This window comes from Ochotona curzoniae, unplaced genomic scaffold, assembly GCF_017591425.1.
Source record: "Ochotona curzoniae isolate NIBS_2020 unplaced genomic scaffold, NIBS_Ocur_1.0 contig_43, whole genome shotgun sequence".
Taxonomy (NCBI): Eukaryota; Metazoa; Chordata; class Mammalia; order Lagomorpha; family Ochotonidae; genus Ochotona; species Ochotona curzoniae.
The window spans coordinates 1,754,529-1,898,707 of NW_024466218.1; the positions used below are offsets into that span (position 1 = coordinate 1,754,529).

The window sequence follows — 144,179 nt, forward strand, 5'->3', positions numbered from 1 at the left end:
TTCACCCCAAATTGCCCACAACTACCAAGGTTGGGACCAGGCTGAATTCAGAAGCCAAGAACTACATCCAGGTCTCCCACATGGGCGGCAGGAACCCCAGCACTGGAACAATCTCTTCCACTGCTTTGCTGGGTGCATTAGCAGGGAGCTGGATCCAAAGTGGAAGAGCCAGGACTCAGACCAGGCACTGGGATACAGGACGCTGACATACCAAGTGGTGACTTAACCAGCAGTGTTACAATGCTTTCCCTCTCCCCACCACAAGACCCAGCTCCCAGGCATCCACTGAGAGTCTCGCAAGGACAATGGGTGACATGATGCAGGGAGATACCTGTACTTTGCTTGCTGTGTGTTGGGTGCTCACACACAGTAGTTCCAAGCTCTACACTGAGATTGCACTCCTGCCAGCAGGAGTCTTAGTGTCCATCAGGGTCTCCCTGTGTGTGGCAGAAGCCCCAGCACTGCAGCCATCATTTGCTGCCTCCTGCACCAGCTGGACGCTGGACCGGACTCACAAGGCAGGCTTCTCTAGTGGCCACTTCATCCTCTGCTCTGTGTTGCAATCTTCAACAGTCACGTGGAGCTCACAGGGGGTGTGACTGACAGCCCAGGTCAAGCAGGGCTGGGAGTCAAGTGGCCCAGAGGCAGCAGGAGGGATCTAGGCTTTGAAGACACAGGTTGTTTTTTTTTTTTTAAAAGATTTATTTATTCTTACTGGAATGTCAGGGAGACAGAGAGGAAGATCTTCTGTCTGCTGGTTCACTCCCCAAGTGGCTGCAATGGCCAGAGCTGAGCTGATTGAAAGCTAGGAGCCAGGAGCTGCTGCTGGGTCTCCCATGCAGGTGCAGGGCCACAAGGCTTTGGGCCATGCTTTATTGCTTTCCCAGGCCACAAGCAGGGAGCTGGATGAAAATTGGGGAAGCCAGGACATGAACCAGCGCCCACATGGGATCCCAGTGTGTGCAAGATGAACTTTAGCCACTAGGCACAAGTTTTAGAAGACATAAGAATTCCTTCCCCAGGATACCAACAATTTCTATTGCAGAACTCCCCTGCACGGATTGAAGGAAAGAAGAAGTGAGACAAATCACCAAGAAAATAAATGATTTCCTTTTGTTTACACCCATGGCACGTTAGTAATAACACACAGTCACACAAAACTTGCCTATCTTGACAGAAAGCATATTATTTACTTATACAAACAATAATAATAATAACAACACTCCAGCCCTAACTTGGGGTCCAAAAAGGACATGGACATAGAAGGGGGTGGGGTCATACTGAGTCATTGCTGGGGGCACTGCCCGGCAGAATGTCAGAACAGGAGAGCCGGGGTGCCCTGTGCCGGCTCCTGAACTCACCCCACATTCACGCTGAGTGTGTGAACTGGGCCATCCAACGTGAAGGTTGAAGCTTGAGGGGAAGGTCCAAAAATGGAAGGAAACAGGAAGAAAACCGTTTTACCCTCTGCCTTTCAAAGAAAAGCCCTACAACCTCAACAATGAGACTCTGGAGTGCTACGAAGAAAGCCAAGCAACTGACAGGAAAGGATGGACAACAGGCACTGGCTTTGAGGTCAGGGCTGCTGGAAACAGGGTCCCGAAGGCTGTGAAGTACATGGTCCTCTTGTAACCAAACGAGATGTGGACGGATGCCACTCTCTGAGAGTGGAAACTGGTTTCGATGTCTAGAGTTGCGGGCAGCAAAAGCAGATGGAAAATTCTAAAGCCACATTTTCCATTTCACTCTCTGTCCAAAGTTAGGCCACCGGATGAGGAATATGAGTGAGTCGGATATCATGTACCAGTGGACTTCAGAAAGCTCATAGACAAGGAAAATGACAATGCGCTGTATAAATGTCTGAAATGTGTACATAGTTCTTTTTCCATCATGTGCTTTCCCATGAACTTTTTGAAAATTCCTTCTGTATGTAAATTCACTCTGAACATCATTACCTTAAACGACCAGGGAAAGACAACGAAATGACGTTCAGGTATCAAGTTCCAAATGGTGCAACACGATGAAAAAACACGCAGGGAAAGGTCCACTAACCACGCCGGCTTCCCTCCAGCCAGGGCTGGAAGCCAACAGGTACTGTTCTGGGTGCTCAATGGGGTCTCCATCAGCCCCATCCGGCTGGCTCCCTGCTTGTGGAAGACTCACTGGTCCCTCAGAAACAGCAAAACTCTCTGACCTCTGACACAGTAGTAAAAGATTTGGAAAATCCACGATGAGTCATCATTTTCTTAAATCTTCCTGGTCGGTTCAGAATGACCTGACCATTTGTGTAAACACATTTCCTTCGACTCCTATAGAGCCAAGATATGGAATTTTTTTTTCATCCAATTGTTTACTTTAACAATAAGATTTGATTTATTTGGAACGCAGAGTGACAGAGACAGAAGGAGCGACAGAAGCAGAGATCTTCACTTACTGGTTCATTCCCCAAATGGCCGCCGCAGCTAGGGCTGGGCCAAGCTGAAGAACTTCATCCAGGTCTCCCACATGGAGGGCAAGGCCGTCTTGTGCGGAATTCTCAGACCATTAGCAGAAAGCTGGATCAGAAACATAGCAGTTGAAATCCAATCTGGTGCTCCAAGATGGGATGCTGGCACATCAAAGGGCAGCTTAACTTGCTGCACCACAATACTAGCGTCCTTCCAATTTAATCTGGTTGTAAAAATTACACTTCATTGTTGAATGATTTGAAACCTTCTCTCAGATATCAGGGAATTAAACGATCCAAGTTTTAAGGAATATAAACAAAAATGCGCCTGGTGAGTGTGCATATGTGTATAGAAGCATTGTTTCTATGAGCTGTTTGTGGAGGTTGTTCATCAGTGCTTGCGACCCTGTTCCCCCTGATGATCATTTAGTTACTCACTTCGCCAAACGGGTGAAAAACAGAATGCAGAATGAAACACACATTTACAGAAAAACCCTGCAAGTTTCCAAAAACCAAGAGGAGTCTGTAAGCAGGAAACAAATGGCAAGATCAATCACAACAAGGCCATCTCTCACCGCAGGTTAAATGCACAGTGTCCTTGCTGGCTTCTTTCTTGGCCTAGAATTCCCAGCACCCTCCATGGATGCTCCATAGCAGCCCCCACGAGCTGCCTGCTCTGTGCCCACATATGCGCATGTGTGGCTTTGGGCAAGCCAGGGTGAGAGCAAGCAAAGCACGTTCCCAGAGGAAACTCCCAGGACTGAAGACACAAACCAGAAAGGACACAGAAAAATGCACCTCGGGTTACAGCCTTCTCAGTGGGCAGGGGCAGGGTGGAGTTTGGTAGGGAGAAGCAGGCTGATCAGACAGGGCCAAGTGGAATGATCATGCTGCGACCCTCACTTTTCTGTTTCTGCAGATCCATGTGCAGCCAGGTGAAAGTAGGGACTCCACAAAAGAGACCCCCCAGAAGTTCTTGTGAGATGGATCACCACATCCAGCTCTGTCAGGGCACAAGGAGGTCCCAGACTCTGCTGAGTTCCTTTTTCTGACGGCCGCAGCAGGGGGCTCAGGGCTCGGGCACGTGGGCTCCTGCTGGCATGGCTGTCCATCTTCTCTAGCAGCTCTTCTTCTCGGAGAAAATCAGCAGGGCCTCTCCAAGTGCTGTGAGCAGGAGGCTGCAAATGACAACAAGATGTCAGCCTGTGCACTCAGAGCATTCCCCATGCTGTCCCACACCCAGAAAAACCAGCAAGACCAAGATGCCCGCCTGCTACCCAGCTAACCCAGAGCCTGTCACCAGGGTCAGACTTCAGTGAGGGTGTGGGAGCTGAGCTCTGAGACCAAACTTAGGTGACATGTTCACTCCTTCTGGCCTGGTGGAGGCAACTGGTCTCTGGAGGAGATATGGGGGGCGGGGAGGGGGTGTGTCCAAAACGTGTGTGGAAAATAGGATTGTGAATTTTCCATGTATTGCTTTGCTTTTTAATTATTTGAGAGGTAGAGAGAAAGAGAGTGAGAGATCTTATCTACTGATTTACTCCTCAAATGTCTGCAATGGCCAGGACTGAGATCAGGTCAAAGTCGAAAGAAGGGAACTCATTCCAGATTTCTCATGCAAGTGGCAAGGACCCAAGTGCTTGGGTCTTCACCTGCTGCCTGCCGGGGTGGTCATCTATAGGAAGTTGGATCAGGAGCAGAGCTAGGATTCAAACCCAGGTACCCTGAGCTTGAACACAGGCACCTGACCTGGTATCTTCCCCACGGGGCCCAACACCCAGGCCTACATGGGCTTTCTCAGGTACTGTGGTGCCTAGGCTGAAGAAGTTGACAGATACAAAATCACACAGGTATCTGCACTCTCGCCACTGTTAAGGCTGAAGGTCTCTGGACCTTTTGATTTCATTTAGAGACCAACAGGACATTTGCAGGTGAAAATACTAATGGGGGAGTGTGAATTCCCACCAGCGCAGAAACAAATGTGGTCAGGGATTTAAAAAACGAGAAAGTTGTGGAAGGTCGGGAGACAATGAGCCAAAGGGAGGGATGAATATTTTATCAAGCCTAAAACAGGGCACGGCCCAAGGTCTCTCCTGTTTTAAGCTCGGCTGTATTTGTTGTCAGTCTGGGCTCCAGTCCTCCTGGGCCATCCTGAGGGATGAGGATGGTGGCTCCCAGAGGAGGAACTGTTCTTTCACAGAGCCCCCGATCACTCCCTCTTCTCCCCTCTCCTCTTGCCCAGCCAACTTCCTGTTCCTCCAACACACTCATATCCAATACATGTAAATTCAGGCTGAGGTGCCTCTGCACTTCATTTTTTATTTTAAAACATTTATTTACTTTTATTAGAAAGTCAGATTTACAGAGAGGAGAGACAGAGAGAAAGATCTTCTATCTGCTAGTTCACTCCTCAAGTGGCTGCAATAGCCAGAACTGAGCTGATCTGAAGCTAAGAGCCAGGAGCCTCTTCCAGATCTCCCACATGGATGCAGGGTCCCAAGGCTTTGGGGCCATCTTCTACTGCTTTCCCAGGCCACCAGCAGGGAGCTGGATGGGAAGCAGAGCAGCCAGGACACAAACTAGCGCCCATACGGGATCCTGGCATGTGCAAGGCAAGGATTTAGCCACTGAGCCATCATGCCAGGACCTGCCTCTGCACTTCAAACATGTGCTTCGGTGCTGGACAGAGAACACACACGCAGACTGTTTCTGTTCCTCTCTCAGTAAATGGTGTCACCAAGGTAGGTGACTCTGACGTCAGGGGTAACTTGTACCACCCTCTGTTCTTAGTGTAAATCAACTGTGTGTGAAAACATCAGGACAGTCTGCTTTAGAATGAGGCAGCCTTGTTCAGGTTCAATCTTGGACCTTCCCTGTGTGTTAATCAGGCCTCACTTTCCTGCCACGGGGACCATCACATTCAACAGCATCCATGAGGCTTAGAAACACCGTACCTGTAGCAATCCATCTCGGTGCCTGGCCAATAAACAAGCCATCAACAAAACTGGATCATTTTCTAGCTGACTCTGTCCACTCTTGGGTGATGCTCAGGGCTGGCCAGCTACCCATGCATGGCAAAGTCCCACTGTGCAAACTGCCCGCAGCTGAGCAGCCCCATTCGCTGCAGTAAGCAAGTCCCTCTGGGCACCTGCTATGTGGAGGGGGGTGCTGGTGTTGACCCTGGGGACGGACGGGAATGTGGCTGGCCTCACAGCTACTTCTTGTAACTGCTTCCAAACTTGAGTCCCACTTGGACTTAGAGGCCAGATCTGTTGCTTCATCGCCCCAGAGCCTGGGACAATCTCCCTAACTCCTCACAATCTTCCCCTCGCTGGTGATGAAAGGCCCCAGGCAGGCTGCTGGGGCGAGTTACTGGGGGAGAGGAGTTGAGCTGTCCCCCAAACAAGCTAGCAACTGAGATGGGGGAGGGAGATGCATGCTGAGTATCTTCCCATTCCTAGCAAATTACACTATGAATCACTGTAAGTCCACGAATTCCATTCAATTCACAAGGATGTTATTGAAATTGGTGTCTGTCCTATAAACCAAATACATTCCCAAGGACTTAGCTGGACAGAATTGGCACACAGATCTTAGCTTCTGTGGAAAGCTGCTAGTGCTCTGAAGGGTGCCTGCCATTCCCCAGCACAGCCCGCGTGCGAGGCAGGGGCCTGCTCTTCTCACTCATGCCCAAGTGGCTGAAGGCTTCGTGGCCTCTTTGATTGAGAAAGGGAAGTCATTTTCTACAATGGGTCTCTTCCTTTTTCTTTTTTTCTGTTCCCAAATGGCCATAACAGGTAAGAATAGGCCTGGCTGAATCAGAAGCTAGGAGCTTCTTCCAGGTCTCCCATGGGGGTGGATACAGGGGCCAAATACTTGGGTTGTCTTACTCTGTTTTCCCAGGCACATTAAAAGGGAGCTGAATTTTTTGTTTTAACTTCATACCTGTTGTTGACTTTGTTTCGTGGCTTCTCATTTAAGGGGATGTATAGTGATGGTGTAATAGAGACTATCATATCCAGATGTGAAGATACAATAAATTATCATTCCTACTTCCAAATCAAAGATGGACTCCCAATGAAACTGTTGGACATATCTAGACAATGGGATGCTGGACTGTCTAACATTGTCTGTACCAGCAATGTTGGGGCACACTTAAATAACAGACTGACGGACTCAGGAGTACTTATGAAGGATTATACTATTGTAATAATATGTGGAAAATTAGTTAGGAAGTGCGAATTTGGGCGGGGGGGGAATCACAGGCCCTATTGAATTGTACCATAAAATTCAAAATTAAAAAAATGTAAAATAAACAAACATTAAAGCAGTACAGCTAGATCGAAAGTGGAGTGGCTAGCATTGGGATGCCAGAGTTGCAGGTGGTGGTGGCTTAATCTGATACGTCACAATGCCGGCCCTTGGACTCTTCCTTTTAAGTAGAATGCTGCTCCCTCCAGGGTCCCTAATGCAGTGGCTTCCAGTCACGCTTTCGGCCAGGTGCAGAGCCATGGCCATCAGACAGCTGGGCAGCACGGAGCTCTGTGATTCAAAAGGGTTGTTTCTGGGAGTGAAGCAGGCTTCTCAGTCATTTCACACACTTGCCACTGATACTCTTCATCACCAGTAAGAAAACCAGGGGAGTGGCTGGCCCTGAGCCACTTCCACTCCCACTGCCTTAGAACAATGCTAGAGTTAATAACCTTGCATTTCATCTTTTTGACTGAGTGATTTTATTAAACACCAAAGCAGCTTCGGGAATGCCAAAATGAAAACAAACCTTGATTCAGTTTATGGTTACGTGAGCCAGGGAGGGGAGCTTTGGGGTTTTTGTGTTTTTGTTTTTGCTTTTTTTTTTAACAGCAGGAGAGAGGCTGACACAAGGTCTGGGACTCCTAATGGCATTACAACTATTTAAACCAAGGCTGGACTGAACTGTTGGCAAATCGCATAATCCTGTCACTCCCAAAATAAACATATTTCATGTAACAAAGGCATAAACATCAGACTGCAGGTGACTGCTCAGCCAGAGCCATCCGTCATTCCCTTCTCACTGGATTTATTTTCAGTGTCTCTCCAGCCCTTCCTATCTCTTAGGAGGAGACCAAAGACCCTGGCTCAATGAAACATTTATTATTCTGGCTATTCAGTGGATTCCTAGTGAGCCCACCAGACCGAAGAGAAGACCAAATCCTTTCCCTGGCTGCAGGCCCAACATCTGACGCAGCACCCAGCAAGCATGTATTCAATGGATGATTGAATCATGCCCATTGTTTCGCTACCTCCCATCTTTATTTTAAACTATTTTTAGCTTTCTTCTTTCTTCTTCCTCAAAATTTGTCAATACTCTTGGTCCCTTGGGCCTTGCTGATGGACAGCTCATAATTTGATAGATTATGATAAAATGTAAAAAGGCATATGGGCATTGGTCTGTGTCCCAGCTGTTCCACTTCTCATCCAGCTCCCTGCTTGTGGCCTGGGAAAGCAGTAGAAGATGGTGCCAAAGCCTTGAGACCCTGCAGCCATGTGGGAGACCCGGAAGAAGCTCTTGGCTCCTGGCTTCAGATTAGCTCAGCTCTGGCTGTTGCAGCCACTTGGGGACTGAACCAGCAGATAGAAGATCTTTCTGTCTCTCCTTCTCTTTGCAAATCTGCTTTTCCAATACAAAAAAATTAATCTTTTTGTTGGAAATGCAATGGCTGGAGCTGAGTCAATCCAAAGGCAGGAGCCAGCAGCTGCATCTGGGTATCTCCCTTGGGTCCAGGGACCCACGCACTTGGGTCATCTTCTGCAGCTTTCCCAGGCCATTAGCAGGGAGCTAGATCAGCACTGTAACAGCTAGATTCAAACTGGCACCCACATGGGTACCGCAGCACCACAGACAGAAGCTTAGCCAAGGTGTCAGTCCAGCATTTGGGTTTCTAAGTGTTCCTGGGTACCTGACTGGGGAGGCTGGCCACTCTGTCTCATCAGCAAGCCTCGGTGCAAAACATGAAAATGAAGGGATGGAAACCGAATTTCCTCCTGGAGCTGCTCACAACCTGGTAGGTAGGAGAGACTCCAGGTGGCAGGTTCTCACAGTGCAGGACACAGGGACGCTGGGAAGGAACACAGAGCACTTGACATTTGATGATCTAAATCTCCAATTGGAAGGTGAGCAAATGCCTTAGGATCTTGCTGAAATGTCACACTGCATTATTTTTACTTGGTCCTGGGAGCCACAAGAACAGTGGTTTTCAGCTGGGTTGAGTTTGCCTCCCTGAGGATAGTTGCCATGTCTGAAGATATTTTGAGTTGTCACAACTGATGGAGTATGGGGAGACCAGTTGGCTGCTAGATAGCCTACAGGACAAAGGCCAATTTCCCAACATAGCAAATAAGTATCTAGTCCCCAATGTCAGTGGAACCGAGGGTGAGAGACCTGCCTCAGATGGTCTGCCTTGTGCATTAAGCTGGTGGCCCATATCCAGAAGGTGGATACTGATGTATGTGCAAACACTGAGCCCCATACAGTCATCTCATGGGGGTCAGGGACTGCATCTACTTTGCCCCCACAGCCTCAGAGCCCAGCACCTTCAATGAATGAATGCACAAACAAATCATGCGAGGGTATCAGCTAGAGCAGCATTGTCTCACTTCGAGCCAGTCTGGGAGTGGTGGAGGTCGAGCTGAAGTGAGGTCACCTGCCACCATGAAAAACCAGCTTCTGTCCATTCTAGCAACAACTGCCATGTGCCAGGAACACACCACACATAAACAGCTGTTCCACATTTTCAAAAGAATCTGGACATCTAGACTGTACAAGGAAATCATCCAGTTGCAAAATGTTGAGGACTAATTGAGAATTTAGAAAAACAAAACATAAGAAGCAATAACTGCACAGGAAAACACAGTGGGTCCAAACCCAACAGGGTCATGGCCCCCTGCTCTCTCAGCCTCCTGATCATACTCCACAGCCAGGCCTCAGAGACCAGCCCGCTCCTGTCCAGGACAGGACAGATGCTCTTTGGCCAAGTGGAGACACTCCCAAGACACAGAGGAGACAGGCCAGTTCTGTGCAGGACACAGCATCTGAAGTTCACTCTGACACTGCTTTTCAGCTGGCTCACTTGGTAGCTGGAAAATTCTTTGAGACTAAAAACATATCATCCTTAGCCTCAAAAGTTCAAAAAAAAAATCAGGAAATTCCAAAGTGAATGTTCCTTTTGCAATAATCACACATGCTGTTTCCTCCATTTGGGGACACACAGCCTGTCTTTCCATTTTGTTCAGGGCATTCCATAAAGTTAACAGGATGTGAAACAGCCTGGAGACACCGGGCTCTCACAGCCAGCCACCTCTCCAACAGCCTGACTTGGCATTTCCTTGCCAATAGAAAGCTGTCTTACTCTTATTTCTCATGCTCACTTCAACAACTAGGTTTCTTTGGTTCATTTTGGAGTTCCGGATGATGAAGCCTTATTTGTAAGGAAGAAAAACACCACAGAGAAATCCAACTAATGACATTGTGAAGGTTAGGGATTCAGAAATCTGAAGAAGAGTCTCAAGAACATGAGGGTGCCTCTAAGAAGTTCATGGAAAATAGAACTAAAAGGTAACTTTTGGTACAAAAGTTTTTTGAAGTCCATGAATAATTTTTCATATGTTTTCACAAACTTTTTAAAAGACCTCTGATATGCAGAGACTTCAAATATTTTGTATATATAAGTTTATATTTTGAATAATTTTAATGTGTTTTTTGAGGGCCTGGTGTAACAGCCCAGTAGCTAAATCCTTGCCTTGCATGTGCTGGGATCCCATATGGGTGCAGTTCATGTCCTGGCAGTACCACTTCCCTTCTAGCTCCCTGCTTGTGGCCTGGGAAAGCAGCTGAGGATGACCCAAAGCCTTGGGACCCTGCATCCGCATGGGAGACCCAGAAGAGGCTCCTATCTCCTGGCTTTGGATTGGCTCAGCTCTGGCCATTGTGGCCACTTGGGGAGTGAACCAGCAGGCAGAAAATCTTTCTGTCTCTGCTCTCTGTAAGTCTGCCTTCCAATAAAAACAAATCTTTTTTATAAATTAATTTTTGAACCTTTATTTTATGAGACAGACAGTGACCTTCCATGTGGTGGTTGACTTCCAAATGCCACAACAACCAGTGCTGAGCTGGGTCAAAGCCAGAAGCCCAACATTCAATTCAGGTCTCCTATGTGAGTTTCAGACACCCAGGCACTTGAGAAATCAACTTCTGCCTGTGGAGTGTGTATTCATAGGAAGTTAGAAATGGGAAGCAAAGCCAGGACTAGAACCAAGACACTGAACGGGGATGTGGGTGTTCCCAGCAGTATCAACTACTGCACAAATGTTTCTCCAGGAAACTCTCATATACCCTCACACACCCACGGGTAAGTGTTCCTTCTCTTGGCAGCTGGGTGTTCAGACATCAAGGCACCCATCATTTGTGATCTTCCTTCCCAGGGCAGATGCACAAGGAAGAGAGGCACAGGAATGGCTCCTCGCTCCACTGCCCAACTTGAATCACAAATCATTGGGTCTCACCTTTGACACCTCCTGCCCCTGGGTGAGAAGGGCCAAGTCTTTCCTGCCCCCGTCTTGTCTCTCCCTTTTGCAGAAGGCCCAGTCCCAACACAGGTGCACGGTCCTGCCTCCTGCGATCCTCTCTCCCTCTTCAGTCTTTATACCTGCTGTGCATTCGGATAGCTGCTACCCTCTGCATGCCATACATCCCTGTCAGACTTGGCTTTCCCGCAGTGCTCCTGGAGGGTTGAATGGCATGTTACACTGCTGAATGTCTCCGACATATTTTGCAAATAGCAGTCATCTGATAAATCTTTTAAATCACTAATAGAATTATAGCAATAGCACTAAAATATCTATGTCAGTGAGATCTTGTTTTCCCTAAAAATCTTCCACTGGACATTGTTAGCTTGTGAAGTCAATCCCCTTAGCAAAAATTAAAAATGTCTTATCGCAGATAATATGACTTCCTGTTGAATCATCTAGATTTTTTTATAGGTGACCCTTTTGGTGGGAGAAAGAAAGAAAGAGAAAGAGAGAGAGAAAGAGAGAGAGAGAGAAAGAAAGAAAGAAAGAAAGAAACAAACAAACAAACAAACAAACAAACCATTTCGGCCAACTTCCTTTAGGCCCTATATACTGTCTAGACCACAGGTCGCCTGGAAGTTCTTAGAGAAAATACCAAATCAATCCTGGCAGGTTGTAGATCCACAGAAACCTGGGTTTGAGTCCTGAGACATAGAAAAAGCTTAGGAAAAAGACTAAAATGTCTCTGAACTTCACTGTCTTCATCTGCAAAATGTGGGGCAACATGGAGGATTGCTATGAAAGTGAATGAGACATTTATGTAAAACCATCTGAAGCATAAAAGTGGCTCAATGCATGGTGACTTGTTACTGTTGCTAAAAAGAAAAAGAAAATGAGAGGAGGAGGAGGAAACTGCAGGAATACTTGCAAAAATTTTTTCCTTCCATTTTTGTTCCTGGGGCAGGAAATGACCCCACTAGGGGCTTCTGAAGGAGACTGGGATCCTGTTTTGCTGAGTGCTGTGAGCAAAAATACTGCTTTCTGTCCGTCTGGGGTGATTTAGAGATGATGTGCCCATAGGCAGGAAAATGAGCTTCTACAGACACCAGAGTCTGGAATTTCTGACTTTCATCCAAGAAGACTGCTGGTGCACATACCTGCTCACACAAGCTCACCTCTTGGATTTCCTCACCATGGTCTCCCATGAGGCCACTCATCCTATCCCTCATATCTGTCCCATAGGAACTGTCTAGTGATGTTGAAAAATGAAAACCATCTGCTTGGTCACAACTCTACCTAAGGACTTTGAGCACAAGAGGGAGGTCCTGGGAAATAGGAGGCTGCTGTGCGCGTGCACAGAGCCCAGTATGGCTCCACCAAATACACTGTGGCCAACAGGTGATCAGAGAGCAGGTCCAACTTACAAATACAGAAGTGGGGGAAGGGCCTGCTATAAGGATGCCTCAGATCCTGGGTACGAGTGAAAAATGCTTATTTTCTAGAATCATGGTGTACCTAAACAAAGCTAAACACAGCAACATGCCCTTTCTTCCTCCATAATCCTGTCAAAGAATGTGAAAGGTCTTTCAAATCTGTGTCTTCATTTCAGTGTGGGCGTGCTAGTCTGTGTCTGATGAAGAATTATGATGGAAATAAGCATGATTTCCCAGTGGCCCTCAGTTTGCGTCCCTTTGTAGAAAGAAGAGGAGCAGGGCCTGGCAGCGTGGCCTAGTGGCTAAAGTCCTTGCCTTGAACATGCCGGGATCCCATATAGGCGCGGGTTCTAATCCCAGCAGCTCCACCTCCCATCCAGCTCCCTGCTTGTAGCCTGGGAAGGCAGTCAAGGACAGCCCAATGCCTTGGGACCTTGCACCTGTGAGGGAGACCTGGAGGAAGTTCCTGGCTCCTGGCTCGAGATCGGCACAGCACCGGCCGTTGCGCTCACTTGGGGAGTGAATCATCAGACAAAATATCTTCCTATCTCTCCTCTCTGTATATCTGACTTTGTAATAAAAATAAATAAATCTTTAAAAAAAAAAAAAGAAGAGCAGCAGTGAACAGCCACAACAAACATAACTTATTCTGTATGTACTTCTTGTGCAACTTGAGCCAGACAGGCAGCCTGTGTACACAGGGAGGGAAAGCCAGGTGGTAGCTGGATGAAGACTCACCAATCTCCAGACTATTCTTGAAGGACAAAAAGTGCCTCTTGCTAGTCTCACAGCACTGGAAGTGGCTTCATCCAAGAGACACTGCCATGGCAGGGTCCCCAGTTTAGCCTCTTGCTTGAATGTACACTGATGATCATGCTTGATCACACACTGCACAGTTCCCACCGATGAACTAAGCCAGGGCGACTTCTAGCCAGAGGAGAATGGAGGAACGAAGGCCAAGAGACTTGTGCCTTCTGCTTGCTGTGTTTCCCTACTGTTTCACGTGTTACACCAATAGCATGCGTTCCTGTAACTGCACTGTTTAAACACACCCAAACACACACATCCTGAGCTTCAGCACGCCCATTGATGGGAGCAGCACTGAGCAGGGCGATCTGGTCTTGCACATGACCTCTGCCTGCCTTGCAGGGAACAATCAGAACCCTTGGTGACTGTTACACTGTGGGTCCGAAGATCAGTAATCTGGAATAGATACATCACTTGGTCAGGTCTGTGACAGACGGAACCCTGTGTAAAGAGTTCAGGGGTGGCACCCACATAAAGGTTTCATTTCACACATAGTGCAAACACATACACTGTGCAGACACATATGCGTGTGTATATATTAGAGTGCACATCTGAGTGCAGTTGGTTAGAGACACATATTGGTCGATTCTATTCCATGGATTCATCTTTGTGCAGACTGAAAATATCCAGAAAAAAATGAAATTGCACCTGCACTGAAAATGTATAGATTTTTTTCTCTTGTCCTTATTCCCTAAACAATTACAGTATAACAACCACTTACGTAGCACTTATACTGCATTCGGTATTGCAAGTACATAGGAGACTGCGTAAAGATTGCGTGCCAATATTGCACTTTTTATACAAGAAGTTTCGACACCTTTGCATTTTGGTATCTGCACGGAGTTCTGGAATCAATCCCCTTTGGATATCAAAAGATAGAGACAGACTGAGATGAGAGGGTGGAGTGGTGGGGAGGGAACTTCAGCACCTAATCTTGTGCAGTCCAGTCGCTGAAGGTGCATTGAGATCATTCTTGGTCTGGTTACATTGTGCAAGCGGACTCTCCAAGCTGGATGTTGATGACCTTTGCACTCTTCAAAATGTACACATACATGGTGCTAAGTTTCATTAAAATAAACAAATAAATAAATAAAGATGGCTTCACACATTGGGGTTTGCTGGACGTGACACGCACCCTTTGGTCATTGCTTGAGAGTAAAGCTGGGATTCTGATGAAGCCCAACCACAAACTGGTTTCTCCTTCCTCTGTGTGAGACTTACCAGCCTACAGTCGCACTGGTCAGGGTCGCATCAAACAGCAACACGGACAGAGCAGCTGTGAGCACCTGCAGAGAGAAGGCCGGGCAGAAGGTCACCAGGGCAGCAGGAAGCACAATCTGAGTCACCTTCCTTCAACATCAGCATCATTTCCCACTTGCTGTCGCTTTCCCTGTGTGCACTTTGTGGTCCCTTGCATTCAGGGCTGCCTCTGAACAAAGCCTTTGGTGTGGAAAACGCTACTGTCTAGCCTGTTTTAGAAGTGGGAATCTTCAAAGAAACATTTAACTTCCAAACTCATCAGAACAGCAGGCACATGGCCAACACCTTTTCATTGCTCTCTAGGGAACAGGCGTATTTAAGAAAACTCATTTCCATCTTGTCTCCGCAGTACAGAATTCATCTCCAAGGTCAGGGTGTTCATTAACCTATTCCTAGTACCTCCAGACAGAAACATACTCACAGCACTGCCCTTAACACCTCTCTACTGCCCTCATCTTTCCAGGCCATAACACAAATTCTAAAACGTTGGATACTTCCCAGGGAAGGGAGAAATTAAATCATGAGTTAGCTGTTTGGATATCTAGAAACCAAACAGAAAAGAGGTTATCCCTATATTTCTCAGAGTTGGATATTCCAGAAGGCTCTTAGGCATGACCGTCACAGGACTCAGACTCCACAGATCTATCTGAACAGCTGGCACTAAGCTTGGGTTGGACCCGTGGTCCAACTTAGTCCACACTCAAAATATCTCCTGGAGATAGGGTGTAGGCATTTGGTAGAGTACTGAAGATGCTGCTGGCAATGCCTGCACCCCACATCCGAGGGCCTAGGTTATAGTCCCTGCTCTGCTCTGGACTCCAGCTTCCTCCTGATGCGCAGCCTGGGAGGCAGAGGTGACGGCTCAAGTCATTGAGTCCCTGCCACACACACAGGAGACCTGGGTAGAGTTCCCAGCTCCTGGATTAACATGGCTAACTCCCAGTTGCTGGGAGAGTAAACCAGCAGGTGGAAGATTTCTGTCTTTGCATCTTTGTTTTGTCTTTCTCTCTGCCTTTCAAAGACACAAACTAAATAAAATTTTAAGAATGAGAAAGAGAAGAGGTTACCTCTTTCTGGAGTTTGCATTCTGCGGATCAAAGCAGCCTTGACAAAGAAAGGCAACCCAAAGATCGTGCTTCCTCGCAGCTTGAGGAAGCAGAGAAGGCCGTGCAGGATGGTCCAGCTAGTGGTCCTCAGACACGTCAACTGACAGCTCACTGAACATCCTGTCATGAAGACCTTTCAGACCTCTTGGCTAGGCACAAAGCAGCAAGCAGATGTCCAGAGGTTGGCATATCTGATGAACCTTGTCCTCCCTCTTGGCCATCTTTCATCTCACATCTCAGAGAAGAGTCTGCAACCAGCAACCCAGAACCTTCAAGCCTTGGGGCCTTCGTAGTTCATCCATCTGGGCTCACTTTCTAATTGCCGGGCTTTACTGAGTTACAGTGAAAGCCTTCATTACAAAACACACACACACATCTAATCAGTCTTCAGCGGCAAGAGTAATGTAGAAACCAGAAGGTGAGGGTCCTTGCTGAGTTTTTTCTTAGAGCCCATTATGAGTGACAGCTGGTTTTCCCCCCATCCTCCCCTGCTCTTGCTTTTCAAACTGAACATTTAATTTAGGACTTCTGCGTTTATGGTCACAAATGAAATGGGCCTAGAATTCAATTACCTCACAGTGCAGTTGTCTGGGTTTGGAAACAAGGGCTACACTAACCCCATGAATCAGTTCATTAACTTCCTGGGCTCATTTTCCTGTGAAGCACAGAGACAATCTTGACTGCAAAAGCGAACTCCTAGACCTGGGGTGGCCTTTTAACTGTCATTGTCCTAATCTAATTTTCTCTTTGTTCTAAGTTTTCTGTTTTCATTGTTTTCAAAAAAAGAAAAAGCATTTCAAGCATTTCATCTAGGCTTTCCAATTCAGTGACACTGAGCTGTTTGGAGAAATGGTTTAGTACCTGTGCCTTTTAAAAGTATCTGTCTTTATATTCTGATTTTTATTGTCATTTTTCTCTTCCTTAGTCTTGACCACAGTTAAGTACTATGTGACTCCTTGGCAACTCAGACATTTCCTGGAATTGTGTCAATGGAGATGTGTTTTGTGGCATGAATGGCGAGGGTTCCATCCTACTGATGGGTGTAAGCTATGCTGGCAACTATAAGCCATGGAACTCTTCTCTTTCTTCTCCATCCTCTTCATTTGCTTTGTTCCTTTTCCTTAGCACTTCAGGCCCACTTGGGCAGTTGCTCTCTTTGTCCTCCAAGGGCCTCTGTCACATGCATTGGGTCTCAGGGTGGGGGAGGGACCCATGCTGGGCTGGTGCCTTTGTTCGTCCTCCAGCATCTTCAGCTTAGGAGGAATCCTGTCTGCTGTTATGTGGACAGTGGCCAGCTTACTCCTATTCTTTGCACCTTTTGCCAAGAAAAGCACATCTCAGCACTTCTAAACCAGTCCTTACTTGCACCAGCCACGCTGGGTGCCCCCACCATCTGCTACTCCCTGGAGACGTGTAGGAGGGCCCCCTGACTTTGCCCTGAGCCACTCTGTTAAGCCTTGTGCAAGCCTGGTCTCTCCACCAGCATGTTTTCTGCTGGCTGAGATGCCCACTGACATGTTACAGCAGGACTGTCTTGTCTCTACTCACAGACAGTAAGCAGCGCAAGGCCCTCATGGTTTCTTGTTTTCTTTTCCTGCCATTGAAGCCATAACGTCAGCTCTCTCTGGAGGCATTTCCAGGTACACAGAGCCACCACCACAGTTCCAGCATGTGCATATGGAAGGCGACAGCAGCCAGTGAGCCCCCTCAGAGCTGGCAATGGGCAGCTGGCCAGCCTGGCTCTCTCACCAACCGGATTATTCCCACACATTGGCCTCACCCTGTATGAGGGGCAAATTCACATCTCTGTAAAGCCAGAGATTTCTGCATAGCACAAGCCTTTGGGGCTGCTTAAGAACCCTTAGGTAGGGCCCGGCATGGTGGCCTAGTGGCTAAAGTACTCGCCTTCCATACATCAGGATCCCATATGGGTGCCAGTTTGCATCCTGGTTGCTCCACTTCGCATCCAACTCCTGGCTTGTGACCTGGGTAAGCAGTCGAGGACGGCCCAAAGCTTCAGGACCCTGCACCCATGTGGGAGACCCGAAGAAGGTCCTGATGTCTGACTTCAGATCAGTTCAGCTCTGGCTGTTGCAGATATTTGGGGAGTGAACCAGCAGAAGAAATATCTTTCTGTCTCTCCTTACTATACATCTGACTTTCTAATAAAAAATGAATTTTTAAAAAATCTGCTCTTGATACCCACAATTTCCCTGAGCATGAAACAAACCAGGACAGGTGAAGCAAGCCAAGGGTGGCACAGAATGCCTCATGCATGGTCCCCCAGGGCAGAACCTGGGAGGGGCTAGAGCTCCTTGAGCCTGCAGATCAGGGATTGGGACCCAACCAAGAGGCTGTACGTGTGTATGACTTGCTCGCAGGACGCAGGGAGAAACAGCATCAAGACCTTGACTGCTAGCTAATGTTCCTCCATAGCGAGAAGCTCCAGAAAGGGTCCACACAAGTGCCATTGACCTTTGAATTCACTAACTTTAATTATTTGAGAAGTAGAGAGACAGAGTCTCCACCTGCTGGATCACTCCACGAGAACCCGGGAACTAGGAGCTCAATCTGAGTCTCCCCCGTGGGTGGCAGGGATGCCACTACTTGAACCTGCATGGCACACTTTAGCAGGAAACTAGAATGGGAAGTAGAGCCGGGACTTGACCCCAGACACTGATATAGGATATGGGCCTCCCAAGTGGTGCCTTAACTGCTGTGCCAAGTTCCTGTCCCTGTATAGTCTTCTGATTTACAAAAGAACTCACCGAGAGCAGCAGGGACACCTGTGAATATTTGCACGCTCGTGTGCACCACAATACTTTTCTTGCTAGCTCTAGCTGGAAGGAGCCCAAGTGTCTCCTGAGGTAGGAACAGATAAATAGAATGTGGTGCTCACTACGAAGAAATAGCTATAAAATAGGAAGAAAAAATCCCTACATGCTACCATACAGATGGACCTTAAGGAGGCCCCATGCAAAGTGACACAGGCCAGTCACAGGACAGACATTGTAGGACTCCATCTCCACGAGGGGCCTACAGCACCTGACTCCCAGAGACAGAGGACCTGGGAGGAGCAGGGGATGGGGAGTTAGTGTTTCATGGGAATTGAGTCTCAGAAAACCAGTGAAGGAATTGAGGGAAACACTGTGCATGCCACTAAATTGTTCCCTTAGAACTGGTTCCAATGGAGCACCAGGCAGACACTCAGTTCCCCCACTTCTGATCCAGCCCCCTCAATACTTGGGTTTCTGCCACCCACATGGGAGATGCAGACAGAATCTCTGGCTCCTAGCTCTGTCTTGGCCAGGCCCTGACTACTGTGGACATTTGGAGAGTAAATCAGCAGAAAGAAGCCCTCTCTCTCCTCATCATTCTGTCTCTCAAATCTTTTAAAAACATGTTTAAAATGGTAAAACTCGCATTACCTGAACACACATTCCTTTCTCTTAGCCTCCATTGTTTTTTTTTTAGATGATGCTTACATAGCCGATCAGGGTGGAAAGGATCTAGGCTTAGGAAGAAGTGGGTGTGATCACTGTTTCTAAGCTTTCTATTTCTTTTTCCCATTTCTGGGGGAGATAGGAGGATAGGCCACACCCAGACTCCCAACCATCCCAGTACCCGAGGATGGGGAAAGGCCACCTAATATCAACCCAAGGTCACAATGGCAGATGTTCTGAAGATTCTGCCCAGGTGGATGCAACAGTTTCAAAATACTGTTGATCTCACAGATCTATGGATGAGGAATCCCTTCCAATATCCGTTAGCTGACACTATCGACCTTACAGTCTCCAATTGCCCAGATATTTGTTGTCATCATTTGGCTGAGGTAGTTGTCCATATGTTCTATTCTCTATTCTCTGCTATGGTATCAGATGTCCTCTGCAGGTCTCAATGAGCTACATGTCCTCCATGTGCACCATGGTCTGCTGTCCAGCAGTCCATCTTCCACACTGTGGAGGACCAGTTCTCCTAGGTGAATTCATGGACCTGAGCCAAGTGACCCAGGCCATGTTAGACTCCCCACCCCTGGGGCTCACAGATCCAGTGACCACCTCACAGGTGGGCCCCTGGCCCCAGCCCATGTAACCTGAGACCCACTGGAACTCCACCCCCAGGGCTCATGGACCCAGCTCCTAAACACAGGTGGGCTCAGCAACCTGAACTAGGAGACCCAGGTCCCTCCAGCCCCCCACACCTGGGACTCACAAATCCAGCACCCTAGGACCTGAGCCAGGAGACTCAGGACCAGGTTGGACCCTCCACCCCTGATTTGCCTCCATTTTTAATTCTTATTCCTTTCTCCCAACTTGGGCTGGTTTATAGGACACAGCTCCAGTGCAATGTAAGGAGTGTCTGGGGTGTACCCTGATGGACAGCATGTGGTGCCTGTTCAAATGTACCTCCACAGCCTCTTGGTAAAGAATCCCCCAAAATCCAAGCCCCTCTCGTCTCCTAGCCCTGAACTTTAGAAAGAGAACCAAGGGCTTCCTACTCTACGGCTTCCAGAGTGATGCCATATGCCTCCTCCAAGCCCCCAACCCTCCAACCCAGCTGCTTAGGATGGTCTCCTATTGCCCCAGAGCTGAGACAGGGCCCCAGCCAGAAGCCCAGTGCAGTGACTGTGCCCAGGGCCACTAAGTCTTCCAATTCCTTCCACATCTCCAGCCACCTTCGCTGAAGTCACATGGCCTAAGGCACAAAAGTTCCCTCAAGTAAAGTACATTTTGCCCTACAAAATGTCAATAAGGACATAATCTCCAGGGAAGAAAAAAAAAAAGCACAAAGCCCTCTAAAATCCACCCATGAAAAAGATTTTAGGTCACTCTTAGAACCTGCCACTCGGGAAGACAGAAAAAACAGCGATCCTGACCCATTGTTCTTGCTTTGACAAAGCATTTTAAAAACACACAGATTTCTTTCTCCCCCAAAGAAGAAAGGGTTTTGTCATCTGAGGAATGTCTCCTTTGCACACACAGGCAGACCTACCAAACAAACCTCATCCCCCAGAGATGCCAACATCAGCAGACCTCGGTGCGTGTGCCCTGCTGTGCGGGTTGCAGTGCTTTTGAACTTGCTGGCTTTGTCAACAGATGTCATAACCTCGGTGTGACTGAAACAAACTATGGTACTGAGAGCAGAACAGGTTTGTTTTTTTAAAAAAAACATTCATTTCAATCCAAAGACAGATTTTCTGTAGGGGGTGTGGCTAGTGAAAACCTACCACACAGTCAACTATCTGGAGGAGAAGCAGAGATCCAGGCTTCCTGCTTTGTTGTTCTTTTCAACAGCGCCTGACTCTTCAAGTGAAAAGCTCCCTGCTGCTGGCTCCTCCTGTTCCAGTTACAGCCATGCACCGCATTCTTTAAAAGTAAATAAAAGATGTGCTTATGTATTTCAAACACATAAACAGAGACAGAGAGGAGCATGCATCTTCCACCTGCTGGTTCACTCTGTGTAGATGGCCGTGATGGCCTGGAACTCCATCCGGGTCTCTCATGTGGGTAGCAGGGGCTCAAACACTTGGGCCATCTTCTACTGCTTTCCCAGGCGTAACAGCAGGAAGCCTGATAGCAAGTGGAACAGCTGGGACTCAAACCAATGTTCAGATGGAATGCTGGTGTCACAAGTGGTGGCCACAACACCAGCCGCACACTCCCTGCTGAAATTGATCATAGTCATTCATTCACAGTTCCAGACCATCATCTTGCCTTTGCACAGAAAGTTCTCTCTCCCTGGAATAATTTCACAGTCCCACCTACCCAATCCCTACTCATCATTCCAAAATTCATCTCTTGCAAACTTCCTGAACTTGACTCCTATTCACAGCTGATTGGATCAGGCACTCCTTGGGGTTTCCATAACCACTCGGCCTGCATAAGCCAGGCTAAGGTGTGTGCTATTCGGGTCTGTGTGTTCAGGGACGAGCAATGAAGACTCCATGTGTGAAAACTGCCTGATAACGTTTTTCATTACTGAACCAGACCGTGCTCACAATACTGGTTTGTGTGTGTGTTTGTTGGTTTGTTTTTCTCACAATTGGAACCAAGGACTTTGGAACCACCTGGGCACTCTCTCTGCCCCTTGCCATTGATCAATTACCTCTTGCGACTAGAAAGAACCCCACTTAACACTGGGCCTTTCTGGTTCAGTCCAAAACTGTCAAGGAAGGTTCAGATTGGGCCAAATGACCGTGGTTGGGAGGCAGAATGATCCAGGAATCTGGAAGCTCACTTTTAAATGTCATGGGTGGAATACAGGAGGGCAAATTTACCAGAAGGAAGGTGTGGAAAGTGCTAGTAGAATGGACAATAGGCATCTTCTATCTTCCGGGCAATAAATGCATGGTCACAGTCAAGAGCATTAACACCACTTGGAGGATTGCAAGAAGCACTGACTCTCCACTCCTTCCCTTCCCATTCAGGCCTACTAAACAACACGTGCACAGGGATAAATGTGCAGAAGATACGCATGCACATTAAAATGTGGAGACTCCAGGCTGGCAATGTCGCACATCAGGCTAAGCTACTGCCTGTGATGCTGACATCCCATGAGTACTGGTTCAAATCCTGGCTGTTCCACTTCTAATCCAGCTCCCTGCTAACAAACCTGGGGAAGCAGCGTAAGATGGCCCAAGTGCTTGGGCTCCTGCCATCCAGGTGAAAGACCTAAATGAAGTTCCAGGCTCCTGGCTTCAGTCTGGTCCAGCCCCAGCTGTTGCACGTATTTGGGGAGTGAAGCAGCATATGGAAGATCTGTATCTTCATTCCTTCATCGTTCCCTCTATTCCTCTTGGTAACACTTTCAAATTAATCAATTTCTATATATAGAAAAGTGGAGTCTCTGGCACTGTGCAGCTCCAGCAGCTGGCTCACGCATGTGGGTCACAGAAATGCAGGTGTGTGCTGGTCCTGGATCTGTGTCCCAGACACACACATGAATGTTTCTAACCTGGACTTCTTCCTACATTAAAGAGTAAACTACCATAAAAATGAAAAAAATGAGAGAAAGCTCTTTTTCTTTCAGGGCTCAAGTTCACCAGACAGAAACCCCAAGGAAGGCGGAGAACTTACTTGGCATTAAAAAAAAAAGAAAAGAAGAAGCAAAGAAAAATGAAATCCTTTTCAACTATCCCAAGATTTGTTACCATGATCAAAGTAATTATTAATGAGAAACAACCTATGCTAACTTCCAGACATGGTTATTAATAGTATTTGGTCTCACCTCATTAAAACATATGAACCTTTAATTTTTCTAGGTATCAGAAAAACATTTATTAGAAGCACAATGAGATTAAAACCAGAGAGGAGGAAAATAAAGATTAGATTTATGTGAAGGCAGGATACATTTTAAGCCGAGAGAAACCATAGGTGACTTTTAACAAATGCCTACATTTTACAGAAGAAATAAAAGAACAAAATTAGAACAAAAATTGGCATAAATATGAAGTTCATGGAAAGCAATGGGAAGAATGCAACCAAAACGTAACAGGGACATAAATGTCCCCAACATCAGTCTTAGCTTTGTCATACAAATGATTTCCTGTGGCCCTATGAAATTCCTGCTCATCCTCATCTTATATATGTACATATTTTACTTGAAAGGCCAAGAAACAGAGATTGTCCATCTGCTGATGCACTCCTCAAATGGCCTCAACAGCTGGAGGCAGGGGTAGGCGGAAAGCAGAAGCAGAACTCCATCTGGGTCGCCCTCATGCATGGCAGGGACCTAAGTACTTGAACCATCGCCTCCTGTCTCCCATGGTGTGCACCAGCAGGAGCTGGAATTGGAAATGGAGCCAGGACTTCAATCCAAACACTCCAATGTGAGATGCAGGGGCTGCAAGTAGTGTCTTAACTACCATTCCAAACTCCTCTCCCAAGCCCCATTTACTAGGTGAAGACCCTGACACTCACAGAGAACAGACCTCTTGCGCAAGGCATGCAGTTACCACAAGGGAAGAGTCAGAACCAAAATCTAGGTTTACTGACTCCCATGCCCAGCTTCCTTTGCCAACACTTGGCTGACCCTCAGCGGTGGTCTTTGCTTAACCCTAGAGATATCAACTTGATTTAGTAGCTCTCAACTCTGGTTTCACACCCAGAGTCTTGTGACAAGTCAAAAACAACAATTTTTGTATCCTGTTTCATAACCATCAAATAGGAATTTTGTAGCCATCAAATAGGAATTTTGTAGGATAAGGTCTGGTATTAGAATTTTTTTAAATGTTATAATTCTTATATAAATGTTAAAACCTTGATTATTTCTATATTTATAGCCTGAGTAAAAGTGTCCATAAAACTGCCAAACTGCCCAGAACCAGTGCATACCATTGAAGAAACAAGCCCAATCTTGGTAACACCAGATTTTATTTTGATTGTCTCTGTCACAGTGAATATTGTTGACTGCACTGTTTTACAACCCTAGCAGCAGTGAAAGAAGGTTCCAGTTCCTTCTTGGTTTTGTTATTATCTTTTTTTTAATGGTAACAATTCTAGGGTGGATAAACCAGCATCTCCCTCTGGCTCTTGCTCGCATTTCCCTGATGAACAATGATGTTGAGCATCCTTCCCTGGGCTTCCTGGGAACTGAGTCCACTTCTGCTTTCTGTAGTTCCTCCCAGACTAGCACTGAACAGCGTTGGGGGTCTCTGTCTCCTCATTTGCAGGAGTTCTGCCTTTCTGAGGTTCTGACCTCAGCTCCTTAGCCTCTCATCTCACACAAATTCCAAGTCTAACCATCGTCTTCAGGGGAACTCTGGCATGTGCGTGTGTGCAAGGACTGGCCTTCCAGCAAGACTGTGTCCTCTAAAGGCCCAACACTGTACGAGTTCTCACATTACCTTCGTGGATTTGGCCCACAGCCTTCTGCACTACTGCAGAACTCAGCAAACATCTCAGGTAAAAACGGGCTTGCCTTTGGGACTCCACACTTCCCAACTCACCAAGGCAGTTCCACATGGCTGCCAGGAGCTCTGCTAGTTTATTTTTCCCTCAAGATCTCCTCTTCTTGGCCCCCAAATCAGAAAGTATCTTCCCTGCATCCCCACCCTCTTACCATAAGTTTATACCTAGGAAGGGTTCTTCCCTCTCTGCAAATTTACATAATTTTATTATAATGGCTTTTAGAATGCATAAATTTCTTTGAAAATATTTATACAACCTATTTCTCCCTATGATTGTTTCAACTGAAAGGTGGGTACAATATTCTACTCTGAAATGCAAAGCTTCTTTTTAAAACATAAATGAGAATATGAGACCAGAAAGGTGGCCTAAGCCATTGGTTTTCAAACCAGGCCTGACTAACCCTACCTCCCTAGAATCATTGGCTGCCGTGGTGAGGCAAGGTGGGAGGTTTTATTTGACTTCTTTTGGGCCTCTCTTTCATCAGTGATAATCTTACTAACTCATCACTACAATTATAATGAACTGTCTCTTACACCACAGTCTAGATTTCTGTATATGACAAGCCTAAGGCAACAACACTTGGAGGCAGACACAGGGTTCTGGCTATAACGCAATTCAAGAAGACCGGGTGGTACAGAGCAAAGTACCTGAGACACCACCTGCTGTCCCCAGAGTGTGCTTCAGCAGGAAGCTGGACAGGAAGCAGAGCATCTGGGATCTGAACCAGGCACTAAGATATGGGATGTGGATGTCCCAAGTGGCTAGCTCCCAGACTTACTTCTAGCCTGTTAGGTTTCTGCCTCTTACTTTTAAACTTTTGTCCTACATATGAAGAAGGGTATTGGCCTCCAAAGGTGAGCAGTACATTGAGCTTCTGGACAAGAAAAGTCTGTGGCCAAGGTGTTCCTATTTTCTAAACTTCTTGATTCCATCACAGCGTAACTCTACTCTCTGCAGGCTATGTTTTTAAAAATGAGATGAATTTGAACTCAATGAAGCTTTGAATAAAGCATCCTAACTAGGCCATGATATTTTCTCACCTCCTTTTAATATAATACTGACATTAAATCACACTACTGTTAGTAATTGCAGAGGTGAAAGAATTGATTTGCTCAAAGATGCACATCGTAACCACAGAGCCTGACATTTGGCAAAAAAAAGTCCTTTGTGGCTTGTGACCCACCTCTGTCCTGCAGCCCAGTAATGCCCAACAAAGGCCTCTGCTGGAAGCAACGATCCTTCCACATGCAGCCCAACTAAACTCCTAGTTCGAGCCTCACCACACTCTGTTCTAGGTGGTCACATAGTGATAGCAGAAATGCACAGAGCTCACACAAGATTCAATCAGCCAGCTCTTGAATGACCGACACACATACACACACACCACAGGGACTTTCCAGCTCCTCCCATGCAGCCTGCAGCCCTTACCACACACTGTCAGTGGCTGACCCCTGCCCCAGCTGCATGGGCTGAGTGGTGTCCCCCCAGACTCACAGGCTGATGCCCTGACCCCCAGCGTGCTGGTGTATGCAGATAGGGCCTCGGGTGGGGGTGGTGAGCATTAAAGGAGCCGTAAGTGCAGGGATGAGGTTGGGGCTGAATCTCGTTCACTGAGCCCACACCCAGGCTCAGACAACTCTCAAGCTTCCTGTACAGACCATTTCGGCCTCCCCTGGGGAGAGCTGAGGTCTGGGCACGTACACTCAGCGTCACAGGTGCAAGCCCCATGCAGAACCGAATGGCACCTGTGCTGAGTCTAAAGGACAGATGAGCATTACCAGGTGACTGGAATGGAATGAAGAAGTTGAACGAGGGAGGTGTCACTGGGCCTTACCTGATTGCCAAGTGTGGGGCAGGGCATGCCAACTATTTGAAACAAAGTAAAACTGAAAAGGGTGAAAAAGCCTAGAAACCCCTTTCTCCAAGACTTAGTGTGTTTATCTGAAAGGGATGTGATGTAGCAAGCTAATCCCTGCCTGTGGTGTCAATACCCCATGCTATGTTGGATGGAATCCTGGTTTCTCTACTTCTGATTCAGCTAACGTGCCTGGGAAAGCACTGGAGGATGGTCAAAGTGCTTGGGCCTCTGCACCCATGTGGGAAACTAGCAAGAAGCTCCTGGCACGGGGCTCTTGCCTGGCCCAGCCCTGCCTGTTGTGACCATTTGAGGACTGAACCGAAGATCTCTTTCTCTATCCCTCCTCCTCTCTCTGTAACTTTGCCTTTTAAATAAATAAATAAAAACTGACACTGTCTCAATTCCTCACAAGCCCAGTGGAAAGCTACAATCTTCTTGCCAAGGACTCATCCTACAATTTTCAGGGCTGAGGCTTCTTTTCACTTTCCTTTAAAAAAAAGTTTAGCCTGGCAGCTACAGTCCTCACCTTGGTTACACTGGGATCCCATATGGGCACCAGTTCATGTCCCAGCTGCTCCACTTCCCTTCCAGCTCCCTGCTTGAGGCCTGGGAAAGCAGTCAAAGATGGCCCAAAGCCTTGAGTTTCTGCGCCAGCATGGAAGATCCAGAAGTTCCAGGCTCCTGGCTTCAGATCGGCTCAGCTCTGGTTGTTATGGGCATTTGGGGAATGAACCAGCAAATGGAAGATATTTCTCTTGGTCTATTCTTCTTTCTGTAACATCTGACTTTCCAATAAAAATAAATCTTTAAAAAAAGTTTAGCACTTTCAAAATGTTAGATAAAATGATAAATCAAGTCCCTTGAATTCCTTGCACAACTTTCAAAAGTATCTCAAAACCTATGGTGCTACCTGAATCCCGTCGTGTTCAACCTCTCTTGACATCAGGATGGCAAAATGGAACATGGAAGAGGCAAAGGCTGTCCACAGACGCTGGCCAGCAGCTCTGCAAGTGCGGCTGAAGCCGAAGGCAGATGGGCAGCCCTGGACACTCTCTCTGCAAAGCAGGTGCTTACTCTCTCGGGCCTACAACAGCTCACACCTGCTGCTGAGCACACAGCCTCCAATACAGTTCTGTCAACATATCTGTGATGTTTGCACAATCATTTCCATGGTATAACTTGTACTTATTAGTTTTATTTGCGTGTGTGTGTGAGAGAGAGAGAGAGAGAGAGAGAGAGAGAGAGAGATGCACTATCCATTGCTTTGTTCATTCACAGCTGGGCCAGGTCAAGCCTAGAACTCCGCTAAGGTCTCCCATATGGGTGGCAGAGACCCGAAGACTGTTCTCTCCCAGGATGTGCATTAGCAAGAACCTGAAATTCAGAGAAGAGCTGGGTCTTGAGCTTAGCACTCCAACACGGGATGCTGGTGACCAAGTGCCATCTTAACCTCTGTTCCAAATGCCACCAGATTAGTTCCCTCTTACAGGTGAGAAAGCTAACACCAAGTGCCCTTCTGAAGGCCACACTGCTGCAGAGTGTGATGGGTTGCCCAGAGGTGCGGAACCTAGCCCTCACTGTCACTTCTCTGGCTGACATGACTCTTACCCTTAATCTTTGACTGGTCCATCGGCTACTGCACTACAGGCCAAACATAACTATGCAGACAACACACAAAGACCCAGACAAGCAGCAACAGCCAGTGGTGAGGCAGGAAAGATACAAGAACAGAGGCATGCCTGTCCCTGTGCAATAGGCCCCAGCTCTACCCAGGGTCAAACAAGAAGACAAATGCAGAAATGGAGTCAGAGAGACCCTGTTCCCCACAATCTTCACTGCAACTTGCAATAATACAGAGAAATGGCAAACTTTAACATTTGCTCATGTCCATGTGGTTCTGAGGAATTAGCTGCCAACTTAGAAAACTTCAAGCCATATATCTAACTATTTTGGAATCAAATAAACAGTACAACCTATTTGTACTTAACTGGCCTTGAAGTCAGTCTTCTTATGTATCAACAAAAACAGGAGAAAGCTAACTTTAAGGAACAAACGTGTCTGTGCAGTGTGCCAGTATAGTCAAGAAGGGGGAAATGCAAATTTTCTGCAAGAAAGGAGAGAAATGATAAATAGGGAAAAACATGAATGACTACTCAGCCTTTCAGTAAGTTCCACTTTCAGGGATAAGACAGAAAAGCAAGTCTGAGAAGGCAAGAGGGTGCCAGGCCACTAAGACAGTCCTAAGGCCCAATGTGATGGGGTAGTTATTTTCCCAAAACTGTACACCATCGATATGCATGAAAACCTCTTCAAACCTGCATGCCATTCTTTCCCATCCCTCATGCACCAAAACTCAGCTTTCCCACCATAAAAGTCTGCTTGCTCAGGAGCTGCCTCATTTGATGAGCTCTGGCTATGGCACGTTCCTGTGACACAGGCTCCTGCTCAGTCCTACCCACAGTCTGGCCTGCGGGGTGGGCATGTGCAGAAAACAGAGGGCACGCTGCTCACTGCCCTTTGCTAGGATGCAGACAGAGAGACTTACAGGGAAAAGGCAAGCAGTACATTGAATGGTTCAAGAAGAACACAGCTGTTCTTTGACCTCAGGCAGGGCTTCTGTCCCGATGGGACCACAGGGACTTACAGATCGCCCATGGAAAATGCACTGAACGTACTGACCTATGGATCTTCCCAGTTGAGCACACAGCCCACTGCTGAGAGCCTGCTGTCTCCCTGGGGGCTGCGCTGGCTACCACCACCCTGCACCTAAGGGAGGGAAGGATCATGTAGAACTGACCCAGGAAGACAGTCACAGTGAACATGTGAAGTCTCCACGAAATTTTGATTGCTTCTGCGTCATTGCAAAGTCAAAAGAAAACTGGTGGAGCCACCCAAGGTGGAGGACTCTACAAGTGCATCACAAGAGTGGTGGGGATGCTGGAAAGGAATTTACGAGACTCAGACAACATCAGCCTTTCTTCCATCTCTAACGTAAGCAAAGCAGTGGGGGTGCAGAACAAGGTCCGTTTCTTTAAACGTGCACTCAACACTCATTCTACCCTAAGGTGGGCCAAGATGAATTCATCCTAACCTTTTTGGGCAGATCTTAAAAACAGGTCTAATTAACGGACCTTTATGTTGCAAACATGACTTGAATTGTTATTTTAAAGGATCTGGGATAGCAACAGCACCCGTAGAAACCAGATTAATTCAGGGTATCTCCTCAGTAAATGAACTTAAAAAAAAAAAAGTACAAAAAAAGCACATTCATTCAGGTCAAAAGTTGTGAAAGCCAGAATTGCTAGCATAGTTTTTGCAACACAGAACATTGTGATTATCAGTGGCACTAAAAATAGCCCAGGAAAAATTAAGACCACATAACTGGAAACAAGCGAAATAGCAACCTTATCCAAAACAACAAAATGTCCATTCGTGTCACTCACTTCGCTATGAATTATTTTTGACAAGATGTTTTCTGGCATCCAAAGCTGTCTCTTTTTATGTATCCTCTGGGAAAACTTTGTTCATAAACAAATAACTCCCAGATAACCAATTTCTTAGTTGACAGTTTCCACCCAGCTCTGCCCTAACTGTGGCGCCCTAACTTGTCACTTCGTGTTCCTGTCGCCTCATCAGTGATGTCACGGAAAGACAGCGACACACAGTCATTACTGCCAAGCCAGAGACTGCAAAGGAAATTATGCCACTCCAGGTTTTAATTTTCCATGAGAAATTATTCTCATTGCCATAGCTACTTCCACAGTCAGCAGGAGAATGATTTAATGAGGATATAGTCATAATTATACTTACAAAGTGCCTTTTAAAAAAATTTTATTGGAAAGTCAGATCTACACAGAGAAAGAGAGACAGAGCGAAAAATCTTCCATCTGTTGATTCACTCCCCAAGTGGCCACAATGGCCGGAGCTGAGCTGATTTGAAGCCAGCAGCCAACAGCCAGCAGCTTCCCTGGGGTCTCCATGAAGATGCAGGGTCCCAAGGCTTTTGGTCATCCCATATTGCCCTCTCAGGGCACAAGCAGGGAGCTGGATGGGAAGTGGAACAGCTGGGACATGAACCAGCACCCATATGGGATCCCAGGTGAGCAAGGCAAGGATTTAGCCACAGGCCATTGAACTGGACCCTATAAAGTGCATTCTTTGAACAGAAAATTTGCTTTAGTTTGCTTTGATCAAGCCCATTCCAGAACACATGAAGGTGCTGAGTAACAAGCAAAGGAAGAAACGAGCAGGGATAGAAAGTTCTAAGTTGTGAGCTGTATCCTCAGGTAAGCTTCGACATGTGATGGGAAAGAGGCAAGGAAACAAATGCACTCAGAGGCTGAGATGCGTCATCTGGGACCAGATGTGGCAGCCATCTCCTTTCTGGAATCAACTGCCGTCTAGGAGGCAGAGGCAGAAAGCCACAGGGTTTCCGCTCAAAACACAGTGACGATGATGGTGAGAATGACAGGGACAGGAACAAGCAGTACAGGGGAACAGAACGCAGAGCAGAAGGGAAGAACCAAGCACTCAGCAGACTCGACCTGGTGCAAGTGGGGAGCAACGGGCGCTGTAACTGTGCGCCCCGGATTTCCTCCGTCATGGGTTCTTCAGAGGTGTGTGCATGCCCACGCATAGGTGCCAGAGTCCCAAGAACTCCAATCATGGATTCTGGAAGTTTTACTGGTCATATCCTTGAACGTTAAGCATACAGTTCAATATTAAGTGCTGGAACGTCCCTACAAACTTATATCAGAAGATTTAGGTGGGAGCAGGTACGTTTGGCTCGGGGTGAAGATGCCTGCATCCCACACCATTCCAGCTTCCTGCTGTGTGTATCCCAAGAGGCACTGGCCACAGCCTGAGTGACTGAAACCCTGTCACCTGCAATGGGGACCTGGACTGAGTTCCCACCTCCCAGCTTCTGCCTGACCCAGTGCTGGCCTTCTGTCAAACAAATAAACAAAACTTAAAAAAACTTTTTAAAAGTAGATTTAGAGGGCCCGGCACGGTGGCGCAGTGGTTAAGGTCCTCGCCTTGCACGCCTGGGAGGCGCCAGTTCTAATCCCAGCAGCCCCGCTTCCCTTCCAGCTCCCTGCCTGTGGCCCAGGAAGGCAGTCGAGGATGGCCCAAGGCTTTGGGACCCTGCACCCACGTGGGAGACCCGAAGGAGGCTCCTGGCTTCGGATCGGCATAGTATCGGCCGGCCGTTGCGCTCACTTGGGGAGTGAATCATCGGACGGAAGATCTTCCTCTCTGTCTCTCCTCTCTGTATATCCGCCTTTCCAATAAAAAAATAAATCTTAAAAAAAAAAGTAGATTTAGAGTAAAATTTATTCTTTAGCAGTCAGGAAATCTTTGATTCCACACTCAGCTTTAAAAAAAAATAAAATTCCACCAGAAATAGTAAGAATTTTGCTGATGGTCTTAAGACGTTTTAAAAATCCAAACATCAAATCCGAATAGCATCTGTTGATAAGGCTTCTACTAGTTCATGCAAGTTTAACTTCTGCTAATAAAAATGACAGTACAGCATACAAGTTCAATATGTCACTTGAAAAAAAAAAAAAAGAACAGTTAAAAAGCAGTTTAAAAGCTCAGCCTTGACCTTCCTGTGAGCTCCTGAGATCTGGCAGAACAGCTCAAGGGACACACAGCTGAAACAGACATGTTCCCATGAAGGGTTTCTCAGAAAAGGAACAAGTCCTCGTAAGAGGTTGAAATTTCCTAGTCAGATCTTCTGGGCTCTAGAAAGAGACTCCCCAAAGTCCCACCATCCAGGACAGTGGTCCTATTGCTGGGATGACAGCAGGGCAGAGGCGCGGGGCTAGGACAGAATCACAGCACAGCCAGCAGGGTCATCTCCGTGGAAACCAGCAGACACATTTTCACAGGCGCAGCAACTGTCTGGCATCAATGACTCTTTGTACAGGTTCACAAACCTTCTGAACAGTGCATCCATGGCTCCTCTATTAGACAACAGCTGATTGTATATGCCGGGAGAGACCTTGTTCTCACGCAGGCTGAATTCTGAACAGCATCTAGAGCAGGCAACCCAATCCTAAACTCACTATTGGGAAACCACTGACCTTTTTGTTTTTCCTCTTTTTAATTTTATTTCTGATGATTTTTACATACTTGATTACGGTGCAATGGGTCAATGGCTACAGGAAAGTGGGTGAGACCAATGTTTCCATATTCTCTCTTTTTTTTCCCTTCCTGTATCTGGAGGAACGGGAGCGATAAAGGGTGAAGCCATACTCAGCCTCCCAAATATCCCAGGGTCCCTGATGTTGGGCATGCTCTGAGGGTCCTGCTCACATGTTTTTGATAGTTCAACAGTTCTCAAGTGCTACCAATCTCATCACTCCAAGCACAATGAAAACTCTCCAGAATCTACTGGCTGACACAGTGGTCCTTAGCATCTCCATTTGCCCAGATTTTCACTGCCAAAACATGGCTGGGGTAGTTGATCAACTGGTTCTGTCCACTGTTCTATATTATAATACCAGGTGTCCTCTGCATGGCCTAATGTACTGCCATATTCTCCATGTGCAACTGGATACTCTGGCCATTGTTCCATCTAAACCCTGAGAAGGCCCAGCTCTGACATCTGCATTCCACACACTGACCTATTTTGTGACAGTCCTGCCAACTTCTGGCTTCTGTGTACTATTTAGTATGATATTTGTTTACAGATAAGAAAACTGACTCACATGCCTAGAAAGGGGTAGAGCTTGGACTCAAAATTAAATCTTGAAGCATGTTTTTGGCCTAGTAGTTAAAAACAAACAAACAAACAAAAAATCCAGCCCACTATGGTAGTGCCTAGGGTCACTTCTGGGCTCTGGCTCTATCCCAGTTTCCTACCTATGTGAATCCCAGGAGTGGGCAGGTGAGGGCTTGGGTAATTGAGTTGTTGCCCCATAGGGAACACAAAGGAACTAGATTGGGTTCTAGGCTCCAGGCTTCAGCAGAGGATCGTGCTGACTGTTGCGGGCCTGTGGCAAGTGAATCACAACTCAGGTACTCTCTGTGCCTCAAATTACACAGAAAATTTATATTGATTTAGGTCCAAGCATCCACATGATGCCATATTTGCAGAGTATGTCAGCAGTCCTCTGCTACTCTATCTTACTCATTCTGCTTTGAAACAATTAGAAACCCAATTCCAGTATTTTCCAATCTCACATTATTTCTTCCTTGGTCCCTGACTCCTTGCCTCACTCCTGTACCCATAACACACTACAGATATGAGGACTCACCTGAGAGGGTTTATAAAATTTATTTAATTCTTTTTTTAAAAAAAAAGCTTTATTTATTTTTGTTGGAAAAGCAGATCAGATTTACAGAGAGACAGAGAGACAAAGATCTTCTAACCACTAGTTCATTCCTTAAATGGTCACAATGGCCAGAACTGAGCCAATCTGAAGCTAGGAGCCAGGAGTTTCTTCAGAGTTTCCCACACAGATGCAGGGTCCCAAGACTTTGGACCATCCTCTATTGCTTTCTCAGGCCACAAGCAGGAAGCTGCATGGGAAGTGGAGCAGCCAAAACAAACTGGTAGCCATACGGATCCTGGCATATGCAAGGTGAGGACTTAGCCATTGAGCAATCACACTGGACCCTGAAATTTACTTCAAGTTTTAAGAAGCAGAGGGACAGACTGGCTCTGTAGTATAGCAAGCGAAGCCTCCCCTGTAGTGCCAGTATCCCATGAGTACTGGATTGAGTCCTTCCTGCTGCACTTCTGATTCAGCTTCCTGTTAATTCGCCTGGAAAAAGCAGCACAAAATGGCTCAAGTGCTTCAGCCCCTGTGTCCACGTGGGAGACCCAGAAGAAGCTCCTGTCTCCTAGGCTTTGACCGACCCAGTTCTAGCCATTATAGCCATTTAGGAGAGTAAATGGTGGTAGATCAATTTCTTTCTCTCTCTCTCCCTTTTGATCTTCATAATTCTGCCTTTCAAATAAAAATAAATAAATCTTAAAAAAAAAAAAAAGGAGCAGAAAGACAGACAGTACTTCCACTTACTGGCTTACTCCCCAGACATCTGCAATGCCTGGGACAAGTGGGAGCTGAAACCAGGCCTGCCCCATGTGTGGCAGAGGCCCTGAGCCATCACTGCTGCTTTCCAGGGCTGACAATGGGAGAAATCTCGAATCAGGAACTAGGTGGGAACTGAACCCGAGTAATCTGATAATGGAATATGGGCATCCTAATCTACTTCTTACCCACCAGGCTAAAAGCCCGCAGTGCCATCATAGATTAAGTCTTGATTGTCAAACCCAGGTTCCCTACTTAATTCAGTCTATTAATGAATTTTTAAGTCTGGCAAATGCTTCATTAAGCAGACATTAATAATGGATGCTACAGTTTCCAACAGATTATTATATAATCATTACATAACGCTGCAGCTCAACGTGACACTGTCACGTCTGTCAGAGCACATTAGAATTCTAACACTTCTGAGCCATCTTCAGATCCCTTCCTGCTGACACCTCATCCATCTGGGCTGCTAGAACAAAATACCACAGCCTGGGTGGCTTATCACCCGCAGAAACGTGTTCCTCACAGTTCTGGGGGTTGGGCCGTTCATGGCCATGGCGCCTAAGGCTCTGCAATGGCTGCAAGCATTGATGAAGGCTGACTGCTCCTGGCAGGTGCCTCCTCACCCGAGTCCACCAGGTGGAGGCAGCAAGGCAGCTGTTTGGACCTTCTCCTATGAGGACACTAATCCTATTCCTGAGGGTGCTACCTTCACCTCCCAAAGGCCCTTAGGAGGTAGGACTGCAACAGACCACGGTGGGGGGGCGGGGGGAGGACAGAAGCATCAGTGATCACAGTGGAGCACTGAGCACCTCTCTTCTTCCTTTCTGTCCGCTGGGACCGCAGCGGCTCCATGGTGCACTTCCTGGAGAGGAGCCACTCCCATCCTGCCAGTCTGCAAGGCCTTTGTGTTCAGTCTAGAGCCACTTCCCATCCGCCTTCTGAGCACTGCAGAAACATGTCTGTCTCCCATTTCCTTACACTTCTCAGTGTAGACTGCCCTTGCTCCTACTTTCAGACAAGCCCAATCCTTTCAGCAAAGGCTCTCTGCACTAGATCTGGCTCTCCCCTTGCCGACCACCAATCACCACCTTCCACTCATTTTTTTTTTTAAGTATTTACTACTTAGCTTTGATTGCCCTCACCATTGTCCTTTACTATGACTCCCTGTGCCTGCAGACTGTGCCCTCAAAGGCTAGCAGTGCCCTTGCTTTAGCCACTTTTCAATCTGGATCTCTTTGACGGCCTGCTGGTGTTTTTGCATGACTTCTTAAGATCCTTCCTTGGGCATCCCACACTGAACCGTGCTGGTTCTCCCTCTACCTCTTGGTGGCTGCCTCTCTCTCCTGCTCATTGCTGAACACTGCATCCATATACCTCCCACTCTAAGCCCTCAAGGGCTCCCTGCATATCCTTTGACAATCTTTGCGAGCAGCTATTGATTCATTTTCCTGAATTCTGTAGGCAAAGTCCAAATGGATAAAGATTCAGATTCTCTCCTCCATTCCACCCTACAATTCCAACACTAAACAATTCCACTGCAATATTGCATCACTACACATCTTGCATGCTTTTACTCGTCAGGTTCCTTTGTCTACCTGTCATGCCAGAGCTCACCCATGTCTCTAACTACAAACCTTCAGGCCCTTTGTGGTATTCCCTACCCATCACCCCCTGTGCTCACCTCCAGGTGTTCTAACATGATCTCCTTGTTATCTCACTCTTTCATTGTGCCACACAGTTATATGTTAAAATATATGTTCCTTTACCGTCAAGTGTAGTTTGATCTTTTCATCTCCACTTTCACTGCCTTGCTGTACCTCAGTTCTGAACAGGCACACTCTTCTCCTCTGACCAAGGTTATATATCAAGGTTCCCTACCTGTTCATCTTTCCTTGGAAGACTTGCCACCTGTCCTGGAAGGCTCCTTTTTATCCTCCTACCCTTTCCTGGCAACATCGGCTGTAAGGGCTGCCTCATCCAGGCATGGAGCTCAGGCCAGCTCAAGTCAGAACCACGCAGCTCAGCATCTGCCTCTAGCAGCCTCACCTTCGTGGCTCTGACCCTCTCTGCTGGACTGTAATACGCAGAAAGGCAGGCATGTGGTCCAGTGGAGAAGATACCAGTTAGGATGCCAAGAACCACATCAGGGCATCTGGGGTAACCTCCTGGCTCCCAATTCCAGGTTCCTGCGAGGGCACGCTTGGGAGACAGTGATGACTGATCAAGTAATCAGGTTCCTGTCACACATGGGAGACCCACATGGAGTTTCCAGTTCCTAGCACTGGCCTGGCTCAGTCCTGACCATGGTAGGTATTTGGGCAGTGAAACTGTGGATGGGTGCATTCTCCCTCCCTCTCTCTCTCTCTCTCTCTCTCTCTCTCTCTCTCTCTCTCTCTGATTAATAACTAAACAAAAATGATTTTGAAAAGCTTGACTGACTGGTAGAATTAAATCCCAAAAGATCATTCAAAGAGACCCATATTAAGATACTTCTAATATTACACGAATTTTAGGAACCTGGTATATAACTTGAATCTCATGGAGTTGCCAGGTGTTTGAAGCCAGAGGGAAATTATGACACAGCTTTAGGAAGGGAACAAGGAAAAGGCAAGCAAGGCAACCAGATCACAGTACTGACAGAGGTGGCTGGTCACTCTCGCGTGTCAACCCTTTCCTAGTCTCGGCCCTGTGCACGTGCAAGATCCAGAAGTCACTAAAATGAAGATCAGAAACAAAGGAAATCAAATCAAGAGACTTGATGTTAGCCAGCTAAAGAAAAAATTCTTTTTCCAGGGCCATAAAAGGAATGGACTAAGACTATTGTTGTCTGGGCTGTTACTGTCCTCAGGACATGGAGTGGTGGCAGCAGCTGTGACATTAGCTTTCAGGGAAGATATTCTTACAGAGACCCCTGTGAGAGGGAACAAATGCTGGAATCTCAGGACCTACCGCTAGGAATGCTTCTCCTCCCCCCAGCTTGTTCTCAACATAAACTCACTCCTGCCTCAAGGAAGAGACAGGCAGTACTTGACGCAAGAGGAATTCCCATCTGAGGACTGAACTCAGCTGGATAAACCCCACCAGAAGAAAAACAGAACCCCAGACCCTCATGCAGGCACACTTTCCCCCGCACTGGGTGCTTTACATTCCAAGTGGAATGGGCTCTAAAGGCTTGGTGAATATGCAGTTAGAGCTCACATGCCCAGAGTCACCAAAACGAAGAGGACTATATTCTAAAAAAAAAAAAAAAAATCAAAGGGGGCTGTGAAATTGTTTCATATTTTCAGCATTTTAGACCATATCTACCTAATAGTCCCAGAGAAGAAAATAATAACAGTGCTAACAGCATGAAATGGCATAGAAGGCTCAAGCCTCCCACTCCCCAGGCTAAGTGTATTAAACTGAGGCAGAGAGTGAGAAAGGTGAGGATGGGAGAAACACAGATGCCTCCTCAGAACCTGGAAGTGAAGAAGCTGCTGTGACAAGTTCTGGGGCAATCACTGAGATGGACTCCAGCCCCGTGAATGACCTTGTGCCCAGGAGCGTTAGAGCCTCTCCCAAGATCCAAATAATCCTCAGGCACCAATGGAATACCCTTCAGAGTCACTTCTGCATGTGTTGGCACCCAGCAGAGTCGCAGTGACATCAAAGGAAAAGCTGAAGTACTGGGCAGGATCATGTTGCATTTCAAATGCAGAGCATAGTGGTGGGTAGGTGGTCCAGAGAATGGATGACTGTTCTGCCACTGAGGATCACAGGGCTTATTTCCAAATATAAAAGAAAAAAGAGTGAGAGCAAAAGAGAAAAAGAACAAACACTGAATGTCAAAGAACCCTCAATGACCCATCTAATCCAATCCTCCACATATAGAAGGATTAGCATTAAACTAAAGCAGCTAATTACCAAACTTCCCTCTTCTGACATAACTACTGTGGAGAACATTATAAGCACATCTCAGTTTAAGAAGTGAAAAAATAAACAAAAAAGGTTCATTGGAAACAGTGGTCCAACTGGTAAAGCCATTCACAAAGGTAAGATTTTATCCTTCCAAATTCTAAAATGTAAGGATTAAGCATCGCTCTGAGCACTGTTACTGCACATCAGATTTCAGGAATCATTTGCATGTCAACAGAATCATCATTAGGCTTGTAAGGCAATCCAGTTCCCAGAGGACAAATACCATATGTTCTCTCTGACTTAAAAAAAAAATGACCACTGTGTAAGGTATTATATGTACATTAATATACATGAAACATACAAGGGAGACAAGCATATGGGATGTACAAGCGCTATGGAGTGTGTGTCTCTACTTTCAGATGAAAAGCAGGTCCCTCATATGAAACTGCTGGGGTCCGTGCAGTAGGTATGGATGACACGAAGGTGTGACGAGAACAGCTCCCTGCTTGGCAGGACCTGGGGAGCTTCCAGCTGTTTGGCAGGGCCCGGCGATTTCTCTCTGACCACCTTGACGCAGTCTCACCCCCTGTTTGCATGGACACTCAAGTATCCCACTAAGAATTCTGTAATCTATTGAGGCATTGTTTGCCCCTGTGAGATGGCTTTGGCAACTACTGTGAGCTTAAGAGTTAATATTATTGATGTCTTGGTGAGTGGGCCTTTAACTGCGCACAGGAGTACAATTAAACCCATGCCATTTCTGGACACCTTATTGTGTGCCTACCCATTGCCCTGAGATCGGGCCCAGACATATAGCATGCCTTCTGGGAAACGGCTTAACAAGAATTTCACAAACTAATGGAAGTGATGGGAGTATGAGCTGAAACTGCTATGGCAAAAATATAGTTGCTGTGACCTTAAAGGTTAACCTGTCCTTGCAACTCTTTAGAGCATAGAAAATGTAGCTGCTTTAGCTGCTTTCATAATCTTTTAACTAGAGGAAATATAGGATGATTCTATTAACATCACAGAGATATACTTTTGATTATTGTTTGATTGCTTATGAGGCGGTAGAGCCTGCAGTCGTAGGGGGATTTAATGTTTGAAACTTTTTGTCTTAGATCCTTATATTTTTTTCTCTTTTGATGTATTTCTCCCATTATGTGATAGATAAAGTTGTGAAAGTAAAATGTAGTAAGAATGTTTTACTAATTAGTAGGTAACCATCTGTGCCTTGGCCTTGGAGTTCTGACTATCACCTAGTGGTCACTTCTGAAGAATGAATAACGGCTTGCTTTAAAGAAACTGATTATAGTAACTTACAGAATTATCTTTAAGAGCACCTGGTTGACCATGAAGTAAAAATTGATTGAACATCTGTGCATGCTGTCTTAGTTCTAAAGTAAAAGATAAAAAATCAAACGTTTGTGCAGAAGCTTGAGAAGCGTTTTGAGTAAATAAAAAGGACAGTTTTTTCCTGAGCTGTTGTGAGAACGCACCAAACGTCTGTGTCTGTGTCTTTCTTTATCGCCGACTCCACGCACCCTTCCCGAGCTCCGAACTCAGCTGGAGCTGGACTCCGGCATGAAACTTTTAAAAATACCTCTAAAATAGGATACTAGATTTTCTACGTTTGCCTACCTTAAATGTCAGAGAGTTAAACTTGCAACTTGACTAAGGGACTGTACTACAGTGATGATGTGGGGGAAAACAGTGGGAGGGGGATTTGGGGAAGGAGGAGAGAGAGGGAAGGTTGAATCACTGCACCTACAAAACTGTACTATGGAAAATAATTTTTAGAATTCATGAATTTATTTTAAAAAGTCACCTACTATAAATGCAGAATGAAACAATTTTAATGAAAAGTTTTATAAAATAATTTATATGGTGGTGCAACCATCACCACAATCCAATTCTGGAACATTTTTGTTATCAAAAAAAGAAAAAAGTTCCTTTGAGCCTCTTAGCAGTCAATTTACTTACTTACTACTAAGTTATTTCTTTAAGAGGCAGAGACAGACAGACAGATGGACAAAGAGACAGCACCCCCATTCACTGGTTTACCTCCCACATGCCTGTAACAGGGCTGGGCTTCGCTGGAGCTGGGAATTCAGCCCACCTCTGCTGTTGAGCCCTGCGCTGCTCTCAGGGTGTGCATTAACAGGAAGCTAGTGTCAGGGGTCAGAAGCCAGACTGGATCTCAGACCCACACACTCTGATATAAGACACAGTCATCTCGGCCAGAGCCTTACGTGCTATGCCAAGAGCCTACCCCTGAAGTCAATACGATCCTTTTAGTTTATACAGAATCAGTAGTAATGGCTTTTTTCATCTCTAACAATTTATTTCTTAAGATGGAAGCTTACATTACTGGTGCATTTCTTCTTTTCTGACATGGGTGCTTACAATTATAAATTTCCCTCTAAGCCTTACTTCAGCTTCATCCATCAATTGTGGTATGTCATGTTTCTGTTTACTTTTGGCTCCAAATGTTTTAATAACCTTGTGATTTCTTCCTTGTCCCATGAACTACCGAGTATATTTAATTTTCATATAAATAGTGCTTCCTTAGGGCTTTTATTTTCTGTTTTGAATTTCAAATTTAACCCTGTTTGGTCAGAGAACATCCTTTACCTTATTTCAGTTTTAAAATGTCTGGAGGCTTGTTGGGTGACTTGGCACACCATCTCTCGTACACTATTCCACGTGTCCGTGAGAAGAACGTGTATTCTGAAGTCAGTTGATGGAGTGTTACACAATGATCAGTTAGACGTCAAGTTGGCTGATAACGTGCAAGTCGTCTTGACTTGTCCTTCTATACTTTGCTTTGAAACCTAGTTCTATCATCCGTCCAGAGTACACTGTTAAAATCTCCAGCTGCTACTATTCAACAGGCTAGCCCTTTTTTCTTTCATTTTTGCTTCATAACAGGTGGAGATATTGTTGTTACATATGTATACATTTAGAATTGTTATATATTCATTATATAACAATTGATATAATAGGGCCCGGCGGCAGCGTGGCCTAGCAGCCAAAGTCCTCGCCTTGAACGCATCAGGATCCCACATGGGCGCCAGTTCTAATCCCAGCAGCCCTGCTTCCCATCCAGCTCCCTGCTTGTGGCCTGGGAACAGCCCAAAGCCTTGGGACCCTGTACCCACATGGGAGACCCGGAAAGAAGTTCCTGGATCCTGGCTTTGGATTGGTGCAGCACCGGCCGTTGTGCTCACTTAGGGAGTGAATCACTGGACAGAAGATCTTCTTCTCTGTCTCTCCTCCTCTCTGTATATCTGACTTTGCAATAAAAATAAATATTTTAGCTTTTAAAAAGGTTTACTTATTTTTTAAAAAAAATTGATACAGTAACCCTTTTATAATTATTATTAAATTTCCTGCTTTGCTCTAGTAAGATTTCCTATTATAAAGTCAGATTTGTCTCTTGCAGGTTTCATGATTTTTCCTTTGTTTTTCAATATTTTCTCTTTGTCCTTCAACAGCTTGATTATAATGTGTCAAGGTACAGACTTTGTTTGTGTATCCTCCTTAAGACTAACTGAGCTTTCTGGCTCTATAAATTAATTTTTCTTTTTCAAATGTGGTACATTTTCAGTCATTGTTTTTAAGTATCTCTTCCCTCCCACTCTCCTTTCTGGGTTTTGCACATATGCTGATGTGCTTGATGGTCCCCATGCTTTTCAATCATTGAGAAGTCTTATTCTTTAGATTCATTCCTTTCTCTTGCTCTGCCTTCCAATTAACTTACTCTTTCTTCTAACTTCTAAAATACACTGCTGAGTCCCTCTAAAGAATTTCCATTTCAGTTACTGTACTTTTCAAATCCAGAATTTCCATTAAACAGTTTTTTTTAAAGATTTATTTATTTTTATGCAAAGTCAGATATAAAGGGGAGGAGAGACAGAGAGGAAGATCTTCCATTCACTGGTTCACTCCCCAAGTGACCGCAACGGCTGGTGCTGCACCGACCCAAAGCCAGGAGCCAGGAACTTCTTTCCGCGTCTCCCATGTGGGTACAGGGTCCCAAAGTTTTAGGTGGTCCTCCACTGCCTTCCCAGGCCACAGGCAGGGAGCTGGATGGGAAGTGGAGCCGCCAGGATTAGAACTGGCACCCACATGAGGTCCTGGCACATTCAAGGTAAGGACTTTAGCAGGCCGGCCATGGCGCTGGGACCATTAAAAATTTTCTACCTTGAGATTCTGCAGTGTCTTTCCTTTACTTCCTTCAATATGGTTTATTTCTCATCTCTGAATATACCTACATAGTTTTCTGATAGATTTTTTTCTATTTTTTTTTCTGTACAAGGGTCATATTTTGTTTCTCTAGATGTCTCTAATTTTTGTTGAATTCTGGGTATTTTAGACATTAAGTAGTATTAACTCTAAATTCTGACTTTTCTCTAAGAGTAGAAGTTGTGACTTTGCTTACTTAGTCATTTTGCCAACTAAGTCTATGAAATCTGCCTCCTCTATAAGCTACAGTTGCTGATGTCTTCAACTAAAACTTTTTTGTCTTGTGTTTTAGAGGTCATTTCTACATCTACATAGCTTAGTATTCTGGAAGAGGCTAATCTGAGGCTTTCTACAAACACCTTGAGCCAGAAGAGCTTCTCTCTGCTTCTATTTCTGTGCGTGGGCTGAGCTGCACATTCTAACCTCAGGCTGTTTTCAGGTCTGCCCAGCTTGCACTTTCTGCTGGCTCTCTCTTATCTCTTTTGGGTGTGCACATAGGCTCCAGCTAGGATATGTGGGTGTCTTGGACTTGTTCCATGTCTGTACTCAGGCGGAGAGACTTAGTTCAATCTGGGACATACAGAGTCATGACACCCTGGATGGCTGCCTCACTTACCAGAACGAGGTATAAGTCCCCGAACACTGTGCCATTGCCTGCTCCAAAAACACTGTAAATTCCAGCTAGCAGAGCTACTGGTCTCTCCTATTCATTTACCAACCAACTGACCAATCTGACAACTTCAGAGCAAGTCCCTTCTGGAAACAGCAAGAAAGCAGCTGGTTTTCACAGCCTTCTTTTCTCTGATTTAACTATGACACGGACAGAGTGGGGGAGCAGGGACTAGAAGCTATGATAAGTAACACCAAAACACTGATTCTGTCCCTACCTAAAGTTTCATAGTTTTCTGGAACAAATACTCCTTAACTTGTTGTATACATTAATTTGTTGTATACATTTGGTCAACTTTAAGAGAGTGAAATAGGTGGTTTTGACAGTATTTTTCCAGCCTTAAAATGTTTTTTCTACTTACTTATTTGAAATGTGGATTGACAGAAAAAGGAGGAGGGGAATGAGGTAGAGAACAGAAGGAGGGAGCGAGAGGGAGAGAGACAGAGATTGAGATCTTCTACCTTGTGGTTCACTTCCCAAATGCCTACAACAGTAAGGTTGGGCCAGGCTGAAGTCACTAGCCCAGAACTCCAGCCAGGTCCCCCACATGGGTGGCAGTAACCCAAGTCCTTGCTATTTCAACTCTGGTCATTGAGAGACACAATGGCCATCCTTACAATAGTCCCCTGGTCACTGGGTAGTTTTCCTTCATCACTTTAGACAAGCTGAGTCCTCTTGCACGAGTTACTTCAACTCCCACAATCCCCAGAAGAAAAATAAGAACTGTCTTAACCATGTATGAGCCCAGTTTCTTAGAGGTGGTGAAGCTGAAAGATTTGTTTGTTTGGTTTTTTGCAAACCTTTTATATTCAAATAGGTGAACTGAGGCTCAGGGATGCAAAGGGGTCTACTCAAGGACACAGCATCCTTCTGGAAAGGCAGGTAAAAAATGACATGCTGATACCACAGAAGGGAGGCCTCAAAAATTGGCACCTAAAAGAACAGGCTTAGAGCCAGTGACCAGAGGATCCAGCTTGCCGTTTTCCAGGCTCTGAGACCACAGACAAGAGGGTAGGACAGTTTCCTACCCTCTGCCCTCTCTTACCTTAGCAAAGAATCTCCAGGATGCATACTGTGCAGTGGCCACAAGGCTTCTTAGCTTCGCTGTACTTAACATGAGGAAGAATCCTAAAACTCCACTGCAAGGGAAAAAATATTCTTGTGTTACTAAGGCTGGTCTTCCTTTAGCCAACAGCAGATCAGTTTATGCTCCTCTTTCCTAATCCATGTCCAAGGACTACGCAAGCTCTCTCTCCTCTGTGTTTTCTATTGATTTCTGGGTAAAAATGAAAGATTAAGAAGAAAACCTTAAGGAGCTAAGATGAGAGCATTTTGTTAGAGTTAGAAAAGAGATATGGAAACCTGGAAGATCTCTAGCTATAAATTACACACACACACACACACACACAATGGAAAAACGGGCCATCACAGGGATACAACATGCTTATTTTCTACCCTGTGGTGCCAGCATCCCACATGGGAGTCGGTTTGTGTCCTGGCTGCTCCACTTCCCTTCTAGCTCTCTGTTTATGACCTGGGAAAGCAGTAGGGGACAGCCCAAAGCCTTGGCACCTGGCACCCGTGTGGGAAACCTGGAAGAAGCTCCTGGCTCCAGCTTCAGATTGGCTCAGCTTTGATCACTGCGGTAACTTAGGGAAAGAACCAGTGATGGAGGACCCTCTCTATCTTTCCTTCTCTCCCTCAGTAACATCTGCCTTTCAAATAAAATAGATCTTTTTTTTCTTTAATGGAAAAAAAACATCTCTTGTTCATCGGGGCTTGATGCTGGCCAAGACTGACCCCCTAGTTTATTTCAAGCAAAACAAAATGGTGAGAAAACACCTGCTTTACAGAAACTGACCAAATGAGAAGATGGGGTGTGGACTGGCTGGCAGCTCAGGTGGAGCATCCGAATGGAAGGTTCCACTCCAGCAATACATGCAGCTGAGGCAAAAAGTCCCCCAGGCCTAGCTGCCTTCCACAGAAGCTCTGCTTTGGAAAGATCTCTCCAATCATGTGTGTAGTTAAACTGCAAGATCACTGCGTGGGAGCCTATGGATGGGGCAGAGGTGGGGGCTACCCAGAGGTCTGGACCACAAGACCACAGGCACAGCAGTGCATGGGGTTGAGGGGCCAGTGCTGGGACCATTTCTCAGTGTCACTGTGTGGTCAGGGCCAGAGCAAAAGGAGCTGCCAACTCCTTCCTGGCCTTTGACAGCAGGACAAGTATAGGTGAGGCAGAGAAGCACAGTGAGACAAGCTGACTTTATCATGTGCAGCTGCTGGCATGAATTCGACTTCATAGAAAACAGAAGAGCTACAACTACAGCTGTTCTCCAAGCCTGAGAGGCAAGCACAGGAACCCCTGGGGTCTCCAGGGCCACACTGTACTCTGTCTCTTGCTAAAGGCAGCAATGCATGGCCTGTCTCCAGCTACTCCACCGAGCCAATCATGGTGCCCTGGTCAGAGTGGGTATTGCGTCGCTGTCAGGCTGAATCAAATCAAACACACCAAAAGTCAACTGGGACAGACATATATACCTCCACATCATTAGATTAGTTGATGGCTGTGTTCTCAGAGCACGACCAGAGCCACGTATTATGTTTCCCCTGTGCCTTGTTTAGCTGGCTGGGCCCCAGTGGCCTGTAAAGTTCATTCAGACGTTGAGATGCAGCCAGGGCAGAGCAGATGGCTATGGATTAAGACATCAAGTCTCACACTGGGAAAACTGCAGCCTCAGCCGATCAGGCCACAGGATCTGCAGAGCTATGCTTAGCTAAGCTCACTGACCCATGGAACCCTGTCTCCTTCTTCTGCTTCCGGTTCTGTATTCTGACAACTGTCCACACTGCCTCTTATGGAAATTAAGGATGTTCTGAATAGAAAGGTTGCCCACCCCAACTCTATGAACAAAGAAATTGAGGCACAGCTGAAATCCAAATCCATAACCCCTCACCATGGAAATGTGTTTTTGTTTTGTTTTTTTTAAAGATCAATTTATTTTTACTGGAAAGGCAGATTTTTCAGAGAAAAAGGTCTTCTACCTGCTGGTTCACTGCCCAAATGACCACAATGGCTGGAGCTGACCCAATCCAAAGCCAGGAGCCAGCAGCTTCATCCAGGTCTCCCACATGGGTGCAGGGGCCCAAGGCTTTGTGCCATCCTGCACTGCTTTCCCAGGCCACAAGCAGAGAGCTGGATGGGAAGTGGTGCAGCCAAGAGATGAACTGGTGCCCACATAGGATGACAGTACTTGCAGAAAGAGGATTAGCCAACTGAGCCAATGCGTCGGCTCCAGCCAACATGTTCTTGACCAGCTTGTCAAGGTGTCATACTCAGGTGGATGCTCAGGCTACCTGTGGCTGAAGCAGCACAAGCTCCGAGCTCCTCTTGGTGCCTTACACCTTTTCCATTCAGAGGTGTAAGCATCACAGCAACACAGGTGCTTGCACCACATCTCCACCTCCTCTGCTCTCTCCCCTCCTCTCTGCCTCCAGCCAGAGCAGCGCATGACTCCACATCCACCGGTGCTGTCAGTGCCAGCTTCAGGCAAGCGGGGAGTTGCTCCCAGCTCAGGCTCAGCACGGTTAAGTCAGCAAGTCAAAATTTACCAGGAAGTGAAATTGACTCAAATATAGGTTTCTGAATCTTTATGGTAAACTCCCCTCGCCCCAGACTTGTCATGTTGGCTTATGAGAAAGCTGCAGGTAGGGAGGGAAGCAGCAGGGCAGCCCACAGGCTGAGGATGTGCCACTCGGCTCTAATCACCAAGCGACTGTGGACATCTCCTCTGCACCCAGCTCACCTCTATTGCCAACCACCACAGCCTTGGCAAACAAGTGCACAAGCACCCAGCTATGATGCACTAAGGCTCCCACCATGGAACCGAAGCAGCAGGACTCACGACCCTGACATGGACTGGAAAGATGAATTCTGTCAGCGTTTGCCTGAAGCTTTCCTTACAGTGATAGATCAATCAGACTAAAGCTGACTCAGCAATACCATTTCCTTTCCTTCACCCTAACATACCTGAAGGATGTGACATGCCCCGTCAGAGACAGCACTCAGCTGTATTTCAGCCTTCCAACTATCAGAATCCCTGCTTCACAAGGTGTCATGTTACGTGCATGGGAAAGCAGTCTCTCACATAGCAATTGCTTGTGGTTTGACATTTTACGTACAGTCAATACAAGCAGACAGGAGCAACAGGTACCACCGGGTGTGATGTTCAGAACTTTGCAGATCTTACTTGAGACATACCACAGGCTTGTGTTGGTATCACTTTTCTGTTTCATGGATGATAATGGTGTGGAAGATCTGGGATAGCTTGCCCAGAGAACCACACAACAAGCAGCCAGCTAGCCTGAGATCTAATATTGGTCTATCTTTCCCACTACAGAATATAAGCTTTCAGACTGGCCACAGAAGCCGTTCCACTGCTTAGCATAATGATGCCACCCCAGGTGGGGATCACGGCTGAAAGGCAGGACTGTGTGTGTAACACAGCCATATGACTGGGCCACATCCTGGTTGTTCCTGGTCTAGACACCTTGGTGTCTAGACATCTTGGCTTGCTGGTATCCACAATCTGTTTGTCAAAGTCTCAGCATTCTGTTTGGAGTTTGCCTCTAGGAGCAACTAGGGAGCCAAAGAAAAAGGTAAGAGAGGCGGAATTCTGCGCTCTAGTCAGTGCAGAACTGCGTTAGTTTCACCTGCTCAATATGTTCCACTCCTGTAAGATGTGCCAGGAAGACAAAAAGGGAAGCCCAGCCCTTGAGCAGGTCTGAAGGTCACTGCCAGGGCCGAGGCACTTCTGTGGGTTGGGAGTCCCTGCAGAGCCCCAGTCCTGCTCCATATGCCTGTGTGTGTGTTCTGGCACAGCCCCTGGGAGTAGACACCTGTGCCCACCATTCGCACCTGCCCCACATTCACATCTCAGGTGACGGTGACCATGAACTCCACAGGGAAGAAGACACACACAGCAGCGAGTTCAAGATTACCTGGCACAGCAGCTGCCATGGAACCGGTAGAATGAGAGGAACGGGAAATCCAGGACGCTGAAGAGATCACCTGAGGGGACAGGGTGGGAGAAACAATGGCATCCTGCTCACACCAGGTTTTTCAGTGTTAAGAATTGAGCTCTCGGGCACTGAATTCACTCTGGTATGCCTAGGGATTCTGTAACTGACACTGCCTTATACTAACAAAAGTGCAATAATAATGACCATTTAGTGTTAGAGTGCCTTATGCAGGATCTGTTGTTAACAGTTTCATGTATTCATCTTTTTCAGTCTGTGAGGTTCTGTTATCTGTATTAAAAACAAAATGTTTGGTCTTGGTGTGATAGCCCAGCAGCTAAAATCCTCACCTTGCACACGCCAGGAGCCCATATGGGTGCCGGTTCTAATCCTGGCAGCCCTACTTCCCATCCAGCTCCCTGCTTGTGGCCTGGGAGGCAATCGAGGACAGTTCAAAACTTTGGGACCCTGCACCCTCGTGGGAAATCTGGAAGAGGCTCCAGGTTCCTGGCTTTCGATTGGCTCAAGCTCCAGCCGTTGCGGCCACTTGGGGAGTGAATCACCAGACGGAAGATCTTCCTCTGTGTCTCTCCTCCTCTCTGTCCTCCTTTACTGTCCAATAAAAATAAATCTTTAGGGCCCGGCGCGGTGGCGCAAGTGGTTAAGTCCTCGCCTTGCACGCCCGGGATCCCATATGGGCGCCGGTTCTAATCTCGGCAGCCCTGCTTCCCTTCCAGCTCCCTGCCCGTGGCCCGGAAAAGCAGTCGAGGACGGCCCAAAGCTTTGGGGCCCTGCACCCGCGTGGGAGACCCGGAAGAGGCTCCTGGCTTCGGATCGGCATAGAATCGGCCCGTTGCGCTCACTTGGGGAGTGAATCATCGGATGAAGATCTTCCTCTCTGTCTCTCCTCTCTGTATATCCGCCTTTCCAATAAAAAAATAATAAAAATAAATCTTTAAAAAATAAATAAATCTTTAAAAAAAGAAAAAAATGTTTAGGAGTAGGCATTTAGCACATTACCTACCACTAACAATGTGGTTAAGTTACTACTAGGAATGCCTGCATCCCATACTGGAGTTCCTGGCCTTGAATTCCAGCTAACTCCTTCTGAGGTGTTCATGATGATACAAGTACTTCAATCCTAGCCACCCGTGTGCATGAACTGGATTGAGCTTCCATTTCTTAGCTTTGACGTGGCCTAGCCCAGCCCTAGCTGTTTTGGGCAAGTGGGGGAGTAAACCAGTGGATGGAAGATTCTCTCTCTTTTTTTTTCCCCTTTCAAATATGTAGGTAATTTAAAACATTTTTAAAATTTTGAATGAAACAGAAAGAGATACAGAGATGAAGAGAGAGAGAGAGTTCCCATCTGCTGACTCACTCTCCAAAAGCTCCCAAGGACTGAGGTGGGCTGGCCTCAGCCAGGATCCCCGCCAGGAGGAGCCCACTGAACTGTGATGCACATGACACATTTTATCACACCTGGGGAATGTGGCACCAGCGTGTGAGTGCTGCCAACCCAGACCCCAGGATCTCCTGTTTCAGCAGGCCACCCTTCCTATACAAGGGAGAATGTTGGGGGAGGGGAGGAGCTCTTCAAAGATGCTTCTCCTTTCTCCCTTTCATCTACAAAAAGCTTATGAATGCCTTCCCTGACATCCTTCTTCATTTCCATGTTTGATGGCTGCAGCCGCCATGCGGTGGCTGGACTAACTGTGCACACTCATTTTAACCTAAGGTCCAAAGGGCGCATTTTTTTCTTGTGAAGTCAGTCCATTCTTTTAGTTCCATTTGGTACAAGAGGAAATAATCACACATATTGGCCACTTCCCTCTCTGGAATTTTGAACTTGGTCACAAACAAGAAGTCAGATTTAAAAAAAAAAAAAAAGCAGAGGCTTCCAAAAAATGTTCTAAGGAAAGGAATTAAGCATTTCCACAGCAGACAGCTTAATCCTTCCAAAGCTGGAGCTTCTAACCTGGGAGGACACAGGCCTTTCAGACCCCTGTGCCTAGGTCCGTCTTGCAGTTCTGAATGGTGGGAGCGACCCGCAGTCCTTGTGTTCCAACAGCGCGTTAGGTGGACAGCCATCAACTATTTCAGCACAGAAGATACAATGGGCTTCCCCACTTCCTCAGAGACCTAAGTGACCTCAAATGAGTCACGCATCCACAGGGAGGGGGCATTCTCCATTCTGTTTCTCAAGAGGGTTGTTCTTTATTGTGACTCTTATTTTTGATTGGGATTTTTTTGGGGGAGGGGGTGGGTGGCACAGGGGTGGAGAGAGAGGACGTATGTACATAGATTTAACAAATGGAAAAAGAGTTTCTTGGGATTTGGTTCTCATGAGATTAAGACTTCTCTCATTCTCAGGCAGGCATCGGAAGAACAGTTTAACACATTGTTAAGGACGCTTGCCTTCCATATTGGACTGCCTCGATCCGAGTGGCTGGCTCTCTGCCATGCATATAGGGGACCCAGAATAAGTTCCTAGAATCTGGCTTTTGGTCTGACCCAGCCCTGGCTGCCAAGGGCATCTGAGAAGGGAACTAGTGGATGGGAGTTCTATCTCTCTTTCTGCCTTTTAAATAAACACATAAAATTTTATATAAAAAAGAGCTCTTGTCTTTCTGGCCCAAGGCCACTGCATAGCTCTGCTGTGCTCTGAGGATCACTACTGCTGGACAATAGTGCGCGTACAAACCACAGCATCAGGCTTGGACTTGGGGCATGAGGAGCCCGCGTGTATTCTGCACTGCCTTTCCCTGAACGAGCAACCACTAGGGACAAGTCATCCTGGGGACCCGAGGCTGCATGAGCAACCCAGGTCCCTTGCCCAGGGAGAAGATGGGATGTCCAGCAGCCTTTGCTTGTTCTTCGCCCCTTCCAAATTTCCTTTCCAGCGCAGAAGAAAAAACCACAGTGAGGTGAGAGTGATAATGAAGAAGGCAGAGAAGCCACCGGCTCACCCCAGGACCTCAACACCTTCGGTTGCTTTGTTGCAGCACCAACTGCATGATAGAAACATTTCGGGTATGGGCTAGACCCATGGAGCCCTGGCTACTTGTACAGCTCTGCTCAAGCTCTGGGAGGGTCTAAGGCACAGCAGATTGATCAGAGGTAGGTTAGGAGAGAGGAAAATAAAGAGAAAAATCACAGGCCTTAGGAGCTTGCCCGCTAGAAAACAAAGTACTCAGCCGCAAACCCCATCTCCTGAGAGAGGGCAGGAAGACAGACACAGCACATCCTGTCCTGCAGCCATTTCTGAAGTCATCACACATTTCTTCCACAACACTTAGCTGTTTTCACGGCTGTCGGCCCTTCTAGAACAATCCAATCCCTGGGAGCAGGGGCTCTTTCTTACTCATTCCTGCATCCATCCCCAATATAGACCACACACCCATGACAGGAGAGTATGTGGAAGTCGTCAACGTTTCTCACTTGCCCTGGAGAGAATGGACTTTGGAGCCAGACTCCTGGTGGGGAGCCCCCTGTTCCTCTGGTTCCTTGAGCTTCTCTTCTGTAGCGCCTCTTCCCTGTTCTTGAATATCAGAAATATGAAGATTCTTTTTCCCTACTGCTGCTTGATATAGTCCAAGGGGAAAGGTAGTGCCTTGGGAAAGCGTTACCAAGGGGAAAGCTAGCACATTGGGAAAGTGTTACCAAAGGGAAAGATAACACTCTCCTTAAGCCAGGCCCCATGGTTGTAGGAGCCTGTGTGTACAAACTGCAGCATCAGGCTCGGACTTGTGGAACAAGGTTAGAAAAGAAGGAGGAAGGTGGGTTCCGCCTGCCCAGAAGCAGGCCCAGTGGCAGCACCTGTACTGAGGCATGGGGACCTGCTCTCAGATTCCTGTCACCACTATACAGCATGTCCCAAAGATACTTCTAGAAAACAGCCCATCTGGGGCTAGCTGGTGGTACAGCAAGGTAGTCCTCTGTTGGCAGTGCCAACATCCCATATAGGCACTAATTCATGATCCAGCTGCTCAACTTTGCATCCAATTTTCTGCTTGTGGCCTGGAAGAACAGAGGAGGATGGCTCAAGTCCTTGGGCTCCTGCACCCATGTGGGGGACCTAGAAGAAGCTCTTGGCTTCAGTTAGGTCCAACTCTGGCTTTTGTTGCCACTTGGGGAGTGTACCAGCAAATGAAAGACCTCTGTGTTTCTCCTCTCACTGTAAAATCTGCCTTTCAAATGAAAGTAAATAAATCCAAAAAGAAAGAGAGAGAAAGGGAGGAAGGAAGGAAGAAAGAGCAAAAAGGGAGAAAGAAAGAACTCAGGGAGATGCTGATCTACAGAGCACGACTCATCCACTAGACTATTCTCAGAGCAGACCAGTGACAACACACATCAGTCAGGATGTGGAACAACTGGAGCTCTCCCACACTGCTGGGCAGGAGTGTACAACAGTACAAACACTTTGGGAAACCTGTACTTTCTTAGGGAGATAAACATGCATCCACTCTAAAGCCCAGTAATCTTACCTCTAAGAGACATGAACAGGTAAGTCCACAAAAAGCCTTGAATAAGAATACGCCAGGCAGATTTTTCATTACTGATGACACTTATAGACAGGGAGCATCCCAGATGAAAACAGCAGGTGGGTGCAAACACAAAATGTGGTTCATTCAACAGAACACCAGTCAGCAACAAGGAAGAGAAAATCTGTGATAAACACAATATGAATGGCTCTCTAAATACAAGAACCAGATACAAAATCTTACTTGCTGAAGACTCCACTTACATGAGGCTGCAGAATAGACAGGATTAATCTCTGGTAGCAGAGATGAAGTTGATAATGGCATTTACAGTAGGTGGGATGGAATGACCAACAGAGGGAGGAGCCAACTTTCTGTTGTGACAGAAACATTCCATATTTCAACAGGGATGTGGATTTCTTGCCAATATAAATAAATATCTACATTTAAGATAGATGAGTTTCATAAGCAGGAATTACATTTCAATTTTAAAATGTGTGTTCACATTAAAACCCAGGTAACAAAAGAAGGGGTTAAAAAAAAAGAAACCATGACTTGCTTTTAAATGTCAGAAAATATCCACTGACCTTCCAAAAAGCCTATATCTATTAATCTTCATTTTCACTGTGAATTCATTAGGCAAGAAGGGAATCAGAAAATGGCTTTTCTGGGGGGCAAGTGTTGTGTGTTGTGGGTAAAGCCTTTGCCGCTAATATCGTACAGATTCGAGTCCCAGCTGCTCCACTTCCAATCCTCTCTGTGAGTGTGCCCAGGGAAGCAGCAGAAGCAGGCCCCAGTGCTTGGGCCCCTGCATGCACATGGGAGACCCAGAAGAAGCTCCTGGCTCCAAACTGGCCCAATACCACCGATGCAGCCATTTGAGATATGGACCCGTGGATAGAAGATTTCTCTGCCTTTCCTTCTTCTGTAACTCTGCCTTGCAGATAAATAAATCTTTTTTAAGGACTTGTTTATTTATGTTTATTGGAAAGGCAAATATACACAGAGGGGGAGAAACAGGAAGATCTCCCATCCATTGATTCCCTCCCCAAATGGCCACCATGCCTGGAGCTAAGCCAATCTGAAGCCAGGAGCCAGGAAACCTCTTCCAGGTCTCCTGTGCAGGTGCATGGTCCCAAGGCTTTGGGCCATCCTCAACTGCTTTCCCAGGCCATAAGCAGGGAGCTGGATGGGAAGTGGGGCTGCTGGAATTAGAACTGGTGTCCATATGAGATCCTGGCACATGCAAGGCAAGGACTTCAGCTGCTAGACTACCATGCTGGGCCCCAGATAAGTAAACCTTAAACAAACAAAATCCAGAAAATGATGCTCAAGTTTTACAGTGGACAATCTAGATGTAAAGCGCAATGAGCAGAGAAGAACCAGTATGTCCATTCATGCGGCAAACAAACTGGCAGGAACAAAGCACACAGTGAGACCGGTCCTTAACAGTTCTGGAGGAGACAAATCTTTCCTGGTTGTTCCATTTTCTGACTCTTTATAAAATCAACTGTGTACTGCTATGAGCAAACATCTCAAAGTCCCATCAAAAGAGGGCAATCAACCCAGCAGGTATTCTACATGCTGCACTTGCACTGCCCTTACCAGCAAGCTCCTAGTTTAATAGCTACTGTTTTTGTTGTAACTCTAACAAACAGATGCAAGCACCTGACTATTCCTGAGTGCTTTCTGAAGCGATGGACCACTGCTTACACATGCACAGGCTGTATCTTGCATATCTGTTGGACCCTGTTTCTTTAGTCCATGACTCTGTGGAGGCCCTGAGCATTTAGACAGCTGAAAGACAAACAAAGCCTGCAGCGGGATAGAAGTTGTGATGCAGTGGATCAAGCCATAACCTGCAACACTGGTATGTCCTATGAGGCCCAGTTTGAGGTCCAGTTGATTCAACTCTAATCCAGCTCCTTGGTAATGTGCCTAGCACAGTAGAAGATGGCTCAAGTGCTTGGCTCCTTGCTACCCACACGGGAGACCCAGAGGAGGTTCTAAGCTGGCCCATCCCTGGCCATTGTTGCCATATGAGGAAGGAACAAGCAGGTGGAAGCACTGTTTCTCCGTCCCTCCCTCTCTCTGTATAACTCTTTCAAATGAATAAAGCTTCGGGGAACAGAGAGCACCTGCACAGGCTCTTCTTGCTACCAAAACTTTAAGTTCATGTCACTCCAGGAACAGGAGGTAAAAGAAAACAAATGCTTCCCCAACACCTCACCCACATTTTTTTTTTCTTTGAAGATTTATCTGTTTGTTTGTTTCTTTGGAAAAGATACAGGGAGAGAAACAAAGAGACAGAAAAATTTCATCTGCTGGGTCACTCCCCAACTGGCTTAAATAGCCAGACCAGGTCTAGCCTGAAGCCAGGAACCAGCAGCTTCTTCTGGGTCTCCCTCTGCTTCCTAACTCACCACAAGTGAGCCTCGGCAAGGCTCCACCATTGCCTTTGTAAAGTTGGTCGGCCTCAGGTATTTTGTTAAGATAGCAAAACACTGACTAACTCCAGACAGTGGAGAAGACGTCAGTAAAACCTCAGAGTTTTTCTTCTTCATTTTTTAAAAATTTTATGACACAGTTCCCTAGGCTCTGGGATTTCTCTTAAACCTCAGAAGTTTGAGATGTCACCAGGCTATGGAATTGAGCAAAAATATTTACAGGCTCCAGGGTGCATAAGTGGAGACTATGCATTAAGAAAAAAGTGGCTGGCGTCTGGTACAGCAAGATAAGCCACTGCTTCCAAAACAGCCCATAGTAAAGAGCTGGTTCAAGTCCTGGCTGTTCAGTCTCTGATTCAGTTCTCTGCCAAAGCACCTGAAAAGACAAAGAAAGATGGTCTGGGTGCTCCAGTCCCTGTCACCCAGGTGGGAGGCTAGGATGAAGTCTCTGACTCTGGCCTTTAGTCTGACCCAGCCCTGACTATTGCAGACATTTGAAGAATGAACCAGCAGATAACCAATCTGAATCTCTCTGTTTCTCTCTCTCCCTCCCTATTGCTCGACCTTCCAAATACATAAATAAATCTAAACCAAAAACAGTGATTGATTCATACATGCCAAACAGTAGCTGAGAAATTTATTCTGCTTTCTTATCCCCAAGTTTTCTTACACCTGCTCAATCTAAAGGAACCAGAAACACCTAGGGAAGGACGTAATGGTTTTGAGCACAAGATGAGAGTTGGAAGATGCCTTAGAAACAACCCAATCCACCTTCCTTATTTTGTACATGGACAAAACTGAAATTCTGAAGGCGTAGGCGATGCTTGGAGAATACCCAGTAGTCAGTAAACACTGGTCCTGTGTGTTTTGTTCTTAAAGGTCTTAAGGTCAATGGGCAAGGAGCAGGATCCCTGAAATGTGCCTTTTCAGGAATGCCACATACGGATATCACTGCTTCATTCCTGGCCAGCCTTCCACTATGGTCTGAGTATTACAAGTCCCCACCAAACCCTCGCTTCAAACTCCATCCCCACTATGCAGTATGAAGATGGTGGAAATGGAATCTTGTCCTATATATGGGATCTCTTGAAGGTGATTAGACAAAGGCCACTAGAGCCCCCCATGACTGAATCCTAGTAATTTCCTAAGAAGAGGGAAAGAGACCAGAACAGGCAAACAAGGCACATGTGTCCTCTGTTGCCATGAGACATCCTGAGCTACCTCTGGACTTGGCCCAAGAGAAAGCCATAATCACATGCAGTCACTCTACCCGGGATCAGACCCATCCTCCTTTCTTTATAATTTCTCCAGTCCATGGTACTGAGTTAGTAGCAACAGAAAAAGGATTAACACAATGTTATAGTCTTTCAAATCAAAAAGGAATGATGAGCCCTCACGAAGTCTTACCTGTTGTGTAATTCCTGAATCTGAAAAGCATCTACAGAATGGGTAAGGCAACAAGGGGAAATTAAGTGTTGTTTCTTAAACACAACACTAATTTATTTATTTCTGCTGATTTGAAAAGCAGAGAAATAGAGACAGATACAGAGAAAGCTCCCATCCACTGGTTTACTCCATCAATGCCACAGCAGCTGGACTGGGCCAGAGTGTCGCTGAAAGTCAAAAAGTCAACCCAGGACTCCCACAGGAGTGCCAGGGACTACAGTCCCTGCTGCTTAAGGGTGCACATTAGCAGGAATCTGGGATGAGGAGGAAAGCTGGAAGTAAAACCAGGCACTCTGATATGGGATCTGAGCATCCCAGTGTCTTAACTGGTGGGCCAAATGCCTGTTCCAACTGGTAAAAATTGGTTTAGTTCATCTGCAATGATAAAAGTCAGATGGTGACATATAATAATTTATAAAATGATTTCAGCTAGAAGCAGAGTAAATTTAAACTTAGCTACCACATCTTTCAGCACTACAAGGAACAATCCTGGATGCTGGGAGAAAGAATTTAAAAAGAGGCAGAACAAGCCCTTGTCTACCTGGCAGGGAACAGCCCTGTGGAGCTGAGACCATGGAGATGGGTGATTAAGATCTGTATCAAGTTTATAGGCCACTCCTACCTTCACAGTTTAGTTTCATATGCTGGCAAGCAACTCTGACAAACTGTCCCTTGGAGAGATAACCAGGGCCACAGCACTGGGCAGAATGGGGGCAATGCAAAACAAAACCTTACCTGTCGAGGGAGATGCAAAGGCCAGCAGCACCACACTGAAAAAGACACAGCAAAAGAGTTCAAAACGCTTCCCTGGGGCCAACAGAACAGCACAAACTGCTAGCCGCTCTACTTGGAAACAGCTGGAGGAACCGAAAACTGGCTACACTGACTGTTCCTGTTCTGCTAACATCCACCTCCTTACACTATCCATGTTTGCCAAGGGGATTGAATTCGTGCTCAGGATAGGCAGCATTCCCAGCCCACTTGAGGGTTGGCCAGGTCACTTTTCCCAGCCTTGGCTGACTAATCCTGCTCATTCCCACATAATTTTCATACACTATCTGTAAGTTAAATAAAACAAACACCAGGTCACAAGCAGGCTGTTTTGTGTTCTCAGGAACACTTCCGTCACAAAATTAATTGTGGAGAAGGCAGCTGAATTTCCATCAGGCTAACCCACAAATTGATCCATCCACCCAACACGTGGCTGACCACCACCTGGACTACTTTTCAACAGATGTCAAAGTGTGTGTGGAGGAAGTGGGATGGAAGAAGACTGCCCTGCTTTGGGGTTATCTCCCTGACCCACTTCTGCTCTTTCTTTGTCTCTCACTACCCTCAAACCAGTGTGGACAGAGGTGGGAGCGGAGGCTCGGTAGAAGAGGAAGGGAGAAGGGCCACACGTCCAGCATTCAGAAGCTGTAGGTTGCTGAGAAGGGTTTGCATATAGTCGTGGAAAAAGTATACATACTACAGAGGATTGCAATTTGACAATCATGACTCTGGCATGGGCTTAAAGTCTTTGCTTGCTATCTCGTCCTTCTTTGTAAAATGCAAACTTTATACATATTTCATTATTTTATCTCCCTGCATTCCCATTTTCATTACAACCTCAGAAGCAAGTTCTTGTTCCCTAGATCAGGATATGAGAGACATCCAAAAATATATCTCCCAGAGCCTGCTATCACACCTCACATCCCATAATCAGAATCACTCCAAACAATGGCCACAAAATAAAATACAAGGGGGTAGAAATCAGAAGAAATGGGGTCAACATTGTGGTATAGTAAGTAAAGCCACCACCTGTGATCCTGGCGTCCCATGTGGGCCCTGATTTAAGTTCCAGTTGCTCCACTTCTGCTGCAGCTCCCTACTAATGTGCCTGAGAAATCAGTGAAGACTAATCCAAGTCCTTGGGCCCCTGAACCCACATGGAAGATCCACATGACGTTACAGCCTGGCTCAGTCCTTCCAATGTAGACATCTGGGAGTGAACCAGCTCACTCTCCCTCTACCTCTCTGTAACTTTAGAAACATTCTTTTAAAAATTGGCATTGCAGAATATACTTACACAAACTGAGATGGCTGTGGCACCATGAAGAGCTGCATAGTCTCATGGGAGCACAGTCATACAGGTGGTCCCTTATTGATGAAAGTATTGTTATATAGCACATGAATGTGTCATTTTAAACCTCTCCTAAATCCTACACTATGGCCTCCTTGGGGACAAGAACCAGATTGCATTATTATCTGGATTCCAAATGCCCCAGCAGCGGTAGACAATACAACAGGGGCTTGAGATGTCTGCTGCATGCAGTTCATCACTTCTTGGCGTACCTGTAGTGGGACTATGTTTGTAGAAAAATACACCTTGAAGCATCCCATAGTTGTATGATTATAAGATTCAAGGCATATGCTACTGAGCAAAATATATAATGCAAGGGTATTTTTTATAGCTCATGGAAACAAAAAAATTTTTTAATTATTTTGTATAAAAAACATGCAAATCCATGCATCATTTTCTATAATGTGCACTTTTCCAGAAAATTTTTTTGAGATTCCTATTATGTGTGGATTTTGAGTTTTTTTGCACCAAAATAAACTTACTTCCTTTTAAACATTATTTTATTGTTAAAAGAAAGAAAAAAAAATAAGAGAGAAACAAAGAGACAGGGAATATTCAGAAACTCATTCCGGGTATCTATCTGGGTGATAGAAACCCAAGCACCTAAGCCATCACCTGTTGCCGACCAGGATGCTTCTCAGTAATAAGCTGGACTACAGGGTGCCAACATGCATGCCTATTTCTCTTGCCCCACCCACCATCTCATCTGAAAAATGTGCAGGTGCAGCACATATGGGCAGGTAAAATTCTATGTAACAGATGGAAGAGACTGGAGTTTGCTGCAATTAAAGCAGATGGCTCTGTAAATACATCCCCTGACAGTCACTCCTTATAGGTTACCTAATTCCTCCAAATGTAGACAAAGCCAAACTTATGTTTAATAATTCCACTTATTCCCAACACAATAGACGACCTTCTCCTTTCCTCTATTTTTTTTTATTATTTCTTTTATTTGAAAAGCAAAGCTGCAGAGAGAAACACAGAAGGAGATATCTTCCATACATTGGTTCATTCCCCAGTGACCGCCAATGGCTGGAGCTGGGCCAGTCCAAACCAGGAACCAGGAGTTTGTTCCGGGTCTCCCTACATGGGCACAGGGGCCCAAGCATTTGGCCCCTCCTCTGCTGCCTCCTAGGTCATTAGCAGGGTGCTGAATCAGAAGCAGAGCCGCTGGGATCCAAACAGGCACCCCTTTGGGATGTTGGCACCACAGGCAAAGGCCTAGCATGCTATATTATGGTGCCAGTCCCTTTCCTTTCCTCTGAAACTTCACCTCTTCCCCTACCTTGTGCCCTACACTTCCATCTACAGTAGAAGCAACTAAAGGCAGGGTCAAGGACAGCACTATGGTGCAGCGGATTGGGCCGCTGGAGGGGCCACCTGCACCCTGTGTCAGAGTGTTGGTTAGAGTCCTGACTGCTCTGCTTTTCACCCAGCTCCCCACTGCTACATCTGGGAGGCAGCTTATTAAGGTCCAAGTCCTTGAGCTTCTGCCATCCAGAGCAGAGACCTAGATGAAGGATGAGGTGCTTGGCTCCCCGCTTTAACCTGGCCCGTACCCAGCTATCGCAACTATTTGGAGAGTGAACCAGCAAAGAATCTCTCTCTCTCCCTCTCTCCCTTTGCCTTTCGAAGAAGTAAATATATGCTCAAAAGAATAGACATGTGTCTAAGCTACATAATTCAATTATTTCCTGTCACAAACAAAACAAAAACCCTGAGAGCTTCAGCCAATTCTTTGCCCAGGCAGGCAGTGCTCCAGGCTGGCACACACAGGGACAACCCAGAAATCTGTGTGGTTTGCAGGAATCTGGACGCCAACTGCCTCTGTATTCAGTTCCAATGAGAGCTCAGACGGTGGCCCTCACTGTGATGCAAGCATTTCATCTCCTGTGCTGGAAAAAAGGCTCTGGCAACAGGGCGCTGGCACTGGGGAGATGGTCCGAGCCTCGCTGGGAGGCTGGAGCAGCAGGCTCCCGGAGAGAGGGCAGAACTCCCAGAGGGACACAAGGGAGCATCTCCCCTTATTCCTCAAGCGGCTCAGTGTCAGGAAAAACATTTAAACACCAAGAGAATTCTACATTTCCAGAGGAGTCTCGTGAAAGTCAATTCGTGGGAATGGGCTGAGTGGATCTCATGACACTTTTCAGCTGAGTACAGGAGCTGCCCACAGCCACGCCCGGGTGAATCTGGCTTTCCAAAAGGCATTTTAAGCAATATGAAGATACTTAGAAGCATCATTTGCATCAAGAGGGTACAGCTCACATGGAACCCTTACTCTGAGCATAATTATCTTTCCCTGGAGGTTGGCAAAACCCAATTTCATCCAAACATATTTGTACCTGAGACCTCCTTATGGGATGACCAGGATGACCAGCGCTCCCAGCACCAAGCCTCACTTTGTTGCTCAATCAGGTCACTGGGGTACACAGGTGGAAACCACCAACATCCAGCGAGTCCCAACCTCTGCTCAACTTGGGCCAATGCTACTAATAGAAGTCTTTTCACCTTATTTAAAAGATATAAATAAACGGGGCTAATGTGGTGACACAGTATGCTACCCCTCCACCTACAGCGTCAGCAACCCATGTAAATGCCAGTTTGAGTCCCAGCCACTCCACTTCCAATACAGCTTCCTGCCAATGGTCTGAAAAAGCAGCAGAGGATGACCCAAGTGTTGGGGTTCCGGCTCCCAATGAGAGGTCAGGAAGAAGCTCCTAGCTCCCAGTTTCAGACCAGCCCATCTCTGACCATTATGGCCATTTGGGGAGTAAACCAGCAGATGGAAGATCTCTATCTGTAACTCTTGACTTTCAAGTAAAATAATTAAGTGGTTTTTTAAAAGTTATAAATAAAGCTTCAAAGCTGGTCCTTTAAAAAAATACCCTCAAAATGTCCTTGAAATCTAGAATTCTTGTGGATTCCTGCAACTTTATGTCAGGACATGGCAGCACGGGACAGCTTCTGGCTCCCTGCACCCACTTCTTTTTAGACTGCAGGCTCCCTCAACACCCTAAGAACTCCACATCCACATGTGTGAACACCCACCCCTTATAACCTCTCTTTGGACTTCTGTTGGGCCTAGGGATGACTTGGGGCCCAGACCCATAGAGACGTAGAATCCAGCTCAGGGCCACTTGGGGAAGGGCACCGGGGGTCTAGTCTAGAAGCATGGATGTAGGCTCCAGGAGGATCTATCCCATGGCCTGCAGATGCTACACCTGCGGAGGGAGAAGTGTGACCCTCGGAAATTGAGCCCCCTCTTGTCTGGTCCAAGGGCGAGACTACCATTTAGTTTCCTCAATGTTGGTCATTTCACAAATCATTTCACTTGATTATGAGAGGTATATTCGCATAGAGTTCCCCAATCAAACCACTATTGGAACATAAAAATTTATCAGCTCTAGAAGGATATGAGTTGCTTTTTGAAATTTACATTTTTATTAAATAGCTGAATATGTTAGAATTAAATTAAAATTTTACCTGAAGATATAGTTTAAGTACTGTTGGTCAATGTCACTAAGGAATAAGGGAGGGGGGCAAAAAAAGAGAAAACATAAGAACAGAGAAGTATTTTACATTCATAAAATTGTTACTATTCTGTAAATAAGTTCTATCTCCATATTACAACTCTTGTGAATTATCAATAAATCAGAAGAAGCGTACTTTATACTTCAAACCTGGACTGGGTTCATTATTAAAACAGGTAACTAATTTACCATCAGGCCAACATTTTCACCTGTTCCCATATGTAGATTTTCCACTTGCAAAGGAGTGTCTACTGTCTCAGGTCACTAGACAGGCTTCTTGGCTGCCATATATAATAAACAAAACTACAGGGCACTCAAATAATTTTGGATTTCAGACCAAGAGTAACATTTTAGTGCAAGGAACTACTACATGGGGAATAGTTGAATTTTAAAAAAAAATTCCCTGGTTTATCTAAAATTCAAATTGAACTGGGCATCCTGTATTTTATCTGGCAGCCCTCTTAGCTTCTAGCTACAAACCCAATTTATCCAAAGCACAAAAGCGGCTCTAGGAAGGGTAGACCCCTCTGCTCCTTCCCTTCCAGTCTCCTTTCCTGGACCCTCAGGCGGGCCCCCACACCCCAGCCAGCTGGCCACTCCAGGGCAGCTGACCTCACCACTGTAGCTGCTCAGAGACCAGAATCCTCATCTTCCTGTATTTAGTCACTAAGGCTGTTCCATGGATCACCCACAGCGAAGGCCTCATTTGACCCCAGAGTTGGGAACCGGGAAGACTTCTGGTTCTCCCCCTGAGACTGGTGAACAAGGCACCAGGGGAATTAAAACAATGAGTTGCACCTCTGGACTAAACGTGGTCAGGTGGCGTCCAAGCAGCTGCCACCAGCATGTCACTCAGTGCCATCATGTAACCCACCTGCATGAAGCAGGGGGTCAAGCCCACCATGCTGGCCCCAGGAGTTGGTGGACACAGCTGGGAGGGGCCCAGGCAGTCTTGGGGGCTAAGTGTGCAGGCCTGTGGCATCTTTGGCTGGAGGATTCTCCACACACACACACACACACACACACACACACACACACACACACACACCACTTTTTACTGAATACCAACTTACCAGCCAGGACAGGCTTACCTTATGGCGCTGGGTTTCCGGGATGTTCGCACTATTTCATAGGCCCCTGCAAAGGAAGTGACATGGTCACCATGTGTGCAAAGGCCCAGGACATCCCACATTTCCAGGGAAGAACAAGGTCTGCGTGGAGAGGGACCTTGGCTCCCTTTTCCCCTGGAGAGTCACACACAGCTGCCAAGAGAGCAGCCACATCTGGGCTGGTTTCCAGGATGGGAAGGCGGGAAGCCCCTGGCAAAAGGTGCAATAGCCCTTCAGACCACCAGCGCCAAGCTGGGCAGAGAAGGCTTCATGGTCAACACAGGCTTGGCTGGCAGGAAGGAGCCTTTCCACGCCATGACGCACGTCAGAGAAGAAAGCCTGGATTTCCATACACTGCCTCGTGCGTCCACAGGGAGGGCCACTGTTTTCGCTCCCAACATGGGATCTGAAGTACAATCACCTGGCTCTTCCAAAACTCAGTTGTGTGTGTTGCGTGTCCTCTGCTACTGAGGGGCTTTTTGCTCTCAATTTCTGGCTATTTTGTGCTCCCTTCCCCCACCTGCCGCTGCACCCACCCACCAATCAATTTTTAGAGGAACTCAATTGAACCAGCATTCTAACAGAAAACCAGAGCAAGCAAAACGTGAACCAGGGTCAGTTCATGTTTGTCACAAAAAAAGGGAAACTAGACCGGAAATGGAAACGTTTGTGAAAACTCAAGAAACAAAGAAACAAACAAAAATCCCCAAAACACTCATCAAATTTTAACCTTGACACCTTGGATTTCATTTCCCTATTGGTCCAGGGATCACTGAAAAGGTGAATATACAATAAGAACAAAGTAATAAACCCAAATCAGTGAAGTAAACATTCTCTAAGCACTTACCAACACAGAGGAAGTGAATGGCAGCCCAAAAATACCCATCAGGATCGAACTGTAAGACAAGATTGAACAGAGAAAACAACAGCTGTTGGTACAGACACCAGGCCTGGCAGGGCAATGAGAACTCTGAGTCATGAATGCACAGTGCCATGCAAGGGCTCCCCACCTGGCCGGCCCTCCTCTCACTCAGGTGCCTGCCACCTTCCCAAAGAGACTGTCTTCATTCCCCATAGAGCAGGAGCTTGCACTCAGTTCCCAACTCAGGATGCCCAAAGACCTCTCTGCAAAGGCCCTCCAGCTGCACTACAGACCCCGGCCCCAGAGAGCAGGGGTGACCTGTCTTTCCCAAGCATGAACGCACCCCCCTGCAGCTCAGCCCAGGGATCCCCGGCCCTCCATTTCCCTTTCTGGTTATTCTCCACAAACCTCACCAGCATCTGGCAGATGCCACAGTTCCTTTATTCTCCATCTCCATGCACCCTCACCTCCACAGAGAGAGGTAGGCACATCAGAGGTGTTCAGGAAAGCTTAACCCCATGGCGTTGCTCCCAGCCTGTCATCTCTTGCTAACTAACTCCTCTACCTTTTAGGGGTGGTGAGCAGAGTCTTGATCCAGCATCAGAAAAATCTGGGTTGAATTCTAAAATGCCCACTCACTGGTTAGCTGGTCACCTTTGAGACCTCAATATTTTCGAGCCATGAAATGGAGATCATAACAATCCCACTTACAGAAGTGTCTTGAGATCTTTGACAAAACACAGCGCAGAGCCTAGCCTACAGCAGGCCGCCATGCCAGGGGTCCCTGGTCCTAGCCTGGCCCAGCCCTGTCTATGCTGGGCATTTGGGAAGTGAAAGTGAACTAGCAGCTGGGAGAGATCTCCAACCCCACCCTTGCTACAAAATAAACAAATAAAAGAATTAAGGATGAAAGCACAACTTCAGCAGAGGATAACATAGTGAAAATCTCTCCAAAGATGAGGCCATTGGAAGTACAGGAAACATAAGCTTTGCCTCCATGCCCAAGGCTGCCATGGCTTCGGCGCCAGTTTTCAAATCAGCAGGCAGGCACACATCAAGGGATGACAGTGCCCTGCAAGTGCACAGAGAGCGCAGGGTTCCCCAGGCCATACCACAACCTTGGGCAGAAAGTGAAGCTGTTGGCCAGCCAAAAGGCACCAACCTGAGAGCTTTGTCTGGGTGGAGACCAAGTCTTCCTGATTCTAAGACAAAGAGCTAGGTAATTCTGCATGCACCTGCCAAGCTTCTGAGGGCAAAAGACACTTGGAAGGCAAAAGGAGTTCACCTGGCCTTACCTGGGCATCGCTGAAGGGAAGGCACCCGGCGGCAGCCAGGAGGAAGAAGGCACTGTGGAGGAGACAAAATCACAGCTTCACTTCCCAACACTGAAGGCCTGTCCAGAGTGTACGGAGAGGCTGAAGCACCTCCACTGGAGCTGGCAAGAAGCAAAGATCCTGCGAGACCAGCCTAGCTCCCTTGGTTGGGAATCCTGCTCCCTACGCACACTGCTGACAGCTAGCCATGGTCCAGGGTCAGGGGTCATCCAGAAACCATGCTGGCTCACTTGAGGGCAACAGTGAACCTGTGAGACGTCTAGTAAATGGAGACTGTTTGCCACTCTCAATCCCCAAAAATGCCCGAGTGGAAAGTTGGTCATCAGACTAGGTCACTAGTTACAAAAATGACAATGTCATGGAATGTGGACTAGACCCTTCGTATACCACCTGAAGCCCTCCATCTAGCTTCGTCTCTCCAGCAATGGCACAGAACCTGTTATGTGCCTCTTGCTACAATGCACTCCGAAGGACACAACGCCCCTCACGTGCTCTTCCTGCCAACATACAGAATCTGAATTGAACTGTGACAGAATGCTGAGACATGCATGCATTTAACAACCGCCCATGAAACAATGGATACACCCCCTCCATCCTCTCTACAAAGAATCTACACATATCTCCCTTATACCTCACACCATTTCTAGGTACCCAACAGAAAGCAACTGCCATGTATAGTTATTATAGTGTATTTTTGATGGGATAAGAAGAATAAAAATCTTGGGGCTTTTTTCCCCCAAGTGTTTTTGATCCTCAGTTGGTTGAATCTGTCGATACAGGCTGTGGGAGGCTGGCTGGATATTCTTACACACATTGTGCACTATCCATGTACATGTGACTTTGTGTTCTGTCTGTGTGTATCTGTACATATACACATGGGGAAAGGACTAGAAAGCAAATGTGGAAATGTTATCACTGGGAAGATCTAGCTGACAGTACATGGCTAGAGATTCTTAACATTTTTCTGTTGGTCTAAATTTTTTTCCCAGATAGAAATATATAATTAGAACAATCTCTTCCACATATTGAAATTTCTACAGAGGAAATGCTCTGGTGCCTGATCCTTGCTTTAAAGCAATGCTGGGAGCTGTCCTTACATTCTCCCATACAGTTTTTATCTATTTAGAAATTTACACACACACACACACACACACACACACACACACACACACACAAATACATCTTTAAAAAACTCTTGCAAAAACACTGCCACGTCACACTGCCAATCACAGATTAATTTTCAGAAAGTGACCTTCGTTCATCAGAAAATCGACTTGCATCTGGTTTAGTCATCACGGCTTTCTGGTTCTTCTGTTGCATGTCATACTCCAAAAGACTTGCCTCTAACTCTCCTCAATCATTTTCTCCTTGTAAAAGAAGGCACTGGAAAACCCAAACTATCACTTAGTACTTCTACTCCCCTCTCTCTCCTTTTTCCTCTCTCTCTCTTTCTCTCTTTCTCTCTCTCCATTTTACAAATGCAAGAAAATGTATGAGAGTACTTCAGGTTTGTGGAGGCCAATAGTCTGATGTACTGAGTCAAGCTGCCACCTGTGCCTATGAGGGCACCAATTCAATTGTCTAGAAAATACAGCCAAGAATGGTCCAAGGGCTTGGATCTTTGCCACCCATGTGGGAGTCCCAGAAGAAGCTGCAGCTTCTTGGCCTGCCTACCAAAGTCTGGCCTACCCCTGGCAATTCTTGCCACGTGGGAAGTGAACCAGTGGACAGAAAATCTCTATCGCCCTCTCACTCTCTCGCTCTCACTCTCATTCTCCCTCTGTAACTCTGGCTCCCAAACAAATAAATCTTTAAAAGATAAAAAAAAAAATTAGAAAAAATTTAGACAAATGGAACTACATGTTTACTTCAGTGCAAAAAAGGTTGAGGTCCCTGCACAGTTTTTCAAAAGGCATATTTTCCATGAACTTTGTGAAAACCCTGCAATGCAGACACAGGCCAGAGGGAAGAGGGCCAGCCTGGGGAAACCCTGGGAGCCAGGCCCAGTCTGGGACAGTGCAAACAGCAAGCCACAGCCTGAGCTCAGGGAGTTCCTCCAGCCCACCTTCCCCCTACTGCCCTGCTCGTTGTTGAGGCACACACAAACATCCTGGAGGAGAACCCGAGATCAAGAGAAGCATGTGAGGAACAGAGACGGTCTGGGGTCTTCCCGGCACTGCACAGGAAGAGGCAAGTCCCAGGGGCAGGAGAGCGGGGATGCTAGTGGGCTTAGTGTGTACTACAAGGTCTGGGAACATTCAGGGCATTCCACCACCCACAGAGACTAAGCACTAGAGAGTCTGTCAGACACATGGCCCCTTAGGGATGCAGGAAACTAGGAGATCCAGATGTGAAAGAGTCATCTCGTTTCCTACCATACTCAGCTTGGGCAATATCAGACTGCTTCAGGCATTAGTGAACTAAAATGCCCTCATGAACACTTGCTAATCACTTTTCTAAAAGGATAAGGCCTGCAGGGTGGAGTAGTGGGTAAAGCTACCACCTGCAACACCAGCATCCCATATGGGCGCTGGTTTGTGTCCTGCATGCTCCACTCCCCATCCAGTCCCTGCTAATGTGCCTAGGAAAGCAGTGGAAGGTAGCTCAATTGCTTAGACCTCTGCCACTCATCTGGGAGACTCAGAAAAAGCTCCTGGCTCTTGACATCAACATGATGGTTGTGGCCATCTGGGTCATGCATCAACAGATGGAAAGGTCTCTCTGTCTCTTCCTCTCTCACTGTAACTCTTTCAAATAAGTAAACATTTTTTTTTGTTCATTCTTTCTTTCTTTCAAGTTGCAGCCTGTAATAAAGACAGAATAAAGGCGTAAGGGTAAGATAGAGGGGAGAACTGGCTGAAAGCCCAGAAATCTCCTAAGCAAGCAAAAATCCTCAATCCACGTTCCACAGCTTGTGTGTTGGTTTTCTGTCTACAGCTCTTGCAGAGGAGGGAGGCAGCCCGGGAACAAGACGAGCAGGGCAGAGGCAGGAGGGCTCTGCAGGAGAGTCCAGCCGAAGAACCTGGGGCTCGGAGGGCCAAGACATCTGCCCCACCGTCACTGTGCTGCCGTCCAGGGCTATGGGTCAGATCCCAGAGGGCACAAGTTCGTGTTCCTCCCACTGGGAAAGCTCACAGACCCAGCGAACCACAAATATTACTTCACACATTTGTGGTCATTTCCGTGTTTGTTCTTTTCACTCTCCATCAGTACCTCACAATTATTAACAAAGGTTTGGGCATCAACAGCTGAACTCATACATGGCTTGATTTTGTTTTCCGCTTAGGAATAAAGAAACGCAGCCAAAAATAAGAGTGATAGTAAATGATAAAGAAAACACAAAAGAGAAATGTTAAGTGCTTACAATGCAAACATGGATTCCTCTTCAGCAACCAGAGGAGAAATCTTCAACAAATGGTTTAACAAAATCCAATTAAAGCTCACGTTTTATAGGATGTTTAAAAAAAAAAAAACTTACCTGCAAAGCTTAGCAAGAGATGTTTTCTGTGTGTAAAGAGAGAGACACAATTAGTCTTCAAAAACTTTTTTTCCCCCTTAAAAGAAAAAAAACCATTTAGCTTAGAGGCCAATGAATGACGAGTATGTTTACTGGGGGCTTAACAGCTTACGGCACTTTCAGATTTACTGAAGCGTTTTCAGCTTGTACCAAGTGAAGGCTGACTCGGTCCCAACGCTGAGTCACTCCAGCAAAGCGCTCTCACCATTAGAGCTACATTTACTTGTGAAAAATAAACACCATTGGGCCAAGTCTTCAAAACCCTTACACACTAGGCACAGGGGAGGGAGAAGCAAACAGACGCAGCCTACACCCGGAAAGGAACTAAGTTCTTGTTCAGTTTACGTCCTAGATATGTCTCTAAATAAGCCATGCATTCCTTCAGCTCCACATCTAAGCAATCCTAGAATTTACCTCACGTGATGTGAAAAGCAAACAGCAGCACCGGTATTGTAGCACGTGGATTGGGCTGCTACCTAATGGCAATGCAAACATCCCATATCAGAACATGACTTTGAGTCGTGGCTGCTCTGCTTTCAATCCAGCTCCTTCCTGATGCAGCTGGGAAGACAGCCAAACATGCCCCAAGTGCTTGGGACACTGCTGTCCATGTTGGGGACTCAGACGGCCTTCCAAGCTCCTGGCATCAGCCTGTCCCAGCCCCAACCACTGTGGTTACTTTGGGGGAGTGAATCAGAGGATGGAAGATCTCTGAGAGGAGAAAAATGGAGAGAACGGAAGAATTTGAAGTTGACATCTAAATGGCCTGGGATGAGACAGTAATTTGGACTGTAACCTTCTCAAGTCCATTCCGTCAGTCAGTTTCAGGGACTCAGTGCCTCTACATGAAGGAAGATCTGATAAAGGAAGTAACACCGATTTTTCAGTTTTTACAGAAGAAATGGACAGGTAGAGTGGCTGAATACTTTTGAACATTTCACAAGGATTATTTTGCTAGTCAGGGACAAAGTGCTAGATTCAGTACACACAAGTTTAGATAAAGTATGAGTATAAACACGCTGCTGAGAACCAAAGAGCTGCCAAGAGAAGCAAGTATGGTTTGCAATGAAGGTGATCTTCAGTTTTCCTCTGTTATTGAACAAGCAGATGTTCACTGTTTCCATAAACAAGATCTCTCTGTGAAGCACTCTGCTTTGGAGAAGCATGCTGCTTCTTCAATCTTTCATCTTTTCTGGCACTCGGCAGAGCACAGGGCACCACAGCGACTGTGCTACCACCTGGCAAGCTGTTGGCCTTAGTGCAGGGAGGAGGAGAAGCCAGAGATGACTGTTGTCCCAAGAGTGAGCCAGAACTACAGGCTAGTTAACAGGCATGGGTTATGTGTCACAGACGAGGGCATTCAGGCACTGAGCTATCTGGGACGTTGCTCCAGGTCGCAGGGCAACAAGTCCTCACATCAGTCCTGCAGTGACCTCCATCTGCCCTGGAGTCCCTTAAGCCCTTGACCTTCATTCGTTGTTCCCTCAACCTGTCTGGAGTGCCGGTTCTCCTCACCCTAGCCAGCCTGTGTGACTCAGCAGAGATCCAGCCTCTGGGGACATCTTCCCTGCTCCTTCCAAGCACACTCCCTGCTAGTCAGTCCTGCCTGACCTATGCCACTGGTCCAGCTACTTGATGTTCTACAGGAATCAGTCCAACACCAGCTCCTCCATGCAACTCTGCTTCTGCAGAATAATCATGGAGTCTTGGCATTTACCATGAATAGCCTAAGGGCTCACAAACAGCTGAATTCATGAACAGTAGTATTCTGATACTCACTGTGATCAATAGATCCACAAAGCAATGGGACTAATTCCATTAGTTTCATATTACCTTATAGACAAACTATGTGTGTGTGTGCGCACACACACACGCGCGTGTTTGTACACAAAGAACAAGCTGTAGATGAAAATGAGCTGCAGGCCATAGACAGTTTATTTCCAAAGCCTGGGAATGAAGTCTTGAGGAGGCCAGCTTTCCAAAACAGATTCCAGGAGCAGCCATTTGGCGCATGGTTAAGCCTGGAATGCCCAAATCTCATATCTGAGGACCTGAGCCGGAGCCCCAGCTCAGCTCCTGGCTGCAGCTTCCTAATGACGCACACTTCGGAAGGCAGCAGAGGTTAGTGCATGTGATTTGGTCCCTGCCACCCACAGGGAGACCCGCCTGGGGTGCCTGGTGCCAGCTTCCCCAGACCCTACCCTGGCTGGTGCAGGCATCTGAGGTGTCTGTGCCTCTCATGTAAACAAAACAAATAGATAAATAATCAATGCTAGTAAAACATGGACCTAAGGGACAAAACAGCCCTTGTGCACCATCTGACGGCCTGTGAGGTGGTGAGCATTGCACCCCTTAGGAGGAGCAGTCAGTTCTACAAGGATCTCAGCTGGATGATAGGAAGGCCAAGGGCATGGAGACCACATCAAAGCAACTGTTGTGACAGAGCAGAAGCTGACACTGAAACACCAGAAATCATTTTACAAGTAGGGACTAACCAGTGTACTATGCTTCACCACTGTGGAACGATGACACAAATAAAGGACTCTGACAGAGTGTTCAATGAAAACAGGGCGCATTCTGCCACTTGTGTCAATACATTCCTCTCTATGCCCAGAAGCCAACATCTGGAAGGACACAGCAGTTTCCTCAGGGAGAGAAGAACGCATGATGGGCAGAGTGCTCATCTCCGTGTTTTTACATCTTCTTCCATCTTACTACAGTCATGAAGATATGAGTCTTTTTATGTTATTTATGTTTTTAAAAGACTTATTTGGTTGCTTGAAAGGCAGTTATACAGAGGGGTAAAGAGATGGAGACTGTTCATCTGCTGATTCACTCCACAGTTGGGACTCAGCCATGCTTAGAACTCCATTCAGGTCTCCCACTTTTTTTAAGATTTATTTATTTTTATGGGAAAGTAAGATGTACAGAGAGGAGGAGAGACACAGAGGAAGATCTTCCATCTGCTGATTCACTCCCCAAGTGGCCACAATGGCTGGAGCTGAGCCAGTCTGAAGCCAGGAGCCAGGAGTTTCTCCTGGGTCTCCCCAGTGGGTGCAGGGTCCCAAGGCTTTGGCCCGTCCTCCACTGCTTTCCCAGGCTACAAGCAGGGAGCTGGATGGGAAACGGGGCCACTGGGATTAGAACTGTCGCACATACAGGATCCAGGAATGTACAAAGCAAGGACTTTAACCACTAGACTACTGCGCCAGGCCCAGTAGAATAAATAAATAAATCTTTACAATAAATAAATACTATGCACCTTCTAGAAAGAAAGAGAAAGAGAGAGAAGAGGGAAGGAAGGAAGGAAGGAAGGAAGGAAGGAAGGAAGGAAGGAAGGAAGGAAGGAAGGAAAGAGGAAGGAAGGGAGAGAGGAGAGAGGGAGGAAGCCTTGGGACCCTGCACCCGCGTGGGAGACTTGGAAGGGGTTCCTGGTTCCCAGCTTGGGATCAGTGTAGCACCGGCCATTGTGGTCACTTGGGGAGTGAGTCATTGGATGAAAGATCTTCCTGTCTCTCTTCCTCTTTGTGTATCTGCCTTTCCAATAAAATAAATAAATCTTTAAAAAAAAAAAAAAAAACGAAAAGGAAATTGGAGTGGGTGCATGGGCAAAGAGCTTGTTGGTTTTCCCATATGAGAGTAGGTTTGATAGACATGCCCTATCCAGCCTGGGTGACATGAGCCAGACCTTCTAGAGCCATTTCCATCCTGGTACCACTGAGAACACTGAGCAAGTCTCTGGGCCCAACAGTCGGGAAGGCTCAATACACAGGCCAGAGGAGAGGGGGCCACATGATGGAACCACCCATGAGGGGCAGGTGGCAGGAGGAGTATGGCTGTGGCTTTAGTCAACTAGGAAACCTCCTTCTGCTGCCCACCTAGACAATGTGTGGTCTGAAGTGGCTAGCTATCCTCTCCGTAGTTTAAAAGTTCCCAAAGCGGAGAAGGAAGACAACTGCCAGGAAACAAGGAGCTCCCAGAAAAGGGTGCCAATTACAACTCCCATCAACGACACTGACCATCACAGCTAATACACAGAGCACCTGAGGCTGCCTTGCATGTGTCTGTGGTGCTGGGACCGGCTGGTTGGGCCTGCTCCCCTCTCCAAGAGCCCAGCAAACTCTTCTGTGCCTCCCCAAGGTCTAGGTCAGGTGGGTCAGCGCTGGCCTGGAGCTTAGTCCCACCCAGGTCCACAACCATTCCCACAAAACCTGGGTCATAACCCTGTCCCCGGAAATCAACAACCATTGTCAGGCAGTCTTGAGCCAGAAACTGGTGGCAGGAAAAGGTAGACTGTACAGCTGGGCCAGCAAAATAAAAGTACATCTTTGGAAACGCACCACAGGGGAAGGGAAGACAGCAGTTTGAATGATCATTTACCTCTTTCCAGAAACACTTCTGGCACCCACAGATGATCACTTCAGCTACATTGTGCAAAGTGAGAAACACAGGAATGGCCTGAAAGAAAACAGAAGCAGGCGATAAAAACATTTCCTCCCATCTCGCAATCCCATGATTCTTTGATTTGCACTTAAAAATAAGAATGGGTGGGAACGTCTGGTGCTCACAGATTTCTGCAGGGATCCATACCCTGTTAACTCAGTGACTCTTGGAGGATGAATGGAGAGCTTCCCATCCAACGGGTTTTCCATACACAACATTTATAAAGAACTACCTGTGTGCCAGGCACTGCCCTCGATGCTGGACACACCTCTATGAACAGGAGCGACATGTCATAAGGAGCCTTTGTCCATCAAGTGAGAGCTCAGATGGAGTTCATGGAAAACCAGCACAGGACTGACAGGCCTTCCTGGAGTGTGTGAAAGCCAATGTCCAAATGAGAAGATGCAAGTGGGTGGCGTCTCAGGCAGAGCAGAGCATGGAGGCCCAGAGGAGAGAACCAACCTGGTGCCTTTGTAGGAAGTTGAAAGCAAGCAGAGACAGAATGGGGCAGAAAAAAGTAGGCAGGGTGGTGGAGAGCAAACTGTGGGCCATATCAGGGAATTAGAACAGGCCTGAGGGTTATCACTGACAAGAATTAATCTGCATATTCAAAAGACTTAGGGGGAAGGGAGGATGGCGTGTTTGGCACTGGAGTGAAGCCACCATTTTGTATACCCACATCTCACATCAAAAAGCATGGGTTCTAGTCCTATCTCCTCTGCGTTTGAGCCAGCTTCCTGGTAATCACACACATCCTGGAAGGCAGCAGGTGGCTCAAGGACTTGGGTCTCTGGGATCCCCCTCGAGAATCTGGATAGAGTATCCAGCTTCAGACTTCAGCCTGGCTCAGCCCTGACTACTGCAGTCAGCTAGATAGTGAACCAGCAAATGGAAAGTACACAATAACAACACAATGGCCACATGAAATTAACTTAAGGAGCAATAAAATGGTAGCCTGAACTTAGTGGCAACAGTGAATATGGAGAAATAGCAAGGAAATATATAGGAAATTGAATTTACTCAAATATTTGAATAACTGGGATCAATTTTGTCCCTAAAATATACAAGAAGAAAAAATATATATAATGTTCTGAGGGTTATTAGGACACAGGAGCCAGTCACTTGATTGCTCAGGCTCTCTGCTGAGAATTTTATTTACTTCCAGAGGGACAGAGTGTGTGCCCATCCTCTGGTTCACTCTCAGATGACTACAATGGCAGAACTGGGCAGCCTTGGATCCTACCCAGGTCTCCCTTGAGGGGAGGTTGGGACTGAAGCACTGTAACCATCACTGCTGCCTCCCATGAATCCGCTGGAACTAGCAGGGAGCTACAGAAGGGAAATCAGAGGTGGGATTCACACTCAGGCACCCCAATGTGGGACGCAGGTGTCTGGGCACTCTAACTGCAGAACAAGCACTCACTCCCACTTGATTTTAAGCCTTCTGTAATGTTACAGCTCTGTCCTGTTTTAGTAGGCAGTTCTTTTTCACTGTTTTGAGTACTTGCCTTACATTTTTCATGCCTTTTTAAAAAAACATGTCTGCTTTTACTTTATCTTTCATGAAATGTACAACTCATTTTTTTTCCTTTTGAAAATTGGACTTTGTTTTTTTGATTTTTTTCCACTTTTGTGCTTCTTTTACTTATCTTAAACAGGTTATCTTCTATGTATTTTAGGGTTGTTAAGAATTTTTTTTAACTAGAAAGGCCAATGTTTGGTCAACTTGGGTTCTGGCCTTCTAGTTTTTGGATTGGGAAAATAACAAAGATCACCTTGTACAAGTTAATTGTGTGGCACATGAACATGCATATGAAAGGCTGGCCTGGAGACCTGATTTACTGCGGCTTTTGCTTCTCAGGCTTTAAGATCCATGCGGGAGACCTGAAGAAGCTGCTGGCTCCAGATTGGCCCAGCTCTAAAAGTTGCAACCATATAGGAAGAGAACCAGCAGATGAAGGGTGTCTTTCTCTCTCCCTGTCTGTCCTTTTCTCTGTAAATCAGCCTTTCCAATTGGTTCTCTCCAGAATCCACTGGCTGCTATGGTCCAACTTATAGTCTCTGTCTGTCCTGATATTCAACGCTTGGTTGGAGTAGTTGATCAATTTGTTCTGTCCTCTGCCCTCTGCCATTTTACCAGGTATTATCTGGAGGCTCCAATGTACTGCCACATCCTCCATGTACATTTGTATATGCTGTCCACTGCTCCATCTGAGCCACTGAGGAGGCACAGCTCTGACACATGCACTCCATGGTCAGACCATGGAAACTGCAATTCTCTCCATGGTTGGGGTTCTGAGTCCAGTGGTTTAGTTGGTAGGAAATTGCCAAAGAAACCTCATCTGGTCATCCCAGACCTGGTTCTTGTGTGTGTTTGCCAATTCAGGGTCTGGCACAGTTTGTCACCTAAATCAGCCTACACACACACTGGTTGTTGCAATTGCTGGGTCAGTTCTCTCTCCAACCCCGTGTTTTACACAACACAATGGATGTTGGAGCCCAGCCCAATCCTGCCCACCACATGCTCGGCCTTCATGCAAACCAATCAGAGCTACAGTCTAATTGGAGTGATCCACAATAACCACCACCAGGACCGCCCCCTACCCTGGTTCCTGTGCTTGCCAGTATATACAGATGACTGGTTCTGTCTGTCCCATATCCCATTTGTCTCTCGTACATGTTACTGGGCATTGAGGCCCAGTTCATCCCAACCAGCCCCACTATCCAGTCCACACTGGTGCCAGCAGGTGCCACCATCTGTCTAACCATGTCTGCACCTTACAGAATATGCTCCCTGTACCAGCATCTGCCAGCTGATGCTGCAGCAAAGCCCAATCAACCCACAACCACTCTGGTTTATACATGTACCAGGAGGTACAGTCAGCCAAGCCTGGCCTTTCCCTGATCCAGCTTACAAGTAGGCCAGCAGATGTTGTGGCCCTACCTGGCCTGGTCTGCCCCCATCCCAGCTCTCATGCTCACCAGTGGGAGTAGTGGCACAATAAGGAGGTCCCCGCAACCCCCTCATTGGGTCCATCCCCACCACCCTCAGAGTTTCACATGTGCTGGCTGGGTGCTACAGCTCAGTCTGGCACAGCCTGCCCCACCTTGGCATTTGCCAGTGGGTGCAATAGCCTGGTCATGCCTGGCCCACCCCCAATTCCAGCTCACACTGGTGGGGGCTACAACCTAGCCCAGCCCTGCCAGCCCCCCAAGTCCCAACCTTAATGTGGACTGGCTGGTATTGCATCCAGACCTGGCCCGACCCACAGTACATTCTGGCACTCAGATTCTCCAGCAGGTGATGTGAACTGACCCAGCCTGGCCTGTCCCCAACCTGTGTTAAATGTATGACAGTGGGTACTATATTTTGGCCTGGTCTGGGCTGCTCCCTGTATCGGTTCTTGCATTCATCTTTAGGGACTGTGTCCTGACAGAAGAGTTTCCCAAACTCCTTCATCGGGATCTCTCCCAATGCCAGATCATGTGCACACCAGTGGGTCCATGGGCCAACGCTACTTAGTCCACCTCCTGTCCCACAGGAACAGTGTCCTTTCCTGATCGGTACTCACCCATTCCGGTTCTTGTTGTTGGGTGCTACAGCCCAGCCAAGCCTGGTCCACACCCAGACACAGCTCACGCACGGCTCAGCAGGAGCAGAGATCTAGCCTAGTCTGTCCTACGTTCAACCAGTGGGTGCTGGAGTTTAGCCCACTCCTGCACATCCCAGACCCAACTAACACTCGTGCTGAGGTACCTTGCAACCGTATCCAGACCAGACTACAGCCCCCACCCTGGCCCTCGCACTCACAAATGGGACTCACACCCCTGCTAGGGTGTCCCCTTAGCTCCCCAGTCAACCCATTCCCATCTACAGATCTCACGAATGCCAGTGGTTGCTCTGGTACAGCCCGACATAGCCCCTCATCTGTCTTAGCCTTTGCCTTGAGATGCTGCCGCCTGGCCTGATACGGCCAGGCTGCAAAACCTCCTGAGAATTTCATGGCATTGTAAATTTCTATTTTTCTTCCTGTTGTTGATTTTGTTTATGGCTTTTCATTTAACGGGATGTACGGTAACTGTGTAACAGAGACTATCATATCCAAATGTGAGGATACAATGCAGTATGCATCTCTACTTCCAGATCAAAGATGGACTCCCAATGAAACTGTTTACTACATCTTGACAATAGGATGCTGGACTTTCTACCATTGTCCATGCCCACAATGATGGACATATGACTGTGTATGAAGAACTATACTACAGTAATGATACAGAGGAAATCAGTGGGGGGTGAGGGGCGTTTTCGGGAGGGAGGAAGGGAAAACCCAGGGCTTATGGAACTGTATCATAAAATGATAATAATAATAAAGTTTTTTAAAAAGAGTTAACTTTAAAGTACACCAATCCTAATTCCAAATACTGTATTAAGCACAATGCTAATTATTTTGGGGGGATTCTCTTATTTAAACTCCTGCTAACAACTCTGCTGGCAGGTACCAGGTACCTGTCCTCTGCTTTTTTTTTCAAGATTGTTTATTTTTATTGGGAAGTCAGATTTACAGAGAAGAGAGGCAGAGACAAAGATCTTCTGTCCACTGGTTCACTCCCCAAACGGCTGCAACAGCCAGAACCGAGCCAATCCAAAGCCAAGAGCCAGGAGCTTCTTCCAGCTCTCCCACATGGCTGCAGGGTCCCAAGGCTTTGGGACATCCTCTACTGCTTTCCCAGGCCACAAGCAGGGAGCTGGATGGGAAGTGAAGCAGTTGGAATACAAACAGACGCCCATACAGGATACCGGCACAAGCAGGCGAGGACTTTAGACACTAGGCGATTGTGCCGGGCCCCATCCTCTGCTTTTAGGGCCAAGCCAGAAACCCAGCACAGGCCTGCCTCGCTGAAAGCCACCTTCTCCTAGCTTTGCTGTCAGGATGCTCAAGTTAAACAAGGTCCCCAGGGAAAACTTCCCAGACTTGTAACTGCATGATACTCAATATGACTAGTGTATCCCAGAGCCCGACAGTCTACCGGCTCCTGCTATAAACTGGCAAGCCCCAAAGTGGAAAAACTCAGAGTAAAACCTAGGCCATCATCTCTTACTGCTTCCTAAGTTTCTCTGGCTCCTTCTCTATAAATCTGCCTTTCCAAGGAAAATAAATATTTACTTGAAAAAAAAAAAGCATACCAGCTAAATACCAGGAAACAAAGACATTCTACAGTATGTGTCTCTACTTCCAAATAAAAGCATGACTCCCAAGGAAATATTTAAATAAACCTTTACAGGACAACATTAGATTTCCTTCCTTTGCCTAAACCTATCATGTCATCATGAGACATTTAAATAGCAGAAAGTTTAACTTTCTGCTAAGGGACTTTGGGGAATGGCAGGAGGGGCAACGAGGACAGAAGAAAGGTAGGAGTGATGAGTTACTAAACCTACAAAACTATACCATGGAAAATAATAATAATAAAAAATATCAGCTAAGGTACACAAGTGCTTACTACAAGCATATGCCAGACACTGTTCCACCTGCTTTTTATGCTTTTCTTTTCTTAATTTACTTATTTGAAAGGCAAAATTACAGAGACAGAGATCCGCTGGTTTACTCCCCAAATGGCCTCAACAGCCGAACTGTTCAAGGCCGAGGCCAAGAGCCTGGAACTCCATCTAGATTTCTCAAATGGACACTGGGGCCCCTCATTACCCTGTGCTGCCTCTCCAAGTATATTAGCAGGAAGCTAGATCAGAAGTGGAGCAGCCAGGACTTGAACAGGAACTCATGGGGTATTGGCACTGTAGGCCGTGACTTAACATGTGCCACAATGCCAGCACCATACTTCGACATATTTAAACTCCGTCATTACTTTGTAAAATAGACACAGTTAGTACTCTCATTACACAAATGAGGGAAACTAAGGGATATGCTTTCTTTAACATGACTCTTCACCACCAGGAACCACTTGTGGATGATCTAGACGTTTGCTTGTTGCTCGTGAGAATGGAAATGTAAGTAGATTCTTCTTTACTGTCAAGACTCCAGGATTAGCCTCAACAATAACAACAAGAAAATCTAACCACCTTTGGGGAAAATGGCCCAATATGAACTATAATGTCCAAATCATACTTTTTGACAAGTCTACCTGAACATCCTGGACCACATTACACTACATGACAAGCAACATCATTTAATTTCTTAGGGGCACAGTTCCAAAAATAAAACTAGCTTGAAGTTCAACATCTTATCCATGTATATTTCCTTTGGCTAAGAATAGAGATCGGTAACTGTTACTTAGAAATACTTAATGATCCCCAGGCTTCCCAGAATGGAATTCTGAAGCTTTGCTTATTATTTGTTCAGGTGTTACAGCTGACTAAAGAATGGTTTTCTATGGAAAATCTGGCCCTGCTCTCTGGCACAGGCTTGGGTGATTGTAAAGAGATGAATGGAGCCCTTATTCAAGCTCAAATTCTGGATTAGCTCCTTATTTTTTGTAGAAGAATGCTGAGTGCACCTGCTTCCATTCGGGTGCATTAAATACAGGGATGCATCCTTACTCCACAACACAGAAGAGCGGGCCCTAGCCAAAGAAGCATCCTGTGCCTTGCCAGCTGACTAACGTCCATCCAAGTCATACACACCTGAGGATGGTTGAAGGGCAATCTGCCAACCCTTGCCAGAGGGTTTATTCCCTACCCCCAGAGCACTGCCCCTACCTACCTGTTCTAAGTCACTGTGCCTCCTGAGAATCTTAGAACCCAAGTCAGAGCTGAGTTTGTTCCAAGGGCCTACCTCATGGAGCAGCCCCTTTTCTGCTTCCCAAGAACTTGGGAAAACTTGCCCTCGGACCCAAGAACCAGGAGAAGCCTGGCTTCCTTCAGCCATAGTCCTGCTTTTAGCAAGCACTGAGGCTCCTAAGCATTCCACTTGGCTGCAGGCAGCTGAGAGCTAAATCGGAGCCTAAGTGCATCCACGTTATGAGAGGACTACAGTACAGCCCTCTCCGTGGGCCCATCTCACCTGGCCTACTGCTATGAGCCTTTACCTAGATCTCTTCTAAAACTCTACTAATCAAAACATGCATTGCGACATCAAGTGGACATCCCCCATTTCAGGGTATTGATGTAGTTTGGCAGCTAGAAGTGGTCCTCCCCTCCTCCCTCCCAGATATAGGAGAAAAGGCAAGAAAGGAAAAAGTGGAAGAATTTGTCCCCCCACCTTCCCCCATGCCTCAACCCTCTCCACCCTGATCGGTGGTCCTCATGACAAGCATCTTTGTTAACTGTGTAAACAATATCATAAATGAAATAAAAATTTTAAATGCACTATACTTTAATTCTGCCATGTGCTATGAGTATCAAATGTTCTTCTTGCTAGAGAGCAATGGGTTTGGATACACATTTGTATACACAGACATGAATATTCACTGAGTGATTTGCTTGAGATGAATTCAAGAGTTTGTTTAGATTAATCTGATTATACCAGAAAGAGACAGCAAGTTCCTGGAGGGCAGACAACCCAACTCCTCTTGCCAAGGTGTCTCAGCGGCACCTGGAGGCCTCCCTTGCCTTCAATTGTGCATCCCAAGCAGCTGAGTGCCATTTAGGGGGTCTTGCTTGGTGAACAACTAACACTGTAAAATACCCAAGGGCTCCTACAGTCTGGAAAAGGCTTATCACAAGAGACATGCATAGCAAGAAGAAAAGGCCTACGGAGGAGGCATCGGGCCCTGGCTTGGCATAAACACCCTGGATGAGAGCAGGGACACACTGCCTGCTTTCAGAGAACTGCTAAACCTCTTGCATAGTCACCAAAGAGCACATAGCTGAATTCAGCTCAACCAAATGCTACCACTTCCAGAGCCCCAGGGGAGTTCTGAGTGAGCTGCAATAGGAACACATTATCAGCCAGTATTTTCAAAGAATCCTCAAGAAAATCCCCCAAACCTAGCTTTTAGAAGGATGCAGTAAAATACAAATTACACAACTTTACTCTTTGACCCACTTTGGTGTTGCGCCTGAAATTCTCTACCATGATATACTCTAACTCCCAGCCCTCCTCTCCCAATTCCTAGCAAGTATCATGCTGATTTCCCGCCTCTACAAACTTGACCACTCTAAATACTCCATATAAGTGGAATCCTATGGGACTCATGGTGTGTTAAATTTTGATTTTTATTTATGTTATCTGAAAGGCATGGAGGAAGAAAGAAACAGAGATTGGAAGTGGAAGGGACCTGAACCAGGGATGCCAGTGTGGGACATGTGCATCCAAACGTGAATGAACATTCAGCCCAACGTCCCCACCCATGGTATTTGTCTGGGACCGAGTCTGTCCATTCTCGTGTGCTCTGAGTTGATGTCCCCGTGTCATAGCATGTCACAGGATTCCCTTACTCCTGCAGGCTGAGCAGTGCTCCACCATGTTTGAGTACCACATTTACTGTTCATCCGCTGATGGACACTGGGTCTTCCACCTTGTAGCTATTGTGAATAGTAGCCAAAGGCAATGGGCAATCAAGTATCTCTTCATTTCCCTGCTCTCGATTCTTTTGGGTCTACAAGCAGAAGTGGAATTGCTGGATCACCCGGTAATTCTCTGGCTAACATTGGAGATGTTTCGTACTATAGCAGCACTACATCCGCAACAGTGGCACCAAGGGTTCTGTTTTGCTTTTTTTTTTTTTCTTTTGGGAAAATATCTATCCTAATGAGTGTGAGGTGGCAACTCATATGGCTTTCCTTCGCATGTTTCTAATTACTGAGTCAAGCACATTTTCATGGGCTTATTGCCCATTTACATATTGTCTGTGGAGAAGCGTATGACTAAGTCCTTTATCCCTTTATCTACTTTTCAATCAGGTTGTTTGGCTTTGGTTGAACTCTAACAGTTTTCTCTACATAGTCTCTAATATTAATTTATTATTAAATAAGTGATCTGTAAACATTTTCTCTCATTCTATAAGGTACCTATTTATAAGAAAATTTGAGAGGTACAAAGAGAGTGTGAGCGAGCTACCATCCACTGGTTTCCTCTCCCAGATGCACATAAACAACCAAGGGGAACCAAACTAGAAGCAGGGAATTGAACCCAGGTCTCCCCAGCAGGTGACAGGGACCCAACTCTGTGAACCATCACTGCTACCCTCTGGAGTCTGAATTATGAAGAAGCTAGAGTTAGAAGCCAGAGCTAGGGATCAAACCCAAGCAACTCAAATGTGGGGTGCAGGTTGTCAGGTTGAACGCCTATCCCAGGCTCCCGTTCAACTTGGATGATGATGACTTTGATGCACCAAGGTTTTTTCATTTGGATGAAGCTCAATTAGTCTCTGTTTTATTTTGTTGTCTCTACTTCTGGTTTTGTATCCAAGAAATCATTGCCAAATCCAATGTCATGAAGCTTTCCCCCTAGGGTTTCAATTTTAATAAATGATTTTGTAAAAGTGAAGGGCAATAGTTTTAACTGAAGCAAAAATGAAAGCCCCGTGTATGGTTTATTTTACTACCACCGGGCACACAGAGTGAAAGGCAATCCTTACAGTCAACTCAGACCAGCTGGGATAAGAAAACATGAAAGGGTAAAGGCCCGAGCGCCAGACTCTGCACTCGGCACCAACACTCACACCCGTCTCCCTGTGCAGCCAAGTTCCCATATCTGACACTGGAGCCAAAGGCAGAGTGGCCCGCTCTCCTTACCAAGTTAACTCGCTCCACACGGGTCTTACTTTCCACCAACGCCCCATCGCCAACACGCTGAGTGAATGCTGGGCTCATCACGGACAGAAACCACGGCAGCAGCCAGGAGGGAACCCGATCACAGAGCTCACCATGGAAACTAATTCCAGCCCTGCCTTAACTTCCTTCAGCAAAGTCCCTCCAGCTGTGGACGCTGGCCTTCTGTCCACAAGAGAACAGCATGGCTGGAGGAGCCGAGCCACCAGCACTGGGGCACACTCCTCAGTGCACTCGCTAAGGCTTTAGTGTGTGCATCTGGCCCCCACACCCTCCCAGCATGGACTCTGAGGCCATCCTGACCAGCTCTGGAGGCTTTAGACCAGGAAATTGGAATAAGACTAATAATGGCCCATCCACATTGTACTGTCTCTCCAAGGATAACACCAATGCCATCAGGGCCACCCAGGGTAACTATATCCAGTGCAAGAAAGCTGGGCAAGCAGGCATAAATAACCAGCATGAACGCACCAGGAAGTCCAACCTCCCAAGTCATCATGACAAGCACTAAAGAGCACACAGCTCACACTTGACTCCGAATAGTCCTACTAGCTCAGCTGTTCCTTCGCCCCGAGTTCCCTAAGGTCAGGAGTTGGGTCTTCTTATCCTGTAAGCCACTAGCACACACAAGGTCCTCAATAAACATTTGCAGTGTTGATGCTGTGACATAGTAAGTAAAGCTGCTGCCTGTGATGCTGGCATCCCACACAGGCACCAGCTTGTGTCCCAGTTACTCAACTTCTGGATGCAGATCCCTGCTAATGGCCTGAGAAAGCAGCAAAGGATGGCCCAGATGCTTGGGCCGCTGCAACCATGTAGGAGACCCAGAAGAAGCTCCTGGCTTCAGCCTCACACAGCCCTGGCTGTTGTGGCCATCTGGGGGGTGAACCAGCAGATAGAAAATTGATGTGTGTGTGTGTGTGTGTGTGTGTGTGTGTGTGTGTGTGTGTCCATTCCTCTCTCCTTAACTCTGACTTTCAAATAAACACATAAATCTGAAAGAAAGAAAGAAAGAAAGAAAGAAGGAGAGAAAGAAAGAAAGAAAGAAAGAAAGAAAGAAAGAAAGAAAGAAAGAAAACATAAAAATTGTAGAAGGGATAGCTACAAGAATATTTCCCTCTGAGTCTGCGGTGGAAAAATCAACCAAGAACTCTTCCCCATAGCATCTTTGCAAAGTGAGCTGCATGGCTGCCTCTCAGAAGCCATGTACTCCTCTGGAGAACAGCTCCTCAAGCCCCTGTCAGACAAGCAGGCCTTCAGGATAAGCACAGCCATGAAGGGAGGACACAGCTGTGAGATGGAGCAAAGACGGAGAGCAGAACTAAAGGACAAAGAGATGCTGGATTCTGAGTTTGCCACTGAACTCTGGATTAAGCCACGTGTGAATGAGGCTTTACCCTACACATTTTTAATTACATGACCCAGCAATTTTCCTTTTGCTGAGACCAGCTCATGAGCTTTACCTTCCTTACCTGCAACCAAAAGTCTGAAGTGCTGCAGTTACTGTATCCTGTGCTCACCCTGTAAGCTGCATGCCGTGGTCCTAAAGAGGCAATTCCGAAGAGGCACAAGGCAGGGAATGAGAAGAGCTGCCACTCTCAGGGACTAGGAACACATCGTGCCAGGCCTCTTCGTTGGGCAGGTGATTAACATCTGCCTCACCGATAACCTATCAAGTGACTGTGAAAATCACACAAAAAGACAAATAGGAAATCACCCTGGAAACCTATGAAAAAGCATTGTACAAACAAAAGTATTATTGTTGTTCCAAGTACAACACCCTACTGATTCAAGTCTCAAAATCCTGAGACACACGTGGCGTGAGGACTTGCCAGGGTGCTGGGTCACAGACTGGCAACTCTAGACTTGGTAAAACTGGATACAAACAAAATGACCAGGAGGATGACACAGGCTCGATGACTTTCCCAGGGACATCATGCTGATACAACCTTATAATGCATACTGGTGACACCAATACACAACTACCAAGGGAGTTTTTTCCTTTTTCTCCCAGGCACACGTTGCTGTGGGTCTCTACACAAATACACAGTCTTGTCCCAGCAAAGGAGCAGAAAAGAACCTCTCTTCACAATGCTATTTACCACCCAAGCATTATCTTTATGTCTTGACCACGCTGTCCTGTCTATAGTAAAAACCCTCTTGCCCCAACCGACCAATTCAGTGTCTTGCTTCAAACCTGAAAGCCTGTCACTCACATTTGCAATGCCCACATCCCACAGCACAGTGCCTCGTTCTCAAGCCCAGCCTGGCACCTGATTCCAGTTTCCTGCTGGTCTGGATGCTAGACCCAAGCTTCAGCCTGGGCAGAGAACCAACACAGGGACAATATGGCATCTCTCTCACTCTCTGCTACTGAAATAATAAAACAAAAGTTTCATTTTTTTAACTGAGTTTTTACTTTTCACCATCACAGCACAGTTTGCATCTGATGAAGTTAAGCAACATTACAAGTTTCCTGCTGGGAAGACAAAAATTGTATTTAAAAAAAAATTCTGAAAAAAATCTTGGAGGGGCTGACACAACGGCTGCATTAGCTAATCCTCCACCTGCCAGTGCTGGAATCCCATTTGAGAGCTTATTCATGTCCTGGCTGCCCCACTTCCCATCCAGCTCCCTGCTTGTGGCCTGGGAAAGCAGTAGAGGATGGCCCAAAGCCTTGGGACCATGCATCCATGTGGAGGCTTCTGGCTCCTGGCTTCAGATTGGCTCTGTGCCACTGTATAGGAAGTACCAGTGCCAGACTGTGGGTGCAAGGGGAGGCAGCATGGTCCAAGCAGCCCTGATGGAGCATGAGGCAGCAGCACCAACTTGCACTAGGAGCCAGTTTGCAGGCCCACACAGGCGGTGCCTCTCCTCTGTACAAGGAGATCTTCAACAAGCTCATGGAAAACATGCCTATTACCAAAAAAACTTGCATGAATCTCAAAAAACTTCTGCAACAAAATAAGTTTGTTTCTCATTTTCATTTTCCATGAACTACCTGAAAGCCCCTTGTACATATCACCTATCTCCTCAAGCTTATGAATCAAGAAAGAAAAACAATTTAATTTCACAATCACATTTTAAACTGCTATTTCTCAACTTTGCAATTCGTTCATCTAACAACAACCCTGCTAGCCGGTTAGGCAGGTTTTGTTTGTTTTTACTGTTTTCACATGTGAGATCTAAGGGACCAACATAAAAACAAACCTGGTGGAGTTCTCTTTTAGATTTATTTATTCTTACTTGAAAGAGTTACTGAGAAAGAAACCCAGAGAGATCCTTCCATCTGCTGGTTCACTCCCCAAACAGCTTCAACGACCAGAGCTGAGCTGATCAGAATCAGGAGCTTCTTCCAGGTCTCCTATATATGTGTAGGGACCCAAGGACTTAGGCCATCCTCTATGCTTTCCCGGGCCATAAGCAGAGAGCTGGAAGGGAAGTGGAGCAGCCCAGATCTGAACCATCACCCATATGGGATGCCAGTGCTACAGGCAGAGGATTAGCCCGCTATGCCACTGCACCAGCCCAACAGACTTTTCTTTTTTAAAAAATAAATTCTTTGGCTAATTCTGTATTTTTCTACAAATTCACTATAGACTGCACTTTCTAATAAACAGAAGCCAGAGTACAAGCAAGAAGGAAACATTCATGTTCTTCCTGATTTGTAAGTCACCTACTGCTAATGGCATCTTTAATGGATTATATTTTGGTGACAAAATAACCTCCTAGAGAATTCTAAATAACGTCTCTTAAGGTAGCTTTGCTCTTCACAGTCCTGATACTGGAGGAATTTGCCTCTGAGGGAACAAGAGGAAGACATAACAGATGACTTCTTGGGACCACTGTGTCCTGGGCGCAAATTGTGTGCTGACATTGGTGTGCACTGCTGAGCCTGGCACCCATCAGGCTGTGACACCCTGGGCAGGGCTGTGGCAGTTCCCCAGAGGCCAGATGGTTTCCAGAGCTTTCCTCCCTTGCTCCCACAACCATCTGCATTTCAGGCTAGTGAGGCGCTGGTCCCCAGAGGGGGCAGCCTGAGCAGCACTCCGGCTGGACTTTCTTGTTATGCAGTCATCTTCAATTCAGCCAAAGTTGGGGGGAGTGGTGTCGCTGGACTCGTCCTTTAATCCTTACCAGGATTAAAGCCAAAAGGTGCCATTTATAAAGGCAAAAAGAAACAAGAGTTGAAGGGCCGTCCCTCCCACAGCCCGTTCACTCACCAGTCTGGACAAGGCTCTGGACCCAGCATAGATGACACCCACAAACAGCAGCGAAGCGGGAAGCCACGTCAGAACAGGAGACCTGGAGAGACAGAAAAACAAAGTCAATTCTTGGGTCACTTTACAAGGCCTAGCTGCGAGGACCAGCATTCAGCTGCACTAACCCCAGTGGCAGAGGTTATCTCAACACTCTTGCCTGACTTGCTAAGAGAGATGTGGTCTCCACCTGTGGAGTGATGGATGGAGGCAGACAAAGTCAACCTCCCACTAAGCCTTGTTCTGCCAGCTGCCTGGCAAGGCTGACTCAGAGCTGGAAACAAGAAAGGCCTTGCTGCTGGTTGGGAGAGAAAAGACCTGATGTGTTTTCAAGGGCAGGAAACTCCTTGTTTTTCTTTTTACAATAAGCTTACCACAGGTCAAAATTCCAGACGCAGCGAGGTGTTTTAGGAAGTCTTTTATTCCAATATAGTAGAAACCGGAGCAGGAGTCTAGGGGGAGAAAACTAGAAGGGACACATGTCCTGCCATGGCAGGCTGGGGGACTGCCAGGGCAGGGGAAGCGGGCAAGATGGAAGATGGGGGAAAGCCAGGTAAAAAGGGAAGGGAAAGGGAAAGAGAAGGAGGAAGGGAAGAGAGAGGGGGCACACGTGGAGGCTCATTTATACAACCAGGTGGGCCTGCAAGGTGTTGGATGGAATTGGGAAGGGCTGCAGGTGGGCCCCAAGGGATTGGTGACTGAGATTGTCACAGGTGATTGCCTGAGGGTGATTGGTAAGTGGGCAGGAAATGCGGAAGGGGCCCTGAGAGATCAGTGGATGGGGTTCTTAGGAAAGAGGCCAGGAGGTTACATTTCATTGGTGGATAACTGGAGCTAGCTGTGGGAAAGGGGAAGCAGGAAGTGCCACCGGGTCCAAGATGGGATGTTCGAATCACTCCTCACACTCCCATCTCCTTTGGAGCAACAGGCTGTTAGATAAGTTTTAGCTGTGACACTTGCTGCATTCCTTCATCCTTCTGTTTGGAGAATAAAACTCAAAATATTTTTTTCTTCAACATGACTTCTCCATTTTGTTCATTATGAACAGCGATTATAGCCTTTTGTGGTTTGTTACAAGTTCAAGTTTAATGCTATGGTCAGAATCTTTGTGTGCCTCCAAAAGTTATCCTTGGAAGTTGGCACCATGCCATATCAGGTTAGTCTTCTGACTGTGGTACTGGTATCCCATATGGGCACTGGTTCATGCACTGGTTGTTCCACTTTCAACCCAGCTCTCTGGTTATGACCTGGAAGGGCAACAGAGTCCTTGGTTCCCCGCACCCATGTGGGAAATCAGGAAGAAACTTCTGGCTCCTTGCTCCAAATGGGATCAGCTCTGGTCATTGAGGCTATTTGGAGAGTGAATCAGCAGATGGAAGATCTCTTTCTCTGACTTTCAAGTAATAATAAAATAAATCTTAAAAACAAAAAGTCATCCTGCATGTTGAAATCCCATCCCTCAGGTTGATGGTTTTAGGTCTTTAGGATGTGGTTAAGACATAAGAGTAGAGCTCTCATGAATGGCATTGGTATCACCTCAAGATCATACAGCTAGAATGGCACCATCTGCCCATCTGTAGGGGCTGGCACTGTGGCTCAACAGGCTAATCCTACACTTTCAAGCATCGACATCCTATATGGGTGCCAATTTGTGTCCCAGCTGCTCTGTTTCTAATTCAGATCCCTGCTTATGGCCTGGGAAGACAATAGAGGATGGGCCATGTCTTTGGACTCATGTTCCCATGTAGGAGACTTGAAGTAGGCTCCTGGTATAGCTCCAGCTGTTGTGGCTATTTAGAGAGGAAACCAGCAGATGGAAGATCTTTCTGTCTATAAATCGGCCTTTGAAAATGAGAATGCAGCGCTGACTTGATACCAAACATGTTGGGGGCCTTGATCTTGGCTTTGCCAGCTTCCAGAACTGGGAGAACTGTCTATCGTCTTATAGGCTCCCCATCTATACATCATTGTTACAACAGTCCAAATGGAGTCAAACACCCATTAACACCAAGCAGCTACATATATTTTTTTAATTTTATGAATTTTATGTTACAATTCCATAGGGCCTGGGATTCTTCCACCCAAATTTGCAACCCCAACTGATTTTCCCCATATTTTACAATAATATAGTCCTTCATAAGGAGGCATACTTCCAAAAAAAAGGAGTCATAATCCCATCAGTCTTATTTAAGTATGCCCCCAAACTGTGGTACAGACAATTCAGACAGTCCAGCATCCTATTGTCTAGATATGTCCAACAGTTTCATTGGGAGTTCGTTTTTGTTTAGGAAGTACAGAATGCATACTGCATTGTATCTTCATATCTGAATATGATAGTCTCTATTACACCATCACTATACATTCCCTTAGATGAGAAGCCACGAAACAAAGTCAACAACAGGTATGAAGTTAAAACAAAAAAATTACAGGACCATGGAGTTGAAAAAACGTGTGCCACTGCAGTCTACCAAAACCTGCATAGGACTACTCCAGCCAAGCGCTGGCAGTGAAAATCTGGGTAAACAGAGACTCTAAGGTGGACTATGTCAACCAGTGGATTCTGGAAAGAGTTCGTTGTGCTTGGAATAGTGAGCTTGGCAGCAATTCAGAACTGTTGAACTATCAAAACCACTTGAGCAGTACCCTCAGAGTATGCCCCACATTGGGGACCCTGGGATGGGATGGAAGGTTGGGTGGAGCTTCTCCCTTTATCTCTCCCTTTATCCCAGATACACATTCAAAAAAATGTGGAAACAATGGTCTTACCCACTTTCCTGTAACCCTTAACCCTTGGTGCCCTAATCATCTATTTAAAGATTATAAAAATAAAATAATAATTAAAAATGCCATTGAATAATCAATGTATAGGTGAGAGAAAGAAAACACAAAAGCCTCAGAAAGAAAACACAAAAGGCTCTTGGGGGAAAATGATGCCACTGTATAATCCATGAGACAGCGATGAATTCGACAAGAGAAAAGAAATCTGAAAGAAATGAAAATGAAATAAAAAATACCAAAACACATGGGATCAAAAGAAGTATGGAAAGGGTTGCTGAACTTACAATTTGCATGATAACTTCATTATATCAGGGAGAACACATAGCACTTGCCTTTTTGGAATTATTTCACTGAGCATAATGGTCTCTAGTTGGGACCATCTAGTTGCAAATGGTATAATTTTATTCTTTTTAATGACTGAGTAATACTTGATGGAGTAGATGTACCAAAGTTTCTTAATCATTCCTCTTTGGATGGGCATCTGGATTGTTTCCATGTCTTTGCTATTGTACATTGCAAACAACCATACCTTATTCTAGTCAATGAAGACACAGTGCTTAACAAGGCAGATCAAAGTCTTCAAATCATGCATGTACAAGCTAACATCAGCATCAGGGCATCAGGGCATAAGCAGATTGTAGCAGTCATGAGAGCAGGAAGGGGAAGAAACAGCAAGATGGAACCTGCTGTGAGGTGGTGTCTAATGCTGCTATTTGAATAGCTAACACCAACAAAAAGGAGATTTTGTATCTCTGACTCCCAGGAGCATGCTATCATGACAAGGAGGGTAAGACCTCCCAGGTTACCTGGCACAGACAAAATCCATGACAACTGAGCTTTCCTGAAGACACAGCCAGAACATGGGCTGCAAGGGTGGTGCTTCTTTGTACTTTTGCGATCGTCTGAAACATTTGCAAATGGTGAATATCTTCCTCGGGAAGATATGATGAAAGAGCAATTTTACAGTGCTTGCTCACCCTGCTGTAACTGAGGATGGTTTTCCAGGGAGATACACCACAAGTGATGTGAATCTCACGGATTCTGAGCACCACAGCAGATAATCTCAGATTTAGGTAGGGGCCCAAATCTTTTGAAACAATTAGCTTTCTTGTTCACAAGGGACAAGCCAGCAATTGGCCATCTGCCTTCAATCAATAGCTTTAAGGAGGGGATGAACTTCGCCAGGAAGAACGCACAAGCATCAAGCAGGGAGGTGACCTTCGTGGTACTGAAGCAAATAAGAAGGAGGCCAGGAAACCGAGGTTGTCTCTATGCTGAGAGCTCTCACATAAACTAATTCACACTGAACTTGGAGCTACCTGGTGTAACTGACCAACAAACAAAAAAACCTGAGCCTCAATCACTCATGGACAGCCATCCATCCAGGGCCTGACCACTGAGCTATGCTTCAAAAAAGACAGAAACCTAGCTGTACTCAATCAAACAATTCCTTTACTTCTGCACTGGTCTATGTCAGTTCCTATCTGTAATGTCTCTGAGGCCCTGAGGACCTCTGAACCTCTACTGTTTCAGCAAGTTGCCTGACTCATGAACTGATCTTCACTTGAATAAAGTTAAGTGTATTTCTTCTAGGACTGGATGTTTGGCCTAGCAGTTAACACCAAAAAGGAACACTCACACCTCAAGTTAAAATGCCTAGCTTTGATATGTGCCTCCATCCCCAGCTCCAGCTTTCCGCCAGGGCAGACCCTGGGAAGCAGCAAGGAAGGCTCAAGCGGTTGGGTGGCTCAATCCACATGGGACACCTGGATTGAGTTTCCAGCTCCCTGCTCAGGCCCTGGCACAGCCCTGACTGTTAACAGGTATTTGGGAAATGAACCAAAAGTTGGGATTCCTCTTTCTCTGCCTCTCAAATTAATAATAAAAAAGCATTTTGCCAAAAATTTCTGCATAAAATAACAATTCCCCCCACACACACACACACATGCTCCTTACTTGGCTATTCTTCTCTGTGTTTGCTGCCATCACTCATGCCACACACATGCACCTTTGCTCACTGTCCACCTACTTCACACACCATTGGCTCTGGGAGGGTTTCTGTCTTTTTTGTTCATAGTACATCACCAGCACCAGGACAACATCCGGCACATACATGCTCCAATCTCTATGGAATGAGTCACTGCGTACTACTTTAGCGACTTAAAAAAAGATTAAAGATTTTCTCCTTCTCCCTCTAGGTTGACAGGAAAGGGAGAATATTAGCAAGAAAATTCAGTTATGATCATAATTGACATGTCTTCCTCTGTGTTTCTCAAGAAAAAATATTTTGCTCCAAATGGCATTGCTGGTACTAGCAGTTACTTGGTTTTTTTTTTTTTTAAAGATTTATTTTTATTATTTTTTCATTGGAAAGGCGGATATACAGAGAGGAGAGACAGAGAGGAAGATCTTCCGTCCGATGATCCACTCCCCAAGTGAGCGCAACGGGTCGATGCTATGCCGATCCAAAGCCAGGAGCCTCTTCCGGGTCTCCCACGCGGGTGCAGGTTCCCAAAGCTTTGGGCCGTCCTCGACTGCTTTCCCGGGCCACAGGCAGGGAGCTGGAAGGGAAGCGGGGCTGCCGGGATTAGAACCGGCGCCCATATGGGATCCCAGGGGTGCAAGGCGAGGACTTTAACCACTTGCGCCACCACGCCGGGCCCAGTTACTTGGTTTTATAATGCAGGGATGAAAGTCAAAAACACCTACATCCCCATTACCTTTTTTCTTTTTAAATGGCCGAAGCGAGGAATTCTGTTTCAAATTCAATGAACATTTATCAACAGCCATGTTCTAACCTATAGTTGTGACAACAAAAAGCTAACTTCAGGAATAGACATGCAGCCCACTAGTTAAGATGTCTTTGTCCCACATCAGCTCAGGCTTATGCAGACCCTGGGAGGCAACCGTGAGAGTTAGCGCCAGTGCCTGGGCCCTGCCACCCATGTGGGAGATCCAGATGCTGTTCCTGGCTCCCGGCTTTGGCCTGGCCCAGAGCTTCCTGTTGCAACCACTTGGAGAGTGGCTAGATCTCTCTGCCGTCCATCTAAAGCAGATATATCTTTTTTTTAAAAGTTAATAACTGATTTCAGCATCAACTTCCAGAGAGGTCACAGTGGCCTCTCCCTTTATAGACCTAAACATGTCTGCATGTCTGCAGAGGCCTTGAACCTGAACAGCAGAAATAGTTGGGCACTGTCTCCTTCTAATCCACCTGTCAGTGCCACCTGAGCTTGCTAGGCTGGTTTATTTTCCCCTTGTCCTATTTACATACAATGGAGGCAGCGTGGAATGAAATTCAGAAGTGTCTCTAGCAGAATCACAGGCATCCAAAGAGCAGCTATCAAGTTGGTAACTGGGGAATTGGGGGAGGGGGAAGGAGGTAGATACAGAGAGAGGGAAACGAGCTGGCGGGGAAAGGGAGAGAAAGAGAAAGGCGTTGTCAGCAATCCTGAACTCGACAGATTGCAGCCTTATCATGTTCAAGAACTACGTGTCACAGGGCCTGGTTTGAAAATGAGGATAATATATAGTTTTTCTTAAAAGACTCTGAAATGTAATCACTGCATCTTGTTCGAATTATGGGCTTGTTTTTTGTTCCCATGCACGCTCTACCACTCCCCAAGTTCCCTCATGAATAATGAAAGTGTTTTACAAGAAGCTAACACAAGTATGTTGGCACAAACGAGAAAACTGTTGCTACTGAGAGAAAAGCTAATTAAATTAAATCACTTGTTTTTTCAACAGAGCATGCATTATTGAGAGAACATCTGCTCCCGGCAAACACTGCAGGGCAATTGGTTCCTGGGTGCTGCAAGGTAGGGCTCCTGGAGCTGAAGAAGCACAAATACCTATGTTCTACTGACACCTAGTGGATCCAAACAGGACAGTGAGACACAAAGTTCATGGGTTGACCTGGCCCCCAGATCCTTCAGATCAGAAAGGTCCCTATTTGCATCGCTGCAGGTGCTCACTCAGAACCACAGAAGAGCGCAGGAGGTCACTGAGTGGGCCCAAGCTGCTAGTGGCTACATTCCTCGGGGGCTTCTTGTCTACCTTCTTCCTGCTTTCCTTAGAGTCTGAGGCATACATTCACTCTCTCCAAATGCACGCAAGGCTGGGCCAGACCACAGTCACAAGCCTGTAACTCCACCCAGAATGCCCACAGAAATGGTACGGTCCAACTACCCGAGGCATCTGCTGCTCCAATGGTGCACACTGGCAGGGAGCTGCGGTGGGAACCAAGCCAGGATTCTAACCCAGACACTTAAACACAGGATGTAGGAGTTCCTCACTGCCATCGTGAGCACGAGGCCAGTGATCACTAGGCAAAGTGATCCTTGCAAAGACCCTCAATGGACAATTAAAGGTACATGGGGGGTGATATTTCATCTTAGAAATCTCTGCTTGGGCCTAGAACAGTAACCTAGTGGCTAAAGTCCTCGCCTTGAATGCACCAGCATCCCATATGGGCATCGGTTCATATCCCAGTGGCCCCGCTTCCCATCCAGCTCCCTGCTTGCAACCTGGGAAAGCAGTTGAGGACGGCCCAAAGCCTTGGGACTCTGCACCCATGTGGGAGACCCAGAAGTTGTTCCTGGCTCCTGGCTTTGAATTAGCTCAGCTCTGGCCATTGTGGCCACTTGGGGAGTAAACAAGCGGATTGAAGATCTTCCTCTTTGTTTTTCCTACTCTGTGTATCTGACTTTGCAAAAAAATAAACACACAAATCTTTCTTAAAAATATGAAGTTTTAACTTAGAACCTCCTGTACTTGAAAACCCGAGAGTCCAAACTTTGCTCCCTGTTTACGATGAACGCTAAAATGGCGAATAGATTACAATCTCCTCTGAGTGTTTTTACTTAAACATGTAGTCCAGCAATTACAGGAACTGGAGAACTGTATTCCACATCTCCAATGACACCACACCAGAGGCTGTCCTCAGGGTCCAAGAAAAAAAAAATAGAGTCCATGCCTTGCTTTGCTACCAGATGTCCCGGCAGATGAAACAGGTCACAATGTTCTTTCCAGGGTCCCTTTACAGAAAAAAACTCAGGAAAGACTTCTGCACAGGACTGCAACATCTGCCGGGAAAGTGACGTCACTGCTCTGCAATGGCTTGGCAATGGCAGAAGCAGCCATCCAACCGAGGAAGTGCTCATGGCCAAAAGGCAGGACAGCCTGCCCCTACAAGGGTTCCAAGGGTATCACCCAAGACCAGGAAACAAGAACAGGTTTCTGACAAGCATGCTGAAAGGTCATCCTGTGGAGCCAATCCGTGGCACAGAGATCGGGGCACAGCAGACAGCGGAAATGTGCTGCCAGGTCGGCGGCTGCCTCCAGAGGGAGTCTGGAATGCCTGTACTCGGGTTTATAAGGGTTTTCTTGTGCCAACTTTGGAGTCACCTCCTCCAACCTCACTCCATAGCAACCTCTGAACTGCAAACTGTCTCCTGGCTGCTCTTTCCATTTTCAGGGGAGCCAAAGCTGTTCGCTCCCTGCACAGGTACCCAGTGATCCAGCCAGGCTAAGCTGTGCTTCTTCAACTCTGTAAGGAGAAGACCAAGTCCAGTAGGAAACAACATCTACAGCAGACACAAACCCAGCCCCAACATACAGCAGAGAACACTGGTGCTGGGCCCTTTTGTTAGCCATCTGGTAACACTCCTCTGGTCAAAGGCTCTTAAAGAGATGGAAATTCCAGGGCCCGGCGCGGTGGCGCAAGTAGTTAAAGGTCCTCGCCTTGCACGCCCGGGATCCCATATGGGCACAGGTTCTATCCCGGCAGCCCCGCTTCCCTTCCAGCTCCCTGCCTGTGGCCTGGGAAAGCAGTCGAGGACGGCCCAAAGCTTTGGGAACCTGCACCTGCGTGGGAGACCCGGAAGAGGCTCCTGGCTTTGGATCGGCATAGTGTCGGCCATTGCGCTCACTTGGGGAGTGAATCATCGGACGGAAGATCTTCCTCTCTGTCTCTCCTCTTTGTATATCCGCCTTTCCAATGAAAAAATAATAAAAATAAATCTTTAAAAAAAGAGAGATGGAAATTCCAAACCTTGTCAGCACAAGATACAGCAAAAACCCAGACTTGGACAAGAAATCTGACAGAGCCGACATCAGGTGTGGCTGTGACATCAGCTAAGGAAGTCCAGGAAGGACAGGTAAAAAGAACTCTTAAGCAGCTTAGCTGGGAGACTTGCTGGCCATGTGATCTGGAGCCCCTGAGACAGGCAGAACCTACATCACTGCTCTGCAATGGCTTGGCAATGGCAGAGGCAGTCATCCATCAGCCTAACAAAGCCAAAGAGCAACAGTGTCTCACAGGCTCCAAGCTTCACTCTCAGCACCATACCTCCTGAGCAAACATTCTTGAGAACTGTATGGCCCACACAGTTCTACCAGCCACTATCTCCTCCACCCCACCCATAAAACCATGACTAACAATAAAAGTCATAAGGCAAAAATAAAAGTCAAAGGCAATAAAAGTAAGACTAACACAATCAATGATGAATAAGCAAGATATGGTACCAAAATACAGATGAATATTATTCAGCCCTAAAAAGAAATGGAATGCTGATACATATTACCATAGGCTTGAACCTTGGAAATGCTTTCCCAAGTGAAATCAGTCAGACACAATAGGACAAAACACATGGAATTTGGCATATGCAAATCAGACGCAAAAAGTACAAGAGTGATGATAAGGGGAATCAAGATGGCGGAATAGGGTAAGGACACGTTCAGAGAAACATTAGCCAGTGTGAAGCGGAGAGGACACATTGCAGGAAATAGGAGAAAACAGGATGACAGCAGAGGGGTACCCGGTGACAGCCAGACATAAGAAAGCAGCAGACACAACAGTGTGGTGTTGCAGTGACTGATACCCTGGTGGTATTCAGCAAACAGCAATCTGAACTCCACCAGCAGCTAGAACTCCACCAGCAACAAGGTGGGAAGGGACATTCACTGAGAGCTCAGGAGGTGAACCCAAAGAACTGTCCATCCTGCTGATTAGTCTGATTTAACCAGAAGGTCCCAGATCGGTGGTGCGAGAGCAGGGTAGATTTCACAACCCAGACCGCCCCCTAGAGCAGAATTGGGAGCCATTTTGTATAGGGAGGCAAAGACAATGGGACAGAACTGTACATGCACTGAGCTGGGAATGAACTTACTAAGCTCACTGCATTGCATTGGTCCACAGGGAAAATGATACCAACTACAGCATCCTATAGGTCAAAATAGGTTCATGTGGTCCCCAGACCTAATGGCCAACAGGTTCTGGCAATTTCAGCACCACGAACAACCTAGCTATATAAGACTCCTGGTGTCTCCCTAATCCTGGGAACTGCTCAAACCAGAAATGGGAGAAAACTTGTACAGACAATGGTGCAGCCTCAGCACGGAATCACAGGAGGTTGAGAGTGGTGAGCCAGGAGCTGGGGCTATGGGAACCATAGTGGAAGTCTAATATAAAACTCAGACCTGGGGGCTTAGCACAGTAGTCTAGAGGCTACAATCCTTGCCTTGCAAGTGCTAGTATCCCATATGAGCACTGGTTCATGTCCCGGCAGCCCTGCTTCCCATCCAGCTCCCTGCTTGTGGCCTGGCAAAGCAGTCGAGGACAGTCCAAAGTTCTGGGACCCTGCACCTGTGTAGGAGACCCAGAAGAGGCTCTGGGTTCCTGGCTTTGGACTGGCTCAGCTCCAGGCATGCAGCCGCATGGGGCGGGCACAATGAATCAACACACAGAAGATCTTCCTCTCTGTCTCTCCTCCTCTCTGTATATCTGACTTTCCAATAAAAATAAATAAATCTTAAACAAAAAATACTTTCTCTTTAAATCACTGACTCATAGATCATACAGCAGCATCATTTTCTTCAAAAATATTATTGATTTTTTTTATTTCCTCAGCAACATATTAGTCACTCGGTAGCATTTATGTCACTTCTTTTTTTCCTCCTGTTGATTCTGTTTTGTGGCTTTTCATTTAAGGGGATATATAGTAACTGTGTAATGGAAACTATTATATCTAGCAGCATGTTATTTAACTTCATGGTGTTGTAAATTTCTATTTTTCTTCCTGTTGTTGATTTTGTATTGTGGTGTTTCATTTAAGGGGATGTATAATAACTGTGTAATGGAGACTAACATATCCAGATGTGAGGATACAATGCAGTATGCATCTCTACTTCCAGATCAAAGATGGACTCCCAATGAAACTGTTCACTATATCTTGACAATAGGATGCTGGACTCTCTGCCATTGTCCATGCCCACAATGATGGACATATGATTGTTTATGAAGAACTATACTATAGTAATAATATAGGGGAACTCAGTGAGAGGGGGACTTGGGGAGGGAGGGAGGGAAAACCCAGGGCCTATGGAACTGTATCATAAAATGATAATAATAATTTAAAAAATTTAAAAAGAGCTTTTTGATGAATAGGGTTTCTTTCTATTTAATGATCAGATCAAATAATTGATTTTCTCTGACCCTTAATACATTGTAACAAACATTCAAAAAAAAGAAGAGTGATGATAAGGGGCTAGGGGACAGGGTATACAGATGTACAGATGCTACCTTGGATAATGAAAATGTTCTTGACATGGGTGATGAGTACAACTCTGTGGATGTCCTTACAACTGTTGAACTGTACAGTTAAAATGGTACAATTTTAATGTACAGTTAAATAGTCCTTTCCTTACTGACATTGAATCACATAGCATCATTTGCTCCAAGAAGTTTTCTGATTTTTCTTTTTCATTTCTTCAGCAACATCTTAACCATTCAGTAGTATGTTATTTAATTTCATGTTGTTATAAATTTTCTACTTTTTTTGTTTTATGGCTTTTCATTTAAGGAGACGTACAGTAACTATGTAATAGAGATTATCACATTCAAGATATGAAGATACAATGCAGTATATATCTCAACTTTCAAATCAAAGATTAACTCCCAATGACAATAGGATGGTGGACTCTGCCATTGTCCAAGCCTGCAATGTCAGGATACAGTTAAATAGCAGAATGATGGATGACTGATTATGAAGGACTATACTACTCTAATGACATAGAGGAAATCAGTGGGGGGATGAAGATTAGGGGAGGGGAGAAAGGAAATCCCAGAGTCTATGGAACTGTATCATAAAATAATAAAATAAATAAATTTGATATTAAATAAATACATTTTTTAAAGGTTAAAGTGTTACATTTCTAGTATGTCTGTGTATGCACGCTGGGGGGAAAGGACAGGAGAGAGAAAGAGACACTAAGAGATCTACTGACTTACTCCCAAATGCCCACAACAGTCAGAGCTAGGCCACAGTAGGAGTTGGGAGATGGTATCTCAGGCCCTTGGGCGGGTACCAGGGACCCAACGACTCGTGCCATCACTGCTGCCTCCCAGGGCCTGCATGAGCAGGAAGCTCAAGTCATCAGTTCGAATCGGGCATCCAACCCAGGTGCGCCGGTAGGCAATACAGGTGTTAAGCCAGGCCCAGACGACACATCTTCTATCACAAATGTTTCAAATATACAGAACGACATTCCTTTTAAGGAAACATGAGTAAGGTAATTTTTTTTTAAGATTTATTTTTATTGGAAAGGCAGATATACAGAGAGGAGGAGAGACAGACAGGAAGAGCTTCCGTCTGTGGATTCACTCCCCAGGAAGCCTCAAATGCCTGGAGCTGCACTGATCCAAAGCCAGGAACCCAGAGCCTCTTCTGGGTCTCCTACACAGGTGCAAGATCCCAAAGCTTTGGGCCGTCCTCACCTGCTTTCCCAGGCCACAAACAGGGAGCTGGTTGGGAAGCAGGGCTGGTTGGGAAGCAGGGCTGCTGGGATTAGAATGGGTGCCCATATGAGATACCAGCGCATTCAAAGCGAGGATTTTAGCCACTAGGCTACCGCGCTGGGCCCTGTAATATATTTTTTTAAGAGATTTTTAAATTTTTTATTGGAAAAGCAGTTACATACAGAAGGAGAAGACAGAGAAAGATCTTCTGTCCAGGGACCAGTGGCATGGCCTAGCAGCTAAAGTCCTCGTCTTGTATGCGCCAGGATCCCATATGGGCACCGGTTCTAATCTCAGCAGCTCCACTTCCCATCCAGCTTCCTGCTTGTGGCCTGGGAAAGCAGTAGAGGGTGGCCCAAAGCTTTGGGACCCTGCACCCACATGGGAGACCTGGAAGGGGTTCCTGGTTCCCAGCTTGGGATCAGTGTAGCACTGGCCACTGTGGTCACTTGGGGAGTGAGTCATTGGATGGAAGATCTTCCTGTCTCTCTTCCTCTTTGTATATCTGCCTTTCCAATAAAAAATAAACAAATCTTTATTAAAAAAGTCTTCTGTCTAGTGGTTCACTCACCAAGTAGCCCCAACAGCTGGATCTGAGCCAATCCGAAGCTAGGAGCCAGGAGCTACTTCTTGGTCTTCCACAGGGTAGAGTGTCCCAAAGCCTTGGACCACCCTCTACTGCTTTCCCAGACCACAAGCAGAAAGCCAGATAGGAAGTGGAGCAGCCAAGACAGAACCGGCACCCATATGGAATCCTGGTAGCATGAAAGGCAAAGATTTACCCACTGAGCCATTGAGCCAGGCCCATGAGCAAGGTAATTTTCAGAATATGATGATTAAGCCAACCTTTACATGAGAAGCCAAAAGATAATGACCATCAGGAGCTAACTTCTTTTCTTTTGCTTTTTCTTTCTTCCTTCCAATCTTCTTTTTTTCTTTCTTTTTTTGAGAATTGTTATTCATTTCTTGGAAAGACAAATTAACTGGAGAAAGATCTTCCATCTGCTGGTTCATTCCCTAAGTAGCCACAATGGCCAGAGCTTAGCTGATCTGAAGCCAGGAGCCGGACGCTTCTTCCAGGCACCCTCGTGGGTGCAGAGTCCCAAGGCTTTGGGCTGTCCTCTACTACATTCCCATGCCACAAGCAGGAAGCTGGATTGGAAGCGGAGCAGCCAGGACACAAACTGGTACCCATATGAGATCCCGGTGCTTACAAGATGAGGACTTAGCCATTGAGTCATCACACTATCAGGAATTTTCTAAGGGTGACAGACCCATGCTGATCAGCACCAGTGACCCCAGCCGGCCAGGAGTGACTGCGAGCAAATGGAGCCATTCACAGTCACGATGCCTCATTATGTGACAACCTATTAGGACTGTTACAGGCCTCATGTATTCAGGATTCAGCCATTATACCTACTGGGGTAAATTAGAACTCCAATTGTCACTGAACTATCAACCACGACAATGGAGTGTTCAATTAAGGCTCCCTTTGGCTTAAGCATCTTGTGTGGAACACTTTTTTAGCGTATAGGTGATGGGGCCATAGGATCAGGTAAATTAATGAACACCTGTGTGCCCAAAATTCCTTTTCTATGAAACCTCTTAATACTACTTTTTGCTCTCCAAACATAAATCCATACTTACATTTATATGGCATATGCTCTAAAACCTTTTTCAGAATTCCAAATAAATGAATGGCTGAGCAACTAAGCAGTTAATCTGATTAAAGAATAAGTTGAGGAGAAAAGCTGGACTAAAGCAAGTGATTTGGCCTGGTCACTCGGCTGTGATGTTTATTTTATCCAAATAAACTTTGACTTAACTTTCTTTTCATTTTGTGCCTCGCTTCAGGCTAGGCCAGATGATTTCAAAGAATCAGGAGGATTTATCTAGATAAGGCAGGAGTAGATAAGTAATGTGGCTTAAAGTTCTGGCCATGAACATGATACGGCCTTCGAAGTTCATTTTAAACTTACTGGAAGGTTATTTTTAATAAGGTAACAACTAACATAAAGTCTGATCTACATTAGACCCTGGGCCCAGGATATTACTGAGAAAATTGGGAAAATATAGTCTGTAGATGAGATGGTCTATGTTAATGTCCTGATTTTATAACCATACTACAGTCACGTAAGAGAATATCCTTGCTTTTACAAATACATACTTCAGAATTTGGAATATGAGAAACATCTTTTTAATTAAATCTGGAGCAAATAATCTAGAAAAAGTTATAAATGTGTATATATACATTTATATATTATACACACACATATGTATAATGAACACAGAACTGGATAAAATAACTATAGGGGAATCTGAGGTATGTACAAGCCTTCTATACTAGTCTAACTTTCCTGCGGGTAGGAAACAATTTTAAAACCAATTCACACACAACAAAATTTAAAGCTACATTCACAGTGATTCTATGATCTAAAACCAAGCCAAATGCGTATGTTATTATAATTGTATATTTAATTAATTTTAATGTCATGTTCGGAACATTATTAACCAGGACAACAACAGTATGTGCGTTTCAGCAGATCATACAATCATTAAGTGTCAAGGTCAGAAGGGAAGTACAAGTCCAAACAACTGGAAGGAACATCCCCGCTTCCCAGGGCAATGCCGTCAACAACAGAGTAAGGCTGCGGGCAAGCAGTGCAGAGAGCACGTGGTACCTGGAGCCGCTGCTGATCTCCACCCAGCCTAGCTTCCACGACACATGCAGCAGGAGTCCACCGATGAACGTCTGCCACCTGGAAAAGGACAAGCACAGATGTGAAGGCCGCAGGGCGCTGCAGGACCCCGGCTGCCCTGTCCACTACACAGACACAGCCAGGCCTTCTTCGGCTTGCTTCGTCCACTCTGTCCCAGGAACCACCCCGTTCCTCACACCGCTCCTTCACCACCTCGACCTTGCCCCTGAGTTTAGCTGTGCCCAAAGTGCTGCCATTCATGTTCGCTTTTTAAACTGGATTTTTCCTGAACTGTCTCACCCATGGCCACTGCTTTTCACACTGCCCCTCTACTGACCACCTTCAAATCCATGTCCTCACACAGGTACCACCACTCTGGAAACTGCCGGTTCCCAGTGAAAACAACACCTTTATCCTCTTTATCCAGTTGATTCTCCTACTATATCTTATCAGTCAAGTCCAATGGCATCCTCATCTGGTTGGTTAAACACTGGTGATGTTATTGACTGCCCAGCATCTACACACAAAACCTTTGCCTCCATTTGGTCAGCCTCAATTTGGGCTCCCAATACCACATCCCTGGCCCACAGCATTAGCCCTTTAACTGGTCCCCTGCTCCTGGGGCTGTTCTCTACCACCCATTCACCTTGCTATCCAAAGGATTCTTTTCCAAGCTGCACATTGAACTGTGCCACTCAACATGTTCCAACACAGCCGAGGAGTGGGCACTGGCCTAGCCACGCAGACACCAGCTGTAACGCCTGGGTTCACGTCATAGCTGTGCTACAGGTGGCAACCTCCAGCTATGTGTACCCTAGAAGGCAGCAGGTGATGGTAAGGACTCAGGTCTGCCACCCTTGTGGGAGACCCAGACCAAGTTTTTGCCTCCCAGTTTCAGCCCTGCCCAGCTACAGCCATTGAGGATATTTGGGAAATAAATCAGCACCTGGGAGACATCTCTCTAAATATATAATTTAATTAATTTTTAAAAATTTAATTATTCTTCCCTGTGGAACAGGCAGCATCCCTCAGCCTCTTCTGTGCCAGAACAGACTTGGGGTGTCATAAGACTCCCTTTGGGGTACAGGGTTCAGGGCACATCACTGATTACAACAGCTCTCCCTCTCCCCCAGCAAAAGTCCATCAAAATGCCAAAGGAGAGGCAGTTGTTAACATAACTTTAACCTATCTCATTCCGGTAGCTTTTTCTTCTAGTGACTCATTCATGAGTGTAAAAACCCTCTATGTACTCATGAACACGTCATATGCTGCCACACCACAGCGCAGAAACCCTGGCCTATAGGACAAAGTCACTTGCAAGCAATACACAGGCTCTGGACAGCAGTGGAGGTTCCATCTGGCTGCCATTGGCAACCACGTTCCAGCCACTCAAAATAGCCTGCAGCCTGCCAGAGGCTGGCAGGTGCTGTTCTCAGCCCCTTAGCTCCTCCCAACTCATGGGTTGGGTTGGTGAAACGTACTGGGCTGGTAAAGCAAGGTGGCACCTCTCTCCTTGGGAAGTTCCACTTTCCTGGGCAAGCAGAGAGCACAACATGGGCCCACCATGCCTCACAGAGCCTAGACTGGACAGCCTGGCTAATTCTCCCATAAGGGGCAGTTGGCAGCACATGGATATCTTTGTGGAGAATGTCAGACTAGTGTCAGCCATTGCATACAAGTCAAAGATGACACTAAACATTCTACAAAGAGCAGGGCAGCGCCAACCCCATGCAAAAAAAAAAAAAAATGCAGGTTACAGAATGAGACTAAGGTTACACATTGAGACTAAGAATCTCCAGTCTAGTGAAAAGTAAGATAATTAACCACTAATCAGACTGCGATTAGATTCCAACAGGAACAGTACCCGTTATGACCTATCACCCAGGCAAGTACCACTCATCTCGCCTGGTGAGCTGGCATATCTACAGAAAGCGAGGAAGAACATACACTGGAAATGTGCTCAAGGAAGAAGACCCAGAAGAGATGAAGGCCCAGAGGTGAGAGAGACCAGAGCTTGCTGAAAGCTTCTCAAGAAGTTCAGACGTTCCGGCTCTTAGCAGCTGGGCAGGGAGGTGGCGAGAGCTGGCACTGAACAAAGAGGCTGGTCCTAGAGGCCAAGCCAATTGAGGAAAGCAGCTGGGACTTCGAACAGGGGACCCACTGTAGGGTCTTAGCAGGGGTGACCCTACTACATGGGGATGCTCTTTAGTCACAAGGAAGAGAACTTTTTTGAGAGAAACAAGAGCAAGGGTGAGGAAGCGAGTGGAAGGCATCAGCGGGGAAGGGGCTGTATGTTTGAAGATGGTGGACAGAATCCAAAGAGGTTCAGGAGCTCCCAGTGGCTAACAGGTGTTGGGGATGAAGAAGACCAGAAAAAATATCCCATGGATAACACCTATTTCCAGATGGACAACTGGAAGGAAGACACAAGGCTCAACTTTGCTTTCTTCAGAGTTCACCCCAAGAGTCTAGAAGGGCCTGGCACACAGACACACTGATGGAGTAAGGTGCTCTGCCCTACCATGCACTTCCCATGTGCCAGGCGGTTCCAGGCACTGTGAACACTCCAATGACAACGCAGATAAAGGGCACCTCCTGCCCCTGTGGGCGGGCCACCTCACAGGGAGCTGTGTGCTGTCTGACGTGTCCATCACATGAAGGAAAGCAGTCCAGGGTGCAATGTGGCCTTCTCCGTGGAAGCTCCCTACCTCTCTCCACCTGGCTTTTGGGCTGGCCCAGTCGTGGCTGTTGTGAGTGCTTGGGGAGTGATCCAGCAATATGAAAGATTTCTCTCTTTCTCTTTCTTTCTCTCTCTCTCTTTCTGCCTTTCAAACAAAAATGAAAATAAAATTTAAAATATATGTAATTAAGACAATTCCACACTAGCCTGTTTCCATAAAAATTGACAGGTAAGAACCCATATAGGCTTCAAAAAAAAAAATTAATGTTACCCAACTACATGATATGAACAACCCCAAGACCAAAGAGAGGAGTAAACCTTAGCTGGGTACTGGGGTATGGATGATGGCTTCACGGTGACTCTAGACCAAAATAAACTGATTATGACTAAAAATAGGGCAGGGCTTCAGTGAAACACAGACATCGACAGGACCTCGTGATAGGAAAGGAGAATCATAAACAGAAGGAATCACAAAGGAAATAATGAGTGTGCTTAATCACATCAAAATGAAACATTTAGTAATCAAAGGAATTATCAACAGAGTAGAAGGCAAATAACAAATTAGCAAGAAACATCTCCAATAAACCTGATGGATAAGTGGTAGACATCCTTACAATAAAAATTCTTCCTTAAGTTAGTAAGAATAATACTAACATCTCAGTGAAAATAAATGGGCAAAAGGCACAAAGAGGACAATTTACTGAATTAAAGGTGTGAGTAGATAATCAGAAAAAGGAAACTATCCAACTTTACTAATGATCTAAGAAATTATGAAACAAAAGGGGGCTGTTGTTGCAGCTTAGCAATTACAACTACCATGCGCAACTACCATGTCAGCATCCCATGTGGGTGCCAGTTCAAGTTGCAGCTCCTACTATGCTGCCTGCAGAAGCAGTGGAGGTGGGGCCTAAGTAGTTGGGACCCTGCACCCACATGGGAGACCCAGGAGAAACTCCTAGCTTCAGACAAGCCTGGATGGATAATGAACCAGTGGATGGGAGATATCTCTTCCCATCTGTCTCTCTGTAAAATTCTGCCTTTCAAATAAATAAATCTTAAAAAAAAAATCAAATACACCATACATGTCAAGTATGACTTCTCTAAAATCTGGATCAGATGTGCTTTGCATTTCAGATACTGGAATATTTGCACACAAATAAGGTTATCTTGGGGGATAAGCCTGAATCTAAATACAAACTTCATTTTTGTTTTATATCTACTATATACACATAGTCTGAAGGTAATTTTATGCAAAATGTGTAGCATGCCTGTATTTTTGCTCCAACCCAACATATAAGGTCTGTATAGGATTTTCCACTCATGGTGTGAGATCAGGACTCCAAAGGTTTGGGGCCTTGAGGGATTTTGGATTTTTATTTTGGATTATAGATACTTAACTTGTCCCATTTCTTGTTCATGAACTCAGCAGAGAGAAGAAAAGAACTAACCCTGGTATGAATACAATATTATAGAAACTTTCCAACATAGGCTCTGTAGCAATGCCAATGAGTCAAAAAACTTTTGGAAAATCTATTTGCTGATATTCAAGAATTCTTGAGAACTTCATGTTGTTTAATTGAAATTTATTATGTAGGACTCTATCCCAAGATGTAATTAAAAATTTGAACACAGGGCCCGGTGGCATGGTCTAGCAGCTAAAGTCCTTGCCTTGAACGCACGGGTATCCCATATGGGCGCCGATTCTAATCCTGGCATACCCACTTCCCATCCAGCTCCCTGCTTGTGGCCTGGGAAAGTAGTTGAGGACAGCCCAAGGCTTTGGGACCCTGCACCCGTGTGGGATACCCGGAAGAAGTTCCTGGATCCTGGCTTCAGATCGGCATAGCATTGGCTGTTGCGCTCACTTGGGGAGTGAATCATCGGATGGAAGATCTTCCTCTCTGTCTCTCCTCCTCCCTGTATATCTGACTTTCCAATAAATAAATAAATCTTAAAAAAAAAATTGAACATAAAAGTGTCTAACAGGGTCCGGTAAAGTGGCCTAGCAGCTGGGGTCCTTGCCTTGAATGTGCCCAGATCCCATATGGTCGCCAGTTCTGGTTCCAGTGGCCCTGCTTCCCATCCAGCTCCCTGCTTATGGCCAGGGAAAGCAGTCAAGGATGGCCCAATGCCTTGGGACCCTGCACCCATGTGGGAGACCTGGAGGAGGCTCCTGGCTCCTGGCTCCTGGCTTCGGATTGGCTCAGCTCCAACCGTGTGGCCGCTTAGGAGGTGAGTCGTCGGATGGATGGTCTTCCTCTCTGTCTCTCTTTCTCTCTGTATATCTGACTTTGCAATAAAAATAAATAAACCTTTTTTTAAAAAGTGTCTGACAACTTTCTTGCTTTTATGCCTCCAAAACTGAACAGGTGTTTAGTCCAGCAGTGAAACCATCAGTGGAGATGCCCACACCCTCTGCTGCAGTGCCTGGGTCAGCTTCCAGTTGTGGTTCCGGATTCTAGCTTCCCACCAATGAGGATCTTGGAGGCAGCAAGTGACAGCCGGAGGAACAATCCCTGTCCATGCAGACTGAGCTCTGTGCTCTGGGCCTTGCCTTGGCCCAGGCTTTAACAGTGAGGGCATTCTGGGAGTAAACCAGCAGGTAAGATTTCTCTCTCTCTCTCAGGCTCTCAAATAACAGTAATAATTAGAAGGAAACACAACCTAAATGCTCGATAATCGAATAGCAAAACAAATTACAATATGCGACTCTGACAACAAATCTATATGTTCTCGTTAAATGTATTCTGAATAATATTTTAATGCTGTTGATTGGACATTTCTATATGAAGAACATAAACAATACTCACCCTTGGAATAATGTAGGGTAGGTAAATTTCAAGACAGACAGGACATACTGAAAAACAAATACCAAATTAATCAACATTTCAAATGATGCAGAAGTGGGAGACCACACAATCAAGCAAATTCAAGTTTCAAAAAGGCCTTTATGTCCCACCAAAATGACACATTAGACAAACAAATGGCCTCTGAAGTCCTACTAAAGCATATGGGCTTCCCTCTCTGCAACGCCACCAGAGCCTGGCTCCTCTTGACTGCAGAGTGGTACTGGTGACGTCAGCACATCTGGAAGCTCGGCAGCAGGGCTGATGGCATCACCACTGGAACACTTCACATCTCCCCATACCCCAGCCTGCGACATCGCCACTGCAGCCTCTCCAGAGAAACCCAGCCCAGTGCCTGGACCCAGTCGATTAACCTACTGTCCAGCTTACCGAAAACTATAGCCCCTTCTCTATGTCTTCAAATGTCTTCCTTCTGTTCTCCTTTAATTTGTAGGATTTTGTATGGCTTTTGCATAAAAGGATCTGTTTTAAGCTAATTCCGCGTAGGTGTCATAAATGCTGCTGTATTTTAGCATTTTAAGGATTCTTTTTCAAATGTATAACATTTGATAAATATGGGAATCATGTTTTGTTATTGGAGGATCTTTTCCTGCCTTTTGAAAATTTTTTGAAAACTTGGAGCCAATGCTGTGGCTCAATAAACTAATCCTCCACCCTGTGGTGCCAGCATTCCATATGGGTGCCAGTTCATGTTTGGGCTGCTCCACTTCCCATCTAGCTCCCTGCTTATGGCCTGGGGAAGCAGTGGAAGAAGGTCCAAAGCTCGGGACCCTGTACCCACATGGAGATGTGCAAGCAGCTCCTGGCTCCTGGCTTTGGACTGGCTCAGCTCTGCCCATTGCAGTCATTTGGGGAGTGAACCAGTAGATGAAAGATCTTGGTCTGTCTGTCTTTCTCTCTCTTTCTCTCCCCTTCTCTCTGTAAATCTGATCTGCTTTTCCAATAAAAATAAATAAATCTTTTTTTAAAAAACGATTTAATACTTGAGGAATTTTTAAAAATCTAAAATCATTCCACGGCTTTAGGGCAACATACTACTGATTCTTCTCATGACCCCAAAACTGGAATGGGATGATGGTAATGTTTGCATCTCAATACCTTCCCAGGGATTAGCCATGCAGAATCCCCTCTATGGAAGCTCTTAAACACCCCAAGTATGGCTCCCTATGTATGCCTGACTGTGCTCCAATCTGAAAATCTACTAACAGAATGTGTCATGCTGCTGCCTCCTTTTCCCTGATATTTTTAGTCTAAAATGGAGAAAGAAAGAATTGAGTGAGCACCAGGGCCACACACCGTGTAGCATCGTTGCCCTTCATTATGGTACTTAACATTCATTGAATTTATTGTATATTTAACACTGTCCTACCCATTAGGGCAGATCATCACTTCTAAGGCTCTCACCTCACGTTGCTAAAGAGCAGAGGGAAAAGGGAATCTGTAAGAAACAGAATCTAAGTGCTAGAAATGTCTCCTTCTAGTAATTCTTCCACATGCCTGAGAAGCGAGGCTCACAGCAGAGCATGGCCTGGCAAAAAAGCAAACCCTCACAGCAAGGTTCTCCAGGTAAGGGGAAGACAGCCCCTCCGAAGCTTGTGAAACAAGAACGGGGCCAGCGCCGTGGCCTGGCACATTAAGCCACTGCCTGTAGCAATGGGATCCCAGAAGGGCGCAGGTTTGAGTCCTGGCAGCCCCACTTCCAAAACAGTTCCCTGCTAACATAACTGGGATAACAGAAGAATGGGTACAAGTGCTTAAGCCCCTGTATCCGTGTGGAAGACCTGGATGGAGCCCCTGGTTCCTAACTTGGGCCTGGTCCCTCCCTTACCATTGTGGCCATCTGGGAAGTGAACAGCAGATGGAAAGTCTCTTTCTGTCTTTCTCTTCTCTCTCCCTGCAACTTTCAAATAAATAAATTCTTAAAAAAAAAAAAAAAAAAAAAAAAAAACAGAGGTGGGTGGGAATGGCCTGGGAGGGAAACAATGGGCTCCTCCCTCTTGGGTTACCACTCCCACGGGAGGGCATGAAAACTAGGACAGGTGCTGCGGTGGCTAGATGGAGAGACACCCAATAACATCCGTGAGGGCTGGATAGTTGAGCTGGTTAGATGAAACTAGGCTTTAATACCCATTGACATGCATGAGGGCTGAATGGGATGTGGGACAGACTGGACTAGTCTGCTACACATATTGGCAAACCAGGGTAGAGGGCAGACCTGGTGGGGGTTATTGTGGGTCGCCCCGACTAGGCTGCAGCTCCCATTGGTTTATGTGAGGGCCGAGTGTGTGCTGGGCAGAATCAAGCTGAACTGCAATACCCATTGGTCCCAGTGGAAGTCGGGGCTGAAAATAGAACCAATCCAGCAATTGCAACCACCAGCTGATTGGGGCAATGGACTGTACCAGGCCCTGTACTTGCAAGTACACACAAGAATCTGGTCTGGGAACACCTCAGACAAAGTTTCTCTGGGGATCCCCCGAATCGAACTGCCAGACTCAGAACCCTAACCATGAAAAGACAGAGGACAGAACAAATCAATCAACCACCTCAGCTATATGTTGGCAGTGAAAAATTGGGCAAACAGAGACTGTATAATGGACTATGTCAATCAGTGGCTTCTTCAGCAACCTCATCGTGCTTGGAATGGCGAGACTGGCAGCAATTCATAACTGCTGAACTGTCAAAACCACTTGAACAAGACCCTCGGAGCATGCCCTACATCAGGGACCTGGGGTGGGTGGGAGCCTGGGTGGGGCTTCTCCCTTAAAATCCCCCTTTACGTCAGATATATGAAGGAAATAATATGGAACTAATAGTCTTACCCATTTTCCTGTAGCCCTTGAATCTTTTTACCCTAATTAACTATGTAAAGATTGTCAAAAATATAATAAAAATAGAAAAAAAAATAGAGGTGGGCTCAGTCTCTAGGGGGAACATTCCAGAGCTATGAGGGGCAAGACAGGGAGCTGCTTGGTCTTGGTCTCCAGTTTCTGCTGGAAGGAAGCAGGTGACAGAACAAGCCACTGACACATGGGAGACCTGGAATGAGTTCCTGGCTTTGTCCTGGCCCAGCCTCAGCTCACAGGTTAAGGCAGTACGTAGAATGCCAGCACCCAACATTGGACTGCCAGTTCTAGTACCAGCTGTTCCACTTCCAATCTAGCTGCCTGCTCATGCACCTGAGAAAGCAGCAGAAGATGGCTCAAGTATTTGGGCCGCTCACATAGGAGACCCAGATGGAGTTTCCGGCTCCTGGCTTTGGCCTGGTCCTATACTGAGTATTGCAGTCCTTTTGGAAATGAACCAATAGATGCAAGATCGATATATCTGTCTCTCCCTCCATCTGTCTATTTATTCTGCCTTTCAGAATAATGTAAATAAATAATTAAAATATAAATAATATAAATGGCTTTTTATACTTTTTTCCTAACCAATGCCATGGTTTGTGGACTTTCAGAAAAGATATGTTATTCTGCCCTTCTAATGATGGTAAGAAAATAAAAGAAAAATACCACCAATATATTTACTAGATTAGTAAGTCCAGTGGACATAATTTTAAAAGTCATGGTATTACAATGTTACAACCTCTGAGTAGGTGCTACTGAAACATAAAACTCCAGTGAGATACAAACACATCTGCTGAAAGCTAACAGTGACTGAGTCCTACATGAGCAAAAGATGGCCTTTGCTGCCTCTCTTTCTGCCAGGTTCCCCACCACTGACCCCTGTGGGACAGCTGTCACAGCAGTAGGCAGCAGGCCAACCACTTCCCAAGCATCAATTAATTCTCACCACCCTGTGAAGGGGACTTTCTTATTTCATCTTAAAAACTTACAAGAGATTGGGCTTGGCACCATAGCCTAGCAGCTAAAGTCCTTGCCAGCACTGGGATCTCATATGGGCGCTGGTTCTAATCCGGCGGCCCCGCTTCTCCATCCAGCTCCCTGCCTGTGGCCTGGGAAAGCAGTTGAGGACGGCCCAAAGCCTTGGGACCCTGCACCCTCATGGGAGACCTGGAGGAAGTTCCTGGCCATTGCGGTCACTAGGGGAGTGAATCATCACAATGAAGATCTTCCTCTTTGTCTCTCTTCCTCTCTGTATATCTGACTTTCCAATAAAAATAAATAAACCTTTTAAAAAAACTTACAAGAGATTAAGGTTGGGGCAGGCATTTTGGTCTAGCACATTAAGCCACTATTTGGGAAGTCCAAATCCCATACCAGCATGCTACGTGAATACCAGCTGCCCTGCGTCTGACCTAGCTTCCTGCTAATGATCCTGGGAAGGCAGTGGAAGATGGCCCAAGTACTTGGCTCCTGCCCTCCTCCACGTGGGAGAAACAGTATGGAATTCTGGGCTCCTGGTTTCAGCTTGGCCTAGTTCTGGTTGTTCTGGGCATTTGGGAAGTGAACCAGGGGATGGAAGATTTTTGTGTTTCACTGAAATAAAACTTTAAGGGGAAAAGAGAGAGAGAGAGATATTAAGTTCATCAAGGCTAAGTGGAGCCAGGATGCAAGCCAGCATTGGCTCCCAAAGGACTGCACTCGTGGGTCAACAAAGGGCCTGACCACAACTGGACCCAGCCCGCAGAGGCCAGGCAGGTGGGCAGCATCCTCTGGGCAGCATCCTCTGGCCAGCCTAAAGGTAGTTACCCTGAGAAACAAGGGTAAGGAAAAGCTGTTTGTGGATGTTCTTTTCCCAGAGAGAGAATGACAGGAAGGGAACACACAGAAAGAGAGCGGTACAGATCCTCAGGGGGAAAAGCTGGTGCTGCCCCCCTCCATCACCTGGGTGGGACCAGTCTGGAGCCCAGGCCAGCCACAAATGCCCCAGTCATACTCGTGGGTCCCAAACTAAGGCCAACTCAGCCCCCTCCTACCAAGACAAAACCCCACCTGACATTGGACATGTAAGGTGACACCGAAATCTCATTTTAAAAAATAATTTCAGGAAAAGCAGACGTAAAGTGCTGGGGATGCAGACATTAAGAAAACCACAGACGTGAGCATCAAGGGAGTTAGGGGGAAATGTAACAGACACCCCCAGCCTCTGCCCCCCAGGTAAGTGTTCTGGAATCTTGCAGAGCCAGCTGACCAGTCAGGCAGCCGCTGTCCAGAAAGGAAAGCAGGACACTTCTGCCGGCTTCCTGACCCCTCCTTTCCCGAAGCCACAGGAGCCGAATGGGTTCTTTCTGTTTTGGTTCAGTTGCCCTGGAAAGTGGTCGTCACCGCCCACTCTTAAGTCCTCAAGCCACAGGGGAGTCAAAACAATTAGTTTCCGGGGAGCTGTGCAGGGCGGGAATCGCGGAAGCTTGAGTCCCACACATCCTGTTCCAGAAGCGCTTCCCAAGAGTCGGTTTCTTCTCCAACCCCATCCAGAGTTTTCATAAAAAGGAGAAAAGGCTGGAGCGCCCACACCTCCTACGTGTCATCACCCCCTCCCGCCCGGCCTCACCTTGTTCGTGATGTAGGACGCCAGGTAGCAGCTACAATAGGTGAGGCCGACCAGGGACCTCCCCATGCACATCTGTGGACTCGTTCCCCGGCCCCGGAGACCGGCGAAGGCCGCCCGCCCGAGCCCCGAGACCCCCGAGCCCTGGGCTCCGGTAGGAGCCCGCACCCCGGGACCTCCACGTGTCCCCAGGAAAGGCCAATCAGCGTGGGGACCGCCCCCGGTCCTGCCGCCTTAAAGGGGCCACGCGGGCCAGGCAGGCAGGCTGCCTGCAGGGTTCCCCAGCCCTACTGGGCACTGCAGCCACAGGTAGCGAAGGATCAGCGGATAATCCTCCTGATAGAAAAGAGTGGCAGGTGGTAGAAGAGAAAGCAAGCAGATGGGAAACCATCTCACAACGCCCAATCCTCCTGTGTAGGTAAATATCTCTAGCTGTCTCTACGCAATAAGACTAACATGTGCTTTCCTCCAACTTACGCGCTGAGTCCAGTTTCATTGAACAGAAGACCCAGACACACTAAGGAAAGTAAATGATTTTTAAAAAGGCAGGGGGTGGGGGTAACTGGGAGGGGAAGTAACCAGGGTGACTGTACGCCTGTGTGTGATTCCAGGGGAGGTGAGATTTGTGCATGAGTGTAGAGTGTAGAGTTAGTGTAGAGTTTCCAGCCCAGCTCCTTTTGCTAGTCTTGGAGTGGGAAGCTGACCTCCTTAGGCTTCAGGCAAAAGTTGTGAACAAGCATTAAAGAATGCTGAAAGGCTCAAAGGCTTGGTGGGTGAGGACAGACCAGTGGTCCCCATCAGGTGCAAACAGACTTTTAAAATACCGGGCCACCTGCACTCGTTGGTCACAGCCCAGGTTCACAGTAGGACTCTCCCTCCCAGGACAGTGCCTGAGAACAGCTAGGCAGCATCTGGGTAACCTTCAGGTTCTCTCTACCCTCCAGCAGGAAGGAAGTTGACCTTGACTTTTCCATCCCAGGCTTGCATCATGCACTTGCTTTTCCTCGGGTCTTCCCTGGGGGCAGAGAGATGGCAGTGCAACTGTCACCCTCCCTGCCCTGACCCTAAATCTTCTAACTGATAGGGGTCTTTAGTTCTAAGTGAGCTAGAAATTTTGCAACCTGGCTATGTCATCTCATTTCCTTAACTGCTGGCTATATCCGCCTTCTCAGGATGTGCCTGTGTGCTCAGACACCCCCAACTCCGCCCCAGTTGTTTATCCAACCAAGGATTCCACAGTGACCATGTAGAAGACTAGCTTGGACAGCCCAGGGGAAGGCCAGTTTCAACAGCTTTAATGAGCTGACTTTGAAGAGTTTCAACTACAAGGAGTCATCACAAGAGGAAGATGGTGTCTTCACATCTATTGGCTGCAGGATAATTCTTTTTTTTTTTCAAGATTAAAAAAATTTTTTTAATGCAGTATAGAGAGAAGGAGACATGGAAAAACCTTCTGTCTGCTGATTTATACCCCAACTGGTCACAATAGCCAGGCTGAACTGATCCGAAGCAAGGAGCCAGGAACTTCTGCCGGAGTCCAACCCCAGCCGAGTTCAGAACTCGAGAAGGGTGTGTGGAGTAGGCGTAGAAGAGAAATGGACCACTACGATTTCATGATCATAGTGGACAAATGCAAGAAAGCTGTCCCCTTTATTCATACAGAAACCCTCACAAGGGCCCATGCTTTAAGTATGCTCTGGCGCAGACTTTTGACACCATGGCCTAGTGGGTATACCCAAGAATAATTCCTATTACAATTCTTATTCTGCAAATCAATCTTGTATCACAAAGTAAAGGAGAACCTAAAGATCAAGGAAAGAATGAAACCCTAAACACAGATCCCTTAAGTAGCATAAGGTTGAGGAGACAGCATGAATAATAAAAGGCCCTTTTCCAAATGTTGTTATTGATTGACATTAACCTCCAAGCTCACATTGATAGTGAAAAGCCAACTCCACAGCAGCAAACGATGCCTGAATGGATTAGAATTCTTCCACAGGGTGGTCTGGTGTCCATGCAAAGGAAGGCAGAGCTGCATTCAGGTGGCTGTAGAGACATCCACAGGACTCTGCCATGCCGCGGGAAATTCCTTGCAGCCCTGCCTGCAATGGAACAATACTCTTCAGACCTTCATGTCCCCCACATCCACTGCACAGACCCCAGCAAACTTCTTCCAGGCCTCTCATGCAGGTGCAAGGTTCCAAAGCTTTGGGCTGTCCTAGACTGCTTTTCCAGGCCACAAGCAGGGAATTGGATGGGAAGTGGAGCAGCAAGCACACGAGCTGCCCCCCTTATGGGATCTTGGTGTGTGCAATTAGAGGACTTAGCCACTGAGCCATTGCAGCAGGCCTGGCTAGGCATAATTCTGACAGTTGTGCAAAGGGTGGCCTTGAAAGGGTTTGGCTGTGAAACTCAACAGGCATTTCCTAGGGAACGGTGTCAGGGACACATCCTTGACATGTGTTAACACCTGCCATCTGCTTTCAAGTCTCAGCACAGATTGCTCCTAGTTGCCCTAAGGTGCCTCTGGGTCTTTAGCTCTGACCTCACTGCCCTCAGTTCTGAAGTCTTCTTTCTGAGATGTGGTGCTGATGGGGGCGGGAGGGGGAGCTGTGGAAAATGTGCAAGCTGAGCAGATGCAGGTCATTGCCAAGTTGAACAGCCACAGGTCATCCTCAATTAGGGCACCACCCCTAGCTTCATGAAATAGGAGAGGGCTTGTCCTGCCCCGGGCCACACCTGTAGGTATGCTTTTTATCTCTCTTGCATGCAACCCTCTGGCCCACTCATGATGGGCATTTCTTGACCTGGGATGAGTACCCACTCTCACACTTGAAGATATGTTTATTCTCTCACTGTTAATCCTAGTCTCACTTGTGTATTATATTTATGGATGCTTTTGCTTTGAATTCTTATCTTTGTGAGAGCAAGGACTTGGAATAAAGATTAATATACTTCCACAGCTGTAGGGAACAGCTTATGTTGCATGGTACCCAGGCAAGTGTTATATTGCTAGGAGAAAAGCAGCTAATAGCTGGCAGGCATCATGGGCCAGATTAATGCCAAATTTGTGTTAACTATACCAGTATGCCAACATAGTCACCTACTCTATTTTTTTTTTTAAGATATATGGGGGGCAGACTGTGTCTGAGGGCCCATGCTTTAAGTATGCTAGGAAGGTAGGGTCCCAGCTGGTACAGCACACCACCAGAAAACTGGGCACGGGGCGGGGGGGGGGGCTGTGGATTGTTCAGGGAAGCGGATCTGGAGGCGCGTGGAAGGGAGGACTGCTGAGGGAGAACATGACAGGTGAGGAGTGACATCTGGGGGACTTCCACCAACCTGGCTACTGCACTTGCAAGTAAACGAGGGGACTGATACTGGGTGGTTTAGAGGGAGAAACTGGAGGACCTTTTGGGGCCAAACCAATACACCTGCCCATGTGGGAGACCTGAGCTGAGATTGTTGGTATCAACCACTGCCTACCGGTGCACACGAAAGCCATGGCTGGGGAGTCCTGCTGGCAGGGCTTGATCACAGTACCCACCAGTGAGTGTTGGGGCAGAGAGTGGAACTTGTTAGGCTGGGCCATGACAGTAACCAGCTCACCAGAGAACTGGGCCTGGGGGCAAATTCTGTGGGGGATCATGGGCTCATCCCTGTACAACTGCTGTACCAGTTGGTTTGCTCAAAGGCTAGGGGGACAGGCTGAGCTAGGCATGACCATGGAACTCACCAATACTCATGGGTCCTGGGGTTGGGAACGGGCTGGGTTGGCCAGGCTGTAGCACTCACTGGCACACCCAAGAATTGGATGTATGGTGGGCCAGGCCGCAACATGCACAACACACAAAAGCTGACACTGTGGGGCAGACTGCTGGATAAGGGCCTAGCACTCTAGGCACGTGTGAGATCTAGGTCTGGGAGTAGGCCAGGTGGGGGAACGTGTGAAACTCCCCTGGTGAGCACATGAGTCAGGGATGGGTGTTGATCAGGCCGGGCAGGGCTGCTTCACTTGTTGGCAGGTGTGTGGGTTGACTCTATAGGTGGCAGACTGAGCAGAACCAGGCCAAACCAAAATTCACTTTTATGGGAGCCAGGATGGGGTACAGGCCATGCCGAGCTAGGCTAAGCTATCACACCTATCAGTTGCATGAAAGCCAGGGATGAGGGGCAAGCTGGGTAGGGCGAGGATGCAGCACCCCACCAGCGAGAGTTGGGACTGGGGAGTGGGCCAAGTCAGGTCAGGCTGTAGCATCTGAAGCAAAAAGCTGGGGGATGGGTTATGCCAAGCTGAGTTGGAGCAACCACCAATATTTTTTAAAAACTACCTATTAAATGCAAAAAGAAAAGAACATATATAAAGCAATATCTTGTGTGTTTTTGTTCCCACAAATCTCTTTCAACAATAAATTTTTGGTATATTATAAATGCAGAATTAATGTAAGATGACAGGTTACAGCAACGTATTTTTTGAAACTGCATAATCTCCCTTAGGAAATAGAGCATGAGACCTGAGTATGTAGCCTCGTGGTTCAGAGGACTGAGTGCCACATGGAATACCTGGTTTGGTTCTGTCTCCTGCTTCCAGTGTCTTGTCAGTGTGGACCCTGGGAGGTTTCAGGCGATGGCTCCAACAGCTAGGTTCTTGCCGCACGTGTGAAGATCTGATTTGTGTTCCTGGCCCTGGATCAGGATCTGTTCCAGTCCAATCTCTCTCCCTTCTACCCTCCCTCCCCAGCTGTTTCCCTATCTCTCTTTTAAATAAAAAAATAATAATAATTACATTTTTTTGCATCTCGTAAATATAGATACAAAAATCTTCATTGAAAGAATTCTCGAAGCTTACAGGGAAAGATACACCTAAATCAAGTGGGGTTATCACAGGCATGCAAAGTTGGCATGCAGAAAAAAAAATTAATTTCCCACTCCATATCCTACAATCAAAAACTACATTAACATTTCAGCGGATGTAGATAAGATATTTGACAAAACGCAATATCCTTTATGATAAAAACACTCAGATATCTAGGACTAGAAGGAAACTTTCTCAATGTGTTGACAGGTGTCTGTGAATAACCCACAGCTAACAACATCCATTACAGTGGAAGATAAGGCTTTCCTCTCTAGGATCAAGAATGTATGATGTAATTTCTATTCCACATTGTGTTGGATTTGTTAGCCAAGACACTAAAGCACAAAACTAAAATGCATCTGCATTTCAAAAGAAGAAAAAAAACAACTCTGCCACGTAAACCAAGATTTTGAATCTAGAGCGTCCTTGGGAATCCACTTCTATACTATTAGGATGAACAAAGAGCTGCATAATGCAAGACTAATGTTTAAGAATCAGTTATATGTCTGTATATGTGTAATGAACAAGCTGAGAATTAAGGAATAATTACATTTAAAATATTAAAAATAATATTTAAGATTAAATTCAGCAAGATAAATGCAAAATTGTTACTCTGAAAACTACAAAAAAAAAAAAAAGAACACCACAATAGGGAAAGCATCCCATGCTTATGGATTTTTTAACATAAACACTTTCAAAATTCTGGTGGGCTTCTCATTTTCTGCACAAACAATGTGACCCTAAAATTTATGCAGAATGGAGCCAGTGCCACAGCATAGTAGCTTAAGCCTACTGGGCAACAGAAGGATCTGATAAGTTAAAATAATGAAAGAAAAACAGAGGCTAAGTCTTTAGCAAAAGCTACACTCTAATTTCTACCTTACAATCATTTTTAAAAGGGCCCAGCGCAACAGCGTAGCAGCTAAAGCTCTCACCTTGAACATGCTGGGATCCCACATGGGCACCGGTTCTAATCCCAGCAGCCCCACTTTCCATCCAGCTCCCTGCCTGTGGCCTGGGAATGCAGTTGAGGATGGCTCAAAGCCTTGGAACCCACAGGGGAGACCCGGAAGAATCTCCTGGCTCCTGGTTTCAGGTCGGCTCAGCTTGGCCATTGTGGCCGCTTGGGGAGTGAATCATCGGACAGAATTATTCTGTATTTCCTCCTCTCTGTATATTCGCCTTTCCAATAAAAATAAATCTTAAAAAGAAAATCATTTTTTAAAGATATGACCCAGCAAATGGAGAAAAGCAAACAATTCTTTGTTAACAGAATTTGAAATTCTGTTAACAGAATTTCTGTTAACAGAAACAGAAATTCTTTGGTAACAGATCAGGGAATATCTTTGACCTAGTGGTGAAGATGCCACTTGGGCACACCATGTTGAAGTGCCTGAGTTAATCCTTGCTCCAGTTCCCATTCCAGCTGCCTGCCCATGCACACTCTAGGAGGCAAAGGTGATGGCTCAAGTACTTGGGTCCCTGCCACCTGCAAGGGAGACCTGGATCGGGTCCTGAGTCCCTGTCTTTGGCTTGGCCCAACTCCTAATTGAGCCTAAATCATATCCACAACATTGCACTCTAGTGTCTTTCTGGAAGTTTTCTGTTGTCACCACACACACTGTGCTTCATCTATTCTGTTCTGGCTGCTCTGCTTTCCATCCAGCTCCCTGCTTCTGGCCTGGAAGACCAGTCGAGGATGGCCCCCAAAGCCTTGGGTCCCTGCACCCACATGAGAGTCCTGGAGGAAGTTCCTAGCTCCTGGCTTCTGGCTGTTGATGTCACTTAGAGAGTGAACCAGTGGACAGAACATCTGTGTCTCCTTCTCTCTGTAGATCTGCTGTTTCAATAAAAATAAATGAAAGAAAAGAAAAAAACCCTTTCCCTGAGATCTCCAACCTGGTCTTTCACAAGCTTCCTGTTAAACCTTTGGTCTGGCTGTCAAGCCCCTTCCTTTTTTCAACACACCCTGTCTACTGCACCTCTTACATGGAAGAATAACATGTAGGGTCCAGTACAATGAATGGCTCAATGGCTCAATTCTGACCTTGCAAGCCCCAGGATCCTATATGGGCACTGGTTCAAGTCCTGGCTGCTCCACTTCTCATCCAGCTCCCTGCTAGTGGCCTGGAAAAACAGCAGATGGCCCAAAATTGTAGGACCCTGTACCCCCGTGGGAAATCAGGAAGAAGCTCCTGGCTTCTGGCTTCAAATCAACTCAGCTCTGGCCACTGTGGTCATCTGGGGTCTAACCTAGCAGATGAAGGATTTTTCTGTCTCCTACTCTCTGTATATCTTATCTGCCTTTCCAGTATAAATAAATAAAATTCTTTAAAAAAAAAAAGAGTGACATGTAATACTTAATTTTCATATTATCTTTTTTTAAGATTTTCCCTCCAACATCAACATTTTTATTATGCTGTCCGAGTTCTGCTCAACATTATATAATACAATGAGCAAATTTTTGCTTTCCAACCTTTGTCTCTAGTCAACCGCAATATCAAAATCCCGACAGCTTTCTTGAGTCTATTTGTCCTTTGCAAATCTGTTATTTTCTGTCTGCTAAACCATCCAGATTTAGAATTACGCCAGGAAATAATGAATGAACAGAGGGAGCCCGATTCATTCATTTCCAGTCCACGCAGAATAACCTGTTTCACCGTCTTTAGCTGCCGGGGAAGGAGGAACAGGAAGCCTAGCCGAGGGCAGGGCAGAGTCCCGAGCTGGAGGAAGCCACACCTACCCCTGCCCCGCCTGGACACAGTGACCACGGCCTCGAGCAGCCTCACCCCTGCTGACCAGCCGCACCTTGGCTGCCCCGCCGCCGGGCGCACAGCAGGCGGGGCGGGGCACGCCGCCTAGGGGTGGGACCAGGCGGAGGCAGCCAATAGGAAGCGAGTATCCCAGCGATGAGGGCGGAAGAGACGAGATCTAGTTCCGGACGCGGCGGCCACCGCCGCCATCTGTCACCTTAGCGCCGGCATCGGCACCCAGCCACATCTGTCTCCTCTCGGCAGAGCCTGCTTCCCACCCTGCCGCCTCTCTGCTCTGTTCTCGTCGCAGCCTTCTTCCATGGATCCTGTCGGAGTGGCATCGCCTGAGCCAGGGCCTGCAGCGGCCTGGGGCCCCAGCAAGGTGAGGAAAGGGGTGGTCGCGGCTTGGCGTACCTGTCTGGATGACCAGTGCTTTCCCAGAGAGGCAAGCCCTCTCAGGCTGTGAACCGCTCCCTGAGCAGACTGGACCCCAGCCCGGGAGGACGTGCGGCGGGGTGACGGGCCTCCCGTGGACACCCCCACCCCGGTCCCAGGGTTTGGTCTGTCTGTATTTCAGCACCTTGCTTACTGCTTTTCCGTTCATATATTGTAGCAGTCTTCGCTTTACAGACGTTGACAAGCACGGGCTTGTTTTGTCTTGAGCCAGATGAGTCAGCCCGACACACAGAAAGTTGGTTTGGGAAGCGGTTTGCTTGATGTGACAAGTGTGGCCGTGGCGGCGGTGCCTTCGCTTCTTGTTTTTGAAGGAGAGTAAAAGATAAAACCGCGGCGCTCCCACCCTCTCGCGGTCAGGTGCTCAGCACAGGCTGCGCCCTCCTTATCGTCCTTCAGCCCAATCGTGCTTTCCGTCGATGAGCGAACTGAAAACACTTGTTTCTAGCTGAATGCCTGGGTTCGGTGCTGCTGTTCCCCCACCTCCCCCGTACCTTCATTAGAAGAATGGAAAACTTCTGCCTCTGGGGAGTTTGTGATGGGGGCGAAACTGGCTATGAAGGGACCCAGCTCTTTTAGCTTCCTCGCTGTGCCTTGCATCCTAATAGAGAATACTGGCTCCACTTAAAAAGTTACCTATTCATCTTCAGGGGGTGGCCGAGGCACAGAAGGAAGCAAAGAGCTATGAAGTAAAAGAAAAACGGTTTTGTGAAAACTCTCATACAGTTTGTGGGGAGCATCTAAGATGGACAAACATGGTTACATCTGTGTATTTTTGGGGGGTGTGTGTGTGTATGTTTTTTTCCTGAGGCTTTGTTTACAACATCAAGATCAGACCGCATTGAATGAGAACACCAGTAGAGGAGATGAGTAAATGTATGCTCTATGTATTACACGCTTCCACTGATCCTCCACCATGACTGGCTAAAGAAAAAAAAAAAAAGGCCAGAGGAGGCATAGTTTATTCAGAATCCTCTCCTAACCTAAAGACGCATCTCACTTCGTAAAGTGTCAGTGATATGTGCTTCACACAAGTGTGACGTTTTGTGTTCAGTGTCAATGACAACAAGTGCTCCTGGGACGTTGCCAGGCACAACAGGAGAGTGTCCTGTCCCTCAGATGGGAGCTTGGGAAGACCCAAGTGTCACAGGAGCTTCTGGGCAGGAGGTGGAACTATTGGAAATTGTTACATGTTAACAGAAATAGCATGTTTCTATTAAAAAAAATTTCCAAAACAAAACATTAGTGAAGAGGATATTTGTTATTCGTTCTACGTTATTCGTTATTCGTGTTACAAACTTCTTGCACATGTTACTTAGAAGATTGCTGAATTCTCCCATCAGCTGTTTCCATCTTGTCTGTTGTGTTGGAGTAGACGTAGGAGGTGTAGTGAAACACCGAGAACAAACTTGAGTCCATCTGCAGACGCGGGTGTTGGTGGGCAGGTGTTTGGGGCGGTGACTAAGATGCTATGTGGGACTCCTGCATCCCCTGTTGGAGCGCTGCCTCGCCTTCAGAATCTAGGTCTGGCTGATGTGTACCCTGGGATGCAGCAGGTGTGATTCAAGCAGTTGAGTTGATGAGACCCAGGTGGGGTTCTGGGCTCCTGCCTGTGGCCTGGCCCAGCCCCAGCCACTGAGGGCGTTTGGAGTGTGAATCAGCGGTTGATAGGTCTCTTTGTGTCTGTCTGGCATTTGCTTTTCAAATGACAAAAATAGATAAACTTTTAAAAACTTGAAAATGATCTTTAAAAATTTTTGAATTCTAAACCTAATTCCTTAGAAAACATGAGTACACAGCCACTCACCCGCCATCCTCATGAGGGTGATGAGGTCAGCATCTGACACTCCATAGTACTTTTCTGCTTTTTTTTTTTTAAGAGGCACACCACCTCCTGGCTTTGTTTGCCTTTCCCTCTTCTTTCCCCACTCATCTGGTCCCTTCGCAAATAAGCTTCTCTGAAAAAGGCAGAGTTACATAGAGAGAAGGAGGGAAAGAGACAAAGGATCTTCCCATCCACTGGTTCACTCCCCAGTGACCACAACAGCAGGAGCTGGGCTGGTCAAGGGCCTGGAGCTTCCTCAGGGTCTCCCATGTGGAGGTAGGATTCCAAGCACTTGGGCCTCTTCCATTGCTTTCCCAAGTACGTTAGTAGGGAGCTGCAAAAGAAGTGGAACAGCCAGAAACTGAACCCAGTCTCTATGGGGCACTGACATTGTTAGTGGCGATTTGTCATGCTGTGTCATGATGGCAGCCCCACAAAGTACTTTTGGATATTATAGTTGTACTCATCCTAGTTAGAATTGAATAGAAGATGTATTCACTTCTCCAGTATCTGCAAATTTGAGGTTGATGTAACTAGTTTGGTTCTCATTAGATAGTTATTTCCAGGTTGTTTCATTATCAGTTGAACTCAATCGAACTACTTGCTACTCTCCGTTTAAACAGTGTCCATGGGCCACACCTCAAAATACAATGTCCTGTTCTTTGGCTGACGTCATGAGCGAACAGCTGGCTAAAGAACTGCAGTTGGAAGAAGAAGCTGCTGCTTTTCCTGAAGTTGCGTAAGTAAAATTTACAGCCTTTCATCTAGCAACTCGTCAGTCCAAAGTTTTAGGACTTGATTTGTGACTCTCCTGACAAATGATTTGCAAATATATTTAGAAACAGAAGGCAGTAGAAGGAATATCACAGGATGACTCCACTGATGTCGCAATTTTGATCCTCATCCTGTGTTCGTTTTCAATATTATCATGAACAAACCACTATTTCTCTTGACTTTGCTATTTCATGTTAATGCAGCATTGAAGTAGATAAGATACAGTTTTGTTTTGTTTTGTTTTTAAAGATTTATTTATTTTAATTGCAAAGTCAGATACACAGAAAGGAGGATAGGCAGAGAGGAAGATCTTCCGTCCGATGATTCACTCCCCAAGTGACCGCAATGGCCGGTGCTGCGCCGATCTGAATCCGGGAACCAAGAACCTCTCCCAGTTCTCCCACGCGGGTGCAGGGTCCCAAGGCCTTGGGCTGTCCTTGACTGCTTTCCCAGGCCACAAGCAGGGAGCTGGATGGGAAGTAGAGCTGCCGGGATTAGAACCGGTGGTGATATGGGATGCTGGCGCGTTCAAGGCGAGGACTTTAGCTGCTAGGCCACGCCGCCAGGCCCAAGGTACAGTTTTGATGACGTGTTTATAGCTTATCATTTGTGTAGCTGTTTGTGCCTCCTTGAGTAGACCACAGAACCACTGTATTTGGCGTGGCAGTTCAAGTTTAATGGTGGGCTCAAGCTCTCTTGCTACTCTAGAGGAGCCGTACCTTTGGCAGGAACCTAGCTGGGCAAGTAGAGGCAGATAGTTTGTAAACTTTCTTCCCAGTGATCAGTACAAGTTTGACATGCACAATGCACAGTGAACTCTCACTCGATAGCCTCCTTGTGCACACACACTGTATTTGTGTCACCCTATTTTGTATAGTGCTGCTGATGGACCATTTGTCTCTGGAGAAAATGTTGACACCTCCAGTGATCTAATGCTGGCCCAGATGCTACAGATGGAATTTGACAGGGAATATGATGCACAGCTGAGGCGTGAAGAAAAGAAATTCAATGGAGACAGCAAAGGTACTCTTAGCTCTTGTGACAACTCCTTTGGCTATAAGAAAGTGTGTGTTCTATGCCCCTAAATAAAGCATCAACCTTTTTTTTTTGCCTTTTAAGTTTCTATTTCTTTTGAAAATTATCGAAAAGTGCATCCTTATGAAGACAGTGACAGCTCTGAGGACGAGGTTGACTGGCAGGACACGCGTGATGATCCCTACAGACCAGGTATCTTGCTTGCGTCTCCTGGGCCGGGATGGAGGATTAGAAAGGCAAGCTTTTTCCAGGGAGCCTTTGTCATTTTCCACTCATCTTTGAATCATATATGGTAATTTACTCTCACTGGATTCAAGTGTCTTTTCATTGGATGCTACACTTTAGCCTTTGTTAATTTGATCTACTGTGTTTGTCTTGATTACCTTTAAGCAAAGCCAGTTCCCACTCCCAAAAAGGGCTTTATTGGAAAAGGAAAAGATATCACCACCAAACATGATGAAGTTGTGTGTGGGAGAAAGAACACAGCAAGAATGGAAAATGTAAGTTAAAGGAAGTATCTCTCTTGCAATTGAAACTTTAGTTTGAATAAATTTTAAAAACTAGATTCTAAATATAGTATCTTAAAAATACCTTTTTTCTTCCTTGCTAAAATGTTTTAGAGGATAAGATAGCAATGCCTTGAAAACTGATCCATTTATAACTCTAACTAAAACAATATATTCTTTTTTTGTAAAGATTTATTTTTATTATTTTTTTATTGGAAAGGCCAGATATACAGAGAGGAGAGACAGAGAGGAAGATCTTCCGTCCGATGATTCACTCCCCAAGTGAGCGCAATGGCCGATGCTATGCCGATCCGAAGAGCCAGGAGACTCTTCCAGGTCTCCCACGCGGGTGCAGGGTTCCAAAGCTTTGGGCTGTCCTCCACTGCTCTCCCGGGCCACAGGCAGGGAGCTGGAAGGGCAGCGGGGCTGCCGGGATAGAACCGGCGCCCATATGGGATCCCGGGCGTGCAAGGCGAGGACCTTAACCACTTGCGTCACCGCGCTGGGCCCCAATATATTCTTTAAAAATTATTTTTTTGAAAAAGAAAGTTGTACAGAAAGAGGAAAAAGAGGAGAGACAGAGAGGAATCTTCCATCAACTGATTCACACCCCACATGGCTGTGATAGCTGGAGCTGAGCCAATTTGGAGCCAGGGCTTAGGAATTTTTTTCCAATTCCTGTTTTCCACTTCTTTCCTGGGCACGTTAGCAGGGAGCTGGACTGACAGTGGAGCAGCTAGATGCCAGTTCCACAGACAGCAGCTTACCCATTGTGCCATGGCCCCAGTCCCAAAATAAAAACAAAAGAACTCAACGTGTGTATATTTAGAAATAGCTTTTTGCTTATTTGTTTGTTTGTTTTTACGATGTATTAACTTGCTTGAAAGGAGAGAGAGGTCACCTGCTGGTTCACTCCTCCAGTGGCAAAGCCAGTAGCTTCCTCTGCATCTCCACATGGGCCATCTTCTGCTGGTTCCGTAGTGTGTTAGGGGCTTGAACTGGCACCCAATGGGATGCTGGCACTGCCAGCATCAGTTTTACCCATTGTGCCACAGCATCAATTCCTGTTACCACTTTAAAGGAAAAAATTATTTTTAATGATTTATTTGGAGTCAGAGAAAAAGGAGACAGAGAGAGAAAGATCTTCTAGATCTTCTTCCTGCTTGTCCACTCCCAAATGGCTGTAACAGCTGGGGTTAGGCCAGGCCAACACCAGAAACTAGGAGCCAAGACTTTTCTGGATCTGCCACGTGGGTGGCAGGGTTCAAAGTACTCCTTTCTTTTTCCAGGCCATTAACAGGGAGCTTGATCAGAAGTGAAGCAACTGGAACTTGAACATCCAGCTATGTGGCCATAATGCACTGTGCTGTAATGCTGACCCATGTATTATTTGAATTTTTTTCTTGTGTCTGAACTATGTAAAGTCAGCAATGTAATTTTAAATAGTAACCCTCTAGGACCAGCATTTGACCTGGCAGTTCAGACACTGGGTAGGCTGCCTGCCGCCCACATGGGTGAATTCCTGCCTCAGGCTTCAGACTGCAGCTTCTTGCCAATGGGGACCTTGGGAGGTAGCAGTTGGCGCATATGGCAGAGAGCTGGCTTGCATTCATTCCTAGCTCCCAGCGGTAGCCAAGCCCAGTCTCAGTTATTTAGAACATTTGGGGAATGTTCAGATCAGCGGATAGTAAGAGAAAAAAGAAACATGCACATAAGTAAGTATATATTTAAAGTAATAAATATTCTTGTACAAATATTATGGTTAATATAAAGTATTTAGAGTTTAGAGTACAAGTTTTTAATATAAATCCTTTATTAAAAGATTTAATAATGCTGGATCTGACTCAACAGCAGTGCTTTTCAGTAGAATTTTCTGTAATAATGGAAATATTCTTTGGGCTTTCCAGGATGGTGGTCATAATTGTTGTTGAGGACCTGAAATAACTGAGGAAGTGCATTTTAAATTTTAAATTAAATTTAAATAGATTTAAATAAATTAATTTAAATGCTAACTAATTTATAGGCATGTGGCTAGTAGCTAGTAGCTGCAATATGCATTTGTTGAGCACTAGAACATAATTGTCATGGTTGCTCTGGGCACATTTTTCTAGCCTACTCCTCCAAAATTATTAATTATGAAACTGTTTGCTTAGTAAGTTTTGGTGTAGGCTTCACAATATCGTAATTTGTTCCTTGATGGATATAGAAGTGAGGTGCAAAGCATACATTGAAAGACCTCATTTTTAGGTGTGATTAAGTGTTTGCTGTTGGTGCAAATAAACACTTTGGGCTGTAATTTCTTAAATAGTATTACTCCTCTTTCTCTTATTTTTCCCTGTAGTCCTTGTGGATTGTGTTTGGAGAGCGTCATCCTCCGAGTGGAGGCCAATCTCATGGTTGCTGTCTAACGCTGTCCTGCCTTAGAGCGTTTCAGTTCTAATTCTTCTTCTTCCTCTGGCAGTTTGCGCCTGGCTTTCAGGTTGGAGATGGAATTGGAATGGATTTGAAACTGTCCAACCACGTTTTCAACGCCCTGAAACAGCATGCCTACTCCGAGGAGCGCCGGAGCGCCCGCGTGCATGAAAAGAAGGAGCATTCTACCGCGGTGAGGGCCCTTGGGTCCTGTCTCTGTACTGGGCACAGTCATCCTTCTCGTTTGTCAGGGAGAAAATAACACAAAACTGTGTCCTTTGGTATCCGGAGAGCAGGCACCGCTGCTCTGACGGTGAGGCAGAGGTGCAGTCAGCCAACCTCTTCACCTTCAGACACTTCCTGTGCAGGCTGTGGGTGGGCCTGGCTGGTTGGCCTACTGGGCCTCAGTTGTTTTTGCCCGACATGTGCCATGTCCAAGCTGCCCCCCAAGTCTTTCAGTGGGTCTCCCCACCCTGTGCTCGCTAGTTGCAATGGCTTTGCCTTAACCAAAGTTGGGGAACTTGTGGCCTGCAGACTGTATAAAGTCCACAAAACCATTTGCCCTTGTTCTTGGCAAGGCAACCACAGGTAGGGCTTGAAATTCAGCAAGGCTATAGGAAGCTAGTTTTTAATTTGATAATTGTGAATGATGCTATAAAAATCCAAATGGCCCTTGGCATGAAGGAGACTTCACCCTGTTAAGCTCTTGAAGTCCTCTTGGGCCCGCCCTCAAGATATCCCAACCTCTTGTGGCCCAGGTTTGGAATTGCCACCACCTGCTCTCAGCTGTCTGTCTCCGTGTGAGCTGCCCCTCGAATCCCGGCCGCATAGCTCATCCCAGGAGTCTCTCCTCCGGTGTCTGATTCTTAATATTCTTTTAGATGCCCACTTCCAAGGATAAAGAATTACATTTATGGGAATGAATTGCATCTTGTCGGCACTCTTTTAGGAACCTGTTACGTATACTTGTAGATAAATTAAGTAATAAAGTTAAGAAGTATATGTTTATTCTGAGTGTTAGAGATTAAAAATGGCTCAGAAAATGAATGATTAACTATTATTTTCACTTATAGCACTTTATCTCTTACAGGAAAAAGCAGTTGATCCTAAGACACGTCTACTTATGTATAAAATGATCAACTCTGGAATGTTGGAGGCAATCACTGGCTGTATTAGCACAGGAAAGGAATCTGTTGTCTTCCATGCCTATGGAGGGAGGTAAATGAGCGCCACCCAATCTCATGACAGAAACAGCAGCTTAGTACCTTCTTCTGTGCTGCTGGCTTTCCACAGAGCTAGTGCTGCATGGCAACCAGCGTCACTTAGAGTGTTATTGTGGAAAGTTTAAACAGGGCTATATGAAGAAAGTAACTACTAATGGTTTTGTGCAGATCCTCCAGCATTTTTTTCTAGGAAGTATTACCTCCTGGTAGTCAGGCAGCACATCGGCCACTGTGCAGCAGAACCTGAACTGGGTTTTTTTGTTTTTGTTTTTTTAAGATTTATTTATTTTTATTGCAAAGTCAGATATACAGAGAGGAGGAGAGACAAAGAGGAAGATCTTCCATCCAATGATTCATTCCCCAAGCGGCCGCAACAGCCAGTGCTACACTGATCCGAAGAGCCAGGAGCTCTTCCAGGTCTCCCACAGGGGGCAGGGTCCCAAGGCTTTGGGCTGTCCTTGACTGTTTTCCCAGGCCACAAGCAGGGAGCTGGATGGGAAGTGGAGCTGCTGGGACCAGAACTGGTCCCCATATGGGATCCTAGTGCATGCAAGGCGAGGACCTTAACCACTATGCTATCATGCCGGGCCCTGAACCGAGGTTTTCTAGGGGTCTTTTTACCGTGGCTTCAGGAAGGTGCATTTAGTGTTACTGCCTTCTCTCCTGTAACTTTGATCCTTATTTTAAGAAATTCTACCTTTAAATAATGCTCACATGTTTTCAGAAAATGTCTTCTGAAGACCTTAAGCCAGTTTAGATCTTACCCACCTAACTTGCCACAAGGACTTTCTGAGTAGACAGTGTCACAAGGGAGAGAGAAGTGGAGCCTGGCTAGAGTGTAAGCCATGCAGTCTGCTTCCTTGCCCTGGGGGCCGTCTGCAGAGACTTCAGCCATTCCTTTACCTTGACATTGGTTTTGTTTTTTTGTTTTTTTGTTTTTGTTTTTAATTCGAAAGTCAGATTTACATAGAAAAGGAGAGACGGAAAGTTCTTCCCTCCACTGTTTCACTCCCCAAGTGACTGCGATGGCCAGAGCCAAGCCAATCCATAGCTAGGAGCCAGGAGCTTCTTCCGAGTCTCCCACATGAGTTTAGGGTTTCAAGGCTTTGGGTTGTCCTCTATTACCTTCCCAGGCCACAAGCAGGGAGCTAGAAGGGAAGTAGAACAGCCGGGATACAAACCGGTGCCCATATGGGATCCTGGCACATGCAAGATAAGGATTTAGCTGCTAGGCTATTTCAGTGGGCCTTACCTTGACATTTTTGATTTAAAAAGTTAAAGCAGATAGCAGCAAATGTTCTGTTTTTGTGGATTTTTTTAAGCATATAAAGTACCTCAGAATGGGCCCGATACAATAGTGTAATGGTTAAGGTCCTCGCATTGAACGCACCAGGATCCCATATGGGCGCTGGTTCTAATTCCAGCAGCTCCACTTCCCCATCCAGCTCCCTGCTTGTGGCCTGGGAAAGCAGTCAAGGACAGCCCAAAGGCTTGGAACCCTCACCCACATGGGAGACCTGGAAAGAAGTTCCTGGCTCCTGGCTTCAGATCAGTGCAGCACAGGCTGTTGCATTCACTTGGGGAGTGAATCGTTGGGTGGAAGATCTTTCCTGTCTGTCTCTCCTCCTCTCTGTATATGTGTATTTCCAATGAAAATAAATAAATCTTTAAAAAATAAATAAAACCTAGACCATAGGACATGTAATTTAGTAAGAGACGAAAAAGCTTGTCTTTTTATAGTAGGAAAATTGGGTAAGTTTATAAATTGGCCTGCATGGTATTGGTCTTGTGTATTTGGGTAATGTCTCATGTTCTGGGCTAAGCTGTTCCAGTGGAAGGGAGCTGATGTCAGAACCCAGCCTGTTGCCTCTAGAAAAGTCTTTCGTGTTGGAAATTGCTTCCTTGTTCAAAGTCTCTGTGAGAGCTGATGCGTGCACTCACTAGGTGTTTGAGCAGCTGCCCGTCCAAGGTCTTCAGCTGGGTGTGGGGGCTACAACAGGGCACAGGAGGCCCCTGCTTTAAAAGCGTGTACTCTCCCCACCCCGAGATAACAGTGAGTTACCAGATTCGTGCTGTGCCAGTGGCCAAGGCAGATGATGTCATAGTGAATGGTGGTGGTTTTGATGAGTAAAACAAGGAAGTGTTCTCTAATAGGGTGGCATTTGGGTGACACATCCAGGATGTGCCAGAGATCGGGGCAAAGGGCGTTTTGCACTAGAGAACAGATGATGCTGATCCCTTAAGCCAGTTAGGAATGGACAGATGCTGCACTTCAGAAATAAAACCCATACATCAGGTTTTTTTAAGATCTAACACTTGGGGCCTGGCGCAATGGCCTAGCAGCTAAATCGTAGTGGTCCATTTCTTTTCTACGCCAGCTCCACTTCCCATCCAGCTCCCTGCTTGTGGCCTGGGAAAGCAGTCGAGGACAGCCCAAGGCCTTGGGACCCTGCACCCGCGTGGGAGACCTGGAGGAAGTTCCTGGTTCCTGGGTTCGGATCAGTGCAGCTCCACTCATTGCAGTCACTTGGGGAGTGAATCATTGGATGGAAGATCTTTCCTGTCTGTCTTTCTTCCTCTCTGTATATCTGACTTTGCAATAAAAATAAATAAATCTTTTTTAAAAATCTAACACTTGAAGTATTAAAATACAAAACATGATGTTCTCAGAGAAGGTAGTGTTGGTGTATTTGGGGATTGTTTCACCTGTCAGCTGGTACTGACTTGGTTTTTCTTCTCCCACTTAGCATGGAGGAAGAGAAGGAAGATTGTAAAGCTATACCCACAGAATGTGCCATCAAGGTATTTAAAACAACCCTTAATGAATTTAAGAATCGTGACAAATATATTAAAGATGATTTCAGGTTTAAAGATCGCTTCAGTAAACTAAATCCACGTAAGATCATCCGCATGTGGGCAGAAAAAGAAATGCACAATCTCACCAGGTAAAGAAACTCACTGTGCTAGAACATTCTTGCTAATTACCTTCCCTTCTTGGGCCTGAAATAAATTATTAAAATAATGAATGGATTTAGGACTTTAGTATTTAATGAAACTTATTATTAAGGAAACTGTTCCATGTCTAACCGAAAAGCGTACCTTTAAAATGAAAAACTCATTTTTTTTTTCCACAGTGAAGTTTGAGGGAAACCAAGGCATTTTGAGACATTTTGTCATAAGCCTACATGTTTTCTTTTAAACTTTTCCCAGAAATAAAATTCCCAGCTTCCAGTTAGGCTTAGTATAATGATTTCCACCGCCACACCTCCCGGGATAGATGGTTTATGGCATCTAACTTGTTAGTTTGGGGAGGGTAGCATCTTGTCAGTCAAATTATTCTGCTGTAATTTATTAGACTTGTTTCTCTGTTCTCTAAAGAATTTATTTTCTATTAGGGAATTAGTTAACCAAGAAATTAATAAATAACACTTCTCATTAATAGAAGTTACCATTATCTTAATCCATGGAAAGCTTAATTTTAGTTCTTTTGTGAAGGTGTTTGCTTTCCAAAGTAATTATCTATATTTATTAGTTGCAAAATTCTTCTGCTTAGAACTTGCAAGTAGAGTAATTTTGTCAGAAGGCTTGCTGTCCTCCCATCTCCTTGTCAGTGAGAGCTCAGCCTTCGCCATGCTAGTGCTGCTTTAACACCTTCCCCCAGTCCTCAGGTCCTGCGCAGAGCCCTTCGGTGACGGGAAGCTTGCCTGCCTCTGTAGCCCTGGCCCATAACACCCTTCCTCCCTCCAGCATCCAGCGGTGTGGGCTAATCTGAATCCACCACACAGGCTGTGCTCTGGAAAGTGTCTGCTGTGTTTCCTGGCTAAATCCTGTTCCACACCTCGCCTTCTAAGATGGCTTCCTTGGTGCTGGGTGATCGCACACCTCTTACCACTGCATGTCCCCAGCTGCACTGTCCCTGCCTCCTCTCTGTCATTCGTCCCAACCCCAGAGTTTCAGAGTTTCCCCAAAGGGCAGAGGCTGGGTCTTACTGTCTTTTTATTCCCATTTGCCAGGTAGAATAAAATGTCTGTTCCTTGCAGGCCCTGGTTAGATATTTGTTGAATAAATGACATGTTTTCTCTACCTAATCTTTACATTCTTGATCATTTCTTTCTATATAGAATGCAGAGAGCTGGAATTCCTTGTCCGACAGTTGTACTGCTCAAGAAACACATTTTAGTTATGTCTTTTATTGGCCAAGATCAAGTTCCAGCCCCTAAATTAAAAGAAGTAAAGCTCAGTAGTGAAGAATTGAAAGACGCTTACTACCAAACTCTTCATGTAAGTTGTGCCTTTGAAAGCACTCACATTTACATACTGGCTTTTCAAAACAGTTCCTATAAACTTTTTTAAAGGTTTATTTATTTATTTATTTTTTATTTACTTGAAAGGCGGAGCTGCCAGCATTGTAGCATAGTGGGTAAAGCCCCTGCCTGCGACATTGGCATCCCAACTGGTTACCAGTTTGAATCCTGGCTGTTCCTCTTCTGATCCAGCTTCTGCTGATATGCCTAGGAGACCCAGAGGAAGCTGCTGGCTTCTGCCTGGCCCAGTCCCCATCATAACAGTCATTTGGGTGTGAACCATCAGATGAAAGATCTCTGTGTCTTTCAAACAAGTTTTAAACACACACAGACATATAGAAAGCCGAAGGAAAAGGGAAAGTGAGCTCCTTCATTTACTGGTCTACTCCCTAAATGCCTTTAGCAGCCAGGGCTGGTCCTAGCCCCAGCTGGAAGCCTGGGACTCCATTGAGGTCTCCACGTGAATGGCGGGGACCACAGTGCTTGAGCCATCACCTGCTACCTCCCATGGAATAGTTTAGCAGGAAGCTGAAAGGGAAAGCATAGCCAGTATTCAAACCCTGGTACTTCAGTATGGGATGTGAGTGTCCCAAGGAGTGACTGAATTGCTGTGCCAAATGCGTGCCCCTCTTGTACATTTTAAAAGAAAATCCCAGATAATTCTATTTCAGGTGATGCGGCAAGGACAGACTGAAATTTGTGATGAAGTACTAATGTTTTTCTATCAATATGTGTATGTCTTAAGTAGCTTTGAAAAAATTACAGGCTTATACAGCAAAAGGAGGCTTCATTGCTAATGTTAGTAAGACAGTTCTCACAACTTGAGTACATTGGTGTTGCTAGCTCTGACAGATCCAGTGCCTCATAACTGTATGCTTGCCTGGCTCTAACAGTGTTAGAAATGCGAGAGAGCGTCTAAGGATTCAAGGAAAGTGGAATTGAAAAGTAGAATTGAAAAAAAAAAAATTTATGCAAAAGAAATTGAAATTTGTGCAGTTTTTTCCATAATGTGCATTTCACAAGATTTTTTTGAAGACCTCTCCTATCTGTTGTGAAGCAGATTTGGCTTCAGCATATCTAAGAAAGTAGTGATGAGAACTGAAGATACATAGCTCAGGTGCTGAAGCTTAAAGAGAGGAATCTCGAGGAAGCCAGGCATGCTCTGAACAGCAGTTATATCCAACCTGAGGGCGTTCTCGCCTTAGAAAATGTTCCCTGGACTGGCGATTTGGCACTGCACGTTAAACCCTTGCTCATGACTTTGGCATCTCTTATTGGAACTCTGATTTGAGTCGTGGCTACGTCACTTCCCATCAAGCTCCCTGCTGATGTACCTCGGTAAACAATAGAGGACAGCTCAAGTCCCTGAGCCCCTGCCACCCACAAAGGAGACCTGGGTGGAATTATGTGCTCCTACTGCGGCCACTGGGGAGTGAACCAGAGGGTGATGGAAGATTTTTCTCTCTCTCCTTTCTCTCCCTCTATGCATTGCCCTGCCTTTCAAATAAGTTTCCTGGGACTGTCATTGTTTCTCTATATAGCTTTAATTGAACACTGGAGAATTTACATGCTTCTTCAGTGTCTGCCTGGAGTTCTCATGTCACATGAATATCAAAAGTGTTGTTCAGTTAACTTGCTATGATAGAACTAGGGAAATGGTCTTCTCTGCCTCCAGAAGGAGCAACAAAAGGAAAATGAAGTGTGTTTGTAGGCAGGGTGGCCAGGGAAGAGAGGAAGTAGTGATAAACCTTTCTTATGTCATTCTGATTCATCAGCGTTGATGGCAGCTCTGAGTCCAGTGGTCACCATCAACAATGAATACATAGTACCACTTAATTTGTAAGGATGAGCTCTCATTTCTGCCATGTCTGGCAGGAAATACTTTTCACTTGGAAATTGTATGAGGGATCTTCAGAAAGCTAATGTGAAATGTGTATCATGAAAAAACCATGTGTGGACTTCAAAATGCTTTTTCACCCAAATAAATTTAACTTACTTGTAATTCCATTCCCCAGTTTTTTCAGCTTCCCTTGTGTGTGCTCCGTAGAGGTCTCAGTAGGATAGCTGTCCTTTTGTAAGTGGAAGCAGATTTACCAAGGTCCTCTGACTAACGGCCACAGATCTAGTGTGAGAATCTAGAATTGACCCTTGATCTCCTGCCCCTGCTGTCCTGCGGACCAGGGTGTGGCATGTCACATACTGATTGCCACTGTCTTACTGTTCCCACATTCCATTTGAAACACCAAAGGGAAAAACCAAGAGCTGGATGACATAGATAACGAGGAAATAGGTGCTTCCACCTTGTTCTTTTTGGAAAATACTGGTGGGGTTCCCTGTTTTAGCTCTGTAGGTGAGTTGGGATCATTCCTTTCTTGCTGAAGTCTTTGCCTTCCCTCCGCACAGTTGATGCAGCAGCTGTATAACGAGTGCACGCTTGTCCATGCTGACCTCAGCGAGTACAACATGCTGTGGCATGCTGGGAAGGTGAGGAGCACATTTTGTTGATGTTTACGTTAAATTGCTACAAGTCAGTTGTTGAAAGTAAATTGATTGATGTATTCTTTGTATTTAAATAGGTCTGGTTGATTGATGTCAGTCAGTCAGTAGAGCCAACCCATCCTCATGGCTTGGAATTCCTATTCCGGGACTGCAGGAATGTCTCCCAGGTAGGCATGTAACCAGTATGTACTTTTGGGTGAGATGTGACAGGCCCACCCTTGTGGTAAGTAAAAAGACATCGTCTTAGAAGCTGAAAGAATGGATATTGGCTACTTTTAGGATAAGGAAGTAAAAATCAGTTTTGATTTTCAGCAAGAATTCGATTCTGTGTCTGATATCATGAGGAAAATTTCCTAGGGAGTTTTGCCTTTGGTTGCTGGTTTTACAGCAGCTAGAACAGAACCTGCTAGAGGGAGAGTATCCTGACCAAACTTCTGAAATCCAAAGTGCTCAGATCTGAAGGTGTAAGTAGAAATTGCCACACTTGACCTCAGGTATCAGGTGGCTATCAAAAAGTAGCCACACTACAATTATTGTATAAAATCACCCTCAGGCTTTGTGTATTAAGTGGATGCAAAGTACAAGTTATTTCCTGTTTAGTCGTTTGTCCCTTCCCCAAGATACCTCATTATATATATGCAAGTATTCCAAAACCGGAAAACAATCCAAAACACTTTTGGCCCCGGGTGATCTGGTTGGGGGATGCCCAGTCTGTACCCCGTAGGCCTGCAAGCTTATTAACGCTCCTGTTATCACCACTGAAAAGAAGACAGGCTCCTCAGTGTGAGAGAGAATACACAAGAGAGAAGAACTGAGGAAGCACACAAATGGGTCATGTTTGTTTACCATTTCTAAGCAAATGGGGAATTAGCAACAACTGAGGTAGGAGTGGTTTTCCTAACGCACAGAAGAGGTACATATCAGAAATAATCACTGAGCCCACTTGAAAATTTTTGTTTAGGTTAGTGCTTTGCACCTGCACATTAAAGCAGTACCAAGCAATTTTATGTAGTAACTTCCCCAACTCAGCTTATCCTTGGTTTCATTTCACATGGTTTCGTTTGCTTAGTCAACTACAGTCCAAAAATATTAAGTGGAAATTTCTGTAATGAACAATGTGTGAGTTTTAAACTGCACATTCTTCTAAATAGTCTGGTAGATTCTCACCCTGTTTTGCCCAGGACATGAATCGCCCTTTTGTCCAGCGGCCTCAGTTACCATGTCGCAATGTGAAAGTCCTGGAGTTCAGTAAACCTTTATGTGCTGGGTTAGTGCTGTTCATTCGTCTGCATTCATCTCACACTTGGGCGTTGTGTCATTTTATGTCATCACAGGAATGGCGAATACAGGAGTAAAATGAGATTTTGACAGATCACATTCACCTAACTTATTATAGTATGTTGCTAGAATTGTTCTCTTTCATTACATAGCTTTTATCTCTTTACTGTACCTAACTTAACATTAAGTTTTATCATATAAAAGTTAGGAGAATGTTGTATATATAGAGCTTAATGTTATTCATGCTTTTGGGAATCTGCTGAAGGTCCTGGGATGCATCTTGCACAGATGGGTCTGGACCACTGTATCTGCCACTTATTTCTCTAGTTACAAGTTGCAATGTGATAAACTAAATCTAGAAAGTCAAAGAGATGAGTCAAGAGAATGAAAGGGAGTGGAACCTGAGCATAGCTACACTGACGTGAGAAATTCAAGTATATCCCCTGTGTTTCTTTTTTTAAATTTTATTTTTGATAATTTTTACATAGTTGATTAGGGTGCGAAGGATCAAGGACTGGAGGAAAGAGGGTGAAACCATTGTTTTCACATTCTCTTTTTTCCTTCCTGTATCTGGGGGAAGAGGGGAGATAAGGGGAGATGCCACACGCAACCTCCCAACCATCCCAGGGTCCCCGATGTGGGGCATGTTCCAAGGGTCATGCTCAAGTGGTTTTGATAGTTCAGCAGTTCTGAATTGCTATGGATCTTGCTGTTCCAGTCACGATGAGATCTTTCCAGAATCCACTGGTTGACATAGTCCCTGGTGTTTCTTTACCAGTTTTTCCAGAAAGGAGGAGTGAAAGAAGCTCTAGGTGAACGAGAACTCTTCAATGCTGTTTCAGGCTTAAACATCTCGGCAGATAACGAGGTGGATTTCTTAGCTGAGGTAAGTGATGCGTAGCTGCCTTCACCTTGCCAGGATGGAGGGCTGCAGAGAGGAGAGAGCTGACAGAGCTGACTTGATCCTGTTTTCCCTCCCAAACCACAGCACAGAGCTGCCTGTGGTTGCAATGCTTTGGCCCTCAGCTGACTTACAACTTAGGATAATTATGCAGAAAAAAAAACCTTGTCAGGGAATCCCAGAGTTCAGTAAGATGAATGGATGACACATTTGCAGTAGAGTCCTGTTTCCTTTATTGAGTGACTAAAGTTACTTGAAGAATACTCTGGGTGATGGCAGAAGCAACACTACATGATCCTTGTCCTTAACGAACACAGAAAGGTAGAAATAGCCAGTCATTATAATATCAGAGCAGACCCATAAAAAAAAAAAAAAAAAACTTCCTCCATCGAAGGTTTCTAAAAACCAAACAGAAACTGAGAAGTAGCAGCTAATTATTTCCAACATTACACCAAAGCAGAGAGTGATGGCAGTATGTTCCCAAACTCCTAAATAGTTCTTGAGGTTGGCCGAGGTATCCTGGCAGCTAAAGCCCGGGGAAGATATAGCAGAATGCTGTCAATTCAGCCTCTAGCAGAAATTAGCACTCAACAAGTAGCAATGTTGAATGAATGCTGGACTTTGTTTCTTGTTGTTGCTACTGTTCCTGGAAGGCTTTATGGAACCCACATTAAGACATAAACTGATTTAGTGTGCTGGCTTGAAAGCCCAAATATCGACCCAGCTAGTATAGTCAAGCAAAAACCATGCATGAACATATGAACATATGTGTACACACACATACATAAACATGGAAGAATTCTAATTCAAGGTCAGAATCAATAAGGGATGATCTTGTTTTAAGAGAAAAATACTGCCTTAATCCAAAGTATGGTTTCCATGAAGTAGAAATTTGACAAATATATTCAACATATTCATTTTGTAGATAGAGGCTTTGGAGAAAATGAATGAAGATCATGTTCAGAAGAATGGAAGAAAAGCTGCTTCATTTTTGAAAGACGATAGCGGCCCACCAGTACTGTATAACGAATAGCACCAGGACCCACTGCTTTCTGCGTTAACTCGGTGGTGATCGTCAGCTGCCAAGAGCCAGCGGAGTCATGGGTGATTGAGATACCAAACCACTGGTGCTCCTGTGCTTTCTGCCCCTGGTACCCCACGTGCCGGATGTGTGGAACGTTCAGCTCGACATCGAGAGAATAAATGTCACTACCTCTCAGCTTCTGAACAGGATGATAGAATTCTTTAACAGCTCTAAGTTATCTAACTGAAGTTGACCTGGCTTACAGGCCGCATGATGTAAGATGTTTTCATGAGAATTCGAAAAGTTTAGCCAACACTTCCAGGCACAGAGGACGGGGCAGGTGTTTTTTCCCACGGGGCTTTGGTGACAGCATGCTTGGCTTGGTCACCTCCCAGTTTTGTGTGGCATCTTTCCTCACATGTTTTATTGGACAAAGTTGGCCCTCCTTCGTTCTTGTTCTTTACAAATGTGACTTCACAGGAAAATTTCTTCTCCTTCATGGATATTACTAATGGAAATCTGTTCTCAGAATGACCGAGGGAAACATAAAAGCAATGTAGTTTTTATTGATACATCCCACAAAAATGAACTCAGTTTTATTTTTTCCATGTTCAGATCCAAGAAAAGGCATGTGAGAAATTCATTGTCCACATTTTAAAATTTCACTTTTTAAACTTTTCTACATTTAGATAAAAGGTTAGGATGTAGCTCAAGGTCTGGCTGCTTGACATTTATACTGAAACGTGTATCATTTAGAAGGACAGAACACAAGACTTAACCATGTCTGACACACTAGGTGAGACAGATTTCAGTATACATCTCAGTAAAACTTGATTTTCAGAGAAACATAGCAAACTGATGAGGAAATAATGTTAAAGGGTATGTACTAAAACAACTTGGATACCAAATTAACCAACTGATTGAGAGGTCTAACCTCACTTAAGTCCTTCACTGCCTGGACAGACACCGGCGTTGTTGGGATTCAGGTTTGTTCTGTAACTGCAGCAGCATCATTCCTTGTGTTACTGTAGTCAGACTGGAACCCCCGAGTGAAGAGCCATGCTTTCTGTCTGGTAATAAAAAGTAAATGTCTAGACAGCATTTACCCTTGAAAACTTACCTTTTAACATTCACATTACTTTAAAAGGCCAAGTATGTTCTGTCTATAAAAATATTTATTTTTGTTTCTATGATATATAGGTTTTAACTGCATTTCAAAGGAATGTGATTTGGGATTGGGTATTCATTATGTTTCTGAAATGTGTACTGCTCTGAAACGGAGATTTAACTGGTTGGTGATTATTGGCTTTGAAGAAATTTCAGAGAAAGAAATTTTTAATACTGTTAACCATTTAAAACTTGCCTGGATTTGTTTTCTGACATACTCTGACAAAAACCAGCAAGCCATTGCTGTGTGGCATCGTGGGAGTGTGCTGTGAACATGCTTTTCAAGAAATTAAAAATGCAAAGTTCATTTTAGAATTGGTCCTTTGTGTGCATCCTTCCTGTCCCTTATGTTAACTTGTGTTCTGGCACCAAGTCACCCTTTTTGTACAAAATTAACCAAAGATTTATTTTTACTGGAAAAGCAGATTTACAGAGGGAAAGATCTTCTGTCCCCTGGTTTACTCCCTAAGTGGCCACAGTAGCTGGGGCTGAGCTGATCTGAAGCCAGGAGCCTCTTCCTGGTCTCCTACGTTGGTTCAGGATCCCAAGGCTTTGGGCTGCCCTCGACTGCTTTCCCAGGCCACCAGCAGGGAGCTGGATGGGAAGTGGAATAGCCAGGATATAAACTAGTGCCTGTATGGGATCCCAGCACAAGCAAGGCAAGGGTTTATCCACTAGGCCATTATGCCAGGCACTAACCAGTATTTTTTAAGCATACATTTTTCTTCTCAAATTCTCATGTTTCAGATTCACTGTTAACTACTCTGTTTCCTATTACCAAATGGTTGTTTCCTCTTACAAATGAGAGATTACATTTTTCACAGATTGGAAAAAGATGACAAATGTTGGTTGGCTAAATGAAGGAAATATGGAAATAGGGATATAGGGATATTATACCTCACTTTAATGGAAGTGGCCTACAATAATTATAAAATAATAAGTCATCAACGGGTCAGGCACAGTGGCCTAGCAGCTAAAGTCCTTGCCTTGAACACATCAGGATCCCATATGGGCACCAGTTCTAATCCTGGCAGCCCCACTTCCCATCCAGCTCCTTGCTTGTGGCCTGGGAAAGCAGTCAAGGACAGTTCAAAGCCTTGGGACCCTACACTCACGTAGGAGACCTGGAAAGATCTTCCTGTCTGTCCTCCTCTCTGAATATCTGACTTTGCAATAAAAATAAATAAATCTTTTAAAAAATTTTATCAAAATAAGAATGGCTGGAACAAACTTTCAGTAACAAAATTGTCAGCTCTCTTTGTATACAATGAAAATCAGACTTTTTTCCTCTGCTTGCAAAAGTAAAACAAGTTCATCTGAATTTAGATATTACAGAAGTTTACACATGTTGAAATCCCCTTGAGTTCCAAGTAGGGGTGGGGAATGGCTGGCTCCTAAATTGTGTCATTTGGTCTGGGCCCTCCAAGCAATTTCTGGCAGTGGTCGAAATGGAATGAATCTGCAACAGGCTAATAATGTGTAAGCACTTGTTGAATGGTCGGAGAAGTAGCAAGACGGCCCTTGCCAGAGTAAAGTTCCCTAGCCTGGTTTAGAGTGCAGCCTGCAGCCCTGTGCATTTCTCCCTCTTGGCGTATGTTGTTTCCTCTTTCTGAAAACATCTTTGAGCAAAGAGCAAGGTGAAGCAGTACAACCAGTGGGGAAAATGGCTGCAACCACCAGGTCTGGGCTGTTCCAAAGCCAGGAGCTTCTTCCGGGTTTCCCAAGCAGGTGCAGTGTGCTTAGGCCATCCTCCACTGCCTTTGCAGGCTGTTAGCAGGGAGCTGGATGGGAAATGGAACAGCCAGGACATGAACTGGCACCCACGAGGGATCCTGGCACTTGGAAGGAGAGGATTTAGCCATTTGCCAGGCCCTCAGATTGTAATTTGGAACCATGATATTTAGGTCTTTGAAGATGGACTGACAGAGGTCTTCTATCCAGTACTCCACTCCCCCAGTAACTGCAGCAGCCAGGTTGGGCCAGGCCAAAGCCAGGAGCCTGCAGCTCCATTTGGATTTCCCTTACTTCTGTCATTCTGCATTTTAATAAAATGGAAATAAGTGTGTAACAAAAAAAAAAAAATCTGCAGTTAAATCAGGTGCCTTTCCTGTCCAGACCCCTATATTCCAGTGGATTGGCCATCACACTCTGAGTAAGATCCAAAGGGCTGGCAGACAGGCTACAGTCTGGCCCACGGTCAAGGCCCCTCCTCTCGTGCTGGCTTTACTTACTGTTCTAGTCACACTCGCTTAGTCTTCAACCACACCTGCCTCAGGCCCTTTGCTCTTCCTAATCCCTCCTATAGTGCTTTTCTGCTAGGGATGCCCTCACCTGCACCCACTAGGTCTTGTGACAACAGGATCTGCCATACAGCCAAGTACTTCAGAGAGCCATGGTGTGGAACAACAAACGTTTCTGAGCATTAAGAGCCCAGCTGAGACTTTGTGCTGATTTGGGCTCAAGCACTCTGACAATGGTGCAGCTGAGACCATACCCGTTCTGAGGGCCTGGCTGGGACTGGAGGATCCGCTTCCAAGATGGCTCACTCCTGTGAGAAATAATGGTCTCACCCACCTTCCTGTAGCCCTTGGCCCTTTGCACCCTAATCAACTATGTAAAAAACATCAAAAATAAAAATAATTATATAGGGGCCTGGCAGCATGGCCTAGCAGCTGAGGTCCTTACCTTGAATGTGCTGGGATTCCATATGGGCACTGGTTCTAAGCCCAGCAGCCCCACTTCCCATCCAGCTCCCTGCCTGTGGCCTGGAAAAGCAGTTGAGGACGGCCCAAAGCCTTAGGACCCTGCACCCAAGTAGGAGACCCGGGAAGAAGTTCCTGGCTCCTGGCTCCAGATCAGCACAGCACTGGCCGATGCAGTCACTTGGGGAGTGAATAATCAGATCTTCGTCTCTGTCTCTCCTCCTCTCTGTATATCTGACTTTGCAATAATAAATAAATAAATAAATCTTTAAAAAGACAATGTTGCAAAAGGGGCCTGAAGCTGATGAAGAGGGGAGAGAGGGAAGAAGGTGGTGGCACCGTGGCAGAGGGGACAGGAACATGGGCTGGGGGTTTCCTGGGAGCAGCTGAGCCTGCAGGTGGGATGGCGGGGATAGCTGGAGTGCAGGGTCCTGGAGCCAAGGATGTGCTTTGCAAGGGAGGAGTCTCAATTGTGGGTGCTTCAAGCCACTGATAGAATTAAATGTGCCTCCCTTGGTATAAAATGTCTGAAATCCATGCAGTTTTCATGATACCCATTTTTTTTCTTTTTAATTTTTTGAAAGATTTATTTGTTCTTACTGCAAAGTCAGATATATAGAGACAAAGGAGGAGAGACAAATATCTTCCTTCTGATGATTCACTTCCCAA

The 144,179-nt window shown here is 46.1% G+C and overlaps 2 protein-coding genes across 4 annotated transcripts; one reads left to right on the forward strand and one right to left on the reverse strand.

Annotated features, from left to right (window-relative positions):
- Positions 1-2,458: 2,458 nt before the first annotated feature.
- Positions 2,459-113,926, reverse strand: TMEM241 (transmembrane protein 241). The gene is made up of 15 exons (XM_040984795.1): positions 113,803-113,926; positions 108,292-108,338; positions 102,784-102,861; positions 87,493-87,574; positions 73,477-73,554; positions 69,058-69,083; positions 65,541-65,592; positions 64,231-64,279; positions 63,366-63,411; positions 62,228-62,263; positions 57,358-57,392; positions 48,234-48,303; positions 44,278-44,371; positions 14,455-14,519; positions 2,459-3,624 (listed from the first exon to the last, which is right to left on the reverse strand). The coding sequence occupies exons 1-15, from the start codon at positions 113,872-113,874 to the stop codon at positions 3,564-3,566; spliced, it is 891 nt and encodes a 296-aa protein (XP_040840729.1). The 5' UTR covers positions 113,875-113,926; the 3' UTR covers positions 2,459-3,563.
- A 7,661-nt stretch (positions 113,927-121,587) lies between these two features.
- RIOK3 (RIO kinase 3) lies at positions 121,588-141,120 on the forward strand. Of its 3 annotated transcripts, none has more exons than XM_040984796.1 (13): positions 121,588-121,789; positions 124,309-124,424; positions 125,337-125,482; positions 125,579-125,686; positions 125,885-125,994; positions 128,462-128,605; positions 129,503-129,630; positions 132,383-132,580; positions 133,757-133,916; positions 136,343-136,423; positions 136,516-136,605; positions 138,495-138,602; positions 139,543-141,120. In XM_040984796.1, exons 1-13 carry the CDS (start codon positions 121,727-121,729, stop codon positions 139,648-139,650), a joined length of 1,560 nt encoding a protein of 519 aa, XP_040840730.1. In that variant the 5' UTR covers positions 121,588-121,726; the 3' UTR covers positions 139,651-141,120. The 3 variants fall into 3 exon arrangements, with proteins under 3 accessions (XP_040840730.1, XP_040840733.1, XP_040840732.1); XM_040984799.1 differs by having other exon boundaries at positions 125,385-125,482; XM_040984798.1 differs by having other exon boundaries at positions 121,597-121,789; positions 138,504-138,602.
- The last annotated feature ends 3,059 nt before the right edge of the window (positions 141,121-144,179 follow it).

Coding starts and splice junctions, on each gene's coding strand:
- TMEM241 (XM_040984795.1), bottom strand. CDS start 113,874: ATGTGCATGGGGAGGTCCCTGGTCGGCCTCACCTATTGTAGCTGCTAC. Junction 14,520..44,277: donor CCTGGAGATTCTTTGCTAAG/GTAAGAGAGGGC, acceptor TTCTCTCTGCAG/GTGCTCACAGCTGCTCTGTC. Junction 3,625..14,454: donor ACCAGTGCGACTGTAGGCTG/GTAAGTCTCACA, acceptor TGTCATTTGCAG/CCTCCTGCTCACAGCACTTG.
- RIOK3 (XM_040984796.1), top strand. CDS start 121,727: ATGGATCCTGTCGGAGTGGCATCGCCTGAGCCAGGGCCTGCAGCGGCC. Junction 132,581..133,756: donor GAAATGCACAATCTCACCAG/GTAAAGAAACTC, acceptor CTTTCTATATAG/AATGCAGAGAGCTGGAATTC. Junction 136,424..136,515: donor TGCTGTGGCATGCTGGGAAG/GTGAGGAGCACA, acceptor GTATTTAAATAG/GTCTGGTTGATTGATGTCAG.